Genomic DNA, 104,557 nt, shown 5'->3' with positions numbered 1-104,557 from the left:
CTTCAACATCGACTCAAAGACGAAGCCGGTGAGTACTCCTATGGCCCCATATTTCAAGCTCAGTGCATTGCAGTCTCCTAAAACCGATGAAGAACGGGACTACATGAGAAATGTCCCATATGCAAGTGTTGTTGGAAGCTTAATGTATGCCATGGTGTGTACACGACCTGATATCTCCCAGGCCGTTAGCTTAATTAGCCGCTATATGCATAATCCTGGAAAGACTCATTGGCATGCGGCTAAGTGGATTCTACGGTACATTTTAGGAACCGTAGATATTGGTTTGAAGTTCGAGAAGAGTGGAGATAGTCTAGTAACTGGGTATGTTGACTCAGACTATGCAGGTGATCTTGACAAACGCCGATCGACAACTGGATATGTGTTCACTATGGCTGGAGGACCAGTTAGTTGGCGATCAACTTTGCAGTCGACAATTGCACTATCATCAACTGAGGCTGAATACATGGCTGTAACAGAAGCTGTGAAAGAAGCCATTTGGTTACAGGGATTGGTAACAGACTTGGGCTTTAAGCAGCAAGAGGTTACCGTTTACTGTGACAGTCAGAGTGCAATTCATCTGGCCAAAAATCAAGTATATCACTCTCGAACAAAGCATATAGATGTCCGTTTCCACTTCGTACGTGAGATATTGGAAGAATGGGACATTCTACTTCAGAAGATTGGCACTGAAGATAATCCAGCAGATATGTTGACAAAAGTCGTCACCGGGATCAAGTTCCAACACTGTTTGGACTTGATTAATATCTCATACTGCTGAGCACCTACGGGTGCACTAGCGCCTTAGGGCGCATTTGGTAGCGGAGATCTCTCATGGCAAGCGAACATTTCGATAAAGGGATGAAATCATTGGAAGGATACAACATGCAGTATCCTAATGTGGCACACTTGGGTGGAGGGGGTGATTGTTGAGGGACCACCCCATGTGTGCCATCCACCCACCCCATGTGTGCCATCCACTATGTGTGCCCATGTGTTGGTGGTGTCCAATTCACATGATTGTGTTTCTCCATGTGCTTGCATGTGAAATGGACATTGAGCATCTCCACCTTGTGTCCAACGAATGTAATCTGGAGGGAGATGGGTTCAACCTCTCCTATAAATAGGAGAGGTCATATGAAGGGAAGATCATCCCATTGAGAGAGAGAAGTGTGAGAAGTGTGTGTATGTGCCATTTGAGATAGAGTTGTTTTGAATATAGTGTTTCCGCTCAGTGGACGTAGGCAAATTGCCGAACCACTTAAATATTGTCTCTATCTATTTTGTGTTTATTTTCAGGGCAGCTTAAGGCACAACAGCTTTCTGTACGCCCATTTTTATAATTAAGTGCAACAGCAGCCGGCAACAGAATAATCGCCACGACAAATGTGATCCTGCTCGAGTAGGGTGTGATCAAACTCATGACTAATCAATTGAAAACTAATACGCAAAAGGATAAGAAACTAGCAACCTCAAAACTCTACTTAAAGGTATTGGTAGTTGATACAACCTCACAAGGTAGAAAAATGGGTAAAAAAAACAAAACAAAGCAAAGCAAAAGATCAGTGCAGGAGGGAAATAACTTATTCTATGAAGAGAAGAGAAGAGAAGGGGGAAATGGAGATGCTGATTACAGAAAGATACAACAATGCATGCATGCACTTCTCTGCAATAGTGTTAATAGAAATCACCTATCTCACTTATATGCTATAAAGAGGAGGAGGGACTGCTGGGTGAAAATAATTATTTGTGCCATAAATAGAAGGGGTTGAAATGCTCATCCTAAGTGCTATATTACCAACATGACTACAATCACCATAATAAGAATCTTGAAGACATGTTCAATCACAGAGGAAAAGAGATGTCACAAGCAATTATAGAGCGTTGTATGTATGGAGTGCTTGATTACATTGATTAGTATCAGCAATAACCTCAGAAGAGTGCTTGCAGCCTAAAAGGATTACAAAGCCATTTCTTTGTATTCTATCTTGAGAGATCAGTTATGAAAGGGGCACATATATAGGAGTTGAAGGGACTCTAAGCCTGCTTAAAGAAGAAGAAAATGGTTATTTGTACCATGGAACAATTTAATGGTGGTTACTTCATTAATTAATTCAAGCCTGTCAAAAAACTGGTCCTTTCTGAAGAAAGCTTACAAACTCGGATATTTGATACTCAAAAGGAAAAGATTGAAATTACAAAACTGGAATAAGAATTTAGAATCAATTAGTGTGTGAAACTTACCAGGAAAAAACAGAGAAAATCAGTAGTGCTGTGGAGGCAGAGTTAGAAGGAATAATACTTCTTTTGCAACAGGTACACCCAGTTGCAACATTTATAATTATTTTAGCTATTATAAGAGCCAGCGCTGCAGTTGATCCAAGAGCCGTAGCTGGACTCCGAGGATATACACATTGATAAAGACGATCATTAATCTGAACCTGAGAAGGCTGTAGGAATAAATAAACATTAAGATCCAATTATGTATAGTTTAAATCATGCATGCCTTTAAATGGTGAGGCCTCAAGTTCGGACAATGGACATGTTTTCCTTTAAATGGAGGCTGGTGTGGATCTAAGAAAGACAGCTTACGCAATATTTGTCAGTCTAATCACATAAAACATAAGTAAATCTGATGTTTTTCTAATTGGGAACAGCTTAAATTCAAGCTTTTGGTACTGGTAATAAAATGGCATCCCTTTTATTTCTTTCTCTATCCCTTTTCTACTTCCATTATCAATCTACTTTCTCACACGCCATATCTACAATTTTTTTTTTTTTTGTTTCTTTTAGAAACTTCGATGTATCCCAAAGATTGATGTACCAGAAAATATTAGTTTAATTACTTACACATGTTTGATGTAGATTGAAACAAGGCTCACTGTATATATGTTGAGACATATCCCTAATTAAGCATAGAGCAGAGTCATAGAACTAGTAGGGGTGGCCGGATAGATTAGATATAGATATATGGGGCTGTGCTGGAGGCGTTGTTAAGGAAATATTTGAAGAGTAAACACGTTGGAATTAAGTTTGGGATGATCATGAGGTTAATTGGGCAATTAAACGAGTCAAAAAGCAAGGCCCTTAAGACTACTGTTGAGTGTGCATGTATGTGTGTGTGTATAATTGGTATTTTTGGGTACGTTAATTCTTGTAGCTTCTGCAGCAAAACCAGTAGCAGCTGATAAGAGCCCCAAGAATCCCACCACCGTGACGACACTGCATATCACCACAAACTTTGTCTCCGTCATTTCTGATACCCTGCAGAGTGCAGATTCTAAATATTTTTGCGGCTTTCTTTGAAGAGAAGATCCGCCTAAACGTAAAGTCGGTCAACTACTGCATGTCGTTGAGCTGAGTTGTATGGAATATTATGATGTCCAAAACCATGGGGGCTGAATGATGATATAACACGATGATCGAGTGCAAAGGATCATGAACAAGAACTTGCCATATTGTAATGGTGTTTCCTTATCACTGAAATTCTTGAAAACATTGTCGTGAAAGCGCGTTCCATTTATTTTAAGGTTTATCACTTGTCTCAAAACTACTTGTTTTTAGTGAATAAGAGACTTGTAACTCGGCTGGAATATCCATGCCGACGGACCTCCCAAGAAAAAGAGACTTTGTATTTAGAAAATTTTTAATACTTCAAGGGTGCAAAGTGAGTCTTCGTCTCATTGTTACTAATATCGGGTCTAATTAATGTTGATAAATTACGATATTCATGTTGTTGGCCTTTCTCGTATAATCTACATTGTAGACACCTTCTATGTGTTGACTTTTGTTGATAAGTATATTGTTTGTTGCATGGTCATAAGTTTAATCGTGTATGTTTGATTAATTTCCTTGTCTTTATACGAGGATAGTACCATCTGGTGCCATTATTTGTATGCAATTATTGGTCTGTGGTCCCTTGCATGTCTTTTTCTTCTGCATATTTTTTTAAGAAATTTGTCATGGGTTTATTCAAATATGGTGAATGTTTTGTTGCATCATGAATCATGATCACTCATTTCAAAGGCTTATCTATAAGGCATGTTATGGTAATAAGAGGTTAAATGGCTTCAGATATTGATCCTAACAAATATCCATTAGCCATCTCAATAAGTTTTAAGACAAGAGGTTGGGTAAGAGACTTAATTAGGCTGATCACTTGCAGAAATATGATAAAAATGGTAGAGGGGACTGAAGGGAGAATATAAAAGCCATTAAAGTCTGTTATCATGTGATTTTTCGTTAATGGAAAAAATCTCCTAGTCTTGAATGAGAGATAAACACATTAAGTGAGTAGAAATGCTTTCAAAGTAGCTTACCTTTTGATGTGGAAATTGTCAAAATACTCAGAAAACCCAAGATAAACTAAGAGCCCTTTCTGGAAAATGATTCTGTGTAAATTGATTTCCCTTCATGTCGTTCATTCCATCTATACACAAAGGTACGTGCCATACACGGTGTCTAACTGATTCCTAAAAATCAGCATCTATACATGGTAACATAATCTATATAACTAATAGCTAATAATAATCTATACAGCATCTAAAATTGTATACGGTAACATCCCCCCTCAAATTGATGCTGGTAAGTCAACTAGCAACAATTTGCCAACAAAAAATTGATGCCGTTGTCGAGTCATAGCTTTGGTGAAGACATCAGCGACTTGGAGATCAGAAGAGATGTGAGGAAGAGATATCACTCAACTTTCCAAGGTGTCTCGAATAGAATGACAATCAACTTCAATGTGCTTGGTGCGTTCATGGAAAACGGGATTGGTGGCAATCTGAATAGCACTAGTGTTATCAGCATGAAGAGGGGTAAAAGTAGTCTGCGGAAACCCAAGCTCCTCAAGAAGACCGCATAGTCATACAATTTCAGAACAAGCAGTAGACATAGCAAGATACTCTGCCTCAATAGAGGATTTAGACACACGATCTTGTTTCTGCATCTCCAAGAAATTAAGGCATCACCTAAAAATATACACCAACTTGTAGTAGATCGACGTGTATCTGGACACCCAGCCCAATCAGCATCACTATAAGCAACAAGTTGAAGTGAGGAGCCGGTAGGAAAGAATAACCCACGAGTAGGTGAACCTCAAGGATAGCGGATGATGCGTCGAACAACAGCAAGATGGAGATGCCGAGGAGCAGACATAAACTGACTAACCTGATGAACAGCATAGGAGATATCAGGTCGAGTAGTGATCAAGTAGATAAGACTCCCAACCAGGCGCCGATAGAGAGTAGGATCATTCAGAAGGTCCCCTTCATCTTTCCTGTATTTGACATTGACCTCCATAGGAGTATCAACAGAAGAAGTGTCCTCCAAACCAGCCAAAGTGATAAGATCTTGAATATACTTATGCTGGTTCACGAAAATACCAATGGCCTGATGATGAACTTCCAATCCTAAAAAATATGTGAGCTGGCCAAGATCTTTCATATGTAAAGTTGCATGTAACAGCTTCTGAAGCTTAGTAATCAAACCACAGTCAGTGTCAGTAATGATAATATCATCCACATAAACCAAGAGAATGACTATACCCGACGCAGACGCGTGAAAGAAGAGAGAAGGATCATACTGACTTTGTGTAAAACTGAATGAAAGAATTGTACTGCGACACTTCTCAAACCAAGCCCGGGGCACCTGCTTGAGCCCATATAGAGAACGTCGTAGCTTACATACATCATGAGAAGAAGAAGTAGTCATACCAGAGGGGAGCTTCATGTAAATCTCCTCTTGGAGATCACCATGAAGAAATGCATTATTCACATTCATCTGATGCAGTTGCCACGACTGTGAAACGGCAATAGCTAAGATGGTTTGAACCGTGGTCATTTTGGCAACAGGAGCAAATGTTTCCTCATAATCAACCCCGTATTCCTGCTTGTTACCCAGAGCTACAAGACGAGCTTTGTACCGGTCCAAAGAGCCATCAGAGCGAAGTTGTACAGAGAAAACTCATTTACTCCCAATAGGTTTGACTGTAGGAGGACAAGGAACAATATCCCAAGTGTGATTCTTCTCAAGTGCTTAAAGTTCTATTTGCATTGCATTTTGCCAACACTCGTGTTCCATGGCCTGTTTGTAGCAAGAAAAAATGGAAATAGATGATAAAGTAGCGACAAGAGAGACAGGAGAATAGAAACCATACCAATCAAGGGGTCGAGAAGTACGAGTAGACCGACGAAGAGTGGTGGAAGTAGGAGCAGCAACAGGAGCAGGAGCGGGATCAGGCGTCGGGTCATGATCGGGAGGTGGCACTGAGGAAGTGGAACTAGACTCATGTCTACTACGTCTTCCATACACAAAACCAGGTTTAAACCTTTCCACAATTGTCGGGGAATCAGAAAAATTAGGCAAAAGAGATAAAGATGCAGATGGCGACTCAAAATGAGATGGAAAGAAATATTGATTTTCAAAGAAAACCACATTCCTAGAAACCCGTATACGACGAGCATGAGGATCATAACAAACATAACCCTTTTGAGGGATAGCATAACCAAGAAAGGAACACTTAACAGATTGAGCAGTAAGTTTATGTCATTCATGAGCAGGGAGATGCACAAAACAAACGCAACCAAAGGTACGAAGATCAGAATATAAAGGACAATGACCAAACAACTTAAAGAAATGAGAAACATGATTTAGCGTAGGAGATGGTAAGCGATTGATCAAATGAACTGAAGTAGAAAGCGCCTGACACCAAAACCGAGAAGGAACAAATGATTCAAGTAAAAGGGTTCTTACCACATCAAGGAGATGACGATTTTTCCTCTTAGCAACACCGTTTTGTTGCGGTGTTGAAGGACAAGAACGCTGCGAGATGATACCTTTGCTTTGAAGAAAGGTTTGAAACTCATTAGACATGTATTTATCTCCAGAATCAGATCGCAAGATCTTGATGCTGGCAGAGAATTGAGTCTCAAGAAGGGCAAGGAAGCGCTGAAAGACTGAAAAAACTTCTGCCTTAGCCCGTAGGAAGTAAACCCATGTAAAACGACTAAAATCATCAATAAAAGTAACAAAGTACTTATAATGCGCATGAGAAACAACGGGTGCAATCCCCCAAACATCACTATGAATAATATCGAAACATTGTGAGGCACGAGATGCATGAGAAGGAAAAGGTAGAACTTTACTTTTGCCAAGTTTGCATGTTGTACAATCAAAAGAAAGATCAAGAGAAGAACATGCTTTATTGCCCAATAAACCATAATTAAATAAAGTACGTAAAACATCTGAATTTGAGTGGCCTAGACGTCTATGCCACATCTTATTTTCAAGACTAACAGCATTACATGCAAAGGAAAGTAAAGGAAAACTAGGGATAGATGGGGAAGGAGAAACATCGAGAGGAAAGAGTCGTCCCACTTTAGGCCCCTTCGCGATCATCTTCCAGGACACTTGATCCTGCACAACACAACCAAAACGAGAGAAATTAACATTACAATTATTATCAACCAATTGACCAACAGAAAAAAGATTTTTAGAGAGAGTAGGAGACACAAAAACATCAGTTAAGGAAGAGGAAAGATCACCAACAGCACTGATAGGCAAAGAGCTGCCATCAGTGTTAATTTTCAGATTTTCATCATAATTTCGGACATTAGAAAGGGGAACAATGGTATTGTTCATATGATTAGAAGCTCCGGAGTCAAAATACCATGGTGTAGAAGAAACTTGATGATTACCTGAAAGCCCAAAAGCAGAAATGATCATTTGTTGTACCATTTCAGGAGTGAGTGTGTTCGGGTTTGCTAAGGCTGTAGGAACAAGAATAGGAACAACCGGCGAGGCAGCAGGCAATGCAGCAGAACTAGAGGCACCAGTGGAGGCATGAAAAGCAGTACCCTGCTTCCGTTCAGGTCGAATGGGACAAGCAGAGATGATATGACCTTATTTCTTGCAGTAGTTACAAAACTTCTTGGGACAATCCCGAGCAATATGACCAAAAGCTTTACAACTAAAACACTGGACAACACGCATGTCTCTCCCCTTATGCCTCCCCTGTGCTGCATAAGCCACAGAAATAGGTACACTAGCAGGAGCCTGATGTGCCATGGAAGCTTGAGTGAGTAGACGCTGCTCCTCGCGAAGAAGTTCACTCAAACAAGCATCCAGAGATGGGACAGGAGCACAATTCATTAGATTAGACCGTGCAATTTCAAAGTCAGGCCGTAGTTTCATCAAGAATTGATCTCGTTTGCTGGTTGCATGCACTGCTTGGACAGCAGAGAGAGCTGCAGCGGGAATATTAGCATAAACAATGTCCGAATAGTCAGCCCAAAGAGTTTGAAAACTAGAAAAATATTCCTCAATTGAAAGACTTCCTTGTGTGAAATTAGCCATCTCATACTCCAATTGAAAACGCCTAGCAGAGTTGTCTTGATTATAAACCATATTGAGATAATTCCACATATCAGCAGCAGTTTTATAAGGCCTCAAATTTAGAACAAGATGAGGCTCAACCGAGTTAAGGAGCCAAGTCATAACTCGAGCATCCTTAATTTGCCATTTAGACAAAGCCTCGACATCTTGAGGTGCCGGAGCACTCCCATCTATATGGCCCCACAACTCTTTTCCCATAACAAATAAATGAAATTGAAATTCCCATGCAGAGTAATTTTTACCTGTGAATTTCACAACAAACGATTCAAAAGACATTATGCCGTAAATATGAGAAAGTATAACAAAAAAGTAATACCTGCCCACTCTCCCACTTACTGCCGATAGAAGCACCTACACGTGCACACCAAGAAGCCCATACACGTTCACTCAGCCCACAAATTAGAAAGTGCCGAAATTGCCGAGAAGAACCACAGACTGCAACCGAAATTGCCGAAAGGCACAAACAATAGAGGCGCCGAAATGCTCCCAACTGCTGCACCGAAAACTGCAAGAACCCAGATCAGACCAAAGCCGAGAATGGAGAAAGTGTCGGATCCACCAAAATTCTCAGCTGGTGCACCAAAGTTGAACCTAGAGTGCGCCGAACCAAAGAAACCCACAAATCCAAGAGAAAAAAAAATTCAAACAGACACAAAAATCAACAACCTGCTCTTGATATCATGTCAAAATACTCAGAAAACCCAAGATAAACTGAGAGCCCTTTCTGGAAAATGATTCTGTGTAAATTGATTTCCCTTCATGTCATTCATTCCATCTATACACAAAGGTACGTGCCATACACGGTGTCTAACTGATTCCTAAAAATCAGCATCTATACATGGTAACATAATCTATATAGCTAATAGCTAATAATAATCTATATAACATCTAAAATTGTATACGGTAACAGAAATGCTAGTCTATATTTATGTAAATGCTTTCAAGGTAGCTTACCTTTTGATGCCAATATACAAAGGTTGAACATTGCCATGGCTTCTAAAGGTGAATGCTGTGAGAAATCAAATGTAGAAACACTTGATCGTGTTTTATGGTTAAGTGAGTCAGTTGGTGATGGATAAATGGGGGCATTTTGCAGGGCTGCTGGGTCTTAAACTAGACAGGATCAGAAGCTGGCAGCAGGTGGTGTGGTTTTGGTTTCGTAAAGCCAGAGCGGTATCTCAACTCGACATTATCATGGGATTAAATCCATCAATTATTACCTAGTGTCTATGGACTCAAAGAAGCAAAGCTCGCATGGAAGGAAAGTCAGAACCTGCCAATGTGGTTTGTTTTAAGATCAGAAGCAAACTAGCTCAACAAATGGTGAAAATGTGTACTTGCAAAAAGGTAAGAAAAACTGATGAGGCTATATTACTTAAAATGGGCCTTCTTTTTTGGATTTGAAAATAAAAATTACTAAGGTCCTGCAATGGTCCAGTCCACTATTGGGTTTTGAGTTGAACATTGATGGGTGTAGTTTGGAAAATCCTGGTAAATGTGGCGGTGGAGGGATAGTTCCGGATTATAGAGGGGGAATCTTGGGTGGTTTTGTGGCTTATTATGGAAATGGTACCAACACAATGGCTGAGACTAAGGCTTTGCTTGATGGTCTGCAAATATGTAATATGCTGATGCAGTCTAATGTCGAGGTTGAAACTGATTCCAAGTGTTGGTTAACTGGTGGAATGGACATGGTGATGATCATTGGGCTGTGCAAGAAGACTGAGAGAATTGCTTACTCTGCAAAGGAGTTGAACATAGTAGTTAAGACACATATATAGAGAAATAAATCAATTTGCTGATTTTCTTGCTAAAAAAAGGTGTAAGGAAATATGACAGATTTTGAGCGGGCCCAAATGAGATAATAGCCCTGTTAAGATTGGATAGGATAGGATAGGATAGGATTGTCGGTAATAATTTTTTGGCCTTTCTTATAAGGTTTTTTTTTTTTTTTTAATTTTGGATACAATGCATGTTGTTTTCACGATTTTCATTCATCATAAGACTTTTAAACAAAAGTACTTATTTAAAAGAAAAGAGAGAGAGAAGAAGAAGAAGAAGAATAATAATAATAATAATAAGTGAGTTGCATTATTTATTACTACGGATGAAAATGTCTCAATGAATGACATAGAGCTCACTTCTTATCTCTCTCACGGTCACGGCTGAAAATGTCTCAATGAATGCCATAGAGCTCAATTCGGCGATTGCCTTTGACGGGAGAGGAAGGGGGTGGAAAATTTGATTTCTCTGCATAAAGCTTCTGAACTATTCATTCTAAACACCACTTAGACCATTCTTCCCAAATAGGGCATGCTCGAAATTCGTGAGCGTTCAGTCGCAAATTTGTATGCAGAAAACTAGATTAAAAACAGTCACAAATCTTTCATCAATATACAAATTTACACCAAAGGTTAATTGTGACATAATATTTATAAATTCAAGATAAGTAATGACTAATGATACAGGTATTTCTATAAAACAATTTTACTTTATAAGTTATATTACAAAAAACGCTCCTTATTTAAAACAGATTGAATAAAGAGTTGTGAAAGTGGTTGTATGTATATCATTTTTCCATTCAAGATTCTGCATCTTCAATAGTGTGTAAATTAGTCCAATTCGTTCGAGCAGCATGCCATATTTGGAAAATTACATGGACCAAAAAGCAAATTTCTTACCTTTAAATGAACCATCCAACTCGTATCAGAATATAATGCGTTTTATATGAACACAAGATATCCCAGTTACTGAAAAACACATTAAAAAGATCCTGCTGATGCCAGCCAAGAGCAGAATGTGATCGAAGAAACACACATTTCCCTGGTGAGACAACGTGATCATCCTTTCAAGACAGATAGGAGCATATTGTAATCTGATGAGAGGACCATATATCATCAAATACTGTCTGAACAACAAATTACCAATCACGTAAATTGTCGTCTGATATAAGTGTCTTCATGTACAAATACAGGTTCGTGAGTACTCTGAGTCTGGGGTGGGAACTGAGGTTGTCCCATAGCTATCCCTCCTTGGTTAGGAACATCAGAATTTCCCCATGGGTTGTTACTGTTCTTTGCCAAAGTTAAGGTGAGATAATAGAGAACCCCAAGAGTCACACTTGCAAGGGACAAAATGGCACCTCCAACAAAGACTCCAGGTTTCACAACATAGCAATAGTAGTTGCCGAAGTACATACTTTCTTCACCATGTCGATCATTGAGTGCAGCACCCGTCAGCAACAAAAGAAACGCCACGACAAATGTGAACCTGCTCGATTGTGAAATAGGCAAACTCAACTGAAGGCAAATACACATTGATTTTTAAATGCCAAAGATGAGCAAAAAATTCTAGAAAAGCGCACTTAAATGTAGGGGGGAAATTTCCACTCTTCTGAAGAGGATCCTTGTCCTTCCCAAGAGCTATATTATCAGCATGAGTATTATTCTCCAGTATTAAAATTGTTGAAAACAGGGAACCATAGACAAGCACCCTCTTTTGTGCACATAAATTATTCCATGCTTGGAAGTACGCAAGGAAAAAATTCACAAGTAATTCTAGAAGGTATTCTACCTCGTGTTTAGGGAATCCTCTAATTAGAACTGCAAGGTTTTCAGAAAAGTAATGATACACAACCAACCAATGGGATAGTGCCACCTCATCAATAATGCTAAACAATTTAACATAATTGCTCGCAAAGTTGTAAAAGAGTTAGATAATTGTAGGTGTATCCTTATTCTTTTCAGAAAAATGTGGTAGATTTGAGTCAATGTGTCAATCTTCTCCAGTGTGCTCTTCTCAAATTCCAAGTTTTGGGAGCCGGAAAACAAAATTAATAAGTCATTTCATTGTGTATCATCTTAACAGGTTTGGTCATGAAAGGATGTAGGAGCACTAAAACTTGCTTGAGGAAGAAAAGAATTACAGATTATGGTAAGATTTCAATGGCCTAGATTTCTTGGTTTTCTTGTTTCTTTTTCTTCCTCCTGACTAGGTGTTAACTCTTGTATACCCCCCTGTATACTTGGGCTATGCCTATTCTTACTAATATAATCCGCTACTTGTAAAAAAAGAAGGTGCTACATCTTTCAAGGAAGACCTATGGCATAACCACACAAGAGCCAGTGAAAAAAACAAAAACTAATCCAGATATAAACTTTTAGTAGTAGTATATAACAGGAACATTCAGTACTACGAAACTATTTCATGAAACAGCACTACACCAATCTCTATATTCAGACCTGTTTAAAGCCAAGGTATCTACTGAAAAATGCTTTAAAATTCCGATACAAGTCCTCATCAATGATAATTTCTCATATGATAATATGAGAACAATCAAACAGGAACAAGTGTCTTATGACTCTTATCAGCAATTAGTACATGAAACTTACCAGGAAAAAACAAAGCAGACCAGTGCTACTCTCCAATTAGAGCCAGAAGGATTAGGACTTCTTCGGCAACAAATACACCCAGTTGAGACATTTAAAATTATTTGAGCTATCATAAGAGCCAGTGCTGCAGTTAAACCAAGAGCCATAGCTGGACTCCTAGGGTATACACATTGAGAAGCTGAAGGGAACTGAACTTGAAAACCCTGTGTATATAAAAGTAATATGACATTATCATAAAACTCAAGACCACTGTTGGTAGCTCATAGGGGGAAAAGACAACTGTAGGCAAAGAATAATAATTATTATGAAGAAAAAAAAACTGGACACAAAATAGGAGGCAGTACCATCCCAATTGCATAGATGTAGGGCTTCTAAAGAAGCACTTTCCCCCAATTGTGGATGAACTTCAATGGGTCAACAAATTAGAGGAGCAGCATTTATGGAGTGGATGATTTGATGACTGGTGTCAAATGTCAGAGATCTGGTAATTGTTGCTGTAAGTAACCATTTAAGATTGAAAGACTAGGAGATCTTGAATCCTATTTCAATTCTCTAAAGTTTCCATGGCTGAGGATAACAGCTCAGGTTAGGACTTCTGTTCAAGGAGGTACCATACAGAGGAAGATACAAGAGTTCACAAACTTATCACTCGGACTTAGAGGAACTCTTCCAATTGTGGTGAGGCAGCGGCTATTGATGAGTTGGACACCGAAGCTTGTGAAATAGCTAATTATGATGATAAGAACTTCTGAATGGCGAAAATTCTCTATTTTATCCAGAAAGGAAGCCACAAATAATGTCGCAAGTCAAGTTGAGGTCTCCTCAAGTGCAACTAAGGTACAAACAAATGCTGATATTTCATGAAAAAAGGGAAACAGAGAAAGAGATGGATGAGAGTTCAAATGCAGTAGAAGAGGACTCATGATGTTAATATCACTATAGAACAGCTGATTGATGCTACTCTAGTAGATGGGCTGAAGCTAAATCAATAGAAGAATTGTGAAGGCTCGAGGCGAAAATGGAAGCTTGAATTCACTTATTTCTGATTATGAAAGGGAGCCTACACCTGCTCCATATGTGAATTGTCTCATTTAGATTTTAAGAGGTGTTAATTACCCCTTTAGGCAAAAAGACAAGAAGGTCATGGCTTTCAAGTCTTATATTTTTTTGCTGTGCCTGGTTTGGAGTAGAGTTGAAAAGGAAAGAATGCTTTAAGGATTAAGGAACACTGTTCCTTGGAGTTTATAATTACAATTGTCATGAAATAGGCAGGATATGGATATTGTAGAATGGTGTGCCAGATGTTTATTTGCTAAAGTTTTTCTATCAAATTATTAGTTCTGATGTTTCTAACACTGATGGTAATTTCATGTTGCACATTTTTTTCATTAATGATTCTAATAGTGGTGCATCTAGAAGACAGCTCTGGAAAGAGATCATTCAGCACGGTTCCCAAATTTAGGCAGGCCTTGGCCCTTAGCAAGGGATTTTAACATTGTTAAAACAGCTTGTGAAAGATATGGTGGGTAAGGAAATAGTAGGTTTAAAACGGAATTCTGCAATTGTCTTTATAATGAGGGATATCTTTGATCATCCTTATCTAGGGGCTCTGAATACATAGACTACTTAGAGGGAAGAGTTTGACTTTGTAGCTAGAAAGCTAGATGCAGTCTAATGAGTTATGGTTGAGTCTTGACTAAATATTCTCAGACTACAGTGGAATTTCAACTTCCAAGGATGTCATATCATTCACTTATAAAAAATATCTTCATTTTCTAGTACTAGCTCAGGGCCAAAACCTTATATGTACTTGTAACTTCTTGATAGGGACCTATCAAAAGAAAAAATTCTTGATAGGCTGGTATTCTTGCCACAGGTTCTAAGTGTATGGAAATTGAAACAATGGGGCCACGTCTTCAAAGTGCAAAAACAAAGTCAGAATGCTCAAATCCATGCTCTGAATGGTCAATAAAGAGAAATATGGAAATCTATCCAATGCTCAAATCCGTGTTTATGATACTGTGGAGCGGGATTTTAATCTTTGTATATTAGTAGCCATTGGCATTCTAGCTAACTTTATTTATTGGATCTGGGCCTGTATTATCACAGCAAATTCTTTGATTGCTTTGAATGGTAGCTCGGTTGGTTATTTGAAGGAAAGAAGGAGTTGATACAAGGTAATATTCTTTCTCCTTATTTGTTTCCCTTGGCAAGGGGAATTTTTACAGATTAGCGCCGCAAGCTGTGGTCAGAAACTTTGATTTCCATCCAAATAGCAAGGAAATTCATGACTATACTCAAATAAGCTCAAGTTTCACTTATGTTCAATATTAAGCTGTTTGTTTTCGTACAGCTGGAGTAGGTTTACGAGTATTTTTTCAGTTGGTGAAATGAAACTTCTCGTTCGTCAAAAGAAAAGGGTGTGAATCGCAGGTTATCCACCATCAAAGTTCCCCCTCAATTACTAGAAAACGAAACAGCAAAGAAGACTGCTTTTTGTCTTTTTCGCCTTTTCACATTTCCTCAGGTTTCTTAGCAACCAATAGAGAGCTAGGGTGTCACATAAAATCAAGATGAAGAAGAGAAAGCAACCAAACGGCAAACTTGAATGAAAACATCAAAGAATGAGCGCGCCAAGAAATATAAGCAAAACCCATATGCATATATGGTACTTTCGTTTACCTTAATCCTTGTAGCCTCTGCAGCAAAACCAGTAGCAGCTGATAACAGCGCCAAGAAACCAACTACACAGCATATGACCACAACCTTTCTCTCCATCAGCTCCTTTCTCCCTCCCTAAAACTGTCTCTCTCCCCGCAAATTCTTAGTCGTATTTTCGCCTCTTTATTAGAGAGTAGGCGTCTAGTTGGTGAAGGTCTCTTCTGGAATTATGACGTCTAAATAAAACACGAGAAATATTTGAAAGGATGACGAATATCCTTTGATGGCAATATCGTAATACGTCTACAATAGCGAGGGCGTTATAAATACCATTGTAAAAGAAACGTTTTTTATTAGGACATCGTCGCTGGTTTTGCCAAATGAGAAAGTTTCTAATATTTACATAATCTATGTCAAAAACATCTCATATTAAATTGAGTATAGCTAAAATAATTTAAATTTTTACTATAATAATTGGCTAAATATGGAGGATTATAGTTGATTCACCAAATATTAAAATACTAATTTCTCATTAGATTGAGTATGTTGTTAGATATTTGGTTAGTAATTAAGAAATTTAGATAGAATTTGAAATGAGTTTAATCTCAATTTTTAGTTATTAACATTAAATGACTTTTGAAAATATGATTTTTAATATTAATTTAATTAGAATATAATTATTATTAATATTAAATTAGTAGTTAATATTTTTAATTAGAATATAAAATGTGATACAAATAAATTAAATAAAAAATTATTAATTTAATAATATTTTATTATTATATATAGAGTGAATGGTTAATTTAATGTAGAAATTGAATTTAAATAGAATAGGCAAATACAAAAATGTGTAATATTGGGTAAATGTTAAAAATAGATTTGGCCAAAGCAATAAGGATGCTCTTCCGTGGCAAAGAAAAGGTTTTGTGAGTTTTACTACACATAAGCTTATACACTACATTTTTCTTTATTTTTTAAATTTTTTTTAGGTTTATTCTTCTTAAACTAATTTAATTCTTTTACTCATTATCCATATACCAAACATTTGGTAAAAGAAAACAATTAAAAAAAAAGTGTTGTGTGTGGGCTTATGTTTAGAATTTTTATTATTTTATTTTGAAAAATTCTATTCATTATCTCCACATACCAAATTTTTTTTTCTTGCCAAAGCTGTAGTATATGGACGATAAGTAGAAAATTTTAATTAGTTTAAAAAGAATAAAACTAAAAAAATAATTTTAAAAAATAATAAATAAATAAATAAATAAATGTATTGTGTGTGGCGTGTAGGGATGATGAGAATGAAAGCTCATTTATTTTGAATTTTGCTACTCTTCATCCCCACACACCATGCACTACACTTATTTTTATTTATTTTAGTTTTATTTTTCCTAAACTTGAGATCTTCTACTCATAATTCATATACCACATATATAATAAAAGAAAAAAATAAAAAAAATAAAATATTATATATGGTGTGTGGTGTGAAGAATGAAGATGATGAGTAAAATTTTTAATTTTTCTTTAATTTTTTTTCCAGCATGACTATGGGCATGTAACCATAAGTTGAGAGACAAAAAATAAAACAAAACTTGATGCAGTCAAAATGGGATGATAAATGACAATGTTACCACTAAATAACAATTTGTATATAATAAAATAATATTATTTTAAATTTTATTTTTTAGAATAAAGTGTGTCCTATGATATATTGATTATAAGCCAAAAATAATAATAATAATTTTTTAGTGGATATTTATAATCAAGAAAAATTCTATTTATAAGCTGGTATAGATAACATATAAAGTATTTAAATGAAATAATTTTATTTGAAATAGAAATTCTAAAACTTGAATCTTATAAAATAAATTTTAATATTTAAATAATGTAAATGATGTTGCTCTACACAATATCTTAATAATAAAATAGAGTTATAATCAATTATATGTTAGCTTCTGTTAATTCACAGATTTTATGAATATAGATCCCATTATCATTAGTTTATTTCTTATATTGTTTGCCCATATATAGTCAAAGTCAAGTATAAAATATTTATCTTTTAATAATATCCCTTTTATCAGATAAATTGCTATCTAAATTAAAAATCAGATTTTTGATAGTTTCTCACATTTTTATCAAAAGACTAAAATTGAAAAATATAGAAATGGTAAATGGATGGATACTAATTGATTTTCATTTCATGATAAACAGTTTTGATCAAATGGGAATGGACTTTGGGACACTCTAAAATAGAAGATGCAACATTCTAATTCCTAACAAAGGGATAGAATCGCCTACTTATGTCTACCATATTGCTTATTTAATCATTATAGATGATGTTATTCTCAAAAAAATGTATGAATATGATCCCCTTTCGCTCCTTATGAAGAGATATTCAAATGCTAATAGCTAATCTAGCAAAAAGAACCTAAGATATGTTAGAAAAGAATAACAAACAGAGATTGAAAATTGCAAACAATGAGGTAATTGTTTATCTGTCTCTTAGACAGATATTGCCTCTCACTCACAAATTGAGTTCTGCAAAAGAGAACTTGGCAATCATATCCTTAGTATACAACACTGTTTATATAGTGTGCAGATTGTAAATTCTGAACACTAATCTTAGAACAAACATATATGATAGAAGCAGTTGCAATGTTTCATTTGAATTAAAACAAAATGATTTCTATCAAAAAATTGAAAAACAAATCACTTCGTTTGAATTTAAACACGCCCACACGTGCGTGTGTGCAGTCAGTGCTTCGCACTGGGTGACACTACTATTGTGTGTCTACCCTTGTATTCTATTTTATGTATTGTGAAACTTATTTACTTATAAACCACTAAATTTGCTTGTCATTTCAATGTAGGACTAACAAAAAATCACATTGGAGGGAAACTTCAAAAGAAGTCAAAGTCAAATTTGAGGGAATATAATCCAACAATAGATCATAGATGCGTGTTCCTTGTGGGTTTGGACCCTTTACGCCAACCCAACAGTTCTTGCTTTTCTAGTACAGTTACCCTTAGCACAAAGTGTTGGGACTCCATTTTCAAACACTTAGTTATGAGTCCATTGCACCTTTTTAAAGTTGATTCCATTTTGATTGAATAGACATACTAATTGCCTTCTCGTGATGGCCCGATAACTCTATGATTATTTGATAAAGTCCCTAGTTTCAGACACGAAATGAAGCAGCTGTAAGTGGAGTAATAACAAAAGGGCTTTAGCAATAATAGCAGAAGTTTGTACTACCACACTTCTTCAACAAGATCCAGTAGGCAGTATGGACAAGCTTCCCCAAAAGGTTTTTGCATAAAAGTCCATTGCAACAAACCATAGCAGTAAAACAAAATCCAAGGAAGCAGTACCTTGTTAAGTTTCTGCATGTCAAACATCAAATAAGCTTTAGACAAATTGGCATAGTTTGAAGGTTAGTTCAATTGTCCTGCATAATTTTCGAGACTTTTAGTACTACATCCTTCCTCCTGATCAGCTCAAAGACACAGATATCCCCTTCATTGAGTTGATTGTCCTTGCAAAATGTCCTCCATCCTTTGCCGATTCTTACAGGCAATGTTGCACCGTTGATGCCACGGACCAGGCAATGCCACTGTCTTCCATCAGATGCCTGAAGTTTGACAAATTTTAACCCTTTAAGATACTTCTTGGCAAATTCCGTAGGCAATATCTGCAAAGGAAAGAAGAATCAGAACAGAGCATATTTCTGGGTGATTTGAACATTTCATTAGCACATAGAAAATAATAAAGAGACTAAAGAATTGATGAAGACTTTCAGGCACTGCAAGATACAGCACATTGGACGCATGGGAAATGAAGGAGCACACAGACTGGCCAAATATGCTTGGCATGTGAATGATCTTAGTGTTTGGGGGAGTCCTTCCCGGATGTAATTTCATCAGTTATTTGGTTTGAGAAACAATGTTTGTAATGCTCTAGTTTTAATGAAGAAATCTTGTTATCAAAATAATAATAATAATAAAGGCTCACCAGAAATGAGTTGTTTAAATTATATGGCCGAAGGATACGAATGAAATAAGGATTTTCAGTCTTGAACATTGTGGCTGCTTCAAATTCCCTTTCTCTGAACATCACATTTCTTCCTCTTGGGAGCACAGCATTCATTTCTACATCTTTACCACGTTTTGCGGATAATTCATCTGCTGTATGCGTTTCATTTTCTATCGCTTTAACCTGCCTTGAGTCTTTTACGCCATCACATTCAGTTATGTCAACCAGATCTTTCAATTTAAAATCTTTGCGATTAGATGGATAATGAATCTCGGTAGCAGTCATATCAAATATTAGAACATGGAAACTGGAATTCCCTTTGTATTTGAAGACCAACAGGTACCCTTGCTGGATAGAAAGATATTCTACAAAGTCCTGCCAACCTTCACGAAACCAAATCTTCTTGTGGACTATCTCCAATCCCACTCGCCAAACGCAACCATTGGGAACAGTGAGTACAGCAACAGTGGATAGTTCATCCCCAAATTTCCTTACAAACTTCTCAGGGAGACTCTGCAGGGATCAATTTTAGTTACATTTTCTTTGGCCAGTGTAAAATGAAAATCTAGGAAAACTGTGCTTTCAAGGTGTATATCAATGGTTTTTAATCATCAAATTGCAACATTCATGAGATTTTGAGCAATGCGACACAATCTAATAACTTTAACATTTTAAATTAGGCTTGTGAGTTCACCCCATGTTTAAGTTTGTCAGAGGGATCTGCTTTTTACTTTTTTCAAATCTAAGTACTCAAAACTATCTCGACGGATCAATCGCCAACCTAATCAAGTAAAATATGAGAAACAGATCATTTTGGCAATTCAGATGGAAAACAATGATGCGGTGAAATTGCCATAACATGTGAGTTAGGGGAAGCATCGGGATCGGGGTTCAAATTTTTAGAAACTAGAATAACAAAAAGAAGATAAGCAACTAATTTTAGCACAGTATTGAAGGAATCCGGCCTCATTTGATTTTCCTTCGGTTTCTTGAAGACAAAACAGAAGATTAAGAACTTGATAGTTAGAAAAAGAAATGGAGGTACAAGTGGTGTTTACCAGTTTCATGTCATGCATGCAGGAGGGGAGTATTATCTTGAAAAAGTGGGATGGTCTACAACTCAGCTGAGAACTTGATGGCCGGTGATCCCTGTTGCCGTTGGACACAACTCCAGTCCGGCGGGTCTTTGGTTTAGCTGACATGGGAAGAAAATGTCGGATGTTTGTGCAAGGTTTTGTATGCCTGAATGTTTAGGAAGACCCTGTATTTGTACAAAATTGTACTCCATCTTCAGCTTCACCAATCAGAGTCTTGTCTGTCTCTTTCGTTCTCATTCTTTTTTATGGAAAAGGATAATGGCTCGCTCAGAAAATAAAGCCAAAAAGTTTCCATTTTTAACAAGAGTCTGGTTCATACGACCAGACATACTCCCGGTTTCGTCTCGTGATTCTGCTATTTGTGATATCCGAGTACCAGCCTGTTAGAGTTGCTCCCTGACCGAGGCTCCTTTGTCTCAGACTCTCAATCCAAAAATCTTTAGAAAGCCCATTAATTTTTTAGGACCAGATTGGTTGGTATTATGCTCAATTGGCCCATAAGAGGTGAGGGATAATAATTCAACCGCTGAAGCGATGTTTGGTTATCAGGTTTAGTTTAATTTAATCTAATTTATTTTATTTAATTATTATAATTTTTTAATTTTTAATATAAAATATAATAAATAATTTAACTTTATCTAATTTCGAAATAATAATAATATTAAAAAATAATATTTTAATAATATTTTATTTAACTTTTAATTTTTAACTCATCTCAACTCAACTCAACTCAACTCATTATCCAAATCGAAATTTTGTAACTTGACAATGCATTAATAGTCCTCCAAATAAAATATGATAAAAAAAATGCAAAATTCAATATTTAATTATCCTTTTTTTTTTAACCCAAAAAGAGAGACCTTAACAGGTTGACAGAGGAAAGAACGAACAGAAAGAGAAGCAAAGATCAAAAGGATTATACGATTATTCAGTTGGAATCAGCCAGTTTCCCACAAACTGATCCCTAGCTTAGCTCGATCGTTGATCTGCTTTGCCTTTTTGCCCCATTGAACCTTAATTATTCTATTAATTCCTTGTATCTAATATATACCCTTTTTCATGGTTCTAACAGCATAATTTCTAGTAAGGATCGAATTTCAATATATATATATATTACTAACAACGATGATGACGACCGTCGAAATGATAAAGAAAAGATGGCATGGTAATTCAAATATAATATACTTCGCCCACCTTTTTATTTTATTATTTTTATTTATTTATTTATCTTGAGCCATAAGACATTTATCTCGATAAAATTTTGAATATCGTATCGATAATTATTTTGATTAAAATATTAAATAAAATATTTCTATATTCATATAATTTTGAGTATTGTTTTAAAATAATTTATATATAGATAAATTAATTATAGATATATATATAAATTATATTTTAAAATAATATCAATGCAAATTTTAAAAAATTAAAACATATATTTATAAAATTTAATAATACTTTTAAGTTCTCAATTCAACTATTAAAAAAGATAATCAGTGATTATCTTCATCACAAAAACTAGAATAGAGATTTAATTTTCAGTCATCGTGAAAAGACGATTAAAAAAAGTTAAAGAAAATAGTTTTCATATGTAAAAATTAGAATAAAAATTATGAAAAAATCAAGTTTTTTATATTAATTTCGACTTGTATACCGAAAACCAAATGGTATATAAAAAAATCGATTGATATTGATCGAGGCACACCGGTATTTGACATTGTACAAAACTCCTACCTCATCCGTATGTTACTATTCCAGCATGGTAAATACTGGACACACCGACTGGTATGATACTGTATTCAAAACCTTGCTTTCCACAAAATCAATAACATAATAAATATTAATTTAGGGCTGGAAATGGCTGTACGTTCTTTTTAGGAAAATGCTCAAATCGTAACATAATGAAAACATTTTTTTTTAAATATTAATTTAAAAGATCGTACAAGTCTACTCATATATACGTAGATGATAGTTAGTTGGTTTAAAGCAGTTGAGTCGAGCCAAATTCGCTATTAATAAGGGTCTGAAATAAAGAATATAGAAGTAGAGTTCCAATGTTCCATGCATAATGCTCTTTTGAATGGAAAAGAAAATGACAAAGTTGGAAACTTTGCGGATAGCTACGTTACTTGGTTCATTTGATATTGCAGGAGAGATGCATTGTCTTACAGCCCTCAAATCTACGTACGTTTGATATGACAGACCATGCATGTACTATTGCGATCGATACATTTCAAGGTGACAATTGACAAAGGCATGGACAAGAAAGCCTAGCTTTTTACTTATTTTTTAGGAAAATGATTTGAGTTCTGAAAAAGTCTCTCAATTTTTATTTTTTTAACTTAATAATTAAATAAAAAAATTTTAGTGATATTGTGAAATTTTTAAAAAAATATTAAAAAAGTAAATAAAAAAAATATAAATCACAAAAAATATAAATAAACTAGTTCGGTGGATATTCGGGAGAGTTTTTCAATGACTCTAGCATCACCCTAGTTTTTAGCCCGAGGGTCTAGCGCATGGCTACCGATAAAGACCATTTATAACCTTTTTATTTTTCGTATTTTTTTATTTATTAAAAAAGAGTTTACAACATCATTTAAAAAAATTAAATAGGAACCCATCTTAAGATCGATCCTGGCGGGTTTAGAGCATTGGCATTGGCTTCATCAAAGCCATCTTCAAATTTTGATGAAAAGTACATGTTTTCCATAATCATAAAATCTTCCTATCCATAATCCCACATTGGATTAGCCATTAGATTCATCAAAATAATAATATAATATTATATTTTTAATAATAATTTTTTTTTTTTCATATTTTACAATTAAACTGTATTTCCATTCAGTTATATATTGCTGTATATATATTTATAGTCAAGGCAGTATATGCTTTTTTTGGATATAAATATGAGACATACAGCTACAACATCTTCTTAAATAGAAATACAAATTCAGTGGATTAAAAGCTACACATCTCGTATAAAACCAGTTTCTTAAAAGCTGGATTTAGCTCTACACAACTCTACAAATTCAGATTCTAAAACTGGTACACAATATGGAATATACATCTCGGATGGATCTAATAAAACCTACAAACTATACTATTGACTGCAACTATACAACTGCAACATTTGGAGCCAATAAACCTTCACAAATTCAACTGCATGACATAAAAAATACAGCTTCAAAATAGGAATATACAGCAATCGAAAAAGCATACAAAATCAGCCTAACTAAATGACACCATTATCATATATATTGTCCACAAACAGATCCAACAGACAAGTTTAAGAATACAACCTCCATTCACTAAATACTTCCAGCAAATATCCAGTTTCATCACATACAAACAGATCCACAAACACTTCCAAAAAATGGATACTTCACAGATTTTCTATCCACAAAACCAAGTCCAAAAACTAAACTAACATTCACAAATTCTAATGTATTTCCATTCAAAAAAGCTGGAAATCAGAAAGTCATCCATTATCATAGTGGCTGCCCAGCCACATGCTTCATTATAAAGTCTTGTGGCTAAGCAGCCACTACAAGCTGGAAATCAGAAAGTCATTCGGATATACCATCTTCATCACTCATTGACTCTTCCCAAATTTTTTTCTGAACTTTACGGAAGTAGGCCTGCTGCATGGCATTCATACCAGAAAGATCCTTGCCCATCATCTCAGCATCAAACTTTCTTTTATCAAGATCCAGTTGTGCACTTCTATCACGATCAGCCTTCGTCTGCCATTCTCTTCTCTCCGCCATGAACAATCGTCTATCCTCGGTCATTGCTCCTAATGTCGTGTTGAACTCAGCATCAGATGATTCTTGAGCCTTTCGCTTCCTCAAGTTTTCCTTTTCAGCCTTTTTTCCAGCAGGCCTTTCAACATGCTCCTCCACAACATCGCCCAAAACTTCACTTGACTGCTCATTGGAAGGATGTTTATCATGTGGCTTTCTCCTCGTATTCAGCGTATTCATATGTTGATGCCATTTGGGTTGGTGTCTCAAAAGATTCCAAGAATGATCCATTGTGAAATTTCCTCGTTCCATCTCTTTGTACAATATTTTTGCCTTTTCAATCTGAAAAAAGTTTTAAAGAATAGTGTCAAATAATAAATCTTTGAATAAATAGACCATATTATTAAAGGAAAAGTGTACATACCTTATCTTGTTCGGTTGCACCACTCGGGTGCAATGACTCTACTTGAGCTAGATATGCACAAAACTTATTTGTGCATTTCTGAATCATGGACCAACGATTAATCAATGATCCAACCGAACGGTTCATAGTCTGTGGTTTTTTATACTCGTGATAAAATTCAGAAATCCTCTCCCACATTTGAGTGGATTTCTGATCAGTTCCCCGAATGGCATCAATACTAATGTTGAGCCAACTAGAAACAAGTACATTATCCTCCTCAACAGTGAAAGAAGCTCCTCTTTGAACTTTTTTTGTTGGAGGCCTCTTTTCACCGTGAAGGGGGGTTGAAGCGACCATAACATTAGAATGCTGTGAGAATGTTGGAGTGGTAATACGACCTTCTCCTCCACTTTGTAAGAGAGTGGTGAAGAATGGGTCCTCATCCAACAGATTGTCCATCCTAGGAGAATTATAATTATTAAGTTGTCAGACAAAGCAGCACATACAACGCAGCACAATAAACAAGACAGTACATTTCAAGCTTTTAACATCAGCATATATAGCAGTATATGACTGCAATTGACACGAATAAATATGCTACTAAGACACAAAATCATAGAGATTTTTGACTAATAAAAATAGAACACCTCATTGAAATTCTACTTAAATCTGAAACAGGTTTTATATAAATAGCAATCTTTGAAGTACATTTCAACTATGCATTGGAAGCCACCAAAGTTAAGTGCAGTAAGTTAAGTGCAGTTTATTTTGAAATATTTAACTATATATAAAAAGATTGAAATAGAAGCAGTTTATTTTGGAGGCAGCTGCAATCTTCATCATACAATTCAGTTAAGCATGGTCAGCATCTACCATGTGACCAATGCTTTTTCTAGTTAAGCATGCTCAGCATCTACTATGTGACCAAATAAATCTAATATCCAATGAACCTCACACAGTGGTATGTAGTGTCGAAGAAAACATGGGCAAGAAAAGAAACAGGGCACCCTCAAGCCAGAAATAATCTTGGTGTTACACAGTGGTATGTAACACCAATAATCTTGCTACTCCTCACTAGCTAGGCATGAATAATTGCCTGCATGTAAACTACTTGTATAAACTAATTTCTTCTTCATATATTTTAATGAGTTGACATTCTCCATCAATGTACAAGGTACTATTATATATAAGGAAGTAAGTATATTTATTTGAAATACCCTGTGTTCACTTTCCTTATGGCCATCACACATTATTCCTTGTGTTCAAGGTTGGGATCTAATTTACAACCTGTGGCCATAGCTTACAGGGGCAACCACTAACATCTCGTATCATATTTTACCATGGTAGACCACACCTTAATTCATGATTCGATGTGGCTTGTGTGTCCACACATTACTGTATTGGTACCATGCATCTCTTATAGCCATTCTTAAAGCTTAATCATTCTTGTTCTCATGACTTTTCTTTTTACTTATCTGATGAGAATTTTCATGGCATGCAATGTTACATATGAAATGCATGGATCAATACACATAGATGACATGACTGGAAAAAAATGGCTTAATAACATAGCATGACAGCAGGGCATAACAATGTGGAGTAATTAAGTAACATGTCCCATGTAATTAAATAAAATGTCCTACATAATACACTTATCATGTTGACTTTGGTACTGAGAAGAGGCTTCCAGGGAGGGCCTTTACTTACTATTATAATTTAAAAGGCCTTGTTTACTACATATGGAAATGCATGATCATGTTACTGATCTTGTAGCTCCAATCTGACGATTAATGTGGGTAATCGATCACTAAAATAAACAATTATTCATATACATAAACCAGGTTCCTTTAACCCAACTAATAAAAAAATCCATAAAATAATCTTGTAGTTTTCCCATTTGATAACTTCAATGCTTTTAAGCTACAAATAACAGTATATTCTTTACATTAAAGTAAGCAGCTACTATTACCAGCATCCCACACATGGTTTGGGTTATACTTTATTTAGTGTTGATGCTCACTTTATTTGGGTTATACTTTATAGACCCCACAGTCTCTAACACCCCATTATCCCCAACCCATCCTCTCCCACCCACCACCACAAAAACCACCCTCGGCTCCACCTCAAAACAAAACAAAACAAACAAACAAACAAAAAGAAAAAATGAAAGATATTAACGCAATTAGGAAGGCATGGAAGACAGATACAACCACTAAGAAAAGGAAATAGAAACGATAGAGATGATCACTTTGAAAATATAGTATTGGGTTATACTTTATTTAGTGTTGATGTTCACATTATACTTTATTTAGTGTTGATGCTCACTTTATTTGGGTTATACTTTATTTAGTGTTAATGCTCACTTTATTTGGGTTATACTTTATAGACCCCACAGTCTCTAAGACCCCATTATCCCCAACCCATCCTCTCCCAGACCCACCACCACAAAAACCACCCTCAGCTCCACCTCAAAACAAAACAAAACAAACAAACAAACAAAAAGAAAAAGCGAAAGATAGACCTAGGGTTGCAGAAATTAGGAGATGAGACGAACCTGAAGGGAGCAGAACGTTGCGCCAAGTGCTGAAGGAAGCAACCCAGTAAATCACTCTGCTTCTACGTGAAGAAAAGACAAGGGGAAGAATCGGTGAGGAAATATCGTTACAGAGAGAAATAGAGAAAGGGAGAGAGCAAAAAACATGGGAAGAAAATGGAGAAGAAGATCGCACTTGATTTGAGGAGAGAAACCATGGATTTGCTTTGATTTTGCGTGGAGGAGAAGAGTCCCTTTCGATTTTCTGAGTTCGGACGAAAACGAGAGAAAGAGAGAAAGGGGGGGAGAAAGACGCGGGGAGGGAAAGGAGAGAGAGAGAAAAGTAACCGGCTATGTATTAAAATTATAATAAAATATAAGGATGAAAGTGATACAGTAGCCTTTCAAATATGAAGGACGTGAGCGATTCACTGTAGCTCAAAACTTGAGCGAATTGGTTTTACCGAATCCAATGCAGGGCAGTTTCTTGTATATTCATCAAATTATAAAGATGCATTGGCTTTTGATGAAGCCAATGCCAATGCTCTTAGCTTTTGGGTTTCTTACTCATCATTTTTAAATTGCATATCACATTTTTATAATTTTGTAATTTTTTAAATTAATTAAATTATTCTACTTATTATGCATATATTATATACTTAATAAAAAAATAAAAATTTATGTGTGATATATAAAATTAATCAGATTTTTTTTTGGAAAATGCTGGGGATGTGGGATCCCGCTGGAGCTTACTATTCCTTTTTTTTTTAATAATTAAGAAAATATTATTTAATTATATTATAATTTTTTATTTTTAAAAATGTAAGAAAATGATTTTAAAAGATAAAAAAAAAATAGCCTAACAGGAACCTCCAGCGATAGGCATAACCGCCCTCATATATTTTCTTAGCATTTTAGTTAGAATAAAATTAGGGATTCTATTGACAGCTACCGCTTTCGAGTTTTTTTTTTTTCTTTTTTAAATGAATAAGAAATTTTTATTTAATATTCTTATTAATATTTTTATTTTTTTAAATATTTAAAAATATTAAAATATAATGTGAACAAAAAAATAAAACATTTTTTTTTGCTTTTTATAAAACTATTGTCTACCTTACTGAGTAATCTGAGTTATAAAGAAAGAAAATATTATTGTCACATGAAAAATATTTTATTCAGGTTTTATAATAATAAATTTATAAATTAATATAATTTGATATTTTATATTAAATTATAAAATTATTTTTATTATAAAAGAAATATAATATATTATACAAAATCATTACAATTTATCAATTTGCTTTTACGTATTTGTTTTTGGTGACGAAAGTCACGAAACAGTCTCTCTCTGTGTCCTGTTTTTGTTGTCAGCGATCGAGGCGTTGCATCCTTTTCGATCTCTTGGTATGCATGTAGAATTTTGCCAGGTTTTTAATTAATGCATTGAATATAAGAATTATTGTTATTATTAATAACAATAATGATAAAACAAACCAAGATTGATATAGATTCTGGTCAATGTAAGAATTAGGGGTGTACAATAATCGATAGAGCCAGTTGTACCGACGATAATGGGAACTGGCCGAAATAGATGGAACACCTGTTGGCATGCGGTGAAAATTTGAAAACATCGACGTCAGCCAGTCCAGCAGTTTTGGAAACGAACCATTTAGAAAAAAAAAAAAAAATTAAATAAAACGGCATCATTTTATATAAACTGTTCAAAAAAAAATGAAATGATACTGTTTAGTGGAAATTGTGTCTTTTCAGTTTAGGTTTAATACTCCATCTTTTTCTTCTTCTTCTTCTCTCTCTCTCCACCATCCGCTGCACACCTCTCTCTCATCGCACGGTTGCAACTTGCACCTCATTTATGAGTAGGGGTGGCAATATGTCACACGACCCGTTAACCCAATACGAACACGACACGATAATAGCGGGTTAGGGTTTAGCCTTAATGGGTTCGGATCAAAACGGGTTGACCCGTTAAGACACGATTGCTTAACGGGTTAACCCGTTTTGACCCATTATGACACGTTAAGAAAGTTAAATTTATAATTATACTCTTATATCTAAAAATAAAATTGTTAGAATTTCAATTTCGATATTTTTATTATTTGGATTGTAGTTTTGGACTTATAATTAGTTTTATAATTTTTATAGATATTGTAATTTTAACATTTATATAAAATTATACTAAATTTAATCATGTTAAAAAGGTTAATTTCAGGCCTATTCAACCCATTTATATAAATAGTTTAAAATGAGTTGTATTGTATCGTATTAACCTATTTCGTAATTTTTTCTTAATTTATTTGTTTACTTATAAAAAAAAACATATTTCGTAATATTTATTAATGGGTCAAAACGGGTTGACACGATAAGCTTAACAGATCGGGTTAGGGTTGACTTATATGACTCGTTAACACGATTTGACACGACACGAACACGACCCGTTAACACGATTTGACACCCGTATTTATGAGTTTCCAATGACACTGACAACCGACTGGGATTACGCCGAAACCGATGTTTTCTCTCCATTTACCGGTCAGTTTCGGCCAATTCTATCCGTATGTAGTAGCTGTAAGTACGGTTTCAATTTTAAATCAAAATCGCATTGATACCATTAGTTTTCACCCCAGTAAGAACTGACTAGGATTATTTATAAATATAATTTTTATAAATTTATAAAAAAAAAAGATCATTTTTTCTTAAAAATGTTTTTAAATCAATAGAAATATGTTTTTGAATTCTTTTATACATTATAAGTCACAATGTTTTTTTAAAGATGATTATTAGAATTTTTTAAATAGTTAATAATGACCTTTCAGCTTTTAGAATTCTTTTTTTTTTTTTTTTTTTGTAAGCAAGTTTCATTCCTAAAATAATATTACAAAGTTTCCATAATCCATAGTGCTACTTAATTATACATAATTATACATAAAACTAGGAAAATAGAGAATCCTTACCACTATGGAATTCTAAAACACAATCAGAAATTTGAGATTGATGAGTGCTTCCATAAACAAGATTGGAAGCTGCCCATTGTGTAATGTTATGCGTACATCGATTTTGAGATCGATGAATTTTCCTGACACTCCATTTTTCAAAACAAGGAGTAAGTGATGGGTGTCCTTGGAGATCGACTGTATTTCCCAATCTATTGGTGACTTTGAATTACAAATGACCTGAATAACTTGTTGAGAGTCTCCTTCAATGATGATCTTTGTTTGTTTTCTATTCATTGATTCTTGAACTACCATTAATGCCGTTGCAGCTTCACCCACATTTGGATTTGTGGAATGTATGAAGTCTGTTTGGATATATATTGGAGTTCTTACTTCAGATCTGCATATGCATGCTATTGTGCTACCATGAGTTCTTACTGCCACATCAAAAGAGAGAGAGTGGAATCCAGGTGGAGGTGCTTGCCAGTTGTTTTCTGTTTGATTGAACTTGATATTCTAGGCTCTACTATGCTCCTTAAATATCTATGAAACTTTTGACATAAACCAGTTTGGAGAATAACAGATTTGATTATGGATAACTTGGTTTCTGAGAAACCAGATATTATCCATGGCGAGGATAGCAAAAAGTTGGAAGGAGTAAGTATCCTCTTCTAGAATTTGTAAAACAGATGATGGATTAAGAATGTTTAAGATCCAAATTGAGAGAGGCTGAGATGCAAAGTTTTCAATGTTAATAGGCCATCTTGAGTTTCTCCAAAGGATTCTTGAGAATGAGCATTTGAGGAAAAGATGAGAAACACTTTCCTCTTTGTGTGTTACACAATGGGTGGAGGCTTTGATCCTCTTCCATCTAGATGAATCTTTTTAAGAGAGATCTTGTGGGAAGTATTTGGTGCACAACCTTCCAAAGGAATAATTTCAATATGTCTTGTACTTTTAATTTCCATATTTTTTTCCAAATGTTTGCAGAGTTTTGGGTATAAGTGGGAGCTTTAGTTTTGGTTAGAGCAGTGTAAGCCGACTTGACAGAAAAAATTCTTGATGAGTGATGGATACATTTTATTTTGTCAAGGGTACGAGAATAATTATAATTGCTGACTGGAATTTTCAAGATGGCATTGACAGATTCAGGAGTGAAGAGGGCCTATAGAAGGATGATGTTCCATCTTCGAGGTTCCTTAAGAGTAACCTCTGTCACTTTCATGTCAGGCTCAAGGTCTATAATGTTTTGATTTGGAAGAGGTTTAAGATTTTGGAGACCGGGTACCTAAGGATCAGACCAGACCTTAGTAGAGAAGCCATTGTTAACTTGCATGCACCTATTGTTTTTGATAAACTCCCTTTGCTTTAAGATACCTTTCTAAAACCAGGAGGCATTTGGCTTATTGTTAACAACAAAGAAATATGAGTTTTTCAGATATTTGTTTTTTACAAAATTTTTCCAAAGACCATTAGAGTTGTTAACAAGAGACCAAGCGAATTTTGAAATGAGGGCTTTGTTGAAGAAATATAGTTTTTTAAGACCTAAACCTCCTAGAGATTTAGGCATACAGATTGATTTCCAAGATTTTAGGGTGAACTTATGATTATTAATGTTTGCATGCCCCCACCAAAAATTTCGAAAGATGCTGTCCAGCTACTTTGTGATTTTATTAGGCATCCAGATAATGGACATTGTATAAGAAGGAATGGTGCTAGCCACTGATCTAATGAGAGTGGTTCTATCCGCCTGAGAGAGAAGCTTTGACTTCAAACCTTGCATTCTATTTTGTATTTTTTTTTCTTTTATTTCTTGAAATAAATTCATGTTGTCAGCTCCAAGATAGAAAGGAAGACCAAGATATCTAATTTTGGGAAGAGCTATTTTAAAGTTCAATGATTCATTTATTTCTCTTATGGTATTGTTCTGAGTGTTTCTACTAAAGTGGATGGAAGATTTACCAAAGTTTATCTTTTGGCCAGACCATGATGTATATGTATCCAGGCAATAAGCAAAGGCTTCAGCATTTTGAGGAGAAGCTATTCCAAATAGGATAAGATCATGTGCAAAAAGGAGGTGGGAAAGAGTGGGTCCTCTTCTGAAAAAACTAATACCCTCTATGGAGTTTTTCATTTCTTCCCTGAATATGAGTCTGGAGATCACTTTGCTTCTTAAAATAAAAAGAAAGGGTGATAAAGGGTCACCTTATCTAATACCTCGAGAGGGGAGAATGAAACCATTTGGGGATCCATTAATAATAATGGGGTAAGAAACTGTGGATATGCATTCACTAATCTAGTTTATCCATTTTTATTGAACCCCAAATGTTTGAAGATAGAGAGGAGAAAAGGCCATTCCATATAATCAAAAGCCTTTTTCATATCAATTTTAATGTCCATAAGATCCTTTATACCCCCTTTTTTTTTTCAAAGAATGGAAGATTTCTTGAGCCAAAATTGTGTTCTCTTGAATTAATCTCCCTTGGATAAAAGCTATTTGGAATAGGGAGATAATGCTCAGGAGAATGATTTTAAACCTATTTGTAAGGATTTTTGTTATTATTTTATAGCAAACATTGAAAAGACTAATAGGTCTGAAATGATGGGGAGCATTAGGGTTGGCAATCTTTGGGACCAGGGCAATGTTAGTGTGGTTCCACTCTTTAAGGAGTTGGCCTTAAATAAAGAAATTTTTTATGGATGCAATGATATCATTTTTAATGACATCCCAATAAAACTTGTAGAAGAGGCCCGTGAAACCATCAGGGTTAAGAGCTTTTGTGGATGGAGTTTGGCTGATGGTGTTAGAAATTTCTTCTTCAGTTGGGATATGGTAAAGGAAATGATTGTCAGCACTGGTGATTTTGATGGGAAAGAGGCTTGCTAGTTCATTCGAAGTTTCAGGATTAGTAGAGGTAAAGATTTCTTTGAAGTGATCCTGGAACTTTTGGTTGATGGTATTGTTATCAGAAGTCCATTGTCTCGAGCCAGTTTTTAAGCAATCAATTCTATTTTGTCTTTTCCTTATAGAAGTGGGTGTGTGGAAAAATTTTGTATTAAGGTCCGTGGTGGTAAGCCATGTAACTCTAGATTTCTGGTACTAAAGAGATTCTTCTCTACACTGGAGTTCTTCTAAGTTCAATTTTAAGTTTTCTTCCAACAACATGAGGTCAGGGGTAGGATTTTGCTTTTGAATTTCTGAGATTGAATGGTTTCAGTCTGAACGTGACCAAAGTAATTTTTATTCCATTGTTTTAAGGCAATCTTTGTGGCTTTTAATTTTTTTGAAATGATGAAAGCAGTGGTGCCAATGTAATGAGTGTGTCAGCCATTTTAATAATATCCATGCTTGATGGATCTCGTATCCAAAATTCTTTAAATTTGAATTAGATTTTTGCTGGGTTGCTAAGATAAACCTATCTTCAAAGAGTTATGAAGTATTAATTTCGACCTTGATCTTCAGAAACCATTTAAGATATATATTGGAGGATGTGACAGGATCTATCTTTAAGAAGTTTTTCAAAACTCTACCAATTTTTTCTGCATTTTTCCATATCATCTTATTATCTTATTCAGAGGAAGGCCATGAATTTACATTCAAAATGCCGAGAACTGAAGGTCCACTTCACCAATGCTGAGACGTGGTGGCCATTCATTGAGGATCATATGCTAACCCCCGAAATCAGCCGTGAAAGGACGTAATGGTTATTGGAATTTCAAAGACTATTTTAATTTTGTTTTTATTATTTTTAAATGTTTGTTGAAACTTGAACCGCTGGAGTCCTTTCGAAGGAGTCGCAGGATATATTCGTTACGTGTACCGTGTATCTAACGCGTGAACAAAAGGTAACGGCGTTATTCACTTTTTACCGGCAAACTACTTACTACTAATTTAGAACGAAAATGATAAAGTCACCGACTGTGTATCGAGATTTTCTATTATTTTTTTATTTAATAATTAAGGAATTATTTTTTAATAAATTTATAAATTTTTTTAAAAACTATAAAAATACTTAAAAAAATAGCTAAGAAAAGGGAGTATAAATGCACTATTGGCAAAAAATCCCAACAGAAAAGATCGTTGAACGTAGCATAGTCCAATTTAGAATATTCATGTGAAATTTTATACAATTATTTAAAAATAGATAAAATTATATCATACTTATCGTTTATGAGTGTTTGGGCATAAGATGATATGAAAAATATATAAATAATATTAAAATAATTAATAAGATGTTTTATTAGATTTAAAAAAATAAGAGATAAAAAATTGAATAAAAATATTATAAAATTAAAAAATATGATTTTTAATATTATTTTTGTTTAAGAATTTGAAAAAATTGTAATAATTAAGTAAATAATTAGATAAAAAAGTTAAAAATTTGAAATATAAAAGTGTTTGTATTTTAGTAATATTTATTATTTAGAAAAAAAATTAAAAAATTTTAATATAAGATGAGATGATTTAGTTTTTCAAACAAGGCCTTAATAAACACACGACTTCTTGTATCCGCAAATAAATTTGTGAATACTAAATTATTTATGAACAATATTTTACTATTACAAGTAAACTAATACCATTTATGCGCTATTGATAACATTTAACATGAATATTAAATCTATCTGCTTATAAATTAAATTGTTATATTAAATTACGTGAGGTCATATAATAATAATTTATAAGTTCTTTTATAGATCAATTTTTTTTTGCACATTTATTAAAATATTGTAATAAATTCTTTACTCCCAATCTCTTTGCATGCATAATATCAAATGTTTAACAAAATAAATTATTATTTTATATTTATTTTTCGATTATTTAACGAAACAATGAAGAGATCATTTTTAAAAGTACTAATAAAAATCATTTTTTTGCTCTAATAATATAGAAATTAATGAAATAATTGAAATGGTAAAAATCCAATATCGTAACTTTTAAATGAGAAGCCTAAACTCAATAAGAATATTGTTTAATAAAAAATGAGAATTTAGTATTTTCAAGTTTTACAATCTCATTTATTAATTGAATACCAATGAGATTAATACATGTTTTATTAAAAAAAATTGTTACAGATATAAAAAAATTATATAAAAGAAATTTAAAAATTAATGCAGTTTTATAAAATTTATTAAATCTATTTTATAATTAAAATAATTTTATAATTTAAATTATTACATCAAGTAATATTAATTTTTATATAATCTATATAATTAAAGTATTTTTGGCAAAAATAATAAATGAAAACAGGAAATTGGTGCAAGTTAACGGGGATGCTTAGGTGACAGACGGAATCTAAGAACAAAAGATAGAGCATATTCTGTGAAGATAAAGAGTAAAATATCTTTTTCAGGCATAAAACGGGAATCTAAAAAGAAAGAAACGACGAACGGTTTTGGGGAGGTACCGTTTGGTACAAGGTAAAAACGTACGGGGTAGGTGCGGTCCAAGGAAATGAGGATGTTGTGACAGTTAACAACACTAGACTCACCGGTCACCCCACCTAAACGCATTCCTCTTTCCTTTTCCTTTATAAGGAAGCCAGAAGGTGGATGGATGTCCCATTCCATTTCCTAACAGATAAAGTAAACCCATTTCTCTCTCTCACACACTCAACACTCGCTTCCGCTCTCTCAACTGTATTTTGCCTCGTTAGGTGCATTCATTGTATGGCCGCCAATTCCAAGAGCCGAGGTGTTGCTCTGAACTTGGGCAAGCGTGTCGTCAACCAGATCTGGACCTCCAACTCCCGTGATCCCTCCCTGCCTTCTGCTCTCACTCTCAGGTTCCACGCTCTTTCATTCTTCCCTTCTTCCCTTTGTTTGTTTATATTTTCTTGGGGGTGGTTTCGTTGTCTATGAAAATATTTTGGGGTACGCTTGCTTTGATTTTTCTTCATAGTTTCTGTGAAAATTTCTTAGCCGGGGTTTGCTTTGACTTTCCCGGGAATATTTTCCGACAGAGTGGCTCCTAAGATTATCAGAAAGTTCATAAATATATAGAATTTAATTAGTTTTGTTAATTTAGTGCATGTCTGATTGTGATCTGAGACGCTGAGGCGGGCATATACAACAGTCTCTGGAAATTATTTTGAAACTCTGTTCTTCACAATTATCTTTAACCATTAGATCATAAAACAGGGAGGCCTTGTTGTTGTGTACTTTTCCGTAGTTTATAATTACAGAAATGGGCATATAGGAAATGTTAGAATCTCTGTAAACATCTGGAATTCTAGATGGTTGGTGGATAACTTTTAGGCGTTTTGGAACTTTTTCCTTTTTGTTTCCCTGGAAAATCAAGGCATCTTTTTTGTTCATCTGTTTCGTTATACTCTGTTTCATACTTCTTTTTCTTGCTCTGCCATCTTATCATCGGTATTTTTATTTCATTGAGTAGATTTATTTCTAAATTTAGGGGGAAAAAAATAGTTCACGCAATGTTGACCTTTCATTTTCTTTGTTAATTATGCATCTTTCGGAGACCTTGATTTTCAACTTATTTATTTCTATATGACATATTTTGTTGAATAAATTACTATCTTACCTAAATTGCCACCTTGGGTTAAAATTTAATTTAGACTTCCGGTGGATTTAGATCCAATTTCGATCACGATAACGGCTAGATGATCGTGATGATCTAGTATGGCCTATGCTTTTCGCTAAATTGCCATGGTTATATGGTCATCTAGTCTATATACGGCTACATGGCAATTTTCTCTTCAAAATTGATTGTGTGGAGTTTGGTGCCCCATGTAGGCCACGATACATGTCACAATCCAACCTATTCTCATGTGCACGCAAAGTTAGTAAGATTTCTTTTTCAAAAATTTGATTTGAAGTCATTTTTATGTATTTTTTATACATTCTATTAATATAATTAGCTGCATTATTTTTTTTAATAAAAAATAATTATTTTGACTAATCACATTAATATAATACGAAAAAATAACTATAGATAACATTTTTTTTTAAAGGGGAGGGGGAGGGGGAGGGGAGGAATTAACTTTCACGGAATCTATCATTTTTTAAGTACTTTTTAAGATTTGAAAAAATTAAATTATTTATTATATTTTATTTATAAATTTAAAAAAATTATAATAATAATATGAGATGAGTTGAAATCATTTCTCAATCTAAACGCTCTTATCTAAGAATCTAAAAGTCCATTAACTATCTAATTGGTATAAGGATTTTTCTTTCCCTTTTATTTTCCTTGTAGATAAAACACCTGAAAATTTAACAAAATCACAAGGATGATATCCTTCTTGGCCTGATTTTTCAGTCAAAAATTTTGAATTATTTTCTGTGTACACAATCACGCTTCTTGACCATTTCCTCTTCTTTTTTTTTTTTTCTTTTCTTTTGGTTTGTATTATACTCCATATTGTTTGTCCGAATTTTGCCTGTGATCATCTCTTTGCCTGTGATCATGCCGTCCAAGAATTGACATCATCTCTTTTTATCTCGTGTTATTTTATTCCTTCTTCTTTTCTTTCGTGGGTATAAGATACATTCATTCCTATATTTGAACTCACTGCATGTGATCCTATGATGGCTAAACAGTTGAAGCCAATCGTTTCTTTAGAATTTATTTTACGAGTAAGGCTACGTATAGTTGTACAATGCATATACAATCATTTTTCAATGTATTATTATAAAATTAATTTTTTTTTATGTAAATTATATATTTATTCACTTTTTTTTAAATAATTACATAATATTTACACATTCAATTGTAATTATCATTTCTCTTATCTTAAGTTTTGGATGGTCACGTGGTAAAATAATAATAATAATAATAATATATTTTAAAGATTTAGGTGGTGTGACTGTGAGTCGTGACTCGGCATCCACCCAAGTGTGGAAAATAATTATTTGTCTGTTCAATGCTTTGTCCCTTAGATCTTGGGCTCGTCTCTTAATTATAATATTTCTAGTAACTTGGATTATCCCATTAGAGAATTAATATCAATCGACTGATGTAGTCACCCCTTATCTCTTGTACTCTTATTTTGTTTAATTTATTTAATCACAATTTTTTTTTTTTTTTTTTTTTTTTTTTTTTTTTTTATCTGGGGGAAGATATTTACAACTAGTACTTGGTTATTGCGACACTGCAGTTTGTAATAAACAAATTGCTGAACGCGAACGGTCCTTTGTACGTGCTTGGTGTCGCGTCCTGCTTTTTGTCTTTGTTGTCGTTTTATGGTGCAAAAGTTTAGGAAATGCGGTAGACAATATTTTAGTGTCGAAAAATTGGTTGGTGTCGGTTGGGTTGCCTTATCGTTATCTTCTTGGCGTGCCAGTGTCTCACGTGATTAGCAAATTTGATAGCTGTATATTTTGACGTGGCGGTTTGAATGATAATCTTAATTCTTGAAAGAGTGATGATACCGCCTCCCACATTTCACAGCTTATTTTATGACACATGTTGAAGGTATTCCTTTTACGGTTTTACCCTTGGACTGGTTTAGAGTTGGATGGATAATCTTTTGCATTTTTAAGATAAAAGCTTTGATATTTTGTGGGAATGGGACGGCCACTGAGTTTTAGGTTTCAAGTTTCAACGCATGGTGGGACACGCCTACCCCTTACACCGTTGCATGAAAAGGACATAGGTATTCCGGGAAGGGTAAAAGTTAACACACACGCACGCGGCAGTGTATGGGTTGGAATAGCCTTGTCTAGCTTTCTTTTTTGTAAATTTAATTTTTACCTTTTTTGCCCTTTCAAGTAAAAGAGTTATATTATTTTAAAACTTAAATTATTTTAAGTGATTTCTCATTAATTAATTGATATATAAAATTACTTAAAAGCATATTATATCATTCGATGTAATATATTTTGTTAAATGCCAAGCATGCTAGTTCATGTCCTTCCACCTAAGACGTAGGAAATACGAAGATACCACATGTATTTATGTCCGTTGTATGTTCTCATGCCTAACATCTTCTCTGTTCGAGTAATTCTCTCCTCTCAGCTTATCTTTATATCCCAATAATTTATGTCATCCTTTACGACATGCCAAACATGCTGTGCATTGTTCAATTTTGGATTCTTTTTAATTGATAAGTTTGTTCAATTTTGGATTCTTTGTTACAAATAATTGGTTTCATTTGCATATTCAAAACTAAAACATCCTTAATGACTTCAGGAGGGCTGCACACGCCTCGGTTTATGACAAGAACGAGGAGGACCACACTCCGAGCATTGTCCCGGATAATGTAATTCCGCCCCAGTCTGAAACCTACTGGGCTCCACACCCTCAAACCGGGGTATTCGGTCCTCCAGCCGAGCAAAACTCAGCTGCAGCCAGTGAGAGTGGCTCCCCCTCTCCGACCGTGGATGGTGGTGAGGGGTCTGTGCTCGAAGAGAAGGCCTGGTTTCGCCATTCCAGCGTTGAGGACTCAGAGAAGCCTCATACCCTCTGACCACCACAACATACAAGGTAACCGCAATATATAAGTAACTAAAATAAGTATAGGCGTGGCGCATGTATGCGGCTGGCTTATGTAGTATTTTGGTGTGACAAATGACACTGGCTTTTATGTTCGTGGTATAGCAGAAAGTGATGGAGCTGGGCTTCTGAAAAATGTATTTCATTATGGAACTCGCATATCCTGTTGATATGTCTGTATGGTTTTGCTTTATGTTTGGACACAGTTTATTTGCTATAAAAGGCTTGGTTATGTTTAACTGCTTGCTAGCTTGTGTGATCTTCGCTATGACTTTCCCACTCATGAGCTGGGAACAAATCGTCAATTCATTGAAATGGTCTTAGTGGAGTTCCTAAAAAAGTAATATAACCCAAAGTAACAATAATGGTGAAATATACTTCTAGCTCGTATTAATTGCTCTTGAATTTTGGCAAGTCAACTCCTCATGATGAATCTGATCTTTACGATCTTCAAAAGTGTTGGTCACTTCGCCACGTGATCAATAAAAAGTAGTCCCAAAACTTGAAGGAAATGCATAGGAAATGTATCTATTGCTTATCGGATCAAACACCAATCGTGCCCGAGTTTAAAAAAAAAAAAAAAAAAGAAACCAATCGTGCAATGCGTTTCGGTATGGTTTTAGAAAAAGCGGTCCCAAAACTTGTAGGAAATGTATAGGAAATATATGTATTTTGTATCGGACCAAAGACCGGTCGTGCAGATGCGGTTTGGTTAATATCAGCCAGTTTTTTGTATAACATTGAAATTAGTAAATTTTTGTAATTAATGTAAAAATTATGATTTTTCTTTTTAATTTTCACTCAAATTCTTATATCTGAAGATTTTTTTTCTTTTTTTAATTCACTTTTCTCGAGGACTAAAAATCAAATCTCTACTCTCATTCTCATGATGAATATGAGTGATTATTTATTTAAAAATATAATTTATTATATACAGACTCATGAAATGGTACCTCTATACGATACCAAAATATTTCATTTATTTCAGTACTTTACCTTAATTAAAATGGCTACTGAAACGATATTTAAAAATTTGCTTGTAACTCTTCCTCATCATTAAATATTGAAATATTATTGGAAGCAGCCCCTGTTTGGGAGCAACCGGCGCACACCTTACGTGGATCTGGTAAAAGACCAAATTGTCCCTCCAGCTTTCCCCGTTCCCTCCCTCTATGTTTCCATTTGATTTTTGAGAAAGAAACAGGTCTTCGTATTCGCTCCTCTCTCCTGAGTCTCCCCCGAACCTGTGTCGGTTCCATCCCCCCACCAGGTAGCTCAGGCCACTCTCCCCTTCGTATGAGCAGATCGTCTCCCACAAACTCCCCCTCATCTTGCTCATCCTCATCCTTTCGTCTTCTCCGATCTCAGCCCTCGAAGCGAAGCACCCACCAAGCTGAACCCTCCCCACCACAACCTCAGCCCTTCCGAGGAGATCAGTCCCCAAGCGGTCCCTAACTTCACCAACGCGAAGCCCTCAGTCCATTCGACGCGAAGTCGCCGTCAGTCCTTCGAGACAAAGCCGCCCTCAGTCCAACGACGCGAGCTCGCCCACAGTCCACCGACGCAAGGAGGGGGGAGTCCACCTACGCGAAGACGAAATCAGACCACCAACGCGAATCCTTCAAATCTCCTGGAAGGTAAACAGATTTCTAGGGTTTCGACATACATGTTTTTTTTGTCTATTTACTTCATTATTTTTCTCTGTATTTGCTAGAAAGTAATGGTGAGGGGCTGTGGATGTTGCCGATGTTGCCTCTCATGGCATACATTTATCTTTTTTCTCTCTGTGACAACGAAATATACTTCATTTATCTAGAAAATTACAGATAACAAAGGTTGTTGTGCAAGTTTTTTTCAGGAACATCCAATTCCAAACAGAATAAACAGAGGGAATTTATTACTCGCCATCCAGGTTATGATATCAAGCTCCTCCATCGCATACGATTTTACTTATCAGAAAAAAGAAAAAAAGCTCCTTCATCACATACTGAAAATCTTAGGTTAGGATTGATATTTGAAGTTTCTTACATTCATGTGTAATTTATGATAAACTATTACACCATTAATAAAATAAAAGCACATATGGCAGTTGATATGTGTAATTCTCATATCTGAAAAATGTATCATTTATGTTGTCTAATTTCTAATTGTTCTTTCAGAATACGTCTTAGACCTCTGTTATGGTAGTTCTATGTTTTAATTTTTTGAAGGTTATTAGTTTGGTAATTCTGGTGGAAAAAAACAGTTCAAAAAATTATCTCAATCGCATTGATTACTTCTTTGGTGTACTTGAGTTGATTTTATAAGTAAAACCAATGCATATTTGGCTAATATGTAAACTCATTTGCGATATTTTGTTTTAGCTTTAACCCAAGAGTTGAACTCAAAATCCAACCATTTCCCTACACTTGCCGCTTGTCGTTTGGTAGCATGGTAGGATCCCTTTAACCATAATATCAAAGTGGACTTGAATTTTGATTAGCTGTTGCAATTCTACCAACTTTGGGTTTAAATAGTTTTGGTTTGCATCTGTTTCTGGTTTGAGTAGCACAATTCTTGCTAAAAGCATATAGTTTGTTTTTTCTTCTGCACATACACATACAATTAATCCATTATTAAAAATATCATCGAATAGTAATGTTTAGTTTCTGATTTTGGTAACATAAAATTTTAAAATAAGCCATTTCATTTTGTACTTTGTGACACTTTTGTTTCAACCCATTCGTGTTTAAACATTATCCAAAGAATATCATTATTATATTTTTGCTATCCTCCCTCTTCAAAAGCAAAAGAAAATAAGACTTTGACACAACACGTACCCATGTCAACACTAGTAAATAAGCTACAGTCGCCATCTACATCAGTCCCTTTTTTAACTATATGAGACTCGGTTTAACTTTGTCCGTTAACTACCTGAAGTTGACCCCCGAAACCATAGGTGGCAAAAATTCATTACGGACCTAGGTGCCCCTTTTACAGAACTAGCTTTGAAGTTTCTTTCTAGGCCTTCACATCTAGTTTTCTAATGAACTCTTTCGTGTGTATTTCGACGCTTAAGACAATATATAACAGGAAGTACACAAAACCTGCAGTCATATCTTTTTCCTCGCATTCCATGTGTATCAATTGATTCCATTATATGCTGAAGATGCTTGGTAACATGGGTTCTCTTTTCCTAGTTCAAAAATATAATTTCTTGCTACAGCACCCTGAGTTCGACTTCTCAGAAGCACAAATTTTCATTGGTTTTTCAGAATCAGTCATGTCAGCATCTCAATCATCATCTTTACTTAATGATTTTGTATTGGAATCTCCAACATGTTGGTGTGGTTTGAAAACACCACAAAAGACATCTCACACATCAAAAAATCCTGGAATGCGATTTTTCGCTTGCCCAAACTATAAAACGGTAAAAGCAATTTGATGATTTGCTTTGTTTTGTTTTGCCTAATGATTTGCTACTTGGGGTGTTTGTTATCATATTAATTGAAAATTAATACTGTGTGTAGGGAGAAGCAAGGTGTGAATTTTTGTATGGGCCGATATACTTCATTTGCTAGAGGAAAACTTTCATGCCCGTGAGAATAAGGCAAGAACTATTACGTGGAATGATGTATTACAACGCGAGTATGCCGTTCGGAAAAGGGAAGATAAAGTGAGAGAATCAGCAAAGAATCTAAAAAAGCAAAAGCGAAGACTTTTGCTTTTGTACTGGATTCTGACATTTGTAATTGTGTTTATTTGGTTCGGATAAATTCTATGTGATGTACGGTGTATGGATTAGATGGGTTTTGCATGGTTTTTTTGAAGTGCACATGGTTTGGACCAAGACCATGGATGTAAATTGTATGGTGTTAACCTCACCGTGTAAAGAAGAACTTTTGTGCAATTAAATTGACTTTGTAGAGTTTAGCAAAGTGTTATTTACTGTTTTATTGCAGCAAACACATGGATGTTAATAATTTTCAGTCAGTTTTGATGCGCTTCAAGTATTGATGACAGTGTTGCTTTTTTTGATCCTCATCTGTTAATAAGGGGAAGGTGGATTTAGGTTTTTGGAGAAGGTGGATTTATTCCAAGTATATAACAGAATAAATAGCAGCATTTTTTACTCATTTGATTACAAGTGTGCCGCTGCATTTATCATAAACGAATGGCAAAACTGCATTCATTTAATTGAAATCCCCCTGATGGCACTCCAGCTTTTTCCTTTAATTGTAAATATACCTGGTCCCACATTCCATCTATGGATATGGTAGAATCCATCTCTAACAAATGAACTTTATATACTGGCACAACCAACATATTGGAATGTACATTAATATTCCATTAATATTAGTGACTTGTACTCGTTTGGTTCCTGCTAGTTACAAGAAATTCCTACTGGAATTAGTCTTAACTTAAAATGAAATATATACAAATGACGTAGGTTTGCACATAACCCTTTTGGACATGATTCTGTCAATTCAAAATCTTTGCAAAATGGATGTACATCTTCAGTTCAGTGCAGCCTCCTCAATCTCCTGAGATCAACTTTCTGGCAGCATATAAAGCATAATGACTGAATCCATTCAACTATTTCACTTCCCATAAAATTCCTACAACCTCGTGTATCTGTGGTAAAAAAATCGAGACAAAAATCGGGGTATTAATTGCCGTAGCTATGAGAAGCAAACGTTGTCATCAATGGCATTGTTGCCACAATTCCTGCACATGCATATATTAAACTCATCTACCGTCTTAGGTGTGTTTTTACCTGTCCAAATCAATGAACCCGGAGCAGCTGGGGATATACTCAATACCTAAACCACCACATTGCTTTAAATATCAATAGAAGAGAAAAGAAGCATGCTGCTACATAGCAATATTCTATCAACATGCAAATTAGAATTTAAACTATTTTTCAAATAAGTATTATACTATTAAAAATATAATAACAAGAGAATAAACAATGACTGAATCCATAGGTAATGTTGTTGTGTCTGGCCAATATAAGATCATTACAGAATCTTTAATAATTGACCTAAAAAGAAAGAGATCTTTATGTCTATACGGTTAGATAGCAGATGTATACGGTTGTCCAGTTCTAACATTGCATGGCATCCTTCAGGTGAATGAATTACTCTAGTCATAAATGTAATGGGAGTATAGGTGTAGGCATTCTGTTATAAGATTAGATAGTTTATTGTATCAGTTCACCTTTTGCTTGCTTGTCACATTGCCATAGTCATTCTTGAAGATTCTTGTTTCAATTTATTTGTTTGTTTGATTTATTTAATATCATTTTTTTTTTCAAATGTATCCTGAAGGAAACAATGAATAATGGCCAGCCAAAAGATGTAACTATTAAACATCTTATTCATTTTCATTTTTGCATCTTATTCATTTCCTCTCAAACAAACGTAGCATATTGTAATTTTATATTTCATTTTATTTTAATCACTATATTATTATTATTGAATGTTGACTGGTCACTAATGGGAGATACCCACACTCATGCATATGTAGCTTTTAACCACAATCAAGAACTAACAAGCATGAGATTCAAACCTTCTTTTTGTTGTTGTAGAGCAGAAGCAAATAGTATCCCGATTAATGTTACCTGGCTTTTAGAAAGAAATAGGACCAGATTTTCATGGTTTCATCTCTATTTATGTGTGCTTGATATAATTCAAATGTATCTGTCATCAAGGTTAATCCCACATTTTCTTCAAATAAAAATCCTGGAGCACATCAGCCCAAAACTTATTCTGTTCAAAACCTACTAGATAACAAACAAAAACCCATTTTTTCTTTTCCTTTATTTTTTAAAGGGAGGCAATACCTAATTTAACACAGTATATGCTTTTACTCTGGGTTGAAGTCATATAACCCAGAGTAACCACAGTCTTTTGTGCATAAACATATGACTTTGCTACTTTAAAGCCTAGATAAAACAGAGCTTATGTCATTGAAGCAGAGGATTACTAACCCCTTTGTAGGAAACCATCAAAGGGCACTGTGATTGTAGAACCTGCACAGCAGAATTTGGCTATTTCAAATTTTCAACATGGAAGGAAGTCAAATCTCACTGAAAACTCATCTGGTTTGGAAATAGCAAATTAATTAGTTGTACATATCTAAACTACCAACATGAACAAGAAAGATGATACAACTTGTGAATATGCAATAGGTGTGCAAGTCCCACCTTCACTTGATTGTCACTATGTGGTATTAAAGTAAAAGGACAGTTAATACAAACCTTTATCCATTGTAGAAACATAAGTCAGTGTCAGAATATTAGTGACACTCCTTACTTTCCAGCATCTATGAGAATGTTACAAAACTCAAGGTGTCAACCAACGGCCCAAAATGCTTATGTCATAAACACGTGTCGAGTTATATCCAAGACTCCATCTTTGGCAGTCAACATAAGTTCCTCCCTCATCCACATCAACACCCATTTCACAAAAACTCCCAACAGCTCACAAAATCAATATTTACAACCTGCATGAGATTGAAAAGCCATCATCAATTATATAAAAATTCAGTTACACATAATAAAGATCTAAATGAACTACAAAATCCAGTATATGCTTTTACTTGAGCCCTCCACCAAATTCAACTTGGATTGGGTTGAGATCTTGGGCTCTCACCCTGTGAACTTTCATCTACCAACAGTTTCCTGCAAGTCTAAGTTCCATCTCACAAAAACAAAATAGTTCATTTATAATTTGAACTACATAGCAATATCAGGTAACAAAATAAGCTTCGTTAAGAGTATAATACCTGTTTTTTTCGCTTTGTTGCCAATTTCTCCACAGGTGGGACCTTCCTCTTATTTGGAGGTCTCCCTTTCCCTCGAATGACGTTAGGACTTAAAATCTTTTTACCCTTATCCAAGATCACCGTTGGGTTGGCCATCTTTGATTGGATAGTCGACTGACATGTGAAACCTTCACATGATTTATCAAACTCATCAACATAATGCAGGAATGCATGGACTTTGTCATTGTTTGAGGAAATTTTGGCGGCTAATTTCGAACATCTTTGGATCATAAGCTCGTAATTACACGTCTCTGATCTTCCCCGCACGTCATCATAACTACTTCTGATTAATGTGTAATGCCTCTTTAAGTCCTTTCTCCATCGATCTAGGAAATATACTTTCGGCAGCACATTAATATTTTTCAACTGACAAACTCTAAGTGCATGCCTACAAATAATCCCCCTCATTTCAAACAAACCACAAGTGCATTTTACCTCACACTCATCTTCGTTATAGTAAACTGAGTAATGAACTCTTTTGATTTGCTCATCAAATAATATTTCATCCAACACATCAAATGTTAAAATGCACCCCTGTGTGCTTACCAACCAACAGTTACAACACATTAGGCCCATAAACTCTCTTTGGACCTCCTTAAACTTTGCATTTGTATAGACTTTTTGAAACTGCTTCTCAATGTTGAAAGGGGAGACGCAGGGGATAGTTTGGTTGGTAGAATTGAAATCAGCCGTTGTCTCGACCTCCACTTTCTTTCTAAGAGCATTATCGAATTGATCAACAAATTCCTTCAATGTCGTCCCAACATGGACATACCCATCAAAAAATGCATTCATACTTTCAGACCTTTGCGTTGTGCTCATACCAGCCCAAAATACACTCTTTAGGAAAACAGGAACCCAAAAGGACCTTTCCTCATATAAGGACTGAAGCCAATTGTTGCCGAGTAGATCATACTTTTCAAGTAGTTGACCCCAACTCTCCTCAAAATCTGTGGTGGTCTGTGAATCATATAATGTCGAATGGATATCAGTCTTCAACCCAAGGTTGAATTTGGCGTGCGATCCTAACTTCTCAGGAAGTTTGCGCATGATATGCCATAAACAATATCTATGGCGAGTTTCAGGGAATACAATATCAATCGCATTCTTCATTGCTCTATCTTGGTCGGTTATGATAGACTTCGGCGCCCTACCCTTCATGCAATCCAACCACATCCGGAACAACCAAACAAAACTATGTGTGTCCTCGCTTGATAGCAATCCCGCCCCAAATAATATGGACTGCCCATGATGGTTAACTCCCACGAATGGAGCAAAAGGCATACCGTACCTATTTGTTAGGTACGTTGTATCAAATGATACAACGTCTCCAAAATACTCATAGGCGGCTCGACTACGTGCATCAGCCCAAAACACATTCCGTAGCCTTCCCTCATCATCTACGTCCATATTAGAAACGAAGCCATCATTCTGATCTCTCATTCTCTTGAAATACTCATTAAGTGCATCACTACCTCCTTTGCCCAACCTTAAATATCTAGCTTTGTCAATGTAATTCCTACAATCTTGTTCTTGAAAAGCTAGATTCTCATAACCCCCCGCGTCAACAACAAGAGAATAAAAGTTCTTATTCATTCGTATTTCGGCTCTATCATTCAGCTCCAAGATCCTTTGACTGTATTGATCTAGGTGTTTGTGAGATCGCAATAGTCTACTTTTCTTGGGGCTCACAGTAATATGGTTGTGAGAATTATCAGTAGTGGTGATCACCCATTTCCCATTTTTGTTCAGCGCTGCATTTACCTTGACCTTACAACCCGTTTTAGTGGTTGCCCGTGGCTTCGACATATTACTGTTTGGCTTAGGATGGTACTTTCCATTACGGGCACAACCAATGGTCAGATACACCGGCTTCCCATCATCATCTCTTTTGGTCCTCTGTGTCCTTACACCAAAACCCTCTTGCTTGGCGTACTGCTTATAGTACGCCACAAGCTCTTTCTCACTGTCAAACTCCAACCCAGATCTTGGTGGTTCAACTTGTACCTCATCATCCGGGACAATAGTGGTACCCTCCAAATCTTCATTTATGTCAAAGAACATTTCTATCAATGAAAACATAAGGATGAATTAGCAATAATTCAATATTAGAGTCATTAAATAAGGCAAGCATTGAAAAGTGTAATACCATCAGCATCATGACAACTTCCAACATTTTCTTCAAATTCATCACTATTAGGTGTAATTGACGCGGGGGGCGTTTCTTGCCTCAAGTCCTCCAGATTACTCGAGGACTGGTACTGAGTATAAGTGGGTATCTGCTCAATAGCAGCACGGCATTAGAAAAAATCAGCTATCAAAAATTTTAGGAATTTGGGTAACAAACAAGAAATATACCTGGAATGAATCTTCATCTCTAATAAAATCGTCTAGATTACTCGCCAGAGGGTAGGGCATATGGTGAGGATGCTGCAAGTTTTATGCAATTAGTTAGATGCATGAGCACGGCATCTCACACTTTATTAAAAATTCTATCATCAGCCTGCCCACTCACATGGTCTAAGTTTGGACTTCCAAATTCATTTTGATGCGTGTAAACTGGCTGTGAAGTCGACGTTGAAGGCCTGGGTGCCATTCTATCTTCCTCTTCCCCCATTATACTAAAATTATGATGTCTTCAAATTATTTAAAGGCGATGCACATGATGTAAAAGCGCATTATATGAACATTAAACACTCACTTAATAAATAATCTCACACTTCATAAACTGTTTCCATTTATTGCATTTTAACTCTTTAGGTTTATAAGATAGTTATTAATGCAATGTAATTCAATCACACGGACCTACTCCAACACAAGTTTATCTCTTTTACCTTTAAAAAATAAAGAAAATAAAATTAATCAATAAGATTTTGTAAGTCAGGTTATGTGCACACGGATGGCAAATCCAGGATGTTCTCAGTATTGGCAACTAACCCAACTAACCTATAAGACTTCAAGTTAACACTAACATTATAACATATTGCATAAATGGAAGTAGTATGATACAAAACATAAGAGTAGTATTCGGCTTAGAACTTCCAGTGATGACCACTACCTAGAAATTGATAATTTCTCATTACTTACATATATGTATTTTTTATAAATCTAAACACAATAAATCAATATAGCAAATTTTGGTAAATAACTAGATAGTGTGCAAAACTACAAAGGTCTGAACAATTTATTTAAAGAGTACTACACAATAAATCAATATAGACTAGTTTTAAAATAACTAGGTAGTGTGCAAAACTGCGTTAAAAAGCTCTGAACTTTTTACCTTCTGAACTAGCAGTTGATCCTTATCGTCAACGCGAAAATCCACGGTAGGCCACCCACTGACAATCTCTAAGAGCAGCACTTTGAAGCTGTAAAAATAAGAGTTTCATGTCAAATGTCCGCTGATGGCATATTCTGGAGCAAGATACCCTCTTTTTTTTTTCCTTGAAGAGAGAGTAAGAACAGAGTATGAGCTGAAATGGCAAAACGAGCATGCATTTCCCTCACAATGCTCATACTCTGCCACTATCATAACAACCAGCTAGTAGTTCTGACTTTGGAGGGGCACAAATAATTACTTTGAATACGTGTAAAAGATGGAAAAACAGATTCTCAATACAGATAATAAAAAAAAATAAAAACCAATGGACCGAGCTGTTAAATAGCAGAGGACGAAACCAGTGCTAAAAAGCCATGCAACATTGTTTTCTAAGCATGCCCTAATCCACAATATCTTTCTCAAAAAACCCAAAACTCATCTCTGTGTACACAGGATAAACGTAACCATATGGGAGTTCATTGGTCTGAAAATTTTTTACCTTCATATGAGCAGCGGTGGCGCCGGCGAGGGAAGGGGGTCTTCGCAGATTCAAGAAATTGTCAGCTTGCTCTGTTATCTGGTTTCCCAACGACCGGCAGCTCTGTACACATGAAGTACTGTGCTCGATGTTTCTGGGCGGAGCTACAGCATCGCCGGTGGTGCTGGGCGGAGGAACCTGTCACACGGGTGAAACGAACGAAGGTTTTCGCGGGAGGATTTCGAAATGTATTAAGCAACCCGTAGGACCCCGAGTAATGCGCACGTTTTGACTTTTTTTTAAAAAAAAAGAAAATTAGGATGCCACGTATGGTGTGCAGGTGTGCTTCTGCTACAGTTGTGGCTCCGTAGTATTACTCTTAAATATTCCTTGATTAGTTTAATCTCATTGTACGTTTGCAAAAATACACACACACACAACCTTTTGCATGAATAAATTAGGAATGATGTGATTCAGGTGAACCTTAAGTTAATTACCATTATAAATCGTCCTATATGGTTAGGGAATATGCATAATGATGAATGATCAGCCCATGTATTTGCACCATGATCCATAATCCAAAGCAACCCCACATTGTCCTTTTAATTATAGTGATTCGGCGAATAAAATAACAAGGAATGAGAGATCTAAGAGCACTGATGATGAATTTTTCATCCTAGCCTTTAAAATGCATAACCAAAATTTATTTATTTTTTATTTTTCATATTGATTTTTACAATACATCATCCATCAGTTTATCTATTTTTTCTTCATATCATTTAAATAATTTTTTTTATTCTTTTTAAATATTTCCTTTCTACCAATAAATTTACAATATCCATATATTTTTTTATATTTGCAATTTGCTTTTATATACAATATAAAATAATTATGTTCTATACCACATAAAACAAAAATATATAAGCCAAATAAAAATTAAAAATAAAATCAAAATATGCAAAAATTGGTTTAAAAATATTTTCAAGATAGATTTTAGAAGAAAATGAAATATATGTGTTTTTAATGATGAACAATAAAAAGAATTTGCTTACATGCTAAAAATCAAAATAAAAGAAAATGAAAAAGTTAATGAAATATAAATAATAAAAAAATGTTTATGGGATAAACAATACCCGCAAAATGTAACGGGTTACTATGACTAAATGTATTTTACATTTCATTTTACATTATCGGATGGAACTCTCTTTTAGAACAATTCTTCAAATAATATATATTTTTTGTACAATACAAAAGCTATTGATCGAGAGTGCCCGATCTAAGAGTTCATATTGTTAAAATATTAAATAAATAATAAAATTTATATCTTTCCATCAACTCAAGTTTTAGGGATAAGTGGTGATTTCACATAGTATTAAAGCAAAAATCTTAAATTTGAACTCTAACTCTACATTCTACTTCATTTAATTAAATATTTCACATGTTAGGTCACTCATTGAGAATGAGTCTAGCCCACACGTAAGAGGAATATTAAGATATGAAATAAATAATAAAATCTATCTCTTTCCATCAGTTTAAACTTTTTGGACAAGTGGTGATTGCACACTTTCTATTTAGACGCGATCATAATAATATTAATTTTATCCCCATTAGAGTACTAGTAGTAGTTTAGCTAGGCCAAAATTTGGCCTAGCTAAACTCTCTTATATAAATTTAACCATCATTATTTTATTAAAATATTGATTTTGATATTTTTATTTATTTTAATTCTAATCGTTAATGGGGCTTCTTTCCGTTAGAGGTTTACAATGAGACCAGATTATTATTCGTCAACAAACTCCAAAGAAATGCAACACAATCACTCAACCAACATAGGTTGTAATTATTATTATTTTTTCTTTGATTGATCCTCTCAATTTCTTATAAATACAATTGGCAAGAAATGTAAATATCGGACAAGACGGAAAAGGAAAAATACAAACACCAACAATATCACTCCACCTTATCAACTTTATCCTAAAGCACCGGAATAAGATCTCAAACCAAGAAAGCATCTATTCTCCGTTTAGATTCAATAAACATCTTATCTTATCTTATCTTATTATTATAATTTTTTTTAATTTTTTTATAAAATATAATAAACAATTCAATTTTTTAAATTTTAAAATAATAATAATATTAAAAAAATAATATTCTAATAATATTTTATTCAACTTTCATTTAAAACTATCTCATCTCATATCTTAATCAACATTTTAAGCTTAAACTATATCCCTTCTTTTTGCTCTCGATTACGTTTGTATGACTATGGACAAGACGCAACTACAATACTCAGTTTTGGAAGCATTGCAGGTCCACGCTCAATGGGAACCGGTGCTCCGTTACTCAAAGCTTGACAGAATTTCCTAACACAAAACGATTGACTTCCCCGCTGTATTTTGTGTTGGAGAGTGATTGGGAACCCACCAAACTCTTTCACAGATTTGCTTGAACCATAACAGGGGAAAGTTTTCTCGATCTATCTAACCCCCATCAACACCAAATCTCATGGTTTCAGCCAAGAAAATCTCAAAAAATCTCCTAAACCTTACGGCAATCAAATGGAATGAACAAATCAAATAAAAAATCTCACTACTAGTGCTCTTAGGGAGCTGTTTGAGATAGTCTAAAAGATGAGAAATCGCAAACACTCCCTAAATTGAATCATGACAACGTGCATGAGTCTCGTGATCTCCTTAATTAATTAGGATCGGACTTATGGAAACTCAAACCCATAACGGTTTCATCCACCAAACTACGTACGTACACTAGGGAGTAAACCTCTTATCACCAATTATATCCTATTGTATTACACTATAATTATGCTTAGCAAAATGTACTGAACCATTTCTTTTTGTGATGAACATGAAAATACTCAGTTATCAATCACAGTAATGACCACAAAGATCGGTCTAATTAAGCCCCATGATACGGGAGCTTAAAATAATAAGTTTACTTTAATGCCAATAAATTGTACAACAATCAGAATTGGAGAAATAGTCATTTCCGGCCCACTAAAATAGTCCAAGACCAGATGAAGTGGTTTGAAGCCCATAATGACAATCCAGAGAGGTGGTATGACACCCATACATACATTTATAACAGTGAATAAAAAATAAATATAAAAATATAAATAGAGATAAACACATAACTTTATATTATTCGGGACCTACTCTCATAAGTGATTTGAAAGGTAAATCTATTATAATATAATTATTTTATAGTTTTTTATAATCCCTCATTTCTGTTTGTACAAACCTCTTTTCTAGAGCTCTCATAGTGGGGTTGAGATGACCCCTATCTTCTCGTCCCTCCCCTAGCCGTTTGGAAGCAGTCCCTTTTATTCTAACCCCTATTATTAGTAGGTGGGTAAGTCAGCTTTTATCTCACTCCTCCTTGCCTGTACTTACTTCCTCTCCTCATTCTTTTTTTCCCTCCTTTCTGGCATCTCTTGCTTTTCCTTGTTTCCTTCTTGTCTTTTTTCATGTTGCTTCTTAATAGTGACCCTTTGGACTAGGTCTGAGATCCTTTTGGGCGAGGGGGATTTTATCCCCTTGTTGAACTCAAGATTTCAAGTTTCATGTGATTATAAATCTACACAAGGATTTTGATGATAACAAATGAATTTAAAGAATAAAAGAGTTTCAAGCTTAAGTTGTTCACACAATGGAATCAAGCACATCAAAGAACCAAGCATGAGCAAGAAGGAAACAAGTTCACATTAAAGTCATAGAGTAATGTTGTAAATCTTTTAAAATTCGAAATTAGGATTAATGCTCAAAATTAATATTTTATCATAAAGCATTAAAATACATTTTCCACATGTGCATGAATTTTTTTGAAAATTAAATTTGAAAATTTTGAAAGATGATTGATTGTCATCTTTTGCATGTGCATGCCTTGATTAAAGGGTTGAATTTTGAAAATACTAAAGATGATTGATTGTCATCTTTCACATGTGCATATTTTATTTAAATATTTTCAAAAGTGATTGATGCTTTTTCAGACTTATACAAAAGGTAGATGATTTTGTTTGAAAAATTTGAAAAGTAAAGTGTGCTCATTTTGTCATATACAAAAAGTAAAAGATTAGGTTTGAATTTTTTGAAAAGGAAAATGTGCTCATTTTGTCATATGCCAAAAGTAAAAGATTATGTTTGATTTTTTTGAAAAAGTGAATGATGTTGTCTTTGATAATTGAAAAAGAATAACCTTTTATTTGAATTTTTTGAAAAAGTGAATGATGTTGTTTTTGACATGTGAATCTTTTTAAATTTGAATATGAAGTCTCATATGTCTATAAATAGATCATTTGAGAGCTTCACATTCACAACACCAAGAGCATACAACATTCATTCAAAGCTTTCATTCTCTCTTCTCTAAGCATTGAGCCTTAATCCTTGTTCATTTTGAGAGATATAGTTTACGCTGTATTGTTCTTATTTCACTCATTGAGGAGTGTTTTCTAATAACCTACCCACTATCAGCTTTTGTATCAGAAAAAGGGTATGTATAACCCTTGTGCGTATAGAAAATATTCTACACGGGGAATAGTTGAATCACCACGTGTAAGGTGATTGCAAGTGTAGAGGGTGTTCTACACGGATATTTTGTAGCGGTGTTGTTCAAAGGTGTAATAGGTTTCTATCTCCACCTGAAGGAGGTTGAATAGTGAATTTGGGAATCCTCAAGGGGTAGCTTGAGACGAGGACGTAGGCAGTGGGGCTGAACCTCGTTAACATACTGAGTTTGCTTCTCTCTTACCCTTACTCTTTATATTTATTGTTATTTCATATTTTATTTATATTTTATATTATATATTTGATTTATAATTGTTATTTTTTTTTTAATACAACTCAATTCACCCCCCCCTCTTGTGTTAGTCATCTGGGCAACAATTGGTATCAGAGCTAAGAGTTATATTATAAGATTAACTATCTTTTGAGTTAAGATCTTATGGCTAACATTGCAGCTTCATTTGGTGAAGGTCAATCTAGCAGTCGGCCTCCACTCTTTTGTGGAGATAATTACTCATTCTGGAAAGTTAGAATGAGAATATTTCTTCAAGCTCAAGTTAGAGAAATCTGGAAATGCATTGTAAATGGACCTTATATTCCAACAAAAGTGGTTGATGGAGTAAAGGTCAAAAAGGAAGAAGAAGAGTTTGATCGTGAAGACGATAGACTTTATACTTTAAATTTAACTGCTATGAATTTATTATATAATGCTCTTAATGGAAATGACTTTAATAGAATAATGAATTGCGCTACGGTAAAAGAAATTTGGGATAACCTGGAAGTTACTTATTAAGGAACTTCGCAAGTCAAGGAATCAAAAATTTATATTCTTACTCATGAATATGAAATGTTTAAGATGAATGATGATGAATCTATTTCTAGTATGCACACTCGTTTTACTAATATCATAAACAGCTTGATAGCTCTTGGCAAAGTTTATTCCAAGGTAGAGATAGTAAGAAAAATTCTCAACTCTTTACCAAAACGTTGGGAATCAAAAGTTACAGCGATTCTTGAAGCTAGAGATCTCAAGAAGCTCGAAATCAATGAACTCATCGGGTCACTTATCACCCATGAGTACACATTGAAAAGAGGAGAAGAAGAAGGAAAGCCAAAGAAGAACTTAGCACTTAAAGCTGTTCCTCATGAAAGTGAAAGTGATGAAGATGAGGAAAATGACGATAAAGATGAAGAAGTTGCGATGATAACAAGAAGAATTCAGAGGTTCTTGAAGAAAAATAGAACTCCTCCAATGAAATCCTTCAAAAAGTTTTCCAAGAAAGATTCAGGTAAAAATGACACTTTAATTTGTTATAAATGCAATAAACCTAGTCATATCAAGCCAGATTATCCTCTGCTAAAGAAAGATCGAAATAAGGGCAATAAAGCAATAAAAGCTACATGGGATGATGATTCAAGTAGCTCAGATAGTGAAGCAAGTAATGAAGAATCAGCAAATCTTTGTCTTATGGCTAAAGATGACATTGAGGTAACAAATCTTGATAATATTGAAAATCCTTCATATGAAGAATTGCAAAATGTTTTAGAAGATGTTTATGAGGAATTTGAAAAATTGGGTATCAAATATACTGCTTTGAAAAAGAAAAATTTTTCTTTAACAAATGAAATTGAAATTTTAAGAAAAGAAAGTATCATTTTGAAATATGAAAATCTTGAATTGAATAAGAAGAAAACTGATTTAGAAAATATTGTTGAAAACTTTACGAATGGAAAAAGAAATTTTGAAAAACTTCTTGGTAGTCAAAGATGTGTTTTTGACAAGGCAGGTTTGGGATATATGCCAAAACAAAAATACAAACCTTATAAAAATTTCTTTGATAACCATTCTACATCAAAGACTAATATTCAAAATTCTTTTCATAAAAATAATTTTGTCAAAAAAGGATATTATTATAATCATTCAAGTTTTTCATATATGTCACATGCTATTTGCAATTTTTATAATAGAAATGGTCATAATTATCATACTTGTCCTATTAGAAGAAATCATACAATGACTATTAGGGTCATATGGGTACCTAAAAATCTTGTTTCTTCTAATACTAATAAATAAAGGACCCAAAGAACTTGGGTACCAAGAAAAATCATTTTAATTGTTTTTATAGGTATGCATGAAGTCTTCCACAAGCAAAAACAAATGGTTTTTAGATAGTGGATGTTCAAGACACATGACGGGAGACAAGACTAAGTTCTTTGATCTTAGATCTAAAGAAGAAAGACACGTGACATTTGGAGACAACTCGAAAGGGAAGATCGTGGGAATAGTTAAAATTGGTAATGAATCTTCTCTCATAATTGAAAATGTTCTACTTGTGAGAGGTTTACCAAAAACATATTTTCTTAAAGACAAAATTTGTGATGCATGTCAATTTGGTAAACAAACAAAAACTTCTTTTAAAACTAAGAAACATATTTTCACTACTAGACCATTGCAACTGATACACATGGATCTTTTTGGACCAAATAGAGTTGCAAGTCTAGGAGGAAAATATTATGCATTTGTTATTGTTGATGATTTTTCTAGATATACTTGGGTCATCTTTCTTGCTCATAAAGATGATGCACATAGTGCCTTTACCAAGTTATACAAGAGAATTCAAAATGAAAAGGACTATACTATTTCAAGTATCCGAAGTGATAGGGGAAAAGAGTTTGTTAATAAAAATATTGAAACATTTTGTGATGAAAACGGTTTTGTGCATAATTTTTCTGCTCCTCGAACTCCTCAACAAAATGGGGTAGTAGAGAGGAAAAATAGATCTCTTCAAGAAATGGCAAGAACAATGCTCAATGAGAACAACTTGCCTAGTTATTTTTGGGCCGAAGCGGTAAGTACTGCATGTTATGTTATAAATAGAGTTATGCTAAGGTCTAAGTTAGATAAAACCCCCTATGAGCTTTGAAATGAGAAAAAGCTCAACATTGGTTACTTTCATCTATTTGGATGCAAATGTTTTATTTTGAATGACGGATAATTTAGGCAAATTTGATGCAAAATCTGATGAAGGTATCTTTCTCGGGTATTCTACTAATAGTAAAGCTTATAGAGCATTCAATAAAAAGACTTTGACTGTACAAGAATCTATGCATGTAGTATTTGATAAATCTAATTCTTCACTCTCCAAGAAATCTATTGATGAAGAAACAGGAGGTATAAATAATACGGAAAGTCTCAATCTCAATAAAGAGAAAACAATAGAGGAAGTTCAACATGGAGCCATCAGGAAAGATCATCAAAATTTAATATAAGATGTAACCAAACAGTGGAAATTTGTGAAAGATCATCCAGTGGAACAAATTTTGGGAGAACCTTCACAAGGTGTAAGTACTCGATCATCTCTTAGAAATATTTGCAATCATACTGCTTTTCTATCTCAAATTGAACCCAAAAATATTGATGACGCACTTCTTGATGAATCTTGGATTCTAGCTATGCAAGAAGAGTTGAATCAATTTGAAAGAAATGATGTTTGGACACTTGTTCCTAGACCCAAAAATCATACTATTATTGGAACAAAATGGGTTTTTAGAAACAAGAAAGATAAGTCCGGAGTCATTACTAGAAATAAGGCTCGACTTGTAGCCCAAGGTTTTAATCAAGAAGAATGAATCGATTATGATGAGACATATGCACCCGTCCCAAGATTAGAAGCTATTCGAATGCTACTTGCATATGCTTGTTATAAAGATTTCAAACTTTTTCAAATGGATGTTAAAAGTGATTTCTTAAATGGTTTTATAAATGAAGAGGTATATGTTGAGCAACCTCCAGGTTTTGAAAATCATATTTCCCCAAATCATGTTTTCAAACTCACAAAAGCACTATATGGACTTAAACAAACTCCTAGAGCTTGGTACGAAAGACTTAGTAGTTTCTTGATTGAAAAAGGTTTTTCAAGAGGAAAAATCGACACAACTCTTTTCATTAAATATGAAAATGATGATATTCTTTTGATTCAGATTTATGTTGATGATATAATATTCGGTGCTACTAATGAAAATATGTGTCAAGTTTTTGCTAAGACTATGCAGGAAGAATTTGAGATGAGCATGATGGGAGAACTTACATTATTTCTCGGATTGCAAATTAAGCAAGCAAAAAGTGGGACATTCATCAATCAATCAAAATATATTAAGGAATTACTGAAAAAGTTTGGAATGGAAAATACTAAGGAAATTGAAACACCAATGAGCCCATCAACTAAACTTGATAAAGATGAATCCGGTAAGCCAGTTGACTCAAAGATATATCGAGGTATGATTGTTAGCTTATTATATTTAACAGCCAGTAGACCAGATATTATGTTTAGTATGTGCTTATGTGCACGCTTTCAATCATCTCCAAAAGAATCACATTTAATTACAGTTAAGCGCATTCTTAGATATCTTAGTGGTACAATTAACCTAGGGTTATGGTACCCTAAGCACACATTTTTCAATCTAATCAGCTACACAGATGCAGATTATGCTGGCTGTAAAATAGATCGAAAAAGCACTAGTGGAGCATGTCATTTCTTAGGTCATGCATTAGTTTCCTGGTTCAGTAAAAAACAAAATTCTGTTGCACTATCTACTGCTGAGGCAGAATATGTTGCTGCGGGTAGTTGTTGTGCTCAAGTTCTCTACATGAAGCAACAACTTGAAGATTTTAAACTCAAGTATAATCACATTCCAATCAAATGTGATAATACAAGTGCTATAAATCTTTCAAAGAACCCAATACAACATTCTAGAACTAAGCATATTGAAATAAGATATCATTTTCTTCGAGATCATGTGCAGAAAGACGATATAGTACTAGAATTCACAAATACACACGATCAGTTAGCAGATATTTTCACAAAGCCTTTACCAGAAGATAGATTATGTATGATCAGAAGAGAAATAGGTATGATGCATGCTATGAATATCTCTTAAAAGATAGACTAGAGTCAATAAAAATAGAGATAGATTTTTGAAATACTTTTACATAAACTTGAGATTCTTAGCCTCATGTTTGAGACGCTCATTCTCTTCATACAATATCATGTCATTCTTATCCATGGAAACCGGCAAGCGGAATGAAGAATCTAATAAAGATTTCAACTGTTTATTCTTCTGCCAAATGATTCCTTCCCTTGTGTGAGACTCTTGAACAATTCGTTGAAGTACAACAATTTGTTCTTTGAGCTTTTCAACTTCATGATTTTTGGCTTGTACCCGCTAAGAAAAAGCAACAATAGAGGAATAGTAGCGAGTCCCAAGACTCACCAAGTCATAAATAGCATCAGAATCTGACTTGTTAATCAGATTATTATTTTCTTGCTGCAACATGGCACCAATGACAGCTGCAGAAAGGATAGGAGGTTGAGATGCAGAATGCCTCATGGATGGATCTAGAGAAATGTTAGAAGAATGAGCCATTGAGAAAAGAATAGAAGGCTTAAAACGAGAATGCTGAAGGAATGCAGATGAGTTATAGACATGAGATGAAAACTTGATGCGGATTGGATGAACTTCAGGACTGATTTTATAGAGATAGCATAAAGAATAAGACAAACTATTTTCTCTTCAAATCTTATTCAGTCAAAAGAAATACAAGATATGCTGGACACACATTGTCAAAAGTTTTCTTACTAAGCCAGTGAGATTAACAGTAGATTGTCCCTATTTTTCTAGTAAACGATGAACCTTTGCTGTTATCTGCCGATGTTGACCTTGTATCTGAACCCTTTCTCGTTCCAGCTTCTCTATTCGTGGTTGCAGATCATGAGTATACCAATCTGCAAATTTTTTCAACTCTTGGTTTTCTTGCTTTAGCTTTTTATTCTCACTATCCTTATTAGCAAGCTTCTGTCGTAACTCAAATATTTGCATGTTAAGATGATCAATCTCACTCACCCTCGCCATTAAGCTCCGAGACATGATCGTAACAGAGGCAGCATATTGACTACTGAGCATTCTTGATTCTACAATAATCTCAGAATCAGCCTTACTAGAAAAACGGTTCACTGCTCCTATCATGGTATTGACGGCCTCAGGAGAAAAGATTGATGATTGATGCGTCAAGGGTTCCTGATTCAAGTCTGGAACATTAGTGGAAGTGAATTGCTCAGCCATTCTATCGTTGTGGTAAAACAGAACTCAGGTTAAGAAGCAATTATATTTTTTGGCATCCGATAGATGAAAATGATCATTTTTTTATAGCAACTCAGAGCCTTCAATCACGTTTGGCAACAACATCAGGCGATTATTTAAATCTCTAGCCGCACTAAATTTATAGAGTTAGGCCTCGAGACTTTGCAGCATTTGTCAGGTCACGGACGGCTCCTTTTTCAACTATCTACAGTGACTATTAAACGCATCGTTTTCTTCAGTCCATTTACTTGCTGCCGATCCTTTTTAATGATGCCAAAAGGGGGAGAAGTTTTAGACTAGAATATTAACATTGTTTAAATTGCTAAACTTGCTATATATGTTTGGAATTATATTTATACTTTTTCTTGAAAAACTAACGCATATTTTTAGGGGGAGCTTAAGTATTAATACAGGTTTCAAGTTCTATCAAATATTTGTCATCATCAAAAAGGGAGAGATTGTTGAACTCAAGGTTTCAAGTTTCATGTGATTATAAATCTACACATGGATTTTGATGATAACAAATGAATTCAAAGAATAAAGGAGTTTCAAACTCAAGTTGTTCACATAATGGAATCAAGCACATCAAAGAACCAAGCATGAGCAAGAAGGAAACAAGTTCACATTAAAGTCATAGAGTAATGTTGTAAATCTCTTAAAATTTGAAATTAGGATTAATGCTCAAAATTAATATTTTATCATAAAACATTAAAATACATTTTCCACATGTGCATGAATTTTTTTGAAAATTAAATTTGAAAATTTTGAAAGATGATTGATTGTCATCTTTTGCATGTGCATGCCTTGATTAAAGGGTTGAACTTTGAAAATACTAAAGATGATTGATTGTCATCTTTCACATGTGCATGTTTTATTTAAATATTTTCAAAAGTGATTGATGTTTTTTTAGACTTATACAAAAGGTAGATGATTTTGTTTGAAAAATTTGAAAAGTAAAGTGTGCTCATTTTGTCATATATAAAAAGTAAAAGATTAGGTTTGAATTTTTTGAAAAGGAAAATGTGCTCATTTTGTCATATGCCAAAAGTAAAAAATTAGGTTTGATTTTTTTGAAAAAATGAATGATGTTGTCTTTGACAATTGAAAAAGAAGAACCTTTTATTTGAATTTTTTGAAAAAGTGAATGATGTTGTCTTTGACATGTGAATCTTTTTAAATTTGAATATGAAGTCTCATATGCCTATAAATAGATTATTTGAGAGCTTCACATTCACAACACCAAGAGCATACAACATTCATTCAAAGCTTTCATTCTCTCTTCTCTAAGCATTGAGTCTTAATCCTTGTTCATTTTGAGAGATATAGTTTGCGCTGTATTGTTATTATTTCACTCATTGAGAAGTGTTTTCTGATAACCTACCCACTATCAGCTTTTGTATCAGAAAAAGGGTGTGTATAACCCTTGTGCGTGTAGAAAATATTCTACACGGGGAATAGTTGAATCACCACGTGTAAGGTGATTGCAAGTGTAGAGGGTGTTCTACACGGATCCTTTGTAGCGGTGTTGTTCAAAGGTGTAATAGGTTTCTATCTCCACCTGGAGGAGGTTGAATAGTGAATTTGGGAATCCTCAAGGGGTAGCTTGAGGCGAGGACGTAGGCAGTGGGGCCGAACCTCGTTAACATACTAAGTTTGCTTCTCTCTTACCCTTACTCTTTATATTTATTGTTATTTCATATTTTATTTATATTTTATATTATATATTTGATTTATAATTGTTATTTTTTTTAATACAACTCAATTCACCCCCCTCTTGTGTTAGTCATCTGGGCAACACCCCTAACAAGGCTAACAGTACATATATATAGATCTTTTTTCACCGTGCTAGATAGCTAGCTTATAAGAGAATTACACATTCTTCACAAAGTAAGCTTCTGACAATCCTCAGTCTAGGAAAAAACAAAGGCCAATGTGGTCGCACGGTTAAGGACAGAAGGAGAAGTGTTGAGATTTTGAGATTGAAATTACTATATATATGGGGATCGAGCCGATGATCATCATCATGTCTCAGCACATCCATATATATGCACTTCAAAATGTGTACATATTTAACTTCATCATCCAACTAATTAATTAATTTACATATTTTGATCTGTAACGATCAGATGCATGCATGCATGTCTTAATTACAAACATTAATCTAGTTCTATACATAACTTTAAGTACTAGCTAGATAACTACATTAATTAATGAATTCCAAGCCTTTTAACTAATTAATTAAAGGCACCATTCATAACAGGGTATAAAATGATGTGTACATGGTTAAATCTCAAGACAACTCATGTTAATTAAACTGTATCTAACAATACAGGAAATTAAGAACTTCACCATGAAATGAGGCTGCTGGAGTGCACAACCACAATATCGTCAAGAGAGAGGTACAATGATCTTCTCATGTATGATGTTCTTGTTCCTGTCCTCACATCGTACGCCACAATCACTGGCACGACCTCAGAAGATGGAGTCCCCCGGACATACTCCTCGAACAGCAACATCTGCTGATTCTCCAACCAACCAATAGGTCTCGGGAAAAGAATCCCTGCATTTTTCAGCTCAAAGTTCACCTCTAATTTATAAATTATAGCCCACTCCTTCTGCTTCAAACCCTCCATTATCCATACATTTTCAGGTCTCAAGACTGATGTACGTGTTATCTCAATCATACACAAATGATTCCCCATTTCAAGAAGCCGACCCTGAGACTTCAATGTCATTGGAAGATAGAAGTAATGAATGATTTCATCACTGAGATCAATGGCAACTATTTTGCCCTCGAATTTCCAATACACAACCCCACCAACACAAGTTGGCATTCCATCACTCACAAACCCTCGAATAGTTATACCTTCAGGATTAACGGTGCTGACGATTTTCCTCCAGGACATCTTTCTTCCCACCGTCAGTATGTACCAATGGTACTGTTCTCCCATGTCTTTCACGCGGGTTACCACCTTAATTTCCTCAGTACCTGGAAGATATGAAATGCAACTCCAACGGAAATAAAATCTGAGCCGTTTAAAATCCGGTCGAGGGAGTTTCACAACTTGTTTTGTAACTGGATTTACGACGTACAGAGATTCTGCAATATTTTCTATCCTGTAATATAATGCAACACCGTACGAAGTAGGCAAGATTTGAGCAGGAAATTGATGTATGAAATCTGTCAACTTGATATTCCCCTCGGAAATTTCGAGGAACCGGGAAATTCTAGCACGTGGGTTCTTAACGAATAATAAACCAACGGCATGGTCAGGGGGATGAACATGGCGGAGTAGATGGTCTCTGGTGAATCTAGGGTTTCGTATCAGATTATACCATGTTTTGCAAACAAACCGCGCACTATCGTACAAGAAGTCTGGAGGACATCGAAGGAAAACATCAAAGATTATATCTTGGGGGATATATGGTATTTCTTCATCATCATCTTCGTCAAGTTGCTTCCTTCGTTTACGACATGGAAGTTTGGACCAGGCAGTCTCTGTGGGTCTCTCTCTCTTCTCCATAACCCTTCAATCAAGGGAGAAAACAACCATGGAAAGACCTGAGAAGGAAAGAAATCAAATCAATTCTGCCTGTTTTGGGATATCTAGCTGATCCTTTATAGAGTGATGGCTCTTGAATTGTGGGCGAAGATCATCTGTTACGTTGCGTGGGTATTAGGCTACGTTCGGCGTTTAAGTCTCTTGGGCGGATTTATGATATAAATAATTCTTTTTATAGCTATATGGGCTTTGGCCCACGGTTTGTTAAACTCAACTCATTATAGTTCTCGTTTTTATTCAGAGTAATGTTATTATACAATCGTAAAATGTATAAACAGTAATTTAAAGAAGAATAAAGTTTATTATTAAAAAATTAATATATTTTTATATGAATTTTATATTTATTTATTCTTAAAATAACTACACGGCACTTTCATACTTACGATTGTAATTATCGTTTCTCTTTTATTTTTAAGCTGGCCAATGACACTATTCCCAAACTATTATAGTCTTTTGTAATATAAAGTACTCTCTGAGAATAAATTTTTACATTTTAAATAATTTTTTATTTTAATATTAATTTATAAATATAAAAAATAACAAAAATATCACCGAAACTTTTCCAAGATACGAATCTCTTGGGGTCTGTTTTAATTGTTTGTGATGAATGTGGCCGTGTGAACATATTGTCTTTTGCATTATGGGAATGAAGAATAGGAATAAAGTTAAAAGAGGGCTTAGAGAGGTAGCATGGCCTCTAGAAATCTCATGTACGGAAATATGAATCAAACATGACAATATATTCATGAATATATGTCTATTCCTATATTAAAGTAATTAGGATTCTGTGGGACTTGTTTGACGATATTAACTTTATTTTAATCTTTCCTATTTTTTCATTCATATGATCCGAATCCAATGCTTTTAACAATATCGTCTAAGATTTCTTTTTCCTCTTCACCTTTTTTTTCTTTTTTTTTTTTTTTGCTTTTTTATCTTTCTACCACGCGTAATCATTATCACTTGCGATGATTATCTTTATCAAGTTTTAAATAGATAAATTTCATATAAATATGACAGTTGTATCATGAAAAACAGGTATTGAGAAAAATTTATCATGAATCCAAAAATCTTAAACTCCTATCACTTTAAAATGGGTACGCGGGTTACCATTCGTTATCATATGTAGTGATTATCTTTACGAAATTTTATCTTTTATTAGTGGGACTTATTTTTCTATAAAAAGTTTGCATGAGATTTGTCTATTTAAAACTTATATTTAGTATTAGTAGGACACACTTTTTTTATAAAAGATTATATCTTTTACAATTAATCTAGACCTCATCCCCCGTCTTTGTTACTCAAAAGGAATGATAATTTCAACTGAACTATAAATCAATCAAATTTTTACATGAATAATTATAATCTCAATCATGCATAATATCTTGAAAATTTACAATTGTTGAAACCATTTGTCGATATGAAATATAAACACTACTACCATTTAAACTATATTTATTTTTTTTTAATTATTTTTTACTTCATTAATTATACTTTCTTTAAAATCATATAAATTCACAATGAAAATAAACGAGTTTTTAAATATAAAACTGCGTACGTAAATATGGATTTAGATTGTTTTATAGCGAAAGTAGAAGACACAAAAAATTGTGAAATATTGCGTCATATCATAACATATCATGTTATTAAAACTATTTATATAATTATTGATTTTTTGTTATTTCTTAATGTATAGTCTTTGTTACAGAATAAGAATATTACATATGTAGACTATGATACTATCTAGAAAAATGATATGATGAAACATATTAAGCTTATAAATAAAATCGATGAATGTAAATATTATCAGTTATCTTTTTATATAAAATTAAAATTTAAAAAATGAAAATTGGTGTAAAATTAAAGAAAAATCACAAGAAAATTGAAAGATCACAATATATGAAACTAGTTTTTTCTTAAACTCAATATTATTTCTTTTAACTTTCTTGTTGTATTCCTTAAACAAATGCCCCTCAAGACTCTCTTTTATAAAGTGTGGGAGATGCATGATGTTAGGGGGTATTTTCATCATGGCCTTAAGTCCATGATACTACCCCCAGGTCCATTACTTCACCAGGTCTTATGAGCTCTAGGAATACCAACCAGAGCCTAGAAGGGCCTCCCTTGGTAGCCCGAGACGGGTCCTAGACCCGTGCGCCTCGAGTCGAGCGAGTTCCAGACCATTGAAAGCCAAAAGTAATCATCAATATTAAAATGAGATATTGCAGAAGGATGCAATAAATCATAATCGAGAAAAGAAAGGAAGAGATGGCATCTGACAATTCTGTCAGAAACCCATGCCGCATTAAATGTCTGAGACCAAAGAAACTATAATGCATTAAATGTAATATGGCGGTAGAGACTCTAGGGAGAGGCGTCCATCTACCTCATAATACAAGACTTCTTGGCCCTCCTAACCTAGAGGATCCAGTATAAAAGGTCGCCCAGAACTGCAAGGTAAAAAAGGACAAATTCAAGCCTATTGTTAATTATACATAACTGTTTTCTTATTCTTTAAAGTATTTTTATCTCTTTTCTATACTAATTTTGACATCGGAAATTTATCCAGGCCACCCTTCTCTCGTCTCAGGTCATGCCACGAGTGAATATCCAGACTGCTGAGCAACCCGACCCAAAAACGTACAAAACATGACTTTAACACATGATATAAAATAGATCTATGAAAAAGTTTTTTCCCTAATACATTTTAGAAGAAGTTTTGAATTCCAAACCTCTGTTTTAAAAGAGATAAGAGGGGAATTATGTCAATCAAACCATTTTAAAATATATACATAAACTTGAATGACAATACATGATATTTTGCTGCATGTATTTATAACAAAAATCTCATCCGCATGACCCGTGAGGTATGGTTGCATTATTAGGAAGGCAACTCTAGAAAGATATCTCTCGTGAATATTGTTTTTTGTTTGCATTCATTGAATCGATCTATAATTTAACTTTTGAGGAAAAAGTCATGGTACCCCATCCACACCTCGCATCTATCAATTTTCTTGATGTGATATTCGACTCTGGAAAGTTACCAATTTTTTTAAAAAAAAAAAAACTAGAGTTAAAATCATATGCTTGTCTTGTGAAGAAAACGAATTCTTCTTAAAAGTTGAAAAAGAAAATTAAAAAAGAAAATAAAATATTCTAATTCGACCTTCGACAAATTCCGGTGACTACAAAAAGGAGAATCAAGAAACAGTTGTTAATGGAGATAAAAGGTTATTAATGATGACTTATGATTAAAGTGATAGGAGTTCATGACTTTTAAGATTCATGAAAAACAGGAAAAAGCAGAGCTGTCTCTCCCATTTCTCTCCCAGCTCATCAAGAAATTTAGGCTGCAGCTTTGATCCACCACATAAATAGATACGATTCTATTACCGTAACTCGGATTAATCATTGACTCCTCCACAAATGACTAAAAAAACTGAACTTTTCTGCCATGTCCAAAGCTTCCATCATCAGAATTCAGAACCACAGGACATATCATTCAGCCAAGATTTCAAAGTGATAATCCTTGGAACAAAAAGATGACATATAAAAGCAAGATCTAATCAGTTTCCTAATTCTTCACATATAATGATGAACTAGAATTCAATTACAGAACTAGATTTAGTGACACCACCAACACGAAAGACTCATAATCAACAGACTAGCTAGCTTTCCCCCCCATATGATCTTTTTAGCAAGAAAAAAACAAGCCGACCATGGTGGAGAGGGTTACAAATTGAATTATTCAGCAGACCTAATATTACAAATCCTAAAGAGTAGCCCTGCAACTGCCAAAAACTCCATTGCAGCAGCTACCTGAGATAAACTACTATCTAACCCACTATCCATGGACAAGGACTATCCCAAAACCCAAAAAAAATACAAAAGCTACAATTGGAGGCAGGAATATCAACATGGAAATTGAAATTAAGCTAAAATAGATGCCCAATCAATCTCGTACGAAGGGTACTTTTCCAACAAGAAATTCTCCGCAGCTACATCCCACTGCGGCTCATCGGAGTCCGGAAACGTAAGATCTGACAAAGGTGAAGACCCTGCGGACCCGTCGCTCTCGGTCATCACCGGCGACGAGGATGTCTCCACCTTAGGACAGTTCTCCGAACTCTTGGACTCCGCCTCGCCAACAGACTCGGGTTCGGTTTGCTTCGATTTTCTGCTCGAACGAACTCGCTTCTCTCCCTTGCCCTGTTTCTGCGAGCTGGCCAAGCTTTCACAAATGGCTTCGAGCTTCGCGTCCACCGAGGAATGAAGAGGCTGGTAATCAACTTGGTGGCGGAGATTGGGGAAATTGAGCCTGGCGAAGTCTCCGCGGAGCTTATACGCAGCTCTGTCGTAGGCTAAGGCGGCTTCTTCGGCGGTGTCGAAGGTGCCGAGCCACAGCCGGGTACGGTTCTTCGGGAGACGAATCTCGGCGACCCACTTCCCCCAATGTCGCTGCCTAACCCCTCTGTAGAGCTTGGTGGGTTTTGGAGTAGAAACCACATGCTTCATTGCAATCGGTTTAAGACCCAGAAAACCAAGGGTTCCGCTACCATCTTGCTGAGGCAACGAATGGTTTTGAGGGTAAGAGTTCTGGTTTTGGAGCTGGATCTGAGCTTGGATCTGGAGGATCTGAGATGGTGTTAGCTGGTTCAGCCCAAGTGGTGCCTGTTGCTCAAAACCTACACCGTTTTGGGTCGAGATCCCGTCTGAAAACATAGGGTTCGGCGAGGTGGAGCAACCATCGGGGTAAAAACCGAGCTGGGTTGGGACGGAGTGAGAGGATAAGAACTGGAAGTCGTAATCAGAAGGGGAAGAGGTACAAGAAGTAGAAGGGACATAAGGTGATGAAGAAGTAGAGGAAGGATATTGGTTTGTAGAGGAAGAGCTGGTGATTGTTGATGAGGAAGCACTTTTCATATAAGGTCCCAGTGCTTCCATTAGCTCTCCTCCATAGGAGGATGACTGACTATGTCCGCTACTGTAGAAATCTGCTGTAGCTGCCATGCCTTCAACACTGAACAGAAATTCAAATCTCGAGTAATAGTTATCAAATCCTAAATTAATACGAAGAAGATCTAAGAAAAAAAACCTGTTTCTTACCAAAACTAAAGAGCAGGCTTTGATTCCACAGAAGAACACAAAAATAAAATTAGAAATTTTTCTACAGAGAAAGATCGAAGAGGTTTAAAATAGACAACCTCTACCACTCCCAGAGCTTAAAACACCAACTGTCGAGGGATCAAAAACAACCCTCGAAGCCGATATGAAAATCAGACAAAAGTTAAAAAAAGAAAACCAACAAAATTTACCAGAAAATTTAAAAGAAAAACCTGGATCTCGATTCTGAAAACACCTGGCTTTCGAAAAATCTTTCTAAGTTTGCTTCTTTTGACCAAATTTAAAACAAACCCAAAAATCAGAACTTGAAAGACAGATGATTAACAGAAAGGGATTCAGAGAAGCGGGGCGTTACAGAGGGGGGGAGAAAGGATCAAGAAGATGATGAACAATTACAGTTACAATTGCGCAGAGACTTTTTCTTTACGAATTTTTTTCTCTCTTTTTGCAGTGAATACCTCACCCAGAGCCACTCTGTTTTACACCCGAAGTTGGCTTCCCATTATATAAGAGCTCCGAGCCTTGATTATGTTGCTTAACCACGAATATTATCTTAATTATCTCAGTCTAACCACACTTACATTTTTTAAATCGTAACGTCAGTGATATCGTGCATCCAGGTTGTAATTATGACGTTCGCATGTTCAATCGACATCTCGGGACCAATAAATGTCTTACACGTACAGCTACATTGTTCCAATTTTGAACTTTGATGGTTTCAAATTTGTCTCAGCTTTTTGACTATATTATGAGTGTTCACACTTCCATCCCCATCTGCCGAAGCCACCGATCTGCTTCTCTCTACTTTGGGTTTTAAATGTACTGTTTATATTTCTATGGGATATTTTTACCAATTTTTTTATCTAAAGATTTTTATAACTTGAGTGATAGATTCAACTGGTATTAAATATTAATTATTTTCATTTTAAATTCTAATATTTAATATAATAGGAACTGCATCTTGTGTTATTTTATTAAAATTTTTTAAATAAAAATATGCAAAAAAATCTCAATTTTAGATCGAGTTATAATTTTTTTAAATTTTTATATAAAATAAAATAAATAATTCAATTTTTTCAATCTTAAAACAAAAATAAAATTAAAAAAATATTTTAATAATATTTTATTTGACTTTTAATTTTAATTTCAACACATCTCACCTTATCTCATTTATGAAAACAAACAAAAACTTGATTTATTTTAGTTATTAAATATCAAAATTATCTCATATCATCTCATCTAATATAATCATTATTATTTTATTAAATTTTTACATAAAATATAATAAATAATTCAATTTTTTAATTTTAAAATAAAATTAATATTAAAAAATTATATTATAATAAGAAAATATCTCTTCTTAGTTTATCTAAAGGGTATGATTAAACGAGTCCTAATGTGGAAATGGATGATGGGATTGAGATTTGGAGATAGTGTTTTGAAGGGTAAGGACAACTTGGGATGACGAAATACCGCCCCACAACTAGAAGCCTCCTCGATTGTGGAAGGAGTTAATATACCGCCTAATGCTATTTCTTCAACATCTTTATTGCATAATAATTTGTTTCATATTGATTGTTTTTAGCATTAGTGTGACATATAATAATCATATAAGACAAACTTATAGGAAAGGAAGATTTTATTAATTATTTTAATAAAAAAACCCCCCATTTAAAATTACTAAATCAACCTTTTATGAATTAATAATATAAAACAGATATAAAGTATAATAATATTTTTCATCTAGATATTTAAATCATATCCTATCCCTCCACGATCTAAAGACTAAACTTATTTTTCATCTAAATATTTAATAATTGATTATGGTCGTATTTTTTTTAAACAAATCGTGTACTTTAAAGGCTAATACTCTATTACCATTTTAATCAACCAGCCAAAAAAGGGTTGTTAGTAGATAGGGTCATAAAAATAAAATCAGATGTGATTTTATGTAATTCGTCAAATTATAAAATTATTTTTATTATAAAATAGATTTAGAAAAAATCTAGTTATAAGTACAACTGCGTATTAATATGTGCATCAATTTAATGTGACTGGTCAAAAAGTAGATTTTATTGAAAATAAAATTTTACTATGTACAAGTAAAGTCGCGTATTAATCTGCTTACCAATACTGATTCTTTCATATTCAAATTTTAAATTAATATTATTTTTAATAAAATCTATTTTTTGATGAATCTCATTAAATTAATACATATATTAATATGTAATTTTACTTATAATTAGATTTTTCCATTAATATAATATGATAATATGAATTTGGTGTATAACATTTGAGTAGGCAAAGTCATGAGAAAGTCAGCAAGGTTTAGATTTAATCATGGTTAAAATCAGTTGACTCTAGTCAGGTTGATGCGTGGTTTACGGAGTGGAGATCACATGAGTGTCACGTGCGAGGAGGACTGACTGAGGCTCTACGATTGCGGCGCCTGATGCTCCAGATCTCTCACCTTAGATTCTACGGCACACTGTCTGCATTCATTGACCCACGCGCATAGTTGTGTATATCGTCATGCAGAATATGTATTTAACACGTGTCATTCATGATACGGGTAGTAACATCCACGTTCTCCAGTATAGCGTAAAAGAGCGGAATTTCGGGAGGTGCCCATTATGTGTGATGATGGGCATACCTGGAAAAATCAGGAGTGAGCAAATAACCGGAGGTGGTGGTTAAGTTAGTTGACCAAAAGGGTTTAGTGAGCGTGGAAGGAAACTAGGAGCTTGTCGGGCGGATCTCCGGAATTATATAGATTACAGACGCCTAATAATTTCTTAATGATTTATGTAAAAGCAATATTTGGTAAAAGCAATATTTCTTTTCACCTCGTTATTATAATTTATTTAAATTTTTATATAAAATATAATAAAAAATAAAATTTTTATAAATGTTGAAATAATAATAATATTAAAAAATAATATTTTTTTAATTTTTAACTTTATTCTTATTTTAATTCACTATTTAAACCGCATCTCAATGGTATAAAATTGTCAATATTTTTAATAAATAAATAATTTGGTGGGAATATAATAAAAAATAAAATTTTTATAAATGTTGAAATAATAATAATATTAAAAAATAATATTATTTTTTTTAATTTTTAACTTTATTCTTATTTTAATTCACTATTTAAACCGCATCTCAATGGCATAAAATTGTCAATATTTTTAATAAATAAATAATTTGGTGGGAATATTATTTCATGTATTTATACCTATTTGAGTTTTTTAGTGGAGAATATATACTCAATAATCACTCATTTTGATTTATTTAATATTGAATTAAATTTTGATTGAAGTAATATTATACATAGTAAAAAACTAAAATTTAAAAATCAAATATTTATCTCTATATATTGAATCATCTCATTTGATGAAACAATCGAGAAATATATGAATCGATGTGATTAATATTTCATAATTTTTCTTATCCAAACATTTTTATGATTTGGAAATATATAAAACAATCTTAACACCATAAAACCCCATATGAACATTAATGTTACCGAATCCATATATTATTTAGAATTCAAAATGAACTTTTAAAAGAGTAATGATATTTGAGAAATACTTTAGTCACATAAAAATTATATAAAAGTAAATCTATAAATTGATATGATTTGATGCAATACGTCAAAATGTAAAGTTACGTTTAATGTAAAGTAAATCTAACGTATCACATGAATTCACGTTAGTTTATAAATTTACTTTTATGTTATCTCTTTATAAAGTTCTCGTGATATTTATAAGGTGTTGCTGGTGTACCCTCAACTTTGACCACTAGGCATGCCCACTAGTACAAGTCAAAGATGGCGGCACATTATATTTTAATTTTGTTTCTTTTCTTTTTCATATTTTTTAAACATCTTTAGATATTTTTAAAAAATAAAAAAATACACTTATACACTAAAAGTTATTTTCTTAACCATTAAGTAAAAAAATTTAAATACATAAACAGTTGAAGGAGCAAACTCACAAGACATACTATTATTTTTCATATTTATAATACTATTTATTTCAAAATTTTATAATCAGCATTTCACGTATTTATTCATCTTTTTTGGTCATCATCACATATAATAAATTTTTCTATTTTTAGAAATTTAAAAAAAAATTATTTTTATTTTTTATAAATTAATTAATTTTTTTTATTTATAATCTATACATTATAAATTTGATGTGATGTGAGGAAATTTATAATTTTTGTTTGTTGAAAGAATGAAATTTATAAAACTTTAGAGATACAGAAAAGTGAAGAAAGACGCGTGAAGAAGAAGCAAAGTGGATCGGGGAAAGGATTTATGGGACCCAACATTTATTTTGTGGCTTTCTTTCACGCGGTTTCAGTCACTGTCTCAGTATCTCTTTATTTCACGCGGCCGTTTTTCTTTCCAACCGGCAAACGCTAGTATGTTGCCACGTGTCTTTACTGACGCATACGATACGAGAGCAATGCTCATAGTCATGTGCCGTTGTGGACTCGCTACGAAGCCTCTGGATCTATTGACCTACTCTCCTAAGCAATTACTTTATCTCTATTTTTTTTTAAATTTATTTTCTAAAATATTTTTAAAAAAAGTTCAGATAATATGGTTTTTCTATTTCTATACGTAATATCAATTTTCAAATTTTGAAAATTAAGACCGCTTAAAAAATCTACAAAAATACAAGGATGCCTCAACATATTCTGGGTAGACGACGTGTAATTATGTATTTTTTATTTATTTTATTAATATAATTAGGCAAAATAATTATTTTATATTAAAAAAATAACACAACTAATCATATTGATAAAATGTACAAAGAGTACGTAAATAATTATATATAGAGTTTTTGTTATAGTATTTATATGACAAGTTTTAATTTAAAAAATGATAGTTACAATCGTGATTCGTGAGTGTGTAAGTGTCACATAATTATTTTTAAAAATGCGAATAAATATGTAACTCACATGAAAAAATAATAATTTTTTTTATAATAAACTCAACTTTTTTTCAAAACGACTGCACGACTTTTACGCATTCTATGATTATATATAACATTACTATATTACTTATTGTGAATTTGTTAATTTTTTTTGTTTCCTTTCGGCGCAAGTAATTGATACTATACCTTCTAATATTTTGAAAGCAAATGAGACAATTTTCTAATAAGCGACTATGGACACAAAAATTAGCATAAGGTTATTTCTTTTTTTAATTAGCACATGTTTTTTCTGAACGTCGGATGGGATAAGTATATTGAAAAAATCAGCCTCGGAATAAAAAACTCAATGCCCAATTTGGAGGAAAACAACATGACTAATATAGCCTCATTTATTTCTAAATAAAAAAGAAGAAAAAAAAAACAAGTATTTTCTACAAAAATACAAAGATTTTTTAAAAATAAATAACACATAAAACTATCGTGTGAAGTAAGAAAAATGACAATAGAACTTTAGAGACAATCACATAAAAAAAAGAAAAAGAACAAAAAAGAAGAAGTACTATTTCAGATCAAAAGAAGAAATAATTTTCAAGAGAAGCAACATTAACTTAAGAAGGAAAGGCAATTGTGAATATCAACTTTAGAGTTATCCACATTTTGAGCATTGCATTAATTAAAAGAAAAAAAGGTTGATGAAACTCCACCCTATCCATCCTTATTAATAAGGAAAATGATATGGGTCCTAATAATGGGTCTCGATAAATTTTTTTTCTTAATGATTAAGAAATTACTTTTTTAATAGTATTGTGATTTTTTTAAAAATGTTAAGAGGATTAAAAAAATACATGTTGGATTATGAGATCTAGCGATCTCCCTTGGGGACTCGCTAGACTTTATGGGAGTCTATCAGTGCTTGACAATCCAACCTGCCGGTATACCTTGTATGCATTGTGAAGCTGCTTACGTCCGCCTGCAGCACGTATAGATGTGGAGCTCCACGCTGTCAAAGTGTATAAGGAAATAAAGTTACACTTCTATCAACAGAAATTGCTTTTGACGAAATGGTAAACGCTTGATCGTAACAATATCTTAAAAAGAAGAAGAAGAAGAATGCACGTACCAAGAGGATCGGTAGTTGTAGTGCTACCCTATTAACAATACGTGCAAGCTAATTAATCGAAGAACATATAATTAGGTAAAATGGCCTTTTTTTTCAGGTATGTATTTAATAGATTGAGACCTTCAACAAAAAACTTGACAATGGAATCTTGTGCAATTTTTCTTACTGGTTGTGAATAACATGCATACTTTAGTGGTGATCTAAATCAACATAAAATTAAAGAAAATGAGAGGTCATAATATCAAGTTCTCCCAACTAACATCCATATTATTATATTAAAAAGTGGTATACTTTCACCATTGAGTGAAAAACAAGGATAGGGAAATGGATTACACAGAAATTTAGAAAGATAATATCACTTTTAGAAAAAAAGTGCAAAAGGTGTTGGAAAAGTTAGGAGGCTTAATTAAGGTGGTCAAGCTCATTAGGTCCACTGAAAAAGAACAAAATAAGAAAATAAAAAGCATAATATAAAGTAAGATAAAAAGTTTTAAGACTCATCATCCAATTAGTTTCTTTGATCACTGTGGTTAAGAAGAGGATCAACTGTTTCTGGTAAATGCATATATACTTCATTTTAATCACAGCTTCTGATCATAGTTTTATAAACAATTGATCATTAATTAATTCAAATATTTTGGTTATGAAAAACTTGATTATCTAAATTCAATGTATATTTGGTTGAAACATGACTAATATGACTCTAGTGTGTGTCAACAGAAGAAAACTGAAAATTTGAATTATAAAAAATAATAGATCAATTTAAACGACAAAATGATATAAATCTATCTTCCTTATCATTTTTATGATTTTTTTGTTACGATTAGGAGCATTAGCATTGGTATAGGTAAATGTAAAGGTAAAATTTGGTTAAAATTACATGTTTTACTTTTTACCTATTATATTAAAGAAAGATTCTCACGTTGGATTATTTATCTGTTAAAAATATTATTAATAAATAATAATTTTTTTCTTAATTTTTTGCCAACTTAATAATATTTTGTAGAAGAGATAAATAACTCATAAAATATTCAATAAACGAGGAATAATAACTCTCTAAATATGTAGATTTACTGTAGCTTTTTGATAATTTGGGTGAAAAGAGTCGAATTCATGATCTCCATTTTGAAAATGTGGACCTAGTGCCATTAGCTTCAGGCTGTTGGCAGATTTACAGTAACTTGTAAGCAAGAAAATGCATGTACTTTTTCAATATAGACGATTTAGTAAGAATATTAGCAAAATCTTGATTTGTATTTACATTTGTCTACACCAATCCCCGTGCTCTAAATTCGAACATGGTAAGCGCTGACCTACCTAACATTTTGACGGTTTGTTTTGATGCTCGAAAACAAAAGCTTGTATCTGGCATGACTCTCGTGACCAAGGATAACAAAAAAAAAACACATGCTGATAGAATTGAGGTTGCAAATCGGCCACCTGATCGGCCACAAGCAGACCTAAACGGACGAGACACGAACATGACTTGTGAGAAACCAGCTAAGAGCTAGGTCAAATTCATCATCAAGATTTTAAAGATGAAGACTTTCATACTCAAATCTGGCGTTATGCTTTCTTGTTTCACAATTTTTGTAGCCTAAAGATCAAACGTTGAAAATAAAATATCTGAGACTCGTGACTACTTTAAGCAAAGCAATATTGATTGGTTCTTCCCAGCTGAGCAGTTCCTTTACATTTCAGCTATATATAAATATCTAAAATACATATATTCAAGTGGTTTGGTTGGCGTCATCTCCAAGTTTACTTTTCTCACGGCATTGCGCCTGAATCATTGATAATCATGATCTCTTCTTGGAGCTAGCTTCCTTTTGCTGTTCTTGAGCAGGCTCGGGATCTTTTCTTTTTTCTTTTTGAGTACCCTTCAGATGGCAATTTGAAGACTTAAGAAATAATCGTAGTACATTAATTTCAAGTGGGGAGCTCATCTGGCATGCAAGTCGACTAAAGGCTGCGTTTCAACGTTGGGTTGAGATGAGTTAAGTTATTTATAAATAATAGTGATTAATTAAATTGGTCGATTGAATTATGTGAGGTCTATATAAAATAAATTTAAATGTGTTCAGATATTAAAATGAATTTAGTACTATTTATAAGAAATTAAAAAAAGTTGTGGGTTTTATCTAGAAAAAGGTGTTGAATTGAAAAATATTGTAGATCTTATATGTAAAGAGATTTTGAGTTAAGATAATTTTAGTAATTTGAAAATTTAATATTTAGATATTATACTCAACTTAAAATTAGATTAAACTGAATTAATTTAAATTAAGTCTTACAATTAAACGAGACTTATTGATTTAGTGCTTGTATAAAAAGAGGTGTTGAGTTAAAAAAATATTATAGGTCTTATATGTAAAAAAATTTTGAGTTGAAATAAATTTAGTAATTTGAGAGTGTGGTATTTAGATATTAAACGGGATTTAGGTGATTGTATAATTAGAAGATTACACGTGTCAATAGAATAATTGTACACTAGATAGCCTTATCAATAAAAAGAAATCATAAATATATATGAAAATTTTTATAAATTATATTATTATTATATTACATAAGATGAGATATATTTATTATTATTAAATAATTATTTATTACGTACTTTTTTATTATTTAATAAAGACAAATGTTTCATATTTTAATAAATAAAAAGAAAATAAGACGAGGGTACAGTCTATATCATTACCCTTAAATACCAACTGCCGACACAACTTACAATTTTTTATTTTTTTAGTTTAACATAGAAGATTTGAAAAAGAAGCACAGTCAAATCGTTACAAGTCTTCAATTTGGTTGGGGGTGTTCCATAAAAGCGTGCTTAGTTTGAGTCAACAGTCAAAATAGAAAATGTGTCATGACTTGGACACATGGGCCAATTACAAAGGGCCTCCTTGAGAGGTCATGAATCAGAGTATTTATGACCCCTTATAGATGGGCAATGAAAATGTATTTCACTCAGTTACAATACGGCCGACACTGACACCACGGTTTCCTTCCTTGTTCGATATTCCCCCATCTCTTCAAAAGCTATAAACATGGTAACAACGGCCAACCACCTTGCAAACTCCATACCTAAATGAATTAAATGACCCACGAGTAGAGCTGGTAACATGTGATATGAACCATTAATTCAATATAAAACGTTATTTATTATTTAATAAATTAATAACAAATCTAATGTTTTAAATACTATACCGGATGCCGTATCGGTCAAGGCACTAGAACGAAATATTTCGATACCGGTACCGTTTCGTGTACCGTTTCGGGATAGTCGATATATAAATAAATTATATATATAAATATATATATTAATTATATTTCAAAATAATAATTTATATATAAATAAATTATACATAAATACATATATCTATATAAATTATAAATAGTTTAGTCTAAATTGGGAGTAAAAAAATAAATTTATAATTTGAAAAAATGAAAAAAAAAAAAAATTTGGGACCGCCGGTATTTGAACCGGTACGAAATATAAGAATTTCTGTACCGGTCCGGGAATATACCGGCCGGTACGATACGATTTTAAAAATAATGAACGAATCAATTCATTTTAATACATTATAATCTATTATTACTCATTGAGAAAGTTAAAATTATATCCTTATATCTTAATATTTTTAAAATTTTAATTTTGATATTTTTATTATTTAGTTTGTAACTTTAGACTTGTAATCAGTTTTATAATTTTTATAGATATTATAATTTTAATATTTATATTAAATTTAATCAGATCAAATAAATTAATTTCAAATTTATTCCATCTATTTATATAAACGGTTATGTTAACAAATCGTATTAAAATTTAATATTTTGATACAATAAGGGTTGAGTTCGAATTTATCTTATATAATATACAAAGACTCACGAAACCAATTTAAGCAACGAGACAGCATTGTCAGTTCTATCAACTCCATGCAATTGGTCAAAGATCTTAAAAAGATCAGCTCAGCTTGAGCACGGCATTGTAGAATATCAACTACCGTATATTGCACTTTGAAATGTTTCCGGCCATTGTTTTCTAAACAAACCGTCATCCTCAACACTTTATCCCCCCTTATGGGCTTTGGTTAAGGGCTGTAGAAGTAAACGATTTTGAATGGTCACACACACACACTCACACACTTCAAACTAATTCCCGTTTACTTATTTGATGCTCGGTAATGAAATGAAAAGATAACTTGATAGTGAATAACGCAATTACAATTTTCACTATATACAACAAACTCCAAAAAAAAAAAAAAAAAACGCTTTACATTGACAAAATTTACCTTCCATTTTCTACGAGCCAGCCAAAAAGACCACCACCGCATTCACACACTCCCAAAAATAAAAACATCCGCAAAGCAACATTTCTACCCAAATAGAGATCTATAACATTAGAAATCCCAATATGCCAAGGGGAAATCCCCAAAGCACTTAGAAGATGGAATCTAGATATTGGTTATTATGCCTCATGTTGAACTCTAACAAGCTGCCATAGGTGCGATCCGAAACCCCGACAAAAAGTGCTTCACTGTCTGGGCTAAATGATATTCCTGCAATCTCCCCAAATAGATCAATCTCTTGACCCTGAACATATCCAGACTCCGTGTCTAAGATATGCACGAAGTCTGCTGGCTCAGCCATAGCCATAAACCGCCCATCTGAGCTGAACTTTACGGCTCTTATTGCCCCCATCCTTCCCTTTATTACAGCCAGGGATTTGGACAGATTCCTTATGTCCCACAGCCTGCAGGTAGTGTCTTGGTTCCCAGTAGCCAAAATCCGTCCATCCGGGTGCCAAGCAGATGTAAAAGAATAGTCCAGGTGCCCTTTGAGGCTCCCAATGACCTGCTTCAACTCCATATATGAGAACCGAACATGTTTATTACATATAATCAACAGATTGTGCAAGTCGCAACCAAAAAGGGTGACTTACTTTTCCAGACTGGGCATCGGCTATTAAACATTCGGCACTGTCACCAAGAACTGCAAGCAACTTTCCATCCGGACTAACAGAGGTGTTCTACATAGAGTGGAGAGCAAAACTGTGAGAAATATGGTCAGAAATTAACTCCAGCTCTCGAGCATTGTGTCTGCAGATGACACTCACATTTACAGACCAATCGTAGGAGAAGAGATTTAGTAAAGCAAAATTCTCTGCATCGTAGACCCTCACTCGAGCATCATTATTTGCAGTCATAACCCTCATCGAGCCACTGTAGATGGAAGTTTCAGTTGAATGCCTGAATGGAGATGAAGGATCTTGAAATTGTCTAGTAGGAGAATGACTTACTTGGGGTTTCGGAAAACATCCACTGCATTGGTTATAGCATTCTCATCTGTTGTCACTTTTGTGCAGAATGCAACTCCGGGTTGATTCAAGTACTGGCTCGCATGTAAAGAGAAAGTTAGACAATGGAAATCAACTGCAGCAATGGGTTCAATGTTGATAAAAGTGTGAACAAAGTTAATGGCATACCTTGCAAACTAGCTCCCCCTGAAACCCGCCAGCTACCAGTAAATTCTCTTTAACAGCCATTGTGCTTATCTGAACTCTTGAGAGTGACTGAGACAACAATCCGGGGTGTTTCTGCAAAATAGCAAATATTCAGACCCAAAACAAGTGGAATGCTGATCAAGCTCCATCCTCGTCAAAAAGTGGCTAATTACCAGGGTGGGAACAATCGGTTTAGCAACATTGAGCACTTCTTTGCCCCTCCTCAGCAATGAGGACCAATGCATAACTGAATAGTTCTGCATCAGGTATACATCATGCTTTGATGTCGCCCCTAACAAATTTCTCAACTGCAAGAGAACCACACAATTGATCAACACAAATAAATATGCAGTAGCTTATAAATACCACATACACGCATAAGGGCACAATTTCCGCAATTCTTTGATGTATTCAATTGAGTTCATTAAACAGCTAAAGCTGTATCGGTCCTTAAGAGTAGGGGTTCTCCTTTCTTTCTTTTTTGACTACATAATTTGTATCAAATGAAAATGATATATATTTCCATTCCAGGATATAAAATCATCTTTACGTCTGCTACGGAAATTTCCATATTGTATAAAGGTTAGGAACTCCTAACAAACTAAATGAACACAAGTGATATGGTGTCGTTGACTCTCTGGACTGCAGGTATATCAGAGTTGAAGTTGAACATTGTGATAAATTTAAGATAATGACACTGGAGCTTAGAAATGCAGCCTTTGGTTGGAAAAAAAAAAACAAAAAAAAACAAAATGGCTAAACAAAAAAGGGATTAACTGTGGTCGGTACACAGTCAATCCCTTCTCTGGCAGCTTCAAATAGAATGCAAAATATGAGAAAAGAAATATAACTAAAAGAAAAAGAGAATGTAATATGTAAACACGGTCCCATCTTAGTATTACAACTTTCTTAAATTCCCACACAAAATATAATAAATAATTCAACTTTTTTAAATCCCAAAACAATAATAATATTAAAAAATAATATTCTAACAATATTTTATTCAACTTTCAACTAAAACCATCTCATCTCACTATCCAAACTACACCTTATTCATCATCCTCACCTAACAACTTTTAAGAACACAAAAATGAAAAATATGAAATGCCATTATGTATGACAGTTTGACTAGTTTAAAGAACACAAAATGTAAAATATTTAATGCCATTACATACGACAGTTTGACTGCAAGCCAGACAGAACAACCCACACAAAAACGTGAAATATGAACTGCCATCATGTATGACAGTTTGACTCCAAGCCAGACAGAACAACCCACACATAATTCTTCTTTCCTCCTCACTAGACAAGTACGGACAAACAATATGCATGAACAGAAACAGTAGAGAATCAACACCCATCACATTATCAATAGTTAAAATAAAAGGATTGCAGATTAATAAAACTGATCCACATTAAAGTGCCTGCAAGAAAAGATCATATCAGATAATTGATCAGAAAATGAGCTCAGAATTATGTAAAGATTAGAAATATAAGTTAGATATTTCCCAGCAATTGTCGAGGCCTGCAATGCATCTCATATTCTAAAGGTCAGTATGAGGCGGTGCAATGATAATACAACGAAGGCCCCTCATCACCAGGAACACCAATGCTATTTAATTACACGTATTGCTAGAGAGGCCTCTTAAGTGCTCAAATATTTTCCTATCATACCATATAAATAATGCCGCGCCAGCTGCTCAGATAAAACTTCCACCCTGCTTTAAAGGCTGAAATAAAGAGAGAAATAGATTGTCCTAAATGCACAGAGGGGGTTAAAGCAACATAGTTATATTTGATAGTCAACAGAAACAATATATTTACAAACGGATATCACATGCAAAGATTAATGACCCGAACCATATGCAACAGTGACTAAGTTCTACATGAGAATGAGAATCAGTAATAATTATCACTTTCCAATGCAGTGTTACGGATTCAAAATTAGTGCAACTAAAAAGTGTTGGAAATATAAGCCCCATACACCTACTTAAAGAGGACAAAACTAAAAAATACCAAAATAAAACAGTGTTGAGCATTGAAGAGCAGTCACAAATGATGTTTAAGGCTTCAATCATTGAATGTTGTCTGTGTTATGCAACAAGGGTTAGTTGGATAAAAAAAATTAGATAAATGCTTGGTTCAAAAATAGATCTCACAAACATAAAGTTCACAAATTGATATAGCTTATTCTAGTATTTCAAATTGTAGAAGCCTTTTTTACTATAAAGTAAATTTAATGTATCGGATTTAGTCACATCAATTTATGAGTTTCACTTTTGTGAGAGATCTTTGTGAAACTAGCGTTTCAAAAAGTTCAAAGGTATTCATTGCCATTCTTGGAATGCCAAGTCATACCGTAGTGACTATGAATCAATATCCATTACTTGGCATCAAATCACCTGTATGTAGTCATATCCAGCAGACATTCAAGATTGTACCTTAAAAAATAGTGTCGTTTAATTTGATTAATATGGTTAAGAGTTCAAATATGGATAGAGTATGCATTGCTCATTTATATCTTGAAACTAGTTAGAGATAGGTGTTCTTTGATTCATCACTCTTGGAATGTATTTAGGTGTTCTTATGTATACTTCCTATGTACATGGGCTATGCCTATTTCAGTCAAATCAATAATATTTATCTCTTACTTTAAAAAAAGAAAAAAGAAAAAAACTAGTTAGAGATAGTGTAAACTGACCTCTTCTAAATACTGTATGTTATGGCAGTCGTGAACACATTCTCAGAGAGTATTAAATTAAATTTCAACAAAATCCCTTTTTAAGATCAATTAAAAGCTCTATTTTTCCTTCAAGTATAAATATTATTACTATAGGCCTGAAGAGAGACCGTTACAATGTCATCACTTGACCATATACTAATTTGGAGAACTGCTCAGACTTTTATATAATTGTCAGTAAGCTAACTTTAAGCATATCTCAACCGATACCATCAACCCTATCATAAGAAAAAAACTGTAAACTCCATACCTTCTAATGCATGGTTGAGTCACGGAGCTATAATCACATGTAAATGATACACATGAAGGGTCATAAATTTTCACGAACCTGCAGAACTACTAGACTAATGTGTATATAAGAGAACTCCAATGCAGCTGAAAATGAAGGATATATTTAACACCAGGACACAAATTCTGCTGAACCAAAATTTATATCATCAATGTACTTAATTTTTGGTATCTAATACAATACTAGCAAGTACATCAATGAGAAGCAATAAAATAGAACCCTTTGACAATAAAATAATGAAGTACAACTAAGCATCTACTTAGTGATGATTTCGGGGAAAAAAATAGAAACAGAAAAGTGAGAAATTAAGACAAATGAAAAATGCATATGCATATGCAACAATAAACCATAGCGAATGGCTAGTTTTATGGCTTCACTGTAAGTGTTTTGGTTAAAAGACATATCAAAATGCAATGGAGTGGTAAGGAAAAAGAAATCAAAACAATCAGCAGCCTAGGACTCCATAAATAGCTAAAAACAAATTTTGACGAACAGACAAAATCAATTCGAAGAAAAAAGAGACCCACGAACATGAGTATCTACCTGAAAATGCACAATTGTAGATTTGACAAGCCTCGTGTTGAACTGGAAATCATAAAAAGTCTTTGCCTTCTCTACTTGCAAGCATTCCTGTCAACATGATATGTTTAGAAGGAGAATCCTAAGGGAGACGCAACTTTTTAACTCCTAACGTATAGAACAGGAAATGTATGGATATAGCGCATGATTCTAAGAATGATAGACGCAAGGGGTATGAGAAAGAATCAGTAAATAGGTAATACAGATACCGTTCACTAAAATTAAAAGGTGATGACACGAAAATAGAAATCTATTTATGAAAATTTTTCATCAATTTAGAACCCGCCGTTTACCCAAATCAATATAAGCATCCCATCTATACTTGGAATTAAGGGAGAACAAATTTTTCAAGGCATTCACAAACTTTTAAAAACTAGTTGGTATATAAAAGGGAAGTCTCAACCGACCCATGCCATCATCAAATTTTATGAAATCGTGCCTTCAAAACGGCACGTACTTGGGATTAGTGAAGACCTATGTAACATAAAGTTCATCATCATTATTATTATTTATTAAAGTTCATTACTGATACCCGTATGCATCAAATCCAGGCAAACAAAGGCATCAACACCCATATCCGCATAACGCCATAGCAAAACTAAAAAAATATGAGAGTCGAGGAAATTATATACATTAATAGATAACCATAAAATTAGTACATGACTAAATTATAAGGGAAAAACAAATATACTTTTGGAGCTGAAACCTAACAGAGCATAAAGCAAAATTTAAATGACAAGAGAGGGCTGAAACCAACGAAGAAAAATGGTACACCGTAAAACTACCTTGTCAAGCTCTTCCCGAGAGAGAGAGAGGTTCTCATAGTTCTTGTATTGCTTCAATCGCGTCTCGCGGTACTTATCTCTTGTAAAATTAAGCCTCTCCCATGGTATTCCCTGTATGTCCTTCCCATTTCTAGCCTCCAAAGCTGAAGTATCGGTCTTTGGCTTGCTCTGTAGATCCAAAACCATATCAAGCGTAACCTCCATTATCGTCAATAAACTAGAACTTGCATACGTAGCAACTAGCAAGTCTCTAACAGGTAAAAAGAAAAAGAATTTACCGTTTCGAAGTCGTCCTCAAAGTCAGAGTCCGGAGAATCGACGTCGTTATTCCTCTGAGGTTCGTTGTCAGGGAAGAAATCTTCGTCCTCAAAACTGGCCATGTCGTAGTAGTAGTCGTCCACGACATACTCAAGGTCGTCGTTTAGGAAGTGCTCCATTAACCTACAATACGAACTAAGTTCGATCACTCAAAAGAACGTTTCCAGGTTCCAAAGTCGTAGAGCTTTCAGAGTTTCTCGAAAATCTTTGAAACAAATAACAAAAATTCCCACTCAAGCTAGAGATTTACGACAAAAAGAAAACAAAAAATGGAGCTTCTTGAAATCTTTGAAAGAGCTGTCAGAGTTTCTTGAAATATTTGAAACAAATTGCAATAATTTACCCTCAAGCAAGAGACTTACGCCAAAAAGAAAACAAAGATAGGACTTTACGTTGACATATGGAATAAATGGCCTGCGATATGCTGTTTATACTAAATTGTGAATTATATACAAGCATGCACAAGAGTATTAACAACGAAGCGATAAAATATCTAGTCTTCGAACTTCAGCATTATGCCAGTGATATAGACGATTAAAATGAAAAACCAAACCAAAAGAAAACAAAAAGCATCCGATCCTTCATTCATAATTAAAACCGGGGGTCGTATGAGAAATTACCTCCTAAATTTGGAAAAATCTAGCAACAGGAGCTGGAGGAATGGTAGATCGGGGTAGGAACAGAGACCTCCGAAAGGACAAAACAGAATGCAACAACAGCACAACCGGAAAGAGAAGCAGCAAAAGAAAAACAGAGGTCCAGAAAAAGAATTTCCCGAGAAACCGTGTTAAGTAAGGGGGTTTAGAATCTAAAAAGGTAATTACAATTTACGGAGATTGCGATACAGAAAATTAGGAAAACAAGAAAGGAAACGGAAACGAACAAAAGAGGAGAGAAGAAGAGGCGAGACAGAGAAAGAGAGGTGTTTTGGCAAACAGAGCGTAGGAAAGAGAGGCAGGATCCGCTACTTATAGAAGAATACAGAGGGCGCAATGCGCATAGTGAAGGTGCTTTGTGGGACCGTCAGCAGACCCCACAATTTGTTTTATTTTATATCTTTTATTATTAATAAAAGATAGAATCGGCGGCTTTACGATGGGTGCCACTCAGCCGAGCGTTTTACCGGCTCGGCCGTTTTCCATTCACCGTGACATATCATGATATTTTAATTATTCTATTTTGGTTTATATAATTATTTATTTGTGTGCATATCGTATATGCTGACAAATATGATACATGAAATGGCTAAATAATTTTTAAGATTAAGAACTGATAAATACATATTTGTCAGAGTCGGAGCAGAGTTGGTTTTTAGATTTTCGCGCAGGCCTAACTCTAGACATACAATTATCGTGTAAATACTTAATGCTTTTTAAAGGAGAAAATAATAGTTGAATTATTTTATGAAAAAAATATTTTGAAAAGAATATTCTTATTAAAATCATACCAGTGGAGAGCGATAAGTAAAAAAACCCTAGTGAGAGAAGCTCCTCCTTCTCTCTAGAAACAAGGCAGCCCTCTTCCGTCTTCCGTCCGAGGGAGGTGGGAGCCTAGGCTTCCCCTCCCTCCATCTCTATTATCTTTTCCGTATAGCTTAGTTTCATTTATGTTATCTTTCCTCTGTTTTCTACCGTATAGCTTAGTTTTTCTGTTTTAAATCAAGCGTCGTTTGGGTGGTGGTTTCGGTGGTCGACAGCTCCACCTCCCGGTCAAGGAGCCCGAAGTCATTCTCCAACATATCTTGCGGTTGGCGCAGTGGTGGTTGCACGGTAGAGGAGGAGGGCATCGTCTGCGTCTTTGGCCGTGGCTTGGTGTGGTCTGAAATGTGTTTTCTGAGTCTTTGACCACCTATTCAAACTACGTAGCTGGGCGTGGTGGAAAACAGAGTATCCAGTGTGGACGGAGTTCGGGTGCTTATCGCCAGAGGTGTTTTGGTTTCTTGCAGGCTTGGATGTAATCCTGTGGGGATAAGGTACTCTGTTTCATCCATGGAAAACAGAGCGGTTTTCGGGATTTAGGCTGAGGTGCATGGGAGGAAAAGGTGAGCCTCTGGGGTGAAGTCCGAACTTAACCCAGCATGGAGACTCTGTGGGTGGCGGCCGGAGAGGGGGAGACGCAGTTGTTTGAGGTTTTGGCTTTCGGTTTTTGGTTTGTTTCTGGAATAAATTCCGTGCTGGGCTCCGTTTTTTGTTTCTGATTCTGTTTTCACCTAGCCGAGGTGGTGTACGGGCTGGTGGGCTGGTTATGGTTATGGGGATGAAGCCGGCAGTGGTGAGAAGCCCTTGTGACCTTGAGGGGCTGGCGATGGTGACGGGATGCAGAAAGTGGTTGTTTTGGCTTGCAAGGTGGTTGTTGTGAGAATCTCTTGTGCAGGACTTGCAAGGTGCAGCCTACCGGGGCGTGGCGCAGGCTACCCGTGCGTAGTGCAGGCTGAGAGTTGCGCAGAAAGTGGTGCAGGCAAAAGGCAGTGAGCGTACGGCGCTGAGAGAGTGTTTTTATTTTGTTTTTTTATTAATTTGTTATGGGAGTTTTAATTTGGTTTTAATAAAATTTTGAAATAGGCAAGTACCTCTCCTCTTTGAGGAGGAGGGTTGTGAGTCTTCTCCTCTTATTGAGGGTGAAGGTTGGGTAGTGCCTCTCCTCCTTTGGAGGGTGAGGATGTTTAGTGTTGTTTTCTCGTAGATGAGTCGAGATGAACACTTCTGTTTTGACAGAGTCTCTCATCTCAGTATGGCGTCGTCATTGGAGAGCTTAGAAGGTTTAGACACAGTCCGGCGCAATAAAAATTGTGTACGGGGGAGCGTACAACTGATGGGTAGTTGGCTTGTAATCGGAACTTGGTATCCGTCATTATTGGTCACAGCTGTATTTTTCTTCATTCAGTAATGAATTGAGGTCTATTTCAAAAAAAAAAAAAAAAATCATACCGATCCAAATGAATAAGGAGTTATTAAAATTTTGTAAAAAAAATTAATGATTTATTATATAAGTAACTTATTAGAAAAAAAATAAATTATTATAGAGATGTGTTGCTTTTTATGTACAAAAATAAACAAAATTAGAAAGATGTGTTTCTCGATTAGTCATGAATTATAAACCATTAAATAAAATTTTACAATGGATTAGGTACCATATTCATAATAAAATAAATTTATTATCTCGACTTTATGATGCCATTATATTTTTAACATTTGATATGAAAAGTAGATTTTGCCAAATCTAAATTATTGAAAAAGATAGATATAAAACAACATTTACAATTCCATTTAGACATTATGAACGGAATGTTAGTCTTTTGGATTAAAAAAAAATACACCTAATGAATTTCAAAATATTATGAATGAAATATTTACACATTTCACTCATTTTTCTATAATTTTTATAAATGATGTATTAATATTCTCTTAATCTATTGAACAATATTGGAAGCATTCAAATTATTAAACAAAATGGATTAGTAGTTTCAACATCTAAAATTAAATTATTTCAAAATAAGATTAGATTCTTTTGACATGACATTTATCAATGAACTATTACACCAATAAGTATGGCTATAGAATTTCCTAATAAATTTTCTGATGAAATAAAAGATAAGCAACAACTACAAAGATTTCTGAGAAGTCTAAATTATGTTGTTAATTTTTATCAAGCATTTAGACCATTATGTAAACCATTATTCAAAAGATTAAAAAAGAATCCACCTCTATGGACAGAGGAACATACAAATATTATAAAATAAATAAAGGCTCGTGTTAAGAAATTACCATACTTTGAACTCTCATCTCCTAATGCTTTTAAGATTGTTGATACAGATGCCTCCAATCTTGGTTATTGAGGAATTATGAAACAAAAATTATCAAATGAAACGGAACAGATTATTCAATTCCATTCAGGATGCTGGAATTCTGCTCAAAAAAATTATAATACTATTAAAAAATAAATTTTGGCTATTATATTATGCATTTTCAAGTTTTAAAATAATCTGTTAAATCAAAAGTTTTTACTTAGAATTAATTGTAAATCAACCAAAAAAGTTTTAATAAAAAATGTTAAAAATTTGGCTGCTAAACAAATATTTACTAAATGACAAGCTATATTAAGTATTTTTTATTTTGATATTGAACATATTAAAGGAGATTCTAATTCTTTTTCTGATTTTCTATCTCAAGAATTCTTACAGGAAAAATCATATATTCCTCAAAGTCCAGAATAAAGTCTAAATACTCATATGCCAGACCACTATCTCCTTCTTATTCTTTACATTGTCCTTCCGTCACACCAAAACCCTATACGATATTAAGGACATTACCACAAAACATTAGGCCATCACATAATCTATTTTCACCATTATCTTTTCCAAAATTACCAACATACTCAAAAGCTATTTATTCTTCTGCTTTTACTCATTCCCAAATTATCAATCATCTACCATTATCTCAGCCTTCTGTAACTTCTATTATTCTCAAAACTCATTAGCACATAGTCTTTCCTATTGCATCCGAATTACAGCACCTAACGGATCTTCAATAATTATTTGATGCTTTTCTATTATCAGATTGTTATTATATTCCATAAAACATTACGAAAATTCAGAATTTTTATTAATTATTTTAGTAGATACAGATTCTATTATTATCTCTGAAATTTCATATTCTCTCCAATCCCAGCTTTCTCCACCTGCAACTCCGATTATTGCATTTAACAAAGTCACTATTAAACAAGTTCTTACCTTAGAACAGTGGGAGAAAAGCCCTTTTACTGATTAGAAGATTTTCTAAGCCATATGATTCTTTCTATTTTGATTATTATGATCATTAGTAGGCATGTACAAAAATGTTTTTAAGACAAAATAAGAATTTGTGACATTCCTGATTTATTCATTTTGATAAATTATAGGAAATTAAAACACTCCCACGATGGTTCCTAATATGGTGGGATCAGTTCGGACATTCTTCATATTCCTCTTTAGGAAAGTATCCAAGTTTTTATATTACAAAATGATTATTCACCTTCATTATCACATCATCCATCACTTTTTCTTTTTCTTTTTTCCTTAAAACCAAATAAAACTAGGATTATGAAATAGGAATATGTCATTAAATCTCATCATTCTCACAAAAATATTATGTTCTTGGCCCGCCAAGTCTCTATAAAATGGTGAGAAAAATACAATTATGATTATGTTGTAAAAATATTTTCAAAGATTACCAAGGCTCCTGAAATTCTAGTTCAGAGAAGCAGATTCCAGGCTCAATTAGCATTAATTATCAATAAAAAATATTTAAAAAAATTAGTTGAGGCAAGGTCACAAGTCTTGAACAATGATGAAGAAGAAGACCATCAAGTCAAATTATCTCCATCACAGCAAGCAACATCATCACCATTACAACAGGCCTCTCACTCTCAACAAGCCTCTCATTCTCATAACAATTCGTCATATTATCATTCGCAGATGATAGATTCTCAAGATCTGTTTGAATTGGAACTTGCAAATTATGGCCCTCAAATTATGTAATTCCATAAGATTATTGTCCTTTTTATCTATTACCATAATACTATTCAAGATAATCATTAGAATGAGTTAGAAGCATTATCTTTTTCAAATTACCGTTCAAGGTGTTCGTCAGATCATGTCAGGAAAAGCCAGTCGTTCAGCTGTCCATTTACTGTTTAGCTGCCCACACCTATTTAATGTTTAACTATGTAAGAGTTATTAGAGTTACTGTTTATGTCAGACGTATCATTGTAAATTACTATTTGTCACTGTTGTGGTATTTATAAATAGACTGATTGTAAGCATAGAAGGGCATTCAGAATTTCTCATCTAAAGCCATTTCCATTCATTCTTTCATCACTCTCAATTTTCAAAATACTCTCTCTTGTAAACGCATTTTCATATCTCTTACCTTTCAATCATTTGAGAATTAATCTCGTTATAAGTATTATGCTTTTAATTAAGTTAATTTTATCATACGTTATCCTTTACTTTTATTCATACATCAATGACGATTGTACTGCCTGCCCTTACAATATGCACTTCATGCATTTAATTATTATTATATATTAATTAGATATTAATTATATATCCTGGTACACGTAACTGGTATAAGAGCCATTAGTTATTATATTGGCATATTATATCTTATTGTTATTTTATTTTATTGTTGGTTCATTCTGTTTATATTTAATTTCATCATACTATATATTATTATAGTATTTAATATAATAACATGTAATTAAATACTATAAATAAGCATAGTGTATAATTAAGTTAGAAATAAGTTAAACATTAGTATAATAACGTATAATAATATGTAATTAGACACATAGTATAGAAATAGGTGTAGAATAATAAATTAATAACATATAATACTAATTTACTTAAATATAATAACATGTAATTAGATACATAGTATAAGTTTGATATAAAAATAAGTTAGATATTAGTTTTGAACTTATATAATTAAATTCAAGAATAATAATAGACTAACAATGAATGTGATAACTATTATATAATAATATTAATAGATTTATAATCAATTATATATACACACTACACATCATAGTATTACTATCATACATTTTCCATATGTTAAGGTAGATGAAACTTGACTAATTAATAGTGAGTTATGTATCGTGTATTATTGTAAAACTATTAACCTATTATCTATATTCTAATGTAATTAGAAAAATGATGATGTGTTATTGTTATATATATGGATTTGGATTTGTTTATTGTTCAAAATATGATAGGTTATATATATGCGTGTGTGTATAAAATGTATGTGTATGTCCAACTCCATTCCGCTAAATGGAAATCAAAGTTTATGTAAGTCGGAGTTGGGATTCAAAGTTCGATAAAGTTGAAGTCGGAGTTGTATTTAGGAGATACTAACTTTCATTGAATCAATGCTCATTTTTATTTAGAGCTTATAGAAATTATTACTAACTTTTTAAAAAATTCAGGATTAGAATAATGATGATAACTTAGGAGAGTATAAACTATAAAAAACTTAATACTACAAAACATATTATAAGTCAAATTTGTCAAAACTATAATAGAAACATCAACTTTCATAATTTATATAATAAATTAAAAGAGCTTTATTATTCATCATTCTCACATATCATATACTATGCTTATTTTAAAATTTTTTAAATTTATTTTTGGTTTTATTCTTTATAAATTAATTGATTTTTTCTCCTTATCATCTAAACATCACATATTTGATAAGAGAAAAAAAAAATTATTAAAAAAATTATATATGGTGTGTAAATAATGAATAGAATTTTTTTAAATTAAATTCTTATATTCTGAAGTTTTGAAAGCTACACGAAGAAAAGTGTATGATTTTTTTTTTATAATACTTATCTTATCGACAAAAGTCATCGATGGTGGCTATTGATTCTTTTTTAAAATTTAATTAAAAAAGTATTTTTAAATGATATAATATTTTAAAAAAATATATATATTTAAGAATATAAAAGACAAGGAAAGATGAAAAGCATGGCCAACATCGGTTGCTTTTGTTTGTCGTTGTAATATGATTTTTTTTTTAATAAAAAGGATAAAAATACATTAGTTTTCACAACATATTATGCAACTATTTTTAAAATGAAGAGTATTTCTAAATACCTTATAAAATTAACATCACTTTTTAAAATAACTTAATTTTTAGACTATATTTAGATATTGAGCTAAATTAGGTTAAGTTTTTTATAAATAATAGTAAATAAAATATGTGAAATGAGTTATGTGGAGTTTATTTAAAATGAGTTTAAATGTATTTAGATGTTATTATGAGTTTAGAACTATTTATAAAAAATTAATAAAAGTTATAGATTCTACGTATAAAGATATGTTGAATTGAAGAAAGTTATAGGTTTATTGTGTAAGGAGTTTTTGAATTAATATAAGTTTAATAATTTGAAAATTGAATATTTAGATGTTAAATTCAATTTAAAATTAAATTAAATTGAGTTGATGTTAACTAAGTCTTACAACTAAAAGTTACTTAAACTAGAGAAATGATATTTGTAATCGTGATTGTGTAAGCGTTGCGTAGTCTTTTTGAAAAAATAAATTAATACGAGATCCACATGAAAAAAATTAATTTTTTAATCGTGAATCCTACTCTTTTTTAAAATAATTATATAATATTTACATATTTCACGACTGTATGTAACATTATTTCTTAAATTATATGTTATGAAATATACTGTAAAATATGTTATGTGTACGATTATTTTATTTATTTATTTATTAGTACGTACTTGCCAGCCTCCTGGTCAGTGGTATGATTTGACTAAACCGAAAGAGACGCTACAGCCAGTCGGGTGAACTTCTCCACTTTACACTTGGGAATAAAATAACTGCCACATAAGCGTTCCAGCAAAATAAACTTTACACTTGATACTGTTTAGTTATAAAGAATTTTTATTTTAAACATAAAATTTTTATTTTATTATTATAATTTTTTTAAATTTATTTATAAAATATAATAAAAAATTTAACTTTTTTTTTTAAATTTTAAAATAATAATAATATTAAAATAAATTTTCATACGAGAAATCTAACAAACAGAAATTTTTTTCTCTCTCCCCCGCCCCATCGCCTGCTCACCCCTCTCTCTCTCTCTCTCACCGTGCCCCTATACCTCGCCCAAGCTAGCATTCACTGAGAACAAGTCCACCGACGTCCACCAATTGACACCTCACCCAATTTCCACAGAATTTCAAGCCCCATTATCGCTAGCGATGAAGACTGGGCATCCTTCCAGCTCAATTCAGTGGAAGTACAGGAGTTGGCTTGTTAGAATTTTAATATTTAATATATTAGGGATATAAAGATGAGATTTTTTTATGAGTTGAATAAGTATATTGTCTCAGATTTTTTTGAGTTGAAAAAGTATAGGGATGGGGTATCAAAATGGAAGGTTGGGATATTTTCCAGATATGGATTTCGGCTTCACTCTTGTAAAAATGCAAATGATTCCAATTTGAAATGGCTTAATCAGATGCGATAAAGTGATGCTTCCTCACACAATAGTATCAATGTTAGGAGATACGTGCAATATTCACAATAATTTCTTATGAATACCCCGACCAATTTGGAGAATATCAGTAGATGGTGCTGGAGAGAGAAAGAAAGGAAAAGAGGAGATAGGAGAGAGATGAGGAGAGAGATGAAAGGAAAGGGGATAGCGTGCGGGAGATGAAGATAAATGAGGAGGGATGATTCAATCCGAATGGTCCAAAGACTCGCCAGCTGTCAGTTCTAATCTCATCTCTTTTTTTTTTTTTAATTTTTTTTTTAAAAAGGGTAATGATACATTTATCACTCTTTTATTATTATTTTATCATTTATAATGTATTTATTTTTTATCATTTTCTTTTAAATATTTTTTTAACATTCTTAATTATTAAAAAAAAATTTTAAAAATATATAATTTTAATGATAGTCACTTGCTTAATTATTAAGTAAAAGAAAAATTAAAAAAAATTAAAAAATTAAAAAAATAATAAAAAAATGATAAAATAGTGATAAAGCTATTATTATTCTCTTAAAAATGGTTCTAGTCATCTCTCTCTGTGCTAATGCGACGACCTTATTAATAAGTTAAAAAGAATTTTTAAAAAATTTAGGTGGGTCCCGCCTGCCTCTCACCTCCAACCCCCGGGGTTGTGCTGCCGAGGACGAAGTATAGAGCACGCTGCGATATGGTTGATCCACTTGGTCGGTTCACAGTTCGAGTTCCAGAAGCTTGGCGATCTCCTGGTCCACCACGTGGCTAACAGTAACCGATGTCTTACACATGTTAGTCAGTGTAGGAAGTGGAGTTAGATTTAACCATGGTTTAGTTGAGGTTAGTGTGTTGGGGTTGGTGAAGGGTTAGGGTGCAGCACCGCCATTATCTTGATTTTGTTGGGTTCGGTCGGCAGGGCCCACTGAGCCCACTTTTAAATTAATAAAAAAATTATTTAAAAATAAATTTATAAATGATAGTGTATTACATTATAAAATTATTTATAATAGTTCTGTTAAATTAATAAGGAGTTGGGTCCTTTCTAAGTGCGTTTTTAAAAAAATATAATTCTACTTATTATTTGTATATATTATATATTATATTTATTTTTTAATTTTTTATAGTAAATATATAATGTATAAATAATAAGTAAAATAAATTAATTAATTTAATAAAAATAAAATAAAATAAAATAAAAAATAATATTAAAATATATAAAAAGTATAATAGAAGGTGATGGCATCTTCGTACGAAAAAGGCATCGTAGCACGGTTTCGAATGGACTGCGTTTGGATGCAAAGTGATCCGTGGGGTGGTGGGTCCTAATTCTTATTACCTAATTTGTCTTTTGTATTAATTTGTCATTTTATTAAGCAAATAAGGAAATAAACTACCTTTTCGCACAAGAAATATAAATGAAGTTTTTAAGCTTTTAGAATTCGTATTAAAGACTTGAAATATTTATTTTCTTAAAAATTCAGTACATAATAATTTATCACGTCATGCATTATAATAATTAGATTTGAAAAATAATGTAAAATACCAAGTTTTGATATTAGATTTTAATATATAAATATAAAATTTCTCATAATTTGAAGACCTAAATATATATATTTTTCAATTACAAAGATTCGTTTTTTTAAGCCTCCAAAAGAATAATATTGTACATGATTTCAAACTCTTAATTAATATGATCTATGCGAAATATATAAGGACACACATGCCATATATTAATATCATTTAATTATTTCATGTAATATGTTAAATTTATATTATAATAAAAAATTAAATATTTAATGTATCATATTAAATCGTATTAATTTATAAATTTATTTTTATAAAATATTTTTGTGAAAACATGCATTTAAGCCTGAAGAATATATAAGGCTTGATTTGGATAGAGATATACTTTCATCTTATCCTATCTCATCTCAACACATCCAAGCACCACAAATATAAATATTTTTTAATTTTTAATTTTTTCATCTAATCGTTACTTAATTATTACAATTTTTCAAACTTTTAAATAAATTAAATATAAAAAATAATTTAATTTTTTCAAATTTTAAAATAAAAATTATATTATAATAATATTTTAAATTTATAATATTTCAACTTTTTTTCTTCTTATTTTCTAAAACTCTGTAAAATAATTTAAATCAAGCTATTTGATTCTTATTCAGACATGATCTGGCTACTATTTACCAACCTCAGTGACTCACAGCTGGTACAAACCAGCCCTGAAAAGAAGACGAATATATAACAAAGTTATGGGAGAGACGAATCAAAATCGAATGCTTCTTATACGTACCATGCAAGTTTGTACAGCTTGGGAACGTACATGGCCACTTGCGACGCAGGGTGATGGAGATATGGACCGCATGCACAAAGCCACCAAAAGCAGTACGTAAATGGCGAATTAGAGTACGTAATTGACAGTTGGCACCTATACATACATATATCCGTCACTCTCCAAACCGATCACCGCCATGATCTGATCCGCAGTACCTAAGCTACTTGGTAAAGGCTGCCCACCTGCATGAATTCAGCTCCCATGCAAAGCTACAAAACTGGGTCCTCCCATCACGTCATTCCATTAATGTCTCTTTTCTTGCTTGGAGCATCGCTAGCTGCTTTCATCTGTTTTTGTTTCCTTTTGGTTTAACTTCTTTATGTTTATAGAAACTGCATGTCAGTGTTCTTCCTTCTTATGCATGCAGCGATCTCATGATTAGTAACCCAACCCGGATAAGTTTCACGGAAAACAATTCAAAACGGCAGTAAATATAGGAAGAAATATACCAACTTTATTGTGGGACCAGCTTCTTAGTTTCTGTCTCGACCTTGATCCAATGGACGGCCGCAGGTATATGAAAATGACGTCGGCAGATTCGGTTCTGATGAACCGGCTGATTAAATAAATACATATATATATATATATTTTATTTAAAAATATATATCATGGTTAAAATGATGGCGTCGTTGTAAACTTGAAGTATATATAAAAAAAATATATAAGTGAAACAAACAGCGTTGTTTTATACATAATATATTAAAAAATAATGAGCGAAACGTCGTTTCGATTTGAGATCGTCTTATTTTCCTTCCCTTTTTTTTCTCTAGTTCAATTTTTCTCATTTTCTCTTTCATCTGCAACACTTTCTCTCTCTATTCTCTCAAATGAATCTCGCCGTTAGGGAATTGAAAACCTATCAAGAATTGTCGAAATCGATACAGTCAATATTTCTCCTCCCCATCGGCAAGTACGGTTGGTTGTTCCATACAAATTTCCTCTATTGATTGGCATCGGTTTTGGTCAAAAACCACTCTAATAGGATTGATTTTCATCCCTAGTAAAAATGATGCAACTTTCTTTTGCTCACATGCAGATACTCTCAAACATATAAGTCGGATAGGCATCATGTTCATGATCATGTACTGATGTCCCTGCATGAAGAAGAGGGGTCCAAGGAGAGGTTGTCTTTTACAACCATGCCGAAAGATCAGAGAGCCCCACTAAAAAAAATGGTACGACTCATGACCACTGGATCGATATTAATCAATAATTTTGCACAAGGAATTCTTTGATGAGGATGATCATTGATGATCAAGTGGAATTTGGAAGCAGATAAGGATGGTCGGGGGGGAAAGGGCAAAAACGTAAAAAACTAAAAATAAAAATCTTAATCAAGGTAGCCACCCAGCCAATGAAATCATAGATTGGTTGCTCATAAGATAATCAAGGGGCTGGCCTATCTCTTCTAGGGTCTACCAAAGATGAAAGAATATTAACATATAATGAGACATGTCAGTCGCAAGCTTGTTGCTTTTTCACATGATAATGATTCCATTAATCCGCTGCATTCCCATTATTGGGGCCTTTTTATTATTTTTTTTTGGATTTATTTATTTAGCTAATTTGGTCTTATTATCTCGGCTTCCATGATAGATCTTTTGCATTAATGTTTAACCTGAAAAGTTTAGAGGATAATTACTTTTGAATGAGTAATGTCACGTAAAATCGTAAAGTGTAAAGTATCGTGTAGTAGTTTTGAAAAAAAGTTAAGTTTATTATTAAAAAATTAATTTTTTTAATGTAGATTCTATATTTATTCACTTTTTTCAAAGTGATTATACAGTGCTTGCGCAGTCACGACTGCAATTATCATTTATTATTTTGAATATTCACACATTTTATTATATATTTCGTTGGCTATGGTATGAATTCCTTACCTTTGACCATGACTTGGAAAAATCTAAATTTCAGAAAAAATAAAAACCTTGAACGGTTGAACTCTTTTGGAAAATTAAAGCAGAAAATAGTATTGGTATATATATATATATATACAACAATTAAAATTTAAGTAAGGCCCCGAAGTCATTCGTTATATACATGATTGATCATCATATGAATTCCTTAACCTTCAATACTATTTGGAAAACTCCAAAAACACAAAAAAGCAAATGAATAAAAAACTTCTTGAATGGCTTTAACTTTTGGAAAAGGCAAAAATATTGGTATTTAAATATGTAACAATTAATATTTGAGTTAATCATTAGCTGGTTGATCGCATGAATCATCAATCATTAATTAGATATTTTAAAAAAATATTTATAAAAGACTTATATATTTTAAAACTGTATTAAAATCAAATAGATTTAATTAGGAAAAATAATACAATTTCAACAATCATATAAATATCATTAATTTTTCTTTTAATCCTAGATAATATGATAGATGATGTATGAGATTTTCATATCATTAAGTATGAAAGTTTGAATAAATGAATTTTGAAATGTATTTAAATGGTATATATTAAAAGAGTTTTGTTACGTATAAATAAAGTCACGTATTAATTTATATATCAATATTGATTTTTTTATATTTAAAATTTAAATTAATATTTGTTTAATAAAATTTATTTTTTAATTAATCATATTAAATCTATATTAATATAATGTTATTATATTTTCGACTAGATTTTTTTATGATAAAAGGGAAAAAGAAATATTGGTAGGAATGAGTTAGGCCACGCCTGATCTCCACCAGCACACACGTGATCATTGATTCATGACAAACCAATATGGGCCTGGATGGTTCGTATGGATTGCAGCTTTTAGGTCGCAGCCAACCTTATCGAAATCTTATTGCCTCAATTATTCAACTGCACCGGTTGGAGTGCCCATGCTTTTGCTTCTTCTTCTTTCACCATGCATCATCCTTTTGTAGGAGACTTGACATTTACAGGTACTATACAATTATTTTAAAGGAATTAAATTAATATATAATTTATATTAAAAAATTAATTTTTTTAATAATAAATCATTTTTTTTAATTTTTTTATTATACTTATACAATTTATTTCTGTATTTAATATTATTCTTTTTATAGAGACTAAAAGGTAATATAGACATTTAATTTGCATATTCTCTTTAAAAAAAATAGAATGTAAAATTAAAATATTAATTTATATATATAAATCTCATATTTAATATTGTTTTAAAAAAACTATGAAGGATTTACCTACCTTAAACTATAAAAATAATTTCTCAAAAAGGAACAATAGAATGAAAGAATATCATTTACTTTCAACGAGGACTGTGAGTACTGATGGTGGGAAAGGCGGTTGGAGGACGCAACAGTTGAAAATGCTTTGTGATAAAACTACATTAATTATGAACGTTTAGATATGTTTTAAGATGACTTTAGGTTTATGAAAAAGAAATACCAATGGATCAATCATTTTCAAGGAAATAAATAGTGTAGTTTCGAATATCAAAAACCTTATCCAATTGATCAACCACTCTCCAGAAAACCCAAATTTAGTTGAAATAGGCATTAAAACTCTTTGAAATTACATCTCGATTGGCATTGTGTGCAGAAGAGACCATCAACATCATTATTAAATCTACTAATGGTGGTCCCAACAGCCAACGACTTTGAATTTGCACCCTCAACTAAGCAAATTTGCCAAAAATACTCTGCCTACCAATCTGAATGCGTGTCACCTTATGCCGGTTTGGATTGAGTTAGTTTTTTATAAATAGTAATGAGTTAAGTTTGTATAATAAATTTTACGAGATTTATTTAATATATATTTGAATGTTAAGATGAGTTTAGATGTATTTATAAAAAATTAAAAAAATTATGAGTTTCGCTTATAAATATGTGTTTTAAGTTATAAAAGATTATGAGTCCTAGGCCTGTGCATAAAAGGGCCTAGTCCGATCAACCCGTAAAGCCCGACATGGGCCCAACCGACTAGAATCGGGTTCATCGGTTCAAATGCATTACCGGGCTTATTACACTTAACTTCGGTTGAAACTGATCACCCGATGAAATCATTCTGAACCAAAAGCTCGATCTCTTTACTCTCTGTTTCTCTCTTTCTTTACAAGGAGTTTGCTTTCTCTCTTCATTTGCAAGAAGCTCGATCGGTTGAGGAAAGATCAACAAGAGCGAAACCCAAATCTTGAAAAGGGCAGGCTTGAACACGGATTGATCATGCAAGGTAAAACTATTGTATCTTAATCGGCCTCTGATTTTGGGCGATTTTGATTTTATCTTTTCCCTGATTTTCATCCCCAAACACATGCTTTCCGTGAAAACTGCATAAATTTTTGCCGCATAAATTTCTATATTATTCATCTCTTTTGTAATTTTATTTCCTATCAACGCAGTTGTTGACCATCTTTTCGCCTTGGTCTAAAGAATCCCGTATCTTTGTCCTTGTTGATTCATAGAGAAGGTGCCTTTTGGAAGTGGGTCTGAGCAAATGTTGCAAAATATGGCAAGTCAAAGATTAATGGTGGTTGGAGAATCTATTTAGCTGGAGACGATCTGCAGATATTAAATCGATTAATGGGTAAACGTTCCCAGCAGCTTTTCACGCCGTGGGCATCGTGGATGCTCAATAGCTAGCTGTTGACGCAAGACCCTCCTTCAAACACCCAACCTACGGCTTCCACACGGTCTCGACACGTCACTGCCCATTTTGACTTTGGTCTCTTCTTTGGCGAGCTCAGCCAAAAACTTACTCTTTTCGTCGTTAAAGTTGTTATCTTCGCAAAGATTAGCGGCATCAAAGAGGAGGTCCTCGAGGGACTGGGAGTTGAACTTGAACTGGTTGTTCGAAGGGCCGATTTGGAGGCGACCCATCAGGGTTTGGAGGACAAGGTTGTTGAAATTAGTGGTGGAGAAGGAGCTCATGGTTTTTGGCTATGGTTCTCCGAGAAAGAGTTTGTGACGAGGGGTTTTACGACGGGAGTGAGGGTTTTGCGATGGGAAGGGGGGGCTTTAAGGCCGAGGGAGAGTGCGGCCAGCGGTGACGTGAGGCTCATGTTATATGATTCAAGTTTTAAAAAATAAAGTGGAACGAATGTGGAGAAGATGAATGGGTTCGACCCGATCCGAATTGTGCAGGTCGGATCGGGTCTTCACGAACCGCATTCTCCTACGGGTCGGATCGGACCCAAATCCTTCATGGGTGGCTCGGTGTGCAGGCCTAATGAATCTTACGTATAAAGAAGTTTTAAGTTGAAATTAGTTAGTAACTTAAGAGTTGAATGTTTGAATATCAAATTCAATTTAAAATTTAAATGAAACTAAATTAATCTCAACTTCCAAAGGATGCCTTAATTTAGCCATTGTGAAATGTATTGAGAAGTCCAAAACCACGATATTCCAAGCAGAATATTTAAAAAATTTGTTCCCGGGCCGACATTGCACATCATGGAAGGAAAGAGATGGAAAGGGAGCAATTTAAAAAAAATGAATAAATATTGAATTTACAAGAAAAAATGTAGTTTTTTAATAATAAATCTCATTTTCTTTAAAAATAATTACGCAATACACATATATTCTACAATGTAACTAATATTACTCGTAATAATATTACAAATGAAAATTTTTGAAAAAAGTAGTTTTTATTTTTGAAATGTTGAAGAAAGTAGTCGAAACTTTATACCCAAAAAGAGTAGAAGCACTATTCGTGAATAAACCATATAGGTTGGATTCCTGGGTTTTTTTCGAGGAGTCCATGGAGGCCCATTAGGAGTAATTAACCCGGCCCAGATAAGTGATGGGGTTTCCTTATTAGACAGTTAAGGGAGTACTGTTATAAAAGGAAGACCAGTCGTAGACACGGTAATTTATTGAGGTACCCGGTACCGGGCTTGGGTCCAGTTTCTGTTAAAATTGTACCCGTTGGATGTTGGATATATGTCCCAGATGAATACATGTGGAGGGCACATGTCTCACATCGATTGGATCTTGGAACTAGACCCAATTTAATTACTGTCTTTTTTAGAAGGAAAAATCTTCTCATTTAATACCAATTTATATACAATGCATATATTTAACGAAATGATATAAATTAAAAATAAAAATAATTTTTATAAGATAAATTTTTTTTTAATTTTTTAATTTTTTGAAATAAAAAAAATTATTAATATTTAAATTGATACACGAAATATGCTTGTATTTAAAAAAACTCATTCGAGAATATAAATATTTTCATACGTTTTCAGATCAATTTATTAATATTCAATGGAACCTCAACCTATATCAAATTAATTATTAATAAAATTTACTATTTTCTTAAATTTTTATAAAAAATTTAAAATTCATCTCAATTTATTTTATAAATTCAAACATATATTTTAATTTATTTATATTAAAACATATTAAAATTTATAAAATATTATTATTTACGAATCAACCTATCGGAGATTAAATTAGCATACAAACAGAGCCAAGTAGAACAGGTGTTCTCATTCAGGCATTCCATAAAGCCTGCGTAAGTAGTGGCTCCAAGAGTTGGTAGGTAAACTGCATCGTCTTCTATTATTTGGCGTCATCTGATATTGTTTCCTGTCGGTATTTCTAATTAAGGTCCCAAAAGGAAGGTCCCTTGACTTGTCAGCACGTTACAAGTGCGCAGAGAAGGGAGAAAAAACCCATAAATTGGTTAAGAGTAATTCTACAAATAATTATGTACAATAATTATTTTTTTTAAAATATTTATTATTTAAATTTTATATTTTATTTAAAATTTTAAAAATAATTATGTGATAGTTATACAATTTATTAATATATTTTCTTAATTATTAATAGGCCAAAGTCTTAACTACATTTTTAAGGGGTACGTTAATTGCCCTGTCATAATCGTACGCAACTACCATGCCACCTTCTTTACTAAGGTGCTTTTTTGACAAATAAATTCCTCTTCTTTGCTTCTCCCACTTTGTTTGTACACGTGTGTTGAATTTAAATCTCTATTCTGAATAGATACCATATTAAATAATCAGCTGTTTAAAAGTTTTAAGTTAATTAAAAAAATATAATTTTATTATTTATATATTTAATAATTATATTTGTATAGTCAAAATTTGAACTTCTTATTATATTAAAATATAATATAAAATTATCACTTATTTTAAAAATTTACACTCGTACGTTATTTTAATTATATTATTGTAAAAAATAACCTTAGAGAAATGGAATTTTTTTTTTTTTTTTTTTTTGAAATAGACTAGAGAAATGGGAATCGAGAAGATTATTGGGGCACTTGTCTTTAGATTCTTCTCCACTGAATCAAGATTAAGAGTCTACGCAATCCCAAGACTATGTTTTACACTCAATTTTTT

General features: G+C 33.5%; 9 protein-coding genes and 1 long non-coding RNA gene across 16 annotated transcripts; 2 read left to right on the top strand and 8 right to left on the bottom strand.

Moving 5' to 3' along the window:
• Nucleotides 1-7,425: 7,425 nt before the first annotated feature.
• On the bottom strand, nucleotides 7,426-11,198 carry LOC122311966. The gene is made up of 2 exons (XM_043126767.1): nucleotides 11,073-11,198; nucleotides 7,426-10,131 (listed from the first exon to the last, which is right to left on the bottom strand). The coding sequence occupies exon 2, from the start codon at nucleotides 8,665-8,667 to the stop codon at nucleotides 7,900-7,902; it is 768 nt and encodes a 255-aa protein (XP_042982701.1). The 5' UTR covers nucleotides 8,668-10,131; nucleotides 11,073-11,198; the 3' UTR covers nucleotides 7,426-7,899.
• On the bottom strand, nucleotides 11,049-15,678 carry LOC122311967. Its single transcript, XM_043126768.1, has 3 exons — nucleotides 15,465-15,678; nucleotides 12,783-12,985; nucleotides 11,049-11,661 (listed from the first exon to the last, which is right to left on the bottom strand). The coding sequence occupies exons 1-3, from the start codon at nucleotides 15,558-15,560 to the stop codon at nucleotides 11,319-11,321; spliced, it is 642 nt and encodes a 213-aa protein (XP_042982702.1). The 5' UTR covers nucleotides 15,561-15,678; the 3' UTR covers nucleotides 11,049-11,318.
• Nucleotides 15,679-18,634: 2,956 nt separating this feature from the next.
• On the bottom strand, nucleotides 18,635-20,890 carry LOC122309471 (B3 domain-containing transcription factor VRN1-like). The gene is made up of 3 exons (XM_043122966.1): nucleotides 20,535-20,890; nucleotides 19,456-19,989; nucleotides 18,635-19,135 (listed from the first exon to the last, which is right to left on the bottom strand). Exons 1-3 carry the CDS (start codon nucleotides 20,676-20,678, stop codon nucleotides 18,884-18,886), a joined length of 930 nt encoding a protein of 309 aa, XP_042978900.1. The 5' UTR covers nucleotides 20,679-20,890; the 3' UTR covers nucleotides 18,635-18,883.
• A 2,928-nt stretch (nucleotides 20,891-23,818) lies between these two features.
• Nucleotides 23,819-25,305, bottom strand: LOC122311759 (glutathione S-transferase T3-like). Its single transcript, XM_043126418.1, has 2 exons — nucleotides 24,744-25,305; nucleotides 23,819-24,661 (listed from the first exon to the last, which is right to left on the bottom strand). The coding sequence occupies exons 1-2, from the start codon at nucleotides 25,179-25,181 to the stop codon at nucleotides 24,143-24,145; spliced, it is 957 nt and encodes a 318-aa protein (XP_042982352.1). The 5' UTR covers nucleotides 25,182-25,305; the 3' UTR covers nucleotides 23,819-24,142.
• Nucleotides 25,306-35,743: 10,438 nt separating this feature from the next.
• Nucleotides 35,744-39,899, top strand: LOC122311787 (late embryogenesis abundant protein At5g17165-like). Its single transcript, XM_043126460.1, has 2 exons — nucleotides 35,744-35,989; nucleotides 39,358-39,899. Exons 1-2 carry the CDS (start codon nucleotides 35,757-35,759, stop codon nucleotides 39,632-39,634), a joined length of 510 nt encoding a protein of 169 aa, XP_042982394.1. The 5' UTR covers nucleotides 35,744-35,756; the 3' UTR covers nucleotides 39,635-39,899.
• A 708-nt stretch (nucleotides 39,900-40,607) lies between these two features.
• Nucleotides 40,608-43,572, top strand: LOC122311647. The gene is made up of 2 exons (XR_006242830.1): nucleotides 40,608-43,069; nucleotides 43,170-43,572. It is a non-coding gene; the product is annotated as an uncharacterized LOC122311647 (long non-coding RNA).
• Nucleotides 43,573-46,104: 2,532 nt separating this feature from the next.
• Nucleotides 46,105-50,839, bottom strand: LOC122310382 (protein FAR1-RELATED SEQUENCE 5-like). Its single transcript, XM_043124276.1, has 8 exons — nucleotides 50,762-50,839; nucleotides 50,286-50,462; nucleotides 49,931-49,992; nucleotides 49,748-49,835; nucleotides 48,826-48,897; nucleotides 48,617-48,746; nucleotides 46,429-48,533; nucleotides 46,105-46,146 (listed from the first exon to the last, which is right to left on the bottom strand). Exons 1-8 carry the CDS (start codon nucleotides 50,837-50,839, stop codon nucleotides 46,105-46,107), a joined length of 2,754 nt encoding a protein of 917 aa, XP_042980210.1.
• Nucleotides 50,840-63,261: 12,422 nt separating this feature from the next.
• Nucleotides 63,262-64,440, bottom strand: LOC122310381 (F-box/kelch-repeat protein At4g19930-like). Its single transcript, XM_043124275.1, has one exon. It carries the CDS (start codon nucleotides 64,438-64,440, stop codon nucleotides 63,262-63,264), a length of 1,179 nt encoding a protein of 392 aa, XP_042980209.1.
• A 3,589-nt stretch (nucleotides 64,441-68,029) lies between these two features.
• On the bottom strand, nucleotides 68,030-70,097 carry LOC122310615 (ethylene-responsive transcription factor RAP2-13-like). The gene has a single exon (XM_043124678.1). The coding sequence runs from the start codon at nucleotides 69,487-69,489 to the stop codon at nucleotides 68,410-68,412; it is 1,080 nt and encodes a 359-aa protein (XP_042980612.1). The 5' UTR covers nucleotides 69,490-70,097; the 3' UTR covers nucleotides 68,030-68,409.
• Nucleotides 70,098-79,820: 9,723 nt separating this feature from the next.
• LOC122309332 (uncharacterized WD repeat-containing protein C2A9.03-like) lies at nucleotides 79,821-86,827 on the bottom strand. Of its 7 annotated transcripts, none has more exons than XM_043122790.1 (10): nucleotides 86,504-86,827; nucleotides 85,844-86,006; nucleotides 85,566-85,733; nucleotides 84,745-84,831; nucleotides 81,346-81,480; nucleotides 81,155-81,265; nucleotides 80,969-81,060; nucleotides 80,786-80,891; nucleotides 80,612-80,698; nucleotides 79,821-80,523 (listed from the first exon to the last, which is right to left on the bottom strand). In XM_043122790.1, exons 2-10 carry the CDS (start codon nucleotides 86,000-86,002, stop codon nucleotides 80,110-80,112), a joined length of 1,359 nt encoding a protein of 452 aa, XP_042978724.1. In that variant the 5' UTR covers nucleotides 86,003-86,006; nucleotides 86,504-86,827; the 3' UTR covers nucleotides 79,821-80,109. The 7 variants fall into 7 exon arrangements, with proteins under 7 accessions (XP_042978724.1, XP_042978723.1, XP_042978726.1 ...); XM_043122789.1 differs by lacking the exon at nucleotides 86,504-86,827 and adding an exon at nucleotides 86,437-86,459; XM_043122792.1 differs by lacking the exons at nucleotides 85,844-86,006; nucleotides 86,504-86,827 and adding an exon at nucleotides 82,847-82,902 and having other exon boundaries at nucleotides 85,566-85,612.
• Nucleotides 86,828-104,557: the final 17,730 nt, after the last annotated feature.

This window comes from Carya illinoinensis, chromosome 5 (assembly GCF_018687715.1).
Source record: "Carya illinoinensis cultivar Pawnee chromosome 5, C.illinoinensisPawnee_v1, whole genome shotgun sequence".
In the NCBI taxonomy this organism is placed as follows: Eukaryota; Viridiplantae; Streptophyta; class Magnoliopsida; order Fagales; family Juglandaceae; genus Carya; species Carya illinoinensis.
Note: the sequence above shows the minus strand (reverse complement) of the source record. Positions and strands in the feature narration are given on the sequence as shown.

What these genes read in the sequence shown, in the direction of transcription:
- LOC122311966 (XM_043126767.1), bottom strand. Translation starts at nt 8,667, where the DNA reads ATGTCTTTTGAATCGTTTGTTGTGAAATTCACAGGTAAAAATTACTCT.
- LOC122311967 (XM_043126768.1), bottom strand. Translation starts at nt 15,560, where the DNA reads ATGGAGAGAAAGGTTGTGGTCATATGCTGTGTAGTTGGTTTCTTGGCG. An exon ending in CAGAGGCTACAAGGATTAAG is followed by an intron (nt 12,986 to 15,464) that starts GTAAACGAAAGT and finishes TTATATACACAG; the next exon opens with GGTTTTCAAGTTCAGTTCCC. An exon ending in GTCTGCTTTGTTTTTTCCTG is followed by an intron (nt 11,662 to 12,782) that starts GTAAGTTTCATG and finishes ACAATCGAGCAG; the next exon opens with GTTCACATTTGTCGTGGCGT.
- LOC122309471 (XM_043122966.1), bottom strand. Translation starts at nt 20,678, where the DNA reads ATGTCAGCTAAACCAAAGACCCGCCGGACTGGAGTTGTGTCCAACGGC. An exon ending in GCATGCATGACATGAAACTG is followed by an intron (nt 19,990 to 20,534) that starts GTAAACACCACT and finishes TGATCCCTGCAG; the next exon opens with AGTCTCCCTGAGAAGTTTGT. An exon ending in ATTTAAACAACTCATTTCTG is followed by an intron (nt 19,136 to 19,455) that starts GTGAGCCTTTAT and finishes TTTCCTTTGCAG; the next exon opens with ATATTGCCTACGGAATTTGC.
- LOC122311759 (XM_043126418.1), bottom strand. Translation starts at nt 25,181, where the DNA reads ATGGACAATCTGTTGGATGAGGACCCATTCTTCACCACTCTCTTACAA. An exon ending in GTGCAACCGAACAAGATAAG is followed by an intron (nt 24,662 to 24,743) that starts GTATGTACACTT and finishes AACTTTTTTCAG; the next exon opens with ATTGAAAAGGCAAAAATATT.
- LOC122311787 (XM_043126460.1), top strand. Translation starts at nt 35,757, where the DNA reads ATGGATGTCCCATTCCATTTCCTAACAGATAAAGTAAACCCATTTCTC. An exon ending in CCTTCTGCTCTCACTCTCAG is followed by an intron (nt 35,990 to 39,357) that starts GTTCCACGCTCT and finishes TAATGACTTCAG; the next exon opens with GAGGGCTGCACACGCCTCGG.
- LOC122310382 (XM_043124276.1), bottom strand. Translation starts at nt 50,839, where the DNA reads ATGGATCATGGTGCAAATACATGGGCTGATCATTCATCATTATGCATA. An exon ending in GCCATTTCAGCTCATACTCT is followed by an intron (nt 49,836 to 49,930) that starts GTTCTTACTCTC and finishes TTATTTTTACAG; the next exon opens with CTTCAAAGTGCTGCTCTTAG. An exon ending in AAGTTGTCATGATGCTGATG is followed by an intron (nt 48,534 to 48,616) that starts GTATTACACTTT and finishes TTTCATTGATAG; the next exon opens with AAATGTTCTTTGACATAAAT.
- LOC122310381 (XM_043124275.1), bottom strand. Translation starts at nt 64,440, where the DNA reads ATGGAGAAGAGAGAGAGACCCACAGAGACTGCCTGGTCCAAACTTCCA.
- LOC122310615 (XM_043124678.1), bottom strand. Translation starts at nt 69,489, where the DNA reads ATGGCAGCTACAGCAGATTTCTACAGTAGCGGACATAGTCAGTCATCC.
- LOC122309332 (XM_043122789.1), bottom strand. Translation starts at nt 86,456, where the DNA reads ATGCTTTTTGTTTTCTTTTG. An exon ending in ATGCTTTTTGTTTTCTTTTG is followed by an intron (nt 86,007 to 86,436) that starts GTTTGGTTTTTC and finishes TTCGTATTGTAG; the next exon opens with GTTAATGGAGCACTTCCTAA. An exon ending in AGGGGGAGCTAGTTTGCAAG is followed by an intron (nt 81,061 to 81,154) that starts GTATGCCATTAA and finishes CATGCGAGCCAG; the next exon opens with TACTTGAATCAACCCGGAGT.